At 37.4% G+C, this 140,422-nt stretch overlaps 9 protein-coding genes across 14 annotated transcripts; 5 read left to right on the forward strand and 4 right to left on the reverse strand.

Moving 5' to 3' along the window:
* Nucleotides 1-2,773: 2,773 nt before the first annotated feature.
* Nucleotides 2,774-7,033, reverse strand: LOC115423221 (PHD and RING finger domain-containing protein 1-like). The gene is made up of 8 exons (XM_030139996.1): nt 6,526-7,033; nt 5,739-5,822; nt 5,520-5,644; nt 5,328-5,419; nt 4,734-4,933; nt 4,355-4,449; nt 4,196-4,266; nt 2,774-3,222 (listed from the first exon to the last, which is right to left on the reverse strand). The coding sequence occupies exons 1-7, from the start codon at nt 6,682-6,684 to the stop codon at nt 4,245-4,247; spliced, it is 777 nt and encodes a 258-aa protein (XP_029995856.1). The 5' UTR covers nt 6,685-7,033; the 3' UTR covers nt 2,774-3,222; nt 4,196-4,244.
* Nucleotides 7,034-8,557: 1,524 nt separating this feature from the next.
* LOC115423033 (lysophosphatidic acid receptor 6) lies at nt 8,558-10,300 on the forward strand. 2 transcript variants are annotated; one of them, XM_030139728.1, is made up of 2 exons: nt 8,558-8,693; nt 9,196-10,300. In XM_030139728.1, the coding sequence occupies exon 2, from the start codon at nt 9,218-9,220 to the stop codon at nt 10,208-10,210; it is 993 nt and encodes a 330-aa protein (XP_029995588.1). In that variant the 5' UTR covers nt 8,558-8,693; nt 9,196-9,217; the 3' UTR covers nt 10,211-10,300. The 2 variants fall into 2 exon arrangements, with proteins under 2 accessions (XP_029995588.1, XP_029995587.1); XM_030139727.1 differs by having other exon boundaries at nt 8,568-8,693; nt 9,113-10,300.
* Nucleotides 10,301-10,369: 69 nt separating this feature from the next.
* On the reverse strand, nt 10,370-18,799 carry ints11 (integrator complex subunit 11). Of its 2 annotated transcripts, none has more exons than XM_030139726.1 (18): nt 18,614-18,799; nt 18,257-18,354; nt 18,063-18,136; nt 17,748-17,976; nt 17,539-17,637; nt 17,419-17,453; nt 17,203-17,341; nt 16,901-16,965; nt 16,562-16,751; nt 16,385-16,468; nt 16,219-16,308; nt 15,411-15,573; nt 15,196-15,306; nt 13,991-14,052; nt 13,684-13,826; nt 12,117-12,246; nt 10,533-10,594; nt 10,370-10,487 (listed from the first exon to the last, which is right to left on the reverse strand). In XM_030139726.1, exons 1-18 carry the CDS (start codon nt 18,639-18,641, stop codon nt 10,484-10,486), a joined length of 1,806 nt encoding a protein of 601 aa, XP_029995586.1. In that variant the 5' UTR covers nt 18,642-18,799; the 3' UTR covers nt 10,370-10,483. The 2 variants fall into 2 exon arrangements, with proteins under 2 accessions (XP_029995586.1, XP_029995585.1); XM_030139725.1 differs by having other exon boundaries at nt 10,370-10,492; nt 10,528-10,594.
* A 420-nt stretch (nt 18,800-19,219) lies between these two features.
* Nucleotides 19,220-20,397, forward strand: cptp (ceramide-1-phosphate transfer protein). The gene is made up of 3 exons (XM_030139674.1): nt 19,220-19,298; nt 19,431-19,581; nt 19,689-20,397. Exons 2-3 carry the CDS (start codon nt 19,448-19,450, stop codon nt 20,209-20,211), a joined length of 657 nt encoding a protein of 218 aa, XP_029995534.1. The 5' UTR covers nt 19,220-19,298; nt 19,431-19,447; the 3' UTR covers nt 20,212-20,397.
* A 4,138-nt stretch (nt 20,398-24,535) lies between these two features.
* Nucleotides 24,536-25,581, forward strand: ubxn10 (UBX domain protein 10). Its single transcript, XM_030139415.1, has one exon. It carries the CDS (start codon nt 24,873-24,875, stop codon nt 25,551-25,553), a length of 681 nt encoding a protein of 226 aa, XP_029995275.1. The 5' UTR covers nt 24,536-24,872; the 3' UTR covers nt 25,554-25,581.
* Nucleotides 25,582-26,871: 1,290 nt separating this feature from the next.
* Nucleotides 26,872-32,463, reverse strand: ddx19a (DEAD-box helicase 19a). Its single transcript, XM_030137907.1, has 11 exons — nt 32,320-32,463; nt 32,054-32,117; nt 31,470-31,713; nt 31,284-31,376; nt 30,208-30,310; nt 30,006-30,120; nt 29,700-29,877; nt 28,507-28,744; nt 28,218-28,380; nt 27,768-27,959; nt 26,872-27,670 (listed from the first exon to the last, which is right to left on the reverse strand). The coding sequence occupies exons 1-11, from the start codon at nt 32,380-32,382 to the stop codon at nt 27,609-27,611; spliced, it is 1,515 nt and encodes a 504-aa protein (XP_029993767.1). The 5' UTR covers nt 32,383-32,463; the 3' UTR covers nt 26,872-27,608.
* Nucleotides 32,464-34,073: 1,610 nt separating this feature from the next.
* On the forward strand, nt 34,074-69,607 carry vwa5b1 (von Willebrand factor A domain containing 5B1). Its single transcript, XM_030137896.1, has 22 exons — nt 34,074-34,328; nt 35,918-36,073; nt 36,176-36,337; nt 37,688-37,907; nt 38,065-38,219; nt 39,442-39,573; nt 41,194-41,318; nt 42,042-42,218; nt 43,169-43,279; nt 43,388-43,590; nt 45,462-45,576; nt 45,805-45,990; nt 46,281-46,482; nt 47,270-47,469; nt 49,853-50,090; nt 52,970-53,263; nt 55,742-55,879; nt 56,750-56,884; nt 61,395-61,463; nt 61,922-61,991; nt 63,764-63,887; nt 67,511-69,607. The coding sequence occupies exons 2-22, from the start codon at nt 35,935-35,937 to the stop codon at nt 68,153-68,155; spliced, it is 3,840 nt and encodes a 1,279-aa protein (XP_029993756.1). The 5' UTR covers nt 34,074-34,328; nt 35,918-35,934; the 3' UTR covers nt 68,156-69,607.
* Nucleotides 69,608-76,611: 7,004 nt separating this feature from the next.
* mul1 (mitochondrial E3 ubiquitin protein ligase 1) lies at nt 76,612-95,479 on the reverse strand. 4 transcript variants are annotated; one of them, XM_030139084.1, is made up of 5 exons: nt 95,474-95,479; nt 78,648-78,778; nt 78,483-78,570; nt 78,258-78,378; nt 76,612-78,133 (listed from the first exon to the last, which is right to left on the reverse strand). In XM_030139084.1, the coding sequence occupies exons 2-5, from the start codon at nt 78,765-78,767 to the stop codon at nt 77,404-77,406; spliced, it is 1,059 nt and encodes a 352-aa protein (XP_029994944.1). In that variant the 5' UTR covers nt 78,768-78,778; nt 95,474-95,479; the 3' UTR covers nt 76,612-77,403. The 4 variants fall into 4 exon arrangements, with proteins under 4 accessions (XP_029994944.1, XP_029994941.1, XP_029994943.1 ...); XM_030139081.1 differs by lacking the exon at nt 95,474-95,479 and adding an exon at nt 79,407-79,477 and having other exon boundaries at nt 78,648-78,780; XM_030139083.1 differs by lacking the exon at nt 95,474-95,479 and adding an exon at nt 79,352-79,371 and having other exon boundaries at nt 78,648-78,780.
* Nucleotides 95,313-97,688, forward strand: fam43b (family with sequence similarity 43 member B). Its single transcript, XM_030139085.1, has one exon. It carries the CDS (start codon nt 95,526-95,528, stop codon nt 96,552-96,554), a length of 1,029 nt encoding a protein of 342 aa, XP_029994945.1. The 5' UTR covers nt 95,313-95,525; the 3' UTR covers nt 96,555-97,688.
* The last annotated feature ends 42,734 nt before the right edge of the window (nt 97,689-140,422 follow it).

The following is a 140,422-nucleotide window of genomic DNA, read 5'->3' on the forward strand; positions in this document are numbered from 1 at the left end:
CAACAGGTATTAAACTGTTTGGATCAGTAGATGCTTTTGGTTGCAAGTGGATGTTTGGGTCTTTATGAGTTATGTCATAGGATAAAGTGACGTAGAGCTCGGAAATGGGACAACGTGACCTCTCAGAGTGTCGCTAATACCTACCTGCAAATGCATGCTTTTGAAAGATCCACTTCATCATTGTCAGTACCCAGGGCTGAACGCGAAAAGGGGGGTTGTTTTTAAAATCCACATCCCGACCCTGAGGGGCAACATCCTGGTCCCCCAGCACAGATATTTGTTGTGTATTCCTGCATGCTGTACCGCATTTGTCCAGCAGTCACCACCAAAGCGTTCACTTGATTCTGGGCATTGCAACGTGATTGTAAGGCTATTGTATTCCAAAATTACTGATATCTCCCAAAATGTTGGTCCTATCAACTTGCTGTTTTTTCTAGTCTCTTCCTTGACAAAAAATACAGAACTTCGCAAAATTGCAGCAGTCAGCTCTTTCTAGATTTTGTGTGATGCTTGAGACACACACACAAACAAACAGAATCACTTCCCTTTTATAATATAGATATCTGTCTGTTGATATGGGTTTGTGGTAACACACAACATAGACTAGTTGAGGATATAGTCTAAGTGGTTTCAGACAATACTATACATCTACTGCATTAAAATGGACTCTTTAAACCAGTAACTTTCAACCTTGGGTCGGGACCCCTCGTGGGGTCGCCTGGAATTCAAATGGGGTCACCTGAAATTTCTAGTAATAGATAAAAACAAACAAAAAAACCTTACTAATAAAAAATCTATGGTGAGTTGAGAGAGACAATCCCAATCCATAAAAGACATGACAAACTGTGAAGCTGAAACTGAAACACTGTGGTTCTGTTTCTCTTTCAAATGTTCATTGTGGTCGGTTTCAGATGCTGCAGCTGTTTCATAATTCAAACTTTGAGTTATTGTTTGTTCAGTATTAATTGTCAGCCTTGTAAATACCAGCTGGACTGACTGTACATATCCTGACCAAGAAAAATAAAATTCTCACTTTGTGCAGTAATCTACACCTGGCTTTTCTACCTCTGTCCATAATAATATACATTATATAGCCTAAATGTTGTCTAAAATTGACGTTTATTTGCAACATAGCATAGCAAACTATTACATGATCAAAAACAAATTAATTTTAGAAAAAAAAAAGTCTCTGTTTTGAATGTCTGGGGTCGCCACAAATTTGTGATGTTAAAATGGGGTCACAAGCCAAAAAAGTTGGGAACCACTGCTTTAAACGCTTCACCACGTGTTATTATTAGTACATCAATCCTTAAGTAGATACTGTAGAAACAAATAGACTCTCTCTGGAGACACATTAGAAGTTGTGACCTTGCCTCCATTGTGTGTTAATCGCGTTAGGTTAAGCCTAATAGCTTAAGGAGTCATCAACTTTACAATGAAATCCCATCACCTCTGGAGGCCTTTTCTAATGACTTCAATGTGCTGTTGGTGTCAGCGATGACTCAAAAGACAATAGCGATAGGATCCTGTCAGTTGTGGATAGGGTGAGCACTGGGTCAGAAATGGAAGAGTTGGAACTGAAACAAAGGAATGTTCTTTGCAGGAAATCAGTTTCACTGTGTCAGCTGGACTTGAATCAAGCACTAAGATGTCAAAAACAGTTCAGACTGTTAACACCAGGTGTAAGGATGACAATTTCAGTGACTGATAACAGGGTCATGCAGAGTAACAAAGGGAAAAAAATGCAAATATCACCAGCAACTTGGCAAACGTTAGATACAATTTAGATTTTTATTGCACTTGATGCTTCATATGTAAAATAAAAGCGAGAGAATGAAGTAGGAATAATGAAAAGATCTGATTTCCTTCAACCCTTAGGTGAAGCAGTAAACCAATATACAAGTAACAGTGAGTGCTTTTCAGTGTATACTTTACCTTACACGCCTTACATTGTCTGGATATTTTGTTTCTTCAACCATTCTGCTTAGCACACACGAGTGGCCAATGAAGGTGAACATTTGTTTTTCTGTGCACATTGTTTTGGAGAAAGTAGGGCAAGATGAGCTGCAGGCTTGAAAGTCCCCGCCCACTGAATCACAACAGAGCACACTGATAACCACACACACACACTTATAAGAATGGAGTATGGATAGAGCTGAAATACAATAACTGTAACATCAGTATAAATCTCAGGGGTCACAGTGGGGACTTCAGTAATGACTGTGCTCTGTGAATTTCATCTTGAGCATCTTTGGATCACATCATTTCTTTTATTTGCGGATCTCTTGAGCTGCTCTTGATCTGAATTCACTTTGAGAATCAATCACAGCGTACGGTCTCTATTTGACATCAAAGCGCGGGTCTATCACTAATTCCTAAGTCACCAGGTCTGTCTGAGGCGGCTTCTCAGGCGCAGCTGGATGAGATACTGAGGAATCATGGAGGCTGCGGTTGCTAGGCGATAGCTCAGTGCTGCTGACAAGAGGTAGGATGCAGAAATCCAGCAGTGAGGCCAGAGGAACCAGAGTGTGATCCTTTAATTACCTCACAGGGTTCCCTCTATGGAAGTCAGAAACATCATGTCTCCTGTGTCATGGACTAGTAATAAAACTGTAATTTAGATTTTGTAGATATTAATGTGATATTCCTGTGCTAAATGTGTCTATTTTGAAAACTCCCATTGCTGGTGATTTGTAGTAAGGTCGATTTACTTTGCCTGCAACATTTCTGATGGCAAATATAAGGCTGTGTAAAGACACAGGGACACAGAAATAGGTTTAACAGCAAGAGGCCACTTTATTTTATACTAAATCTACCAAGTAGAAAAAGTAAAAACACAATAATAAAATCACTGAGTAAATATAGCACATCCCCCTGGGACCCAGCAATAAAAAAAAACAAAACAAAACAAAAAAAAACAACTGCTATCAAGGACATTCCATAAAAAAATACTATATATATATATATTTTTTTTTTTTTAAATCTGAAACACCTCCTGCATCATGCTGTTTCTAATCACAGCAATTATTTAAAGTTAAAAAGCAAAAACCTTTACTTTCCTGGGTCTCAGGAGGATTTCACATTCTTACAGGTCTCAGGTCACACATGATGCTGAACTGTAACTTCAGTAACATCTGTACAGGAAATCTAGTGACACAATGCTGCCACCTCATGGTCATTTCTATCAGGAGCACCTCGGATAAAGTTGAAGATTTCAAGTCCCTACGTCAGGGGTCAGCAACCCTGATCCTTGACAGCCACTATCCTGCATGTTTTAGATGTTTCCCTTTTCTGGCACACCTGACGGCCGTTATCAGGCTTTTGCAGAGCTTAATGATAGGCTTATCATTTGAATCAGGTGTGTTGGAAGAGGGATACTTCTAAAACATGCAGGATAGTAGTTCTAGAGGACCAGAGTTGCTGACCCCTACCCTACAGTGGTGTGCAAAAATATTAGAACACTTGTCAAACCTTAAGAAACTGGTGATTTATTTTTTTTTCCCCAGAGCCTGAATTTCACTTTTTTGCCATTGCAAAAGGTCAAGGCAAAGGTACTGAGAATATTTCACCGACAAATTCATCAGTCCAGTCCTTTTTTTTTTTTTTTTTACATTTTACTCTAATATTTAGTGTGGCTCCCCTTGGCAACAATCTAAGGAAACTCTAAGGAAACTCTCTGGAATGAGCTTCTGAGAGCGCGGAATGACTTTTGGGGTTGAAACTCTCAGAAAATACATCGACACAATGCCAGAAAGATGCGCTGCTGTGACTGATGCCAAGGGGGGTTCACACTAAATATTAAAGTAAAATGTAAAAAAAAGGACTGGACCGATAAATTTGTAGGTGAAATATTCTCAGTACCTTTGCCTTTACCTTTTGTAATGGTAAAAAAAGGGAAATTCAGGCTCTGGGAAAAAAAATAAATCACCAGTTTCTTAAGATTTGACAAGTGTTCTAATATTTTTGCACACCACTGTACGTCAAGGGTATTCAAATCCGGTCCTCGAGGCCGGTATCCTGCATGTTTTAGATGTTTCCCTCTTCCACCACACCTGGAAGCCATTACATCGTTCTCAGGTTTCTGCAGAGCTTGATGATGAACTGATCATTAATTGAACCACGTGTGCTGGAAGAGGGAAATATCTAAAACATGGAGGATACCGGCCCTCGAGGACCAGATTTGAATACCCCTAACCTACGTACTTGGGGCCTGCTTGTTGCTGAAATCCCAGAGCATATTTTTCTTAGTTTTTCTTCTCTTCAACCCTGTAAGACACAAATGATTATCCTGAATAACAATCAACATTCAGACTTTTGAAGCTCCAGTGGGGTGAGATAAGAGGTGCTGACTTACTCCTGGACTGAACCATCCTTGGTATCACTATGAGGAAGAAGGTCATCTGTTATGATCACATGACTTGGTGCGCGCAACAAGTATTTAGGCACATGCTGTGGAATAAGAGAAAATAAAAAGAAGACAATTGTGACTCCCTAAATGCCAACAACATTAAGCCCAAACAAAGAAAACAGCAAGGTGATCTGAATATTATTGAAATTAAAATGAAAATGTGCAAATAACAAGCACACAATGTTTTTTGGGTTTTTTTTTTGCAGTAAAACACTGTATGTTATATTAAGCTTAACAAACCTTTTTGCTCACTTAGCCTATTTTATCTCAAATGTCCAGAGAAGATGAACGGTCTGCTCTTACACATGAGTAATACTGAACTGACCCAGGAGATTTGAGGATGGGGTGTTGGATTCTCCGTGGCCCTGCTCTGGATCCTCTCACTGTGTCGCTGTCTAACTGAGCCTCTGGGCTGATTTATGGTGGACGGACGAAGACGACTGCTGGTGGATGCAGTTTCATCTACTTCAGCGAGTAGGTCTGTTAGTTCTCCATCACTGATTTCATCTTCACCAGGTAAGTCGTCTGTGAAAGGACAAAAATAATGTGAGAAGGGCCGGAAAGATCCTACTAATAATCTAGAAAGCTGACAACAAGTACATGAGTTACATTAAACTAGAAGACTAAAGAATATTTTAGAGATTTAAGCACAAGTGGATTAAAACGTTGCAAAAAGATCTTAAGTAGACTGTCTTTTTTGTAATTACTGTATATACATGATGATTTGATATTTTCACTATTATGGAAAATTTTGTGCTATTAATTTATTTGCGGGACTTATTTGTGGGACTATATCAAGTAAATTTACAATAAAATGCAAAAAAAAACAAAACAAAACAATAATGTCCTTCAGAAAATAGCAAATGGTAAACACAAAATAGTAAATGGAAAACAAAATACAACATTATTTGTAAGTTACCTGTATTATTAGGGCCGAGCTCACACTCAGGACAAATCCATTCACCTTCAGGGAAGACGTTTAATGGCGGCGTCAAGCAGAACATGTGAAACCTGGAAACATACATTTAACTTATGCAACTACAGGTGACAAAAAAACTGAATAAAACAACAATTTGAGATGTGCAGGTTTGTTTGCTTTGTAATGCCATACCCTGAATCACATCGTCCACACTCCAGCATCCGGTTCCTACGATCATTTCGTCCACATTTCTCACAGTTAACAATATTCCTCTCCTCCTCCTCATCAAAACCCCTTTTCGGGGCTCTCACTTTAATCTGCAACACAAAGGGTTCAACAGTCAACACTGATCACATGATCGTTGGATAAAATTTTTCTTAAGCAACAAGAGCACACACTGTGTCCAGTTACCTTCTTCTGTATGGCCCCTCCTGCACATAGTCTCTGGTGAATTAAAGTAAAACTGGTCCGATCCACAGGGCAAGTGTTGGCGGTCTGAGATTCAAGACAGACACTGAATTGTATTGGTCAGTTTTAACTGATCGGGTAAAAGCATCTATGCTGAGAGGTAACAGTGTTAAAATAGTTGTTATATTTAGGGATACAGCAATATATTAGACAGATATCAGTAGAGGCCGATACTGTCTTTTCACCAGTGGCAGTGACCTTTATATGTGGGGTTATATCAGTGGTATTCCCATTTTGAATGCTTCAATCTGTGCTCATTCAAAGATAACGACTTTAAACTAGGAACTACTTTTATATTTACACTTGAAAATTTCTTTGGTAAGGGGGATACAGAGAAACTAAACCAAAATGAAGGGAAAGAAAGAAACATATGTATCCTCGTCAGCTATTGCACAAAAATGTAATTTTAAATACTGGTAGAAATTTGTGATTAGTGCATTTCAAATATTTATTAAAAAGGAAAAAAGTGATGCACTGCTGCACTATTGTGATGCATGAGGAAGTCAAACATCTTAAATACATATTTAAGTTAACATTTCACTTCAACTTTGCAGCCTTATTACCATAAATAATCATATTTAACTAACTTTATCTGTGGCATTACCAAAAGTAGAATGACTTCCCTAAATTGCTAGAGAAATAACATGATAGGTAACATTAACGCCTAAGTGTTTAGTGTTTTCTTCAGGTTGGGCAAAAACAAACAATGATGGGTGATGTGCATTTTTACCTTGGACCACTGGAGAATGCATTCAATACAAAAGGTGTGCTGGCACTTTTCCACAGAACCCACAGTTTGGTTTCCAAAAGGACTCAGACAGATGTAGCATGTATCAGTGGCAGCGTTCTCCTTTCCATTAGCTGTGTCTGATTTAGATGACTTATTCATACTCGTTTATACGATTTTGTTCAGATTTTATAGCGTTTTTCAGGTTCTTCTAGAATATGAATTTCTACAGGCTAAGAATATAAATATTGTTGAGCCTTGTAGTGTGTGGGTCTATGGAAACACCGGTATGCTAACAGCTACTTAGCAAAATAATGTTGAAACCTGTTCAAAATAAAACATCCGTGGGTTATTGAGTAAAGGCAATAACGACATAAAACAGTCTCTGCATACGGGTAACTGCTGTCGGAAAAATCCCTATTTTAGTCTTTAACGCTACTTCTAGAGTAACACAAAACAGTCAAATTATTCGTTAGCTTCTTACTGTTTCCGCTACCAGTAAGCTATCACTTCCGCTTTGTTCTTTCAAAGTAAAAGCATATTGTTTTTGTTTTTGTTTTTTCACAGGGGAAAACATTTTCAATGCGCCTGTAAGGTAGAGTATAGGTACAATGGTGGTTACATCCAGATTTTTAGGCAAAACAAAACAAAATTTACATTTTTCAATAAAACTGTCATCTTTTTTGGACCAGAAGTTAAATTGATGCCTTAATTTTCTTCATGTTCAAGATTCAGCTGAACCTGTTTATGATTCTGTTTAGTTTTAATGTCTACATTTAAGTCCATTTCACTTGTGTGACATTTCATATTGTCTCATATTCAATGATCCATCTTTGCACTGGGGATAAATCATTTTATGATGCCTTTTTGTTTTTGATTGTTGTCCAGTAAAACCATTAAAAATATAGAACTCAAGAAAAATTAATAGACTCTTGTTTCCAGACAAATCCACAGGGAGCCACTGGATAGGGGCAAAAGAGCCACAAGCGGCCCTAGAGCCACATATCTATCTGCTTATCTAGTTATGTATATCTCGCCATCTGCAAAAAGCCGTATGTCTAACTCTCTGTACATTTAGCTATCTATACATTCATTGATCAATTTGCATATCTTTTTTTTCCTGATCAGTACTCTATTTTACAAATGTGTATTTGTGTTTGTCTGTGCAATAACTGTTTTCATATGTTTTAAGCTGTGTTTATGTTTTGTTTGTTCTTTATTCATATTTTTTTCTAACTCTGTGACTCAGGGAAACGTGCAAGAATTCCATTGTACCTATACTGTTATGTATCTGTGCAAATGGCAAATAAAGTCTATTCTAAATTCATACATAGCTGTATGCATATATAGGCCTTCTTTGCAGTTCTAACTTTTAATAGTTGCTGATAAAGTCAAATTGAATGAGGGAATTTTGTGTAAGGTCCAAAGGTCATGTTGATTTAATCAGTTCATGTATTTAATATTTGAGTGCTGTCATTAATTTATAAGGTACCAGCTTTCTGAGCAATACATTGATTTGTGTTGATACAGCCAATGTTTATGTATTCAATAATTTTGGATTTCCTTCCTGGATTCTGATTGGTTGAGTACTTATTCCTGATCGGCTGTAAAATCACCTTGGTGTAAGAATTGAACTGAACTGAAGCCTGTGAAATAGGACGTCCCACTTACTTTAATTAAGAGCAACTCATTATTACCTAACGAACCTGCAAATCACAATAATATAAAGTTTATGCTTTAAAAACTGTGGCTTTTGTGAAGTCATTTAGAGCTTAAATCTCACAAACCACCACACTGCTCTGTCTATGTCTAAACAAGACAATGTATAACAGCCAATATAAAAAAACGTGACCAAAGTTAACACCAATGTGTTTAAATATAGTAACCCTAAGGTCACATTAGAGTTAGTCATATGTGTGGGTGACAAAGGAAAGTTATGTATATGCTTAATATCAAAGCCAACGCTGGTTTCCTGTCTCTTAAATTTACACCTGCAGCACATCCAAACAGGAAGTTAAGAGAACTGAGCAAAGAGCAGTATGGTTTACAGCGCGCAGAGGGGAGCGGTTCAAACACAGTACAGCAGCAAAACCTTTATGTCCTTTGTCGTAAGTAAATGGTTATTTTAAGTTCCTGTATATGGAGATCAAGAGGAGCATCTGTGTGACATAGTAAGTACATTAAATTACATTACAGTAAATACATGTACAATTTCAGAAAAAGTAAAATGATGTTCTTTGACATCCCCAACTTAATTAACCCACAGCTTTTCTTTAACTTAGTCTTTACTATTGTAGGGTAGGGGGAAATATGTACCATTTTTGTTTTATTTATGAGCATTCGGATTTTGCTTAGCTTTACTTTATTATTTGTACTGGATAATGCCTAAAACAAATACTGTACGTGTTGTAACGAACAGTTGAAAAATGGCAGAAAAGTAGAAGAATGTACAAAACATTTTCTACATTTCCATCAACCTTTTCATGTCATTAAGAAACTGTAAACAGAAAGTATATTGTGTTAAAATACTTTAAAGTTGTGTGAAAGAACAAGTAGGAAAAAATTCACAGCACGTTTCTGTGGGTTGTAGGTGCCATTTCTGAAGACATCTTGCAATGCAGCGGGGTTTATGAGAACTGTCCTGACACTGACTTTCATTCTCATAACACCCAGGTGTTTGCACTACTCTGCAGCGATGGATGTGACGGGTACCAACTGCAGTGCCCCTTCAGAAGAGTACCAGTTCTACCTGTTCCCTACTGTTTCTATTATAGCTTTAGTTATAGGTTTGCCTGGGAATCTCGCTGCCTTCTTCTTCTTCAGCTTCAAAGTAACTCCTCGTACAGCTTTCAGCGTGTACATCAGTAACCTAGCTCTGGCCGACGTCCTCATCCTCTGCACTCTACCTTTTCGAATCCACTACCACATGAACAGAAACAGCTGGGTATTCGGGGACGTCGCCTGTCGCGTCACCGGGATCGTCTTCTACGCCAACGTCTACATGAGCATCTGCTTCATGACCTGCATCTGCGTGGATCGCTACATGGCCACTGTGCATCCCCATGTCTACCTGAGGATCCGGATGTCCTGGTACTCTCTGGTTGTGAGTGTGATCCTCTGGGGTGTCGTTGGAATAGCCATGCTGGTTTTTATCCTCATGGGACCGCTGGAGGCTCAGGAATCCGGTAGCTGTAAGTGCTTTGAGAACTTCTCTAAGAAAGAGTGGGAAACGCGTTTGGGCGCCTTCAGCGTTCTCAGCCTGATATTTGGATCACTTCTACCGTCCGTGATCATCCTGGTGTGTTATCCTTTAGCTGCAAGGCGGATTTCCAGGATAAAGACTAAAACGGCTCAAAAAGCTTTAAAGGTGATCTACGCCATCCTGGTCATAACACTGCTTTGCTTCCTACCTAATCATGTGGTGTATCTGGTGCACTTCATTCAACGACGCAGGGGCTTCATTAAGAGTTGCACCACCATTAACGCCATCTACCACGCCAGGCGGGTCACAATGGCCCTGGTCATCTTAAACACATGCCTGGACCCTGTGCTTTACTACATCACCACCAGCCACTGGAAATGGAGGAGCTTGAAGCTGACGTGGCTGAAGAGATGGACAGGGAGGAGAAGGGGGGTTTATATCGTCACAATGAGCTGTACTTCTTCTCATGAAAATGCCCCAGCTTGAGCAGTTTATGCTTCATTCTCGTGTGATTATAAGAAACTGTATATTAGCTTAAGTAAAAATGTAAAATGTAAAAAAAATGTACCTTTTCTATAAAAATGTTTATTAAAGTTCGCTTTGTACAACAAAATAAAGCAACAAATGTGAATTTCTTTCATTTTCCTCCTGATTTGACAGTTTACAAACAGTCTAGGAAGGCTACAAAACAGTACATAAAATACAAAATACAACTAAGAAGGAGGTTTAACTTCCATAAATCTAGGCTGTAAATTCTTCTTAGTGTAATTTATTTTCCAATAGTTTTCAAACTAAATTAAAATTTCAGCACAGTCCAGATGGAAGTCCTTTTTTCAGCAGGTTTGAAAGGAAGCTGCCGAGGTCCTCGTCCTAAAAGAGAAACCGTGGTGGTCAAAAAATACTGTTTCACAGAAGAAAATATCCTACTTTTACTTTCACAGATGTAATATGTTAATGCTGACATGTGGAATGAGTTGTGTGCATACAAAGGAATCACAAATCTGTATATTTATGTTTTTATACTAATGCTGTCAAAATGAATGTGTTAACGTGGATTAATCCATCATCATGACTTAATATGATCAAAAATTTTAACGCAATTAACCCATCTGCACGATAGAATGACTCTGAATGTCTCTGGCAATGCATTTTGGGCAGTTTGTCCAAGTAGAGTTACCATCGCACATAAACAAATGGGCAGTGGATACGGTAGTGACAGGCAGCAGAACCAACCCATAAAGATGGAAGACACTAAACAGCACGTTGGCCCTCTGGATGGAAATATGAGTACAAAAAACCCCAAGTCGGAACAGTTGTGTCAAGTTGTTTAGTTGAAACTGTTGAGGGTGTTTAATAAACATGTTAAGTGCATATATATTCCCTTATTTCTTGAGTCTGTTTGCTCATGCAAAATGAAACCCAATTAATATAGATTAAAAATGAATTATATTTAATCATGATTAATTGAAATTAATCCACAGCAACCCTGTAATCAATCTGATTAAAAATTTTAATCGTTTGACAGCACTAATATATATACTGTATATAATATGCAAACAATAAAACAATTTCAATATTACAAAAATCTTTGGAAAATGTTTTTTTTTTATCAGTGACAGTATTGAGATAGAAATTAGAAAAACCTACGCAGTTAACCTGCACAAAGAGACTGTATTTATTGGGCTTTTCTCATTTCATTAACTATGACATTTAATAATATAACAGCATTAGAAAAAGGTACTAATGAAATAGGGCCAATATTAATGTTATTAATAATAAGCATAAGATTTTAGTATGCTTTACGCAAAAAAAAAAACCAAAAAAAAAATCCTGCATTATAAGTAGCATTCAACTCGCAGACATTAAATCTCATCATTACGTTCCCAGACTCAAACACAACTTAAAATCAAAGTGCTTTCATATTGAAATTCATAAATGAAAAAGCCACAGAACATGTGACATGTCAGGTTTGAGTTCAATGGTAAATAGTGAATACGACACTCTGAATATTAGAGAAGAAACTGTACAAAATAAAGCAGAGAGTACACTCAGCTGTGATGTTTTACACCTTCTTTGCCCTTTGGTTCTGCATGGAATACATGAAACCACAGACAGTACTTTCCTTCCATTGCGCAGAGACTCAGATAAGCGATCGCTCTCTCCATGTAATGCTTTCAAAGCCCCTACTTTCACATTGTACACCCACACAAGCTTTTTGTGCTTCTCTTGAGGGCTTCGTGGGCATGCTGTTTAACTGTATGTACAGGAATAGAGAACTTAACATTGTGGTCAGGCTGTAATTTACTTGTGTGCTATATTGAATGAATCTAGGACAGCCTGGGCATGGTGGTAAATGCAAAGAGTTGCTAGTTTAGCATCTTAAAAATGTTACCTGGTAACTCCAGGACAGCAGCAGAACTTTGGTGTTGGGGTCTTCAGCAGAGGAGGACACTTTGATGACAATAGACTCCACCATGACTGTGCCATCAGGGAGGTGTTGGATGGTGTAACCTTTTAACACACTAGAACATAAAAAAATTAAAAATCAATACACGTGCTGGTATGATAGTAGAATCCTAAACTGGCAGAAATGTAGCCTCAGATCAGATACTGGACTGACATTATTGATCCACTGATGATTTTATGAATTATAAATATGTACGGTAATTGCATATTAGCAATACATACTGTAGTCTATATGCAAAATGTTCTCAGAAGCGGATGACGCCCATGTGGTCTGATCAGAGTGTCATGGTGCAAAATATTCTGGACATTGTCCCACATTTATTACAAAGACAGTTCCACTCTATTTCAATTTAACTTGCCTGGTACACAAAAAATTACCAAAAAAGCAGAAATAAGATTTTATACACATTTCTCTTGCACTTTTACTGTAAATATTCCATTTAAAAACCTGCAAATTTAGCATTCTACTCTTAGAAATTGTCTTTGGACCTCCACCAAACAGGCGATCTGATTACACACAGTCAGGTCTGTAAGTATTTTGACAGTGACACAACTTGCAATTTTGCCTCTGTACACTGACAACATGGATGTGATATGAAGACATGACTCATATCCACTGCACTGTAAAATTTGTGTCATGGTCCAAAAACTTATGTTAAAATATTAAACTGTCAGCAAGTCATAAAAACTTGGTGGAAGGGTAGGGTATGAGCTCCTGACAAACTGATTCATATCTGGGGAACATCCGTAGAAATGGGCAGAGAGAGCCTGGAATAGGTTTTTACATTTTCCTGATCCCCAGGCAGACATGACACGGACAAAAACTGTTTTATTATCGAATGACAGGGCAGACTTCTGGTCTTAGTGAAGGTCTACACTCTCTGAATACACTTGTAATTGCTTTTGAACTCACGCAGAGAAATCCGCTTAACAATAGTTCATTATACATTGCTGCCCACTTAATTTGTTCATATTTGCTTTAATGTTAAAAGAGTTGCCATAGAAATGTGCACTCCTACACATGTGGAGACTTCTTAAGTTATTGTTCCAAATAAACTGCCTTGGAAGACATATAAATATGCCACAGTTCCCAATACTCTTACTTGTTTAAAAAGTAAACCTGTGTGACTCATTGCATTTTCATGTTTCACTGCATTTCAATTTACCTACAGGAACTGGACTGAAAGAAGAGGATTAAAGTCACTCTAAAGTGTGATATCTCTTAGATATGATAAACTTTAAAATCATTATTTACATAGAAATTGTGATTAAATATTAGGAATATTCAAAGATATCATTAATCAAAGATATAGTTTTAGTTAAAATCGTGAGAGAAACTTCTTTTTTAGAAGGCAAAACAACAGGCTATGTGGTTTATAAGAGGAAGCAAAAAGAAAAAAAAACGAACCACTTCGCTGAATTTCAATGTCATGCAGATGAGTAATGAGATAGTGGAGGCCCTGTGACATCTCTAGTGGTAACGCTTATGTCACCTCTTGAGATGTGTGTAGATCCTGTGAAGTGTGTCAGGGTCACTGTGGGGGTCCTGGAGCTGCACACGGCAGGTGAAGCGTAGCTGATGTTCGTTGAGGCCCAGCTCCTTCAGGGCTTGTTCTGAAGACACCAGCTTCAGACTCTGTCAAGGAAAGACAAGAATTAGCTTTTGTCAATAAATTCCATTAAACTGCAAGTTCTTTATGAAAAGATAACAGAACTATAGAACATTTAAAAGATTAAAAATAAGGGCACTATAACTCATCTTTGAAGATTTATACGATCAAGTAATAACAGGGAACTTACGTTTTCTTTCATGATGAGAGTTCCGTGCATTGTCCGAGGTTTTTTGGGATCAGGTAAAGGTCCTTCAACAAAATAACAAAAATACATCAATGAATACATAAAATGCCCAATGCTGATGGAATATCTGAGGCAATAAATCTGAAGTATCAATAAAATTTGCATTCAAACATTGTATTCACTGCAGTGTCCTTTCATCAGTCATATCATCCCATAAAAAAAGGAAACTTCTAAATATCAATCTCTAATCTATTCTCTAATCTTTTTTTTTTCACCAAATGACACTTTCAGGCAAAATATTGGAGGATTTTATCATGGTTTAAGTGATCTACCCAACCACTGAAAAGTTCCACAAATGTGTGAAAACATTCAGGTTTTTAGTTCCCTCTGCAAAATATAACAAAAACTTAGTTATAATTAATGTGGAAGTATTATACACACAAAATATAGTTATTTTCTCTACTATATAGATAGAGCATTTCATTTTTCAATTTATCAAATAAATCAATTACATTGTTTTGATAACATGATGATGATGATATGTGAGGCTGCATTATAGCATTGTCAGAGATCAGAAATTTTTAGGACAAGTACAGCAGAGTTAGTTCAGATTGAATTATCCCTGTAGGGGGGAACCAAAACACCCAGGGGAAACCCACAAAAGCACGAGGGGACGTACAAACTCCACACAGAAAGACCGTACTCTAACCAAGGCAGCGCTACCCACTGAGCCACCGAGCTGCCCACAAAGACTAACAATGACTCGTCGCTGCAGGAGGCTGTTTCACTGAACCAGCATGTACTCTAAGGCCTCAAAATCATACACTTCTATTGGACGCTATCATTTTTGTGAGAAAGAACTATTATACGAGACATCACACCTTAGACACTCTGTATTTCAGGAAATACTGTAAAATTCCAGCTACATTTTCAAGCTTGAATCATACTGGGAAGACACTAAATGTGAAAACATGACTTGACACATAATTCTTCCAGCGTTAAAGGTGTTATAATATGTAGGTGGTACAGGCAGAAGGGTAAATACTGTGGAATACACCAACAATTGAAGATAAATGTCACACCCAACATAAATACATAATTCTGAAAGTGAAACTGTGTGGGCACACTGAATGGACCCACTGGCTTAATGCTGTATGTTTTACTCCTCAGCAACACCAGCGCAAAGCCATCACCATAACATACTGTACCTCCAAGAGCCATTTCCCTCTTGAGCAGATTGAGTGAGATATCCACAGGCACGCTGGGGTTTGTTGTCACAGTGGTTGTTTCTCCGTTCGCTGGCATGTAACAGTTGATGCCTGCCATTTAAAGACAGAAACACCGATCGGATTGTTGAATCTGTGTCCAGGCGTAAAGTAGCATCCATTAAGTAACTAGTGTGTGGGTGCACATAATAACTTACTGAACTCCTGCTCAATCTTGCCCTTCAGAAACTCCATTTTCACTGCCTCCCCATGTACGAGCAGCATGTTACGGGGCTCAGCCATACGAATGAGCTGCATTATGCCCTTTGCATCTGCATGAGCACTAAAGGACATATACTCCACCTGTAGCTTGACATCCAACTACAAGAACCACACAAAAATGAACACTGTCAGTTACTATCCCAATTTTAACATTCTTTACATTATTCTAGTACATTTTTAATTTGATAAAATCTGGCATTTGTGTGGCAAAGTTATGACGAAGTAAGGGATGTTGCAGTGTCCAGTCTTCTCTTTTTAAACATTGCATAACCTATGGCCACCTGCTGTGTAACATGTCAAACACGTTAAGCTTGCTTAAACTAACATGTCAGGGCTTTTCCATCTACCCTCTCTACTGTCCGAGTGTCCCTTTTACTGTTTAAGGTAAAAATGTGTACATGGGTGGTGTTGAGGAGTAATCATTTCCAATCTGACTGAATGTATATAAGCCGTGTAATTTCTCTTTTAAGTCAGACAGCAGGGGGCAAGGCTTTGGACGAGTGTGGTCTGTTGTCTCAAACATTCTTACATATGTAACAATACATTTGCTTTTAACCCCAATTCAGTGACTTTTGTGTTTTGTTTCAAATTTGTGTCCAGAGTGCTGATTATTTTCCATGACTGTTAACAACCCTTTGAGTTTAGTATGTTGAATATCATGCCTTAGTCACACTTTTTTCAGAAACCAAGGTCACGCAAATGCAGGAAGAATGTTAATGTGAATGTGAAGGAAAGTTTTCTCACTGTGGCTCTCCCCTCCATCTCCAGTTTCCTCTGTCCATTGAGGATTTTGTGGCCAATTGTTCCTTGTACACAGTAGCCAGGCATGATTACCTAAAAAAAGGAGAACCAGTTATTTATCAAGGATTGTTACTTTTAAAAAAAACATTTATATTGGTATAAGACATACCATATTTTTCTCATTTCCAGCCCATTTCTTGAAGATTTGTAAGGACTGACCAGCATGCAGCATACCAGGTGTGGCAAACACTACCTGAAAGTGTATGTATTGTTGTAAATCACTGCCATTTTCTTTCTTGCTGAGACACTGAATTGTGAAACAATTTGATAAACAATAAAGACATACCATTGGTCCAGGATTATCGGCATAGGACCGATCAAAAGCTTTGATATGCTTAAATTCAAACATGTTTCTCTGTACAAAGGTTTTTCTAATCTTCTGGTTGGTCCATGTTATGAAAAGCTTGTAGTAGTGATTAGCTTTCTCTGTCAGCCCAGTGGAGAAGTAGATTGGGGCCTTCAGGTTCATTCTCTCCCTGTGGAGAAGAGGTGATAATTAGTGGGTGCCCACTGAGCTGCCACTTAATTAAAAATAATTATATGCTACAATTATTCTATCTGACTTAATGAAAAGAAAAAGCTATGTTAGGGATCTGCTGTGGTTTGTGGGAACTTTGAAGCCTACCAAAATGTTTCCAACAAAATGCAGAGTTCCTGTGCTCTTCCAAGGGCAAAAACGGGAATGAGAACCTGAAAGCACATGATTTCATGGTATGACACATAATCCCAAATGTTTGATGGTGGCTTTTTTTGCTATGTTTTATTTCAAGCCCTTCTATGGTCTTTCTCTGAGAGCCGTGCACAATGAATTCCTCTTGTGTACACTGAACTCTCTATACTTGAACAAACTCATAACCTATATGGTTATAGGTAATAAAACTAAACCCTCAATTCCAATATGCAATACAGAGTTAAACTGCCTCTTACCTTTCCTCCTCTTTCTATGGATTCATGCACTTTTTTCAAGAAGTCCCTCTCCCTGCATCTCTTTGAATCACGGATGGTGGTTGCATATGTGGATTCTGAGATCAGGATGTCTGGACGACACTTATCGATCCATGCAGCTCTAAAAAGGTGCAGAGCATATAAGCATTCACACAAATAATATACAAATAATCAATTAGCAAAATAAATGTCACTTACCCTAAATGCCTGTCTGGTGTCATGTTATAATCCCCCTAGAAATGAAATACAGTGTAATTTAGGTGGTGATCACTGTCAAATTCACACACTCTAATGCAGTCCAGAGTTGTGAACACTCACAGTATAGACCACAGACTCTGATCCAACTTTGATGTGCACCATAGCTGCTCCCAGAACATGGCCAGCATAGTAAGCCTTGATCTCCAGTTCATCATCCACCTGCCATCAACACAAACAGTGTTATTTACCATCAAAAGAGATGCACAGCTGGTGCTGTGATGATAAACAGATGGATATCTGGGCACATCAAAATGATATCAGCTCCGCACCTGAACAGTTTGGTGGAGGTTCAAAGGTATCACTTTCTTCATGCAGTCCTTGATCATCTGTGAGGTGAAGAAGTTTGTTTCGCCCTTTTTATCAACTGTGATTTTACGAAAATCTTCCAGCAAAATGGGGCAAATAGCCTTGGTGGGATGGGTCATGTAAATGGGTCCATCATAACCCACCATCTCGCTCATATAGGGCAGAGCACCACAATGGTCCAAGTGGAAATGACTGAGAACGGAAAGAGTAGAGGTGTGTGAAAACAGACAGCAGATTTGTTGACAGCAATTGCACTCTAAGTAAATTAGACAACAAACCTGATGATCACACAGTCCAAGAATTCTGTCAGACGTCCATTTTGGGTTATGTATGAGAAATCTGGGAAACGTCTCTGGAATGACAACAGACAAAAAGACTTGTTATAAACTGGGATTATGGTGTACACCGTTTTATGGATTCTTCAGGGTCTCACATGCGAATATTCTTTAGATACATTCGCTACAAATCTTACATCATCATTATATCCCATGTGCATCCCACAGTCAAGCATTATGTTTTTGCCTCCGATGGACACAAGGATGCAGCTGCGTCCAACATCCTGTCCAGCACCTTGGAGAGGGAAGAGGTAGGTGTTGAAAATGAAAGAACACTCATTAGATTCACACAACTGACTATTGTACTACAGGTTACAGCTGTTTAACAAAAACGAGGAGGAAATTAAACGCCATTTTGTAACACATTAAGATAAAGTACAATACATTACAGTGTAATTAGAACCAGAAATGTGGATAAAACGGGTAAAATGGACAAAGTTTAACACACTGAATGTTGACGGAACTAGCAGATGCTAGCTAGCTGCTACACTCACCCAGTGGTGTTACTTTTATTTCAGGCATTTTTAGGACAGCCTGCTCAAAGGAGACGGATGGGTGACTCTAAAGAAACCCGGGCTACTCGATATTTTCTGATGAATTCCCACTTATTCACAAAGAAATGTTTATTGTATAACTTGTACACATGTGGACCATGAACCCAGACTCGGTAGCAGAGTCAATGTACCCATAATAAAAGAAAGCATCCGGGAGGAATTTTCAAAATAAAAGTAAATCTTTTAACGCGAGTATTTTTTTTTAGTACTAAAAGCAAGTTTCAGTGTCACGTTTAGACACTCGACGTATCGGAAAATTTACAGAATTTGGAAAAGATGTAGAAATACATATGGGAAACCAAAAACATTTGATATTTTGGTCATGTTCTGCTTACATTATTTATGTGCCTTTTTGTTGATACACACAAACCATGCGAGTTGTTTCTGGACAGTATGAGTGTGCATTTTGTTACCTTCTTTTCTCTTAAATAGCTTATGTATTTAGAAGACTGAACATGCTTATGAGAAAAAAAAACAAACAAACATTATTTTGAAGGCAACACAATTTAATTCCGGTTTTTTTTTCGGGTTGCGCCTGCGCAGTAGAAACGAATCAGCGCAAAGACGGACCTGTCGTTTCCTGGAGCCTAGTTGAAATGCTTTTACTTTAAAGTTTTTTCTGAAGGTAACGCGTTATTATTCATGTGAACCGTCTTGTTTACTTGGGTACATACATCTGTCACGGTCTCTGTTGTGTTGGAATCTGTAGGACACATTCGTTCATTCATTTGCTGTTGTTTTTCCTTCCTGTCAGCAGCAGTGACATAGGAAACCATGGCTGATTCAGTGGGGGTGGATAATCAGAAATTCTGCTTACAAGAGGTGCTCGACACTTTCAAGTTATGTCTGTCTGAAAATAAAGAAGTCTATCTTGAACACTACGTTGCTGGCTGGCGTGGTCTTGTAAAGTAAGTATGAGTGCTGTCAAACAGGGACAACTGCATTTTTGTTTCCTTGTGTAAACTAACTGTAACAAACCTGTCTGTCATGGTGTCTCTGATCATCTCCTTGTTAGGTTTCTGAACAGCTTGGGGAGTGTTTTTGGTTTTATTTCTAAAGATGCCGTCAACAAAATCCAGATCCTGGTCACTTTCCTCAATGGTGAGAATGGGTCTCAATACGTCACAGTTCAGTCAATGGTAAAATATGAATTGGACAATCAACTAGTGGACTTGACCAAGAGAGGCAGCTACCCAGAGTCAGGCTGCCGTACTCTGCTGAGGCTCCACCGGGCACTGAGATGGTTGGAGCTCTTCCTTGAGCGCCTTCGCACCAGCACTGAGGACAGCAAGACGTCAGCCATGTGTTCAGAATCCTACAATGAGTCCCTTGCCCAGCACCATCCTTGGGCGATCCGTAAGGCTTCGGGCTTGGCGTTCTGCATGCTCCCTGGAAGGCCAGCTTTCTTTGAGGTGATGAATGTAGGCCCACCAGAGCAGGTTGTAGCTATGTTAGGGGAAGCCCTGCCTCTAATCTCAGAGGTATACCAGATTACAGAGGACCTTTATGCTCAACATAACCTGCTTGATTTACCTTAAACAGCAAGGAGTGCTATTGTTTGACACTTTGTACTGTACATTAGAAGAAATGGTGAAGTATTCAAACTTTGTACCTGGTTATGGGTTGTCAAGATAGCTGCTACTCTTGCTTTGTGTTAAAAAGTTATTTAACCAATCATACTTCTGACACATTTAATGACACTGAATCATTTATACTTGAATCATTACAGGGTGGGGAAGCAAAATTTACAAGTAACATTTAGTTGTTTTTTCTCAGCAGGCACTACGTCAATTGTTTTGAAACCAAACATATATTGATGTCATAATCATACCTAACACTATTATCCGTACCTTTTCAGAAACTTTTGCCCATATGAGTAATCAGGAAAGCAAACGTCAAAGAGTGTGTGATTTGCTGAATGCACTCGTCACACCAAAGGAGATTTCAAAAATAGTTGGAGTGTCCATAAAGACTGTTTATAATGGAAAGAAGAGAATGACTATGAGCAAAACTATTACGAGAAAGTCTGGAAGATACTATTAAAGAAGAATGGGAGAAGTTGTCACCCGAATATTTGAGGAACACTTGCACAAGTTTCAGGAAGCATGTGAAGGCAGTTATTGAGAAAGAAGGAGGACACATAGAATAAAAACCTTTTCTATTATGTCAGTTTTCTTGTGGTAAATAAATTCTCATGACTTTCAATAAACTAATTGGTCATACACTGTCTTTCAGTCCCTGCCTCAAAATATTGTAAATTTTGCTTCCCCACCCTGGTACATACTTCATTCCTAGTTTTTAATGCAAAATTAATGTTGATTGTAATGCGGCATGCTTATTACTATTTGAACAATGCTTCCCCAAATGATTATTTTCTCCTGAGCTTTTGCCTTCAAGTGTATTTTTTTTTAATTAACTGGAAGATGGGACCTACAGTAAAACCCAGTGGTCCTTGTTCACTGTTAACAGCTGATTGATTTGTTGCTGTTTACAAAAATATTACATTGCCATGGAACTAATTACACTACTTAATTTGGAGCAAATGTACAAATAAGACAAATTGTTTGCAGTATGATCAGACACATGATAAAAAGATAATAATACAATATCTTGCATGTAATATTATAGGTGTGTGATGGAGGATAGCAGTTTTGAAGCATCACTGCAATGACAAACATGCAAATGTGCCAAGCAAACCAAATTGTCACAGAAAATTAATACATAACATGGAATATCTGGAACAGTATGTACCACAGAAATGCTGCTTGGGAATGCAACAGTCATACCAAAGCTGAGAAAGTTTTACTCTTACCAAATGCTTCTTTTTTCTTTCCATCCAACTGTACTAACTGAATATGTAATCTTGCTGGACATGTTAAAATCACTAAGCAAAAGTTTTTGCATTGGGTTTAGATAACCCCCTGTATATAGTCACTTCATTAAATCTACAAATGATTAAGCATTATATGTTTATAGACCAAGTAAGACAACTTAAATGTTTTACTATCACTATATTTAAAAATGAACATGATTGTACATCATTTGAAGGTAACTGTGTTTTATTTTGCAAGAACTAGCTGTATATTATTAAGTGTGAGTTAAACTATGGGGTTATATGAGACTGTAACTTAATACTTCATTTATGTGACAATAAATTGAGGTATCGTAAACTTGTATCATGTTTTTTAATGCCATCCAGAAAACGGTTTGATTGAATTTTGCAACACGGATAAAAAAAACAAGAGTTTCTTGAAGCTCACTCGCAGCCCCTCTAAGCCTCATCATGGACCCCCACCCCCCATGATGTTCATTTAGTCAGAAACCTAGTACTTCTCCCAATATATCCATGCTATGTATCATTAGTAAGAATCTATCCTTTTTTTTTTGCCTTTTGGGTATTTTTACAGCAATAATGAGCACTAAAGAATGATTCATCATAAAGTCAAGACATGCCGAGGATTATTCTTGATCCTTTAGCTCAGGGATAGTCATTTATGATTTGAGGAGGTCTGGAATAGAAAAAATGTCCTTGTCTACAGGTCTGCAACATCATCATGTTTAACCCATTCAGACCCAAACAACCACTGTTGACCAAAACCATCTACTGATCTAAAATGTTTAATGCCTGTTGATCCATTAATCCTATCTAGACATGTAAATAATTGATGTAAAATGCAGTTTGTCATCTTTTCATGGTCATCAGATATAACCCATGTGGACGTTCAGAGGCTCCGTAGTGAACGTGTAAACACAGTCATCTTCTACAACATTGATTCACCAGTAAAACTCAGAGTTTGACAAGTGACAGTAGATAGAGATGCATGTTTTTACATTCAGTTATTGCTGAAAAAGGAACTTTTTCTTCAGTTTTCTGTGTTTCTGATTTAATAACCTTTGAATTTATGCTGAGCTTTTATGAACATCATGGTCAGTGAATTAAATATCTGAAAATATATGATTTTCTGTAAAAAAAAAAAAAAAAAAAAAAAAAAAGCTAAAATACAGAGGATGATATTATAATAAATGGTAATAAATCACTTAAAGCTTAAATCTACTGAAATTTTTTTTTAGAAACAGTCACAAAAGGAGCACTGGGTCTTTATGAGTTAAGTTGCAATGTAATTTTTTTATACGTTAATTTAGATATTTTTGAAGTAGCATTGTCATTGTAATAACATCTCCACAGTGTGAAGGCTGAGAATAAAACCAAACGAAGATAACATTCAATGTTATTTCAGGAATATTTAATTCTAGCACAGGGGTGTCAAACTCATTTTACTTCAGGGGCCACATTAAGCCAAATTTGATCTGAAGTGGGCCAGACATTTCAAAATGTTCATATTTGTTGAGGTTGTTTGTGTTTTTGTGAAAAGTTAGTTTGTTTTAGTGTAAATACAGTAAAATGACATGAAAATATTTACATTTACAAAGGGGAAAATTTCGAGCTGTTAATATTTATAGGTTATTATGATTGTATTTTACTGATCCGACCCACTGGAAATTTAAGTGGTCTGTTTGTGGTCCCTGAACTAAAATGATTAATATCTTCAGTGTAATTTTTGCATTTCACAAATTCATCCCAGGGGCCAGGCTGGACCCTTTGGCAGGCCAGATTTGGTCCCCGGGCCGCATGTTTGACACCTACAGGGTGGGGAAGCAAAATTTACAATGAACATTTAGTTGTTTTTTCTCAGCAGGCACTACGTCAATTGTTTTGAAACCAAACATATATTGATGTCATAATCATACCTAACACTTATTATCCATACCTTTTCACAAACTTTTGCCCATATGAGTAATCAGGAAAGCAAACGTCAAAGAGTGTGTGATTTGCTGAATGCACTCGTCACACCAAAGGAGATTTCAAAAATAGTTGGAGTGTCCATAAAGACTGTTTATAATGTAAAGAAGAGAATGACTATGAGCAAAACTATTACGAGAAAGTCTGGAAGATATTATTAAAGAAGAATGGGAGAAGTTGTCACCTGAATATTTGAGGAACACTTGCACAAGTTTCAGGAAGCGTGTGAAAGCAGTTATTGAGAAAGAAGGAGGACACATAGAATAAAAACATTTTCTATTATGTCAATTTTCTTGTGGTAAATAAATTCTCATGACTTTCAATAAACTAACTGGTCATACACTGTCTTTCGATCCCTGCCTCAAAATATTGTAAATTTTGCTTCCCCACCCTGTATGTTCTAGTACAACTCTTATAATCCACTTTAGGCGTCTATTTATTACACTGGTCAACAACAAATTTATTGTTTAAGTTTTTTGAGCTGATTTAGGATAATTTTGGTGTGCTGAATCCAAAAATCACATTAATTTTGCTCAATCAGGTCAGCTTTCTGAACTATGCTACATATTGGCTTTTTAACATTTTTGCTTACATTTATGGGCATTTTCATATCATATGATACAAAATTCTTTCATATTTCTTGCAATAAACGAGTTCTGAAGATTTTACTTTTGCCAATTTATGATTAATGTTTTTTTTTTTTTTTTTTTTTAATATTACAGGTGAATGAAATGGCTTCGACTAGAAGATCTTGCAAAAAAAATAAGCCTGACGTATTCTGCTACATCTGCGGTGAATACACCATTGTACCTAACAGGAATCAAGTCACAAGTTTCATAAAGTGTGCTTACCAATCTTATTTTGGTATTAATTATTATATTTTGTGAGAAGATCGAATTTTTCAAAATCAAATTAGCAAAAAAAAAAAAAAAAAAACCTGACCCGATTGAGAAAAACAGATGTCATTTTTGGATTTAGCGGTGCAAAATGGTCCTAATTCAGTTGAAAAAACCTAGACAACTTGCACAACACATTTTTTTGTAACCCAGTGTTATCTTTGCAGTTACTTACTTCCAACAACAGGGGGTTCCATGTCTCCACCCACTAATTGTTGTCAAGGTAACCAGGTTGTCATGGTTACTTCGCTGACGCTAAAGAGGACTTCCTGCTCAAGCTGGATGAAAAGCGACTAAAAGGAATTGGCATAAACGGTATTTTAGGTGTTTATCCTGTACTTTATGTCCATGTATTACAGCAGATTCGTGTTGTTTCCTTCCGGTTTCTCCAGGTCAGGTTGTAGTGTTTGTTTGGTAGTTTTCTGTACTTTTTTGGCTAAGGACTGACGCTAATAAACAAGCCACTTCTTCTTGGTTCAGTAAGGAAGCCATCATCTTATTAATGCATTTAACCAGGCCAAAGTCCTCTAAAGGGCGAAGCAGACCCACGGTAGAAGACACAGACACCATCCCCAGGCCACCTTCCACTCCTAAATCTCCCGTGTACGGTGGCGTGGACAGAAACCTCCGCTCCCACTCTCAGCCCGTGCTGTGCCAGACCGGTCTGAGCCAGGATGAAGTCCTACAGATGCTGCAACACGTCCCTGCTGCTCCACCACAGTCCTTCAACAAGTATAAAGTCCTCCCTTCCATCCAGAGGAGTCAGTCAGAGCTGGGTGCTGGGATAAACCTGGACAACAGGATGTCCCACCTGAACCTGTCAGAGCCGGATCTACCTAAAGGAAGAACTGTGAGGAACATCAACATGGTCTCTGTAGGGCCCCCAGATCCAGGACCAGCAACGATCAAGGACCCCAGAGGGACTGGTGCTTTGCTCCTGGCCATCCGAGAACCATGGGGTCAGAGGTTTGAGCAGCACTTTGACCCATCAGACACTCTGCTCCAGGTGAAAGCCAGTGCAGAGGCCAAGTATGGAGCAGAGTATGGAGAAGCCTCCATTGAGACCATGGATGTCCCACGCAGGACCTTCACCGACATGAACATGACTTTAGCCCAGTGTGGCATACTCAACAAATCAGTGCTGTGTATCTTTCAAAATGAGAATATAGTAGATAAGGAGTAAGCTCAGACGGAAGCCATGATGATATTTTAATAGCCTATACCAGGGGTGTCAAACTCATTTTAGGTCAGGGGCCACATTTGACCTCAAGTGGGTCGGACCAGTAAAATAATAACGGTGAAAAAATGTAAAATTATATTATGATCAGATTTACATCTACAAAGTTTCCTTAAAATCTGAATAACAATGAACAACTTGAATTGTCTTAAGAAAAACAAGTGCAATTTTAACAATTTTCTGCCTCGGTTTATCAGTTTATCATTTATGTGCATTCCAATCACACAAAACATTTAGTAACAGGCAGAACATTGGGAAAATTGCATCTACTTTTCTTAAGACATTTCAGTTTTTTCATATTTGTTCAGGTTATTCACATTTTTATAAAAGTATAGTTTGGTAATATAAACATTTTCGTGTAATTTTACTTTTTTTTTTTTTACACCAAAAAAACAGAAAATTTGGGGTTGTCATTATTTATAGGTTAATATTTTACTGGTCTGACCCACTTGAAATCTAATTGGACTGTATGTGTCTGTATGTGGAACCTGAATTAAAATGGTTGTGACACCATTGATTAATATCTTCTGTGTAATTTTTGCATTTCACAAATTCATCCCGCGGGCTGGATTTGGTCCCCAGACCGCATGTTTGACACCTGTGGCCTATACAAATTCTCTATATTGTGTTGATAGCAGACTCAGGGTAATTACATTAGTTAATCTGGGTTTGCTTAATTTTTGCATATAAACCTTAACGTAATCTTGATATAGTCTATAATACACAGATAAACTATGAAGTTGTGTTCTGTTGATTCTTTGGTTTTGATCTCAAGGATTTGGACATGCACACACGTGTAATTATTCAGGTTTGCAGTAGTACTGGTGTTAAAGACATTACTACATATGTACACATCTACAGGCCTGCTGACACACTGCAAAGGATTAACCGATGCCATTTTTAAGAAACTTCCCTCGTCTGTGCTGTATGCCAAATTAAGTTTAGAAATAAGCTGCAGAGGTTATTCAGTTCATCACTATACAAAAGTCACATTATGTAAACTTTGCCCCGCTTTTAAAAGTCAACGTCAGTAGTCATGACTCAATAATTCATCCTAGTCATCACCTTAAAACCGCTAATTTATTAAATTAACACAGACACAACATGCTCTCTTTCAGCTGCAGGTGTTTGAGGTGATCACCATTATGAGAGAACTCTGTTTAGATTGAATGCATTCAATTTTCTGCATCAATAACATCAATTTCACTGTGATGTGCTGCTATACCTGGACAGGGCTTATGAAAGATTTAAAAGGCACAACAGATTACTCTGAAATATTTATTTTAACACCATACAATCACACTATAAAGTGCAGAGAATACAAGGATTGCAGGATGACAGTTACAGGTATTGAAAATGTATTTTTAACAATCAAGTTGAATAAAGCTGAGACAACTGTTTCAACAACTCCATTGTTGCTTCATCTTACTTGATCAAACGCAAAACCAAAGAAGAAGCTGTCGTACAGCATTTCCAATACAACAAACTTTTTTTTTTATGCCAATGTCCTTTTTTCCTAAACAAAACTTTTAACTGGTATGGTCTGATATTTGAACACCAAACTGAGTAACAGGGAGCCCAACAGTCCACTACCAATAAGCTGAAATACAGAAGGGACTTTAACCTGTAATAGATTCAAGTCAATTAAGGGTTTGGAAAATCTGAACTCATACCATGCAAACATCTATGGATGAGACATCAGATATCCCACCCATTCTAGGATAGTGTTCACTCCACTTCAAGAAATCAAGCACTGCAAACTATCAACAGGAGTGCTATTACCACCACTCTTAATGCCGTTTTAACAGCTAGTTAGTTTAGTCTCAAGGAGACCCATTATAAAGACTTACAGTCCCATAAAATTAAATCCAAGTCTTAAACATGCAATTAGTGCGATAAGGAAAATGTCTAGAAACAATAAACCCTTTAAAAGAACTTAAGTCAAATTTGAGGTACAAAGTCCATCTGTCTCAGTAATAGGTAGTGCATATTAAAAAGCATTCAGCTCAACAATTTCTCCATTTCCTCCAAGTTTTCAGTGTCTAGTTTTGTAATCTTCCTCTCTGTGGGAGAAACAGAGAAAGGGGGAGAAATCCTGTTAGTTCAGTTTACCTGCTGTTTTGTACATTAAATGACAAACTAGAGGGCACAGGAACATACTAAAATGCATCTCAATTTGGGTAAGGAGATCCATGCTGTGTTGGCCATCCACCAAGTTCACCGCAAATCCCCTTTTTCCAAAGCGTCCTGTGCGGCCAATCCGATGCAGGTATGTTTCACTGTCAGCATTCCCGCCCATGTCCATTGGAAGGTCAAAGTTGATCACGATAGATACTTGTTCAACATCGATGCCTGTTTTAATTATAAGCACAAATAGGTTCGAGGTATTGATCCTCCACACACAAAATATACATTTCAATATCAGATACAACTTAGGCCGTGATGTTACAACTAACTACATGCACAACAGGCAAACTATTACTTCTGCAATTTGCGGCAATTACTCTGAAATTTAGCTAAAACTGTAAAGTGTGTGGGGATTTTACTTATTTAACAGTACCATTTTTAATGAAATCATATTTGTGTGGATGTTGCTTTAATCTTTCTTACCTCTGGAGCACACATTTGTTGTCACAAGGACCTTTTCTTTGCCGCTCCTAAACCTTTCAATGACAGCAGCTCTCTGTTCCACAGTCATCTCCCCACTTAGCAGAGCCACCTGGTGGCCCTCTTTGGCCAGCTCTGCACTCAACCAAGCAGCCATCTTGCGAGTCTAAAGAAAACTTGTTAAGTAAGCTGAAAGGCTCATACTATATTTAGAATATATGAAATATACATGTAATCACATGAAGGATAGATATTAACTTCTTACAAAACAAAGTTAATGCATCAGACTTACATGGCAGAAAACCATTGCCTGTGCAATGGTAAGACATCCATAGAGATTACAGAGTGCAGTGAATTTGTCCTCCCTCTCTCTACAGACCACAAAGAATTGCTTGATGGTGTCTAGCGTCTCCTCTTCACGCTTCAGTCTGATGATATTGGGGTCAGGGACCACACGCTCTGCAAACTTCCACACAGACTCCTCAAAGGTTGCAGAGAACAGGAGCATCTGACAGTCCTTTGACAGCATTCTTCATCCACAGAAGGAAGTGGAGGAAAAGAGTTCAAAATCATTGCTTGCATTTGTATCTTCAATACTATTGGTACGAAGTGCAACAGATACAAGTACAGATAAAATTAAAAAGGAATCACTTTTTTACATCTGCAAAATCTGATTGATGTGTACGTATTTATTTATTTTACCATTTTAGTTTAGACCCTATGTCTTTTATTTAGAAGTGTGACCAAAAACTTTTAGATTTGCCAGTAGATTTCATCCTCCCTTTGTAAGTATACTCTCAAAAATGTCTCTCATCTCCGTTGTCAAAGGCTGATTCCAGATGAGTCTTGCACAAGTATAAACATAACATAAGGTTGTTACGGTGATCAAGTTATTAAAGTGTAAATGGAGATGGAAAAAGACAGAAAGGCTAATATAAGACAAGACACAGGTCAGGTTTAATTTGATCTTTTGTCAGAAAGTGATTTTTTGACTCATAAAAGAGGCCTTTTAATGAAAGGGCTAACAGTTTTGTTATAAGTCAAGAAAATAAATTAAAGGCTTTTTTTTTTACTGTGAATTACTAAAATTGAAGAAAAGGATATTGTTCTAGATGTTGGACATACAGCAATGAGTAATAAAAGCATGTACATGTCCTAAGACCAATAAAAACCATGTGTATAAATAAATGAAATGCCCAGTCTCAGTAAGAGATGCTGATTTATACTACGCAATACAAATAAGTGGGGTAAAATTTAAGTAGCACTTTTGTACTTCATTTATGATTTACTTTATGCTTAAGAACAAAAGTATCACACTGGTTACAAAGCATATTAGTTTTTGCATCAGGTTGAATTGCATTGTGTTGAATCAAAATGAGTGGAATTAACAATAATACATGAATCACATTGGTAGTTTCCTCATAGGCATCTAAAATAGTACACTGGATCACTAATATCACTATGTGTATCATTAAAATAGCCCACCTATGGATACGGATGCTTTGGTCGTGATGACCCTGTGTTGCAATCATCACGTCAGCCTCATCCAGCACAAACACAGAAATCTTCTTGGGGTCGATTATCTTGAACTTTGTACACCAGTCCAGGACTGTGCCTGGTGTTCCAATGACAATCTGCTCCTGCAACTTTTTCCCTCGCTCCACTGAACAGATGAAGACAGTCAGAGAACTGTACAACACCACTGGTTACGTCACACTTTGCTGAAAAGTCACCTTACAGCAAATTACACCAAAGGTTATTATTTAATTAACATGATCACACCGTTCTTACATTTGTTTCCCCGAATGGCATATGCCAGTTTCACCTCAGGATAGAATTTCCCCATCTGCTCTATTACTTGACCAATTTGCAGAGCGAGCTCATATGTTGGAGAGATGCAAAGGCACTGAAAGAAACGGCTTGTTAAAACATCTCAGAATGTACAGCTGATGGGGGACAAGGATTTACTCTGCAGATTACATGATGCACACACCTGAGTCCACTTATTGGCAGGGTTTACATGGCTGAGCATGGCCAGAGAGAAAGCTGCAGTTTTACCCGTGCCAGACTGTGACTGGGCAATCAGATTCTGAGGACTGAAACCAGAGAAAACAAGAAAAGCACTCAGAGAGCGCAGACCTCCGCCAAGATAGATCTGTCCCCCCCCGATCACCACAAAAATTTAATCATTTGTTCCTTGTGCCAGTATCAACATTTCCTGAAAATTTCCTGAAAATCTGTCCATAACTTTTTGAGTTATCCTAACAAACAAACAAACAAACACACAAAGCAAAGTGATCACAATACTTCCTGGCGGAGGTAATAAGACACAGAACTACAGTAAAATCAACAACCTTCAAGATCACCTGATAGAACACATTAAAACAGGCTTTCAAATTTGAGCTAAAACATGATGTGTTATTTGCAAAAATTAAATCTATATTTGTAAACAACCTCTGAGCAATAAATAAATCGAGTCAATAAGTTGGTCAATTTACTGACCAATTTGTCCACATGACCGTGCTACCAGCCCAAGCGTGCCCCTTGTATTAAAATCTAATTGAAATAGCTAAGCATCAGCATGTTTCACTTCACTTTCAATTATTCATAGGATATTCTTGCAAACTTTAAGCCCCTGACAGAAAAAGTATAAATACCTTTGTTTAGGTTTTTATATGAGTTTTAGCATTATTTTACAATGTAGAAATCAAACAAGGATAATGTAAGAATCTAGAAACATTAAAAACAGCAGTGAAATCTGATAAACCACTGGCCTGGTTTTCCAAATGTGCATTTGTGTGTATTTTTATTTCCTGTTAAATTGGTACTTGAGCTCAGAGGCATAGGCGTAATGAGACACAAACCTCTTCCCAGATAATTTCATAAACATATTTACGAATGTCAAACTTAACGCTTAATCAAGTCCCTGAAATCCACAGCCCCATTAAATAACAAAGTGCCTGAAGCCACTTTCTACACCAAAGATATGCGCAATAAGTGCTATTAATAAGCAAATATATCAGGATGAATAGTTCAACTTCAGAAAATAACTTGGAAAAAGAAACTCACGGCTGAGCCAACATCATGGGCAAAGCATTCTCCTGGATCCTGGATGGTCTGTTGAAACCCATGTTGTACACTCCCCTCAGGAGTTCAGGTTTCCTACAGAAAAACAAGTCAAAATAACACTTGTAATGTGACTTTTAAGGCTAATCAAGTGTCAAAATGTGTTTGAGGTGACAACCAAAAACTCACAATCTCAGCTCCTCAAATGTCTTTACAGAATACAGAGGAGAGGTGGGGTCCTTTTGTAGAACCTCCACCTGGTTTCTGTTCTTCACCAGAGTGTGTCGAATCAGTTTATTCAATAGAGATTGTTCAGCCAGGTCAATCTTGGCATTATCTCCTTCTGCTCTGCAGTCTGCATGGCCCAGTTTGTCCCCCTCTTCTCCTCCACATGTCCTGTTTACATTTTCAGACCTCCTTGGTACGATGTTTCCTAAAGAAGTGAGGGGGAGAAATGATTAAAGACCATCAAATCCCCTTACATGTTAAAATATCCTCCTGAGACCCAGTAAAGTGAAAGTTTTAGCTCTTTTATATTAAACAATTGTCTTGATTGGAAACTGTATAATGCAACATTTTTTTACAGATACATTTTTAAAATTATTTTATTTATTTTTTTAATGGGATGTCCTTTGTTATGGACAGCATTTTTTTGTTAAGTAAAACTGTCAAATTTTTGTACTTTACAGAGGACAAAAATGCATTGCTGGGTCCCAGGAGAATATAATTGACGTTAGCTGTTAATTCTATTAATATTTAGCGAAGTTCTTTACCATTTATATCTGCTCTCATGTTTCGTGGACCACCCAGTCGGCCCTTTTTCTTTAGGAAGTCCAACTGGTCGGAGAAGATAAAGTTTGACTTAATATTAAAAGTTGTAAGATGCAAAAAAAAAAAAGAAAAAAAAGTACGTGATTAACTTAGCGTGCCATTTTGTATTGACAGCAGAGATGCTATGTAACAGGTTAAGCTAGCCTGCTAATGGACGACAGGCAAGTTGGATTTATTTTTTATTTTTTTGGTTACCTATTAGTCTTACCTGTGAGGGCACAGTTGTGGCTTCTTGGACTTCGACAGCAACCGCCCACGAGTCTTCTGACATCTTCGGGCCTTTATTTCGAACCTTTTTTCCAAGCGAGCGACGGATATAGCAAAAAACTTTGAGTGATGTGCGTGAAAGTAAAGTGACGAAGCGCGCTGACCTGACCTGAACCAACCGCAACCCGCTGGACCACACCACCGACGGTGCGTTCATAGCGTAGGACATATGGTGATTTCAGTGCCTGAGCCGCAATGACAACGACAAAAACGAATATTCATACGACTAAAAATACACATATTTTTACAGTAACAGCCCTATGAATATAATAAAGCTATTTATTGACTTAATTTGAGGTGAAAATTGCAAGAATACAAATAAAAGTACGGTCAAAAGTTGCTTTGAAATTTTCACCTCTCTGTTCACATTATGTGACTTTTTAAATCTTAGAATTAAAGTCTTACTGTTACTAAATCTAAGTAACACAAATAAACACAATTTCTGTTTTACATTAACGGGAAAATGTTTTGATTTTGAATACAATTGAATTTTTTTACGAGGCTCAGTGAAGGCATCGCATTTGCCCAGCCCGTATTCAGAGGGAGCCATGTGACACACCCATCACAGAGGACCTGCAGAAACTACTAGCACCTATGATCAGGTATTTGACACAAGAAATGCAATAAATAGGTTATATTCATATATATTATATACTTTATGTACTTTAGATTTCCTAAATTATTATTATTAATTTTAATATGTCTGTTTGCTAATTTATCCAAGGAGTGACAGAGTGATTTATTTTCTTCTTCTATTATGAAATTATCAAAATAATTTGTTTGTTGTCAGTTGTAGCGTTAGTGTAAAGTAACTTTTAAATTGTTAGTGGATTTTCTTTTTGTCATGCTCTCTTGCTGTGAAACTGAATGTGTGTGCTTGTATTAATGTGTGCGTGATGGTGTGTTAACGTGTTTGAGAGGCATGAGCAACAGATAGGCAGTGAGAGGGAAGGGGTGTGTGTGTGTGTGTGTGTGTGTGTGTGTGTGTGTGTGTGTGTGTGTGTGCACAGACAGAGTTTTATTGGCTGCAGGTTAATTCAATTTGGAGGCGGATGCTGAATTTCAGCCAACCCACCCACACCCATACACAAACACACACGTCTACATTCTCTGGACTACCAAATGATTTTATAAACACATATTAATTGTCATGGTAACCTCGCAAGAAAACAGATGGATCAAACCAAGTGATCACAACACACAGACAGCCAAACACCCACACTGGATTTGCAACATTAAGGGCTTTCCAGAGGAAGATGAAGAAATAGATAAAAACAAGACCGACAGGAAGAGAGAGATTATGTGTGATAAGAGGGAGACATGCACTGGTCCCTCACCTCCTACCCATCTGTTCCTCCCAGCTTTTATTTGTCTCACCTCCAGCCATTTACCCAGATCTCTACCTATTAAAAAGGATACCTGAATGGTTCTTCTTGCCATTGGTTTCAGTGAGGGCTGATGTGAGTGGGTGGTGCCGATGCTTTGGGTACGTAGGGGATGGGAAAGGGGATGTTTATTGGTAGAAGTGGACCCTGTGTCTCAGCCCTTCTTTATCTCTCTCTCTTTCTCTCTCTCTCAAACCCTCTAAATCCAGTAGCCTCAGGGAAGAGGAGGAGGAGGTGGAGAAGGAGAAGGAAGAGGAGGAGGAGGAGGAGGGGAGAATAAATGAAACAGTATTTGTAACCACATGTTGCTGTGCTTGATTGAACTGATGCAGCGGCTGCTACCTACCATCCCTGTCTTTGCATTGTACATCTAACGATGTGGCTGCAGCATCTGTAGTTTCTGCCACCTGTGGCAGCACTCCTATTCCCTCTACGCCACAGAGAGAGAGAGAGAGAGAACAAAAAAGGGGAGCTGAGAGAGGTCGGTGAGGAGGAGAATATCTTTCATGATAAGTGGACTTCTGACAGAGATCCTCGCTGTATACCCAGTTGACACAAATGAAAGGTAAGATAATGAGACAGATACTGTGATGAGCTCAGATGCATTTTAATGCCGCAGTCTGCCTCTCTCTACTTCTTCTCACTGATTATGCATATGTTATCCATCACTGTCATTTGTTTAAATAAAGAAGAGGTCAGCCAGATGGTGATTAAAACTGCCAGTGATGCTCGTCGATCTGCAGATTCTCAGGCTCTGTGTTTCAACAGGTGGTTCCTACAACACTGCTCACAGTTTTGACAGTAATGAGTGCAGGGGAGTATGGCAATGCTGATAAAAAATGTTCAGAGTTGATGGTTTGGTGGTCTTTTAGCTACCCCAGAGAGGGGAAGGATGATTCATGTGACAGAACCATTGAGGAAAGAGGCACCTGGGGACTGACACTTTAAACACTAATTACTATAAGATGAAAGAGCGTTAAGATGTGCTGGAAAAAACAGACACCTGCCAGCAGCAGCGCCCAGAGAATTAGTTTTATGAAGCATGATGCTTACTTTAAAATTCTAATTTTATTAACTTCTGTATGGAATAGTATTCTATGCCTTATTTGAAATGATATATTGATGTTAGAGTTATCTCATAATGTGTAAATTGTTCCTGTAAATGTATCAACGGCTGTATTCCTCTGTCTGCATCTCCAGCTGTGTTTGTCTGGACACATGATGGCACTGTTGAGACATAACAAAAACCTCTAATTGTATCTGTGTGACCTTTTCCTCACCATAAATAACCATTTAGTGCCTAAAACCCTTTATGACTATTAGAAAGACTGATCGAATTTGCAAGTGCATTAGTGATTCAGAGGTACTTATGGAACTTAATGGGAGTAAAGTTATCTCATCTTGTTTATAGAGCTGGCTGAGCCTCTTAGAAATTTGTTTTAAATTAACATCATTTTGTAGAGAGAAGTGACCTCCCGATGTTTTAATCTTAATCTCAATCTCACACTATTACAAGTGATGGCACACTTTGGAGACTGGTCAGTCTGCAGGCAAGCAAGCAGAGCTGTCTCTATGGAAATTGCTTTCGTCATAACACTTCCTATCAAGCCCGTGCTGTGGATCTGGTTGAGCAGCAGACACAGACCCTTGACAGCAATATAAGCAAGACTGCTGTTAGAGGAGGCTGCATTCACTCTTCAACACAGCTTGAAGCATCACATTTTTTTATGGTATTTCTAACTTGATTAGCAAAACTGCACTCTACCCTGAGCAATTATATTTTATCCTTTTTACACTCAAATGGCACCAAACATTGGTAGTTCATGATTATATTTTTCTCTCTTGGTGTATTGCAATGATATTCCCAACCTTATTTGGTTTATTGCTGTGACGTTTTCCTCTAAATTATAACAAAATGCTCAATGAAACCATGCACCCGGTCATATCTTTGAGATTACTGAGGTTTGGATACTTACAGAACTCACTGGGCTGAACAGACATCAATCTCATCTATCTTTATTGTCTACAATGAGACATTATTAAGTGTTTCATGTTTGAAAGCAGAAAAAAACGGAGTGGTGTTTTTCTGCAGATGACTTTATGTGCTAACATACTGTTACTGTTTAATGATTTTTTTCTGGATCAATACACAAGAATCTTAAAGCAGCAGCATGCCTGGACTCATTAATAAGGAGACAAGGAGCGCTCTGCCCCTCAGTGTCTCGGACATCTCCTCCTGTGTCAGGGGCTATACCCTGGCCATGACCACTTCTATGACCTATGAGAACATTGAGGATCATGCAATTGAGGGTGAGTATGCTCCAGAATGCATGTGTTGGTTGATCTGATCTCAACTAGGTTAAGTAACACCCTATTGATTACAACCATTATGTTCCTTGTCTTGTCTTTTAGGAATCTTTATCTATCCTCTGGAGGAAAATTCCATTGTTGTAGGATTTGAGGCAATGATATCCACTCAGATAATAACACTGCAAATTAAAGACAAGACAAAGATCGAAGACTGTCATCTGGATTGCTGCAACACATCTAATGGAACTCTCCAGAATTGTAGCGGTAATCAAATATCATTTTTAACATCTAGAAAAGTTAAGTCATGCTGGGTTTTTCCTAATATTATATGGTTTAGGAGCAGCACAAAGCCATTTCAGGCACCACCTAAGCTAATTTATTGCAAAATCAATGAGGAGAGGATCTAATAGCTCAGTGTTTCTCAACCTTTTTTGAACAAATGCTCACTAATGGCATCAGGAGTCTCCTGCCACTGCCCCCCCCCCATCTCCAGAAAAAAAATTGTGACAGTGATGGACCTGTTTGTGGGTTATATAACTCTGTAGGTAAAGCCCCCCTTAACATCATCATTGGCCACCTGGCACCCCCCGAAAACAAATTTAGGATGGGGGGGGGGGGGGGGGGGGGTTATGCTTTTCTATAAATAAGCCTGTTTGTGGAGGACATGGTGGGTTATATAGCTCAATAGGTAAAGCCCCCCTCACCTCATCATTGGCCACCTGCCCCCCGAAAACAAATTTAGGATAGGGGGGGTTTGACATTATTCTATAAATAAGCCTGTTTGCGGAGGACGAGGTGGGTTATATAGCTCAGTAGGTAAAGCCCCCCTCACCTCATCATTGGCCACCTGGCGCCCCCCCCCCCCCCCCCCCCCCCCGAAAACAAATTTAGGATGGTGGGGGGATTTGGCGTTATTCTATAAATAGGCCTGTTTGTGGAGGATGTGGTGGGTTATATAGTTCAGTAGGTAAAGCCCCCCTCACCTCATCATTGGCCACCAAAAAAAATTTGTGACAGGGGGGCGTAAGACCAGGGGGGAGTACATGAGCAAATATGTGCCTCTGTTATACGTTGGACATGGGCTTACACTTGGGGGGGGGGGTGATGTATAATGTTGTAATGTACAACAGTGACTAACGCCCCCCATTTGTGCATGAGCGCCCCCCTTTCAGCTTTCTCATTCCAAACACCCCCCCCCCCGAAGATTTCCCAACACCCCCTGGGGGGTGGTACTGCACCCATTGAGAAACACTGTAATAGCTGAAGCTGGTCCCTAATTGACTTTATCAGCAAATGTTGTTGTTTTAAGCCTTTTTGGATGGTCTTTATTATATGGCATATCTAGTGTTTCCACAAAGTCGTGCATGGGTGATGTATAATAATAATAATAATAATAATAATAATAATAATAATAATAACAATAACAACAACAACAACAATAATAATAATAACAGTTCCCACCCCTGCATCTTAGCCTTACACAAACTATAGGAGCATGTTGAAACCCTGGAAACGCCTAAGCCCTGTGAAAACACATGGAAAAACCTGGCACAGGATTTATCTAGTCATAAATATTTCATAAATCCTTTAATATAATGCAGTCTTTTGTTACAGGACATATAGTGATGGATGAGGATTTGGAGAGGACGGTGCTAGTGGTTAACCTCGGGATCATCCCTCCTATGGAGACGGTCCATATTCTCGTTAGTACCTCTTCTGAGCTCTTCACCCTGCCCAACGGGGGCATCAGAGTCTCGTCCCCACCTGTGTGTACACCTCGGGTTCAGAGGTCCATCAACGAGGAGCAGGGACTGTCCCCAAACTTCTCCAGGGCGTAAGTCAGGAAAACAATGACGTTAATACCAATGTGATGAATGTGGTGTCGTTTAATAACTGACATGTTGGTGACTAATGGGCGATGTCTGTACCATTATTATCTATATTCAGTCAATATGGCTCCAATATGACTGAAGTTATGTGTGCACGTTTAGGCGGGACCGACATACCAGTGCTTCAAGTCCTCATGATCAAACTCCCAACTCCCCTCAGCCCATTTTAGCTTCACTGCTGGAGGAGGAGACCATCAACTCCATGGACTACGAGTTCAACTTCCAGATGGAAATAAGGGCTCCATACCTCCTCGCAGGTCAGAGAATTAATCAATACTGGTTGTATAGAGTAAAGGAAATTGCTGGCATTGTTATAAGCCTTGGTAAGTTTATTTACAGTATATAGTACTGTTAAAAACACAACACATCTGTGCCCAAAGTGCTGAAAAAGTTTCAGTCAGCTAGGACGCAATCCAAGTAACATAATTCAAACACATTAAACCCAAATGATATTAGTATTTGTAAGACATGAGCTCTAGAACAAAATTCTATTCTATTCTATTCTATTCTATTTAATTTTATAAGTGCATAAATATTCATAATTTGATGAACTGACTACATTTAGTTTTTCATTTATTACTTGGAATGACTCCATTTGTGGAAGCCAAAAAAATAGGGATAAAGATGTATGACGTTAAATATGATTTAAAAAACGTTGTTTATTAAAGGTCCCATATTGTGTAAAGCCAGTTTCATCTTGTTCACTTTTTGCTGTTGACAGGTGGGGTAGATTAAGTTGTTTTTTACCTGTAATTCGATTTGGTTTTGGTTTACATTGTAATGTTCATTTTAGTTTCATTTTACTATTGTTTTCATTTCAATTAACAAAACTATATGTCATTGCTAGTTTTATTTTTTGTTGACTACAGTATTATAGTAAGTAAAATTTACAAAAAAAGTGACATAAGAACAATGTAGACATAACGCCATAAAATCTTTCTCTAAAAAAAGCTCCCCTAAGTAAGAAATTTCATTCAACACAACTTAAACAGAGGGGAATGACTGCCTGGATGGATCGATCCCCCTGAGTTTGCAAGTACTGGAAAAGGTACCAGTTGGAGAGCTGGCTCATGCAAAGCTGTCAAAAGTTATCACTGAGACTTTAAATTAGATTCTAAAACCAATGAAGGGACAATAAAAGTGGATTTGTTCAGTTTAAGAGTCTTACTGTAGCCATCTGTACAGACTGAAGATCATCAAGACCATATAAAACTGAATTACAATGATCTAAAGGGAAGAATTAAAACTATAGGATAATAACTCCTATGATGATATGTTTTAAGTCTTGTTAAATGAAAAAAAAACAAAAAACTACTTGAACTAACTGGAGATGATCATCCTGGGACACTGACGCATCAAACATACACAAACAGGTCCTGAGGCTCGACTAAAATGAGGATCTTAAAGAATAATAACTCTGTGCGGTACCTGTTGTTATTATTTCCGGAGATGGAGCCACTTGTTTTTTGATCTGTGTAGGTGTGGAGAGCCCGTCTCATGCCATCCGAGCTGATGCAGACCCTCTGGCCCGCTCCGCCACCAGCATTGTCGTCACCCTGGCTGACAAGTACACTTATGACTGTCCTGTCACCATCCTCATCTACCCCAGTGGTAGGTCCACAGCCTCCACACTCACCGTCTGCATGCCTCTCCAATTAGTCTTTCCTCTCTCTCATTCTCAAGTTCAATATTTTGAAACTGTTTGCATCAGCTGTGCCACATTTTTCACACTATGTTTTTTGTGTTAAGTGTTTAATCGGATCAGCGACAAGGTGATTCACTGCCTGGCTTTGTGCGCCTGAATGCCTCCTCGATAAAAGTCCTCTTATTAATATTTGACATTCCCATGGAGTCTGACTGTGTGGGTGTGCAGTGTCAGGTCTTTTCTTTCCTGTGCTCGACTCTCTATGCCTTAACGCTGTCTTGACCTACAGTATGTGTGGGACTGTTGTCTCCCAGAGGCAGGAATGAGCCCCAGCCTCTATGATCCAATAGGCCTCTTATGAAGGCTTTGTTCACAAACAGACCTGCGGCCAGAGCTGCACAATTTAGTCAAGGTCAGGCTGCTGCAGTTTCAATCACAACATGGATGCTCAGCTCCAGCAAAGTAAACAGGCAGACTGAGCCACTTGAACTGATTTAGATGCCTTATAGACATACAGTACAATGAGAAGCAGCAAAGGAAATAAAGTAGGGCTGTTTGTATTTGCTGACAATCTACCATCTACTATGTAGTGAAATATAAATCATCAAAATCAAATGAAATTTATTTGTACAGTGTCACATCATAACAAAAGTTTTCTCATGAGACTTTACATTTAGAGCTGGTCTAGAGAGAGACTGATAAAGGGGGGATAGGGGGAGACACATGGATGCAGAGCAAACTGCACTACAACTGTCAAAGACTAAAACAACTAGTGCTCATATAATTGCCAATAGCTAGAACAAATGTCCATAATTTTTAGTGCCTCTACTCCAAATACAAGTATTAACAGTGGATATACACTACTACTACAGCTGTTAGTACACATAATACAAACCACTACAACTTATGTAACTATATGACAAGTGGTGCCAGGCAAAACAAACCCTGCCCCTCGCACATATTGTAGTTTATTTTGGCATCAGTCCAGCTGATGTCATCGTGTCTACGTGTGTGCTGATGTCAGCATATCAATTGTCTCTATATATGTGCCAAGTCTGAAGTAAATTGAAACAAAACTGATGTTTTTATATAGACATGTGAAATTTCGCCCATTATAAGTAAATGGGAGAAAAAAAAAGATTTTAAAAATTCATAACAAATGTGAACACTGACCTACTGTTCCCAAAAGGTAATGACATCTGTTCTGGGTCACTGACTATCTATAAACCCAGTTTGGTATGAATTCAACCAATAGTTTTGCTGCTAGAGTGTTAACAACAAAGAAACAAACAATACCCCTTGCCTACCCTTGGGGGGTTTGAGGTAATAAACACTATCACAGCTATATGGATTTGAAATCCTCAGGTGATGTTCAGTCCTCTGAGCTCATTTGTTTTCTTGAAACCCAGATGTGATAAGATTAATTTTCATATCAGTATGAGGATTATTCCTCCCTACACATTACACATTCCTCCTGATTGCTGTTTCCCAGTATATGTGCTCGGTATTATCTGTCTTCTTTATGAGATAGATATGATATGTCATATTTGTAATAATGACTGTCCCAACTGATGGTGTCATTTCAGAGCCTCATCTGCCACATGTGCTCATTGAGAACGGAGACATGACACAGGAGGAGTACGATGAGTACCTTCACGGCCGCAGTGATTTCATCAAGGCCACCAAGAAGGACTCCAGCAATGAGAGGAAAGTGAGTGTGACATTGACACCAGCATCACACTGACAACAATATTGTACCAGTGAGGCCCTAAAGACAACAATGCACAAGAGAGTGAATACTGCCATGTAACAAACACCAACAGTGTGAAGCTGCAGCTTGTGTTTCATTATCCTGTCATGTCTTACAAGACATGTGTGAATGAGATGATGCATTACTATCCAGTAGAACACATTACAAAATGAACATAGGTTTCATGTAGCTCCTGTTGGGTGTAGTTTAAATAAAATTGCTCAGTGTTATAGTTCTTGCTCTTGTACTCTGCTACAACACATAACCATTATCTTTCTTTGTTATTAAATGTGCTTATATCGGAGAAGCATTGTTACTTTTCAACCTACACAATTCCAGCCTCTGTTTATTTATGAGAAACATATGTGACCATTCAGTTCTCAGCTATGATTAGGTTGTTAAGTGACCAGTGGACCTAAACAGGGGAAAGAGAGCACTTAGCCATAAAAATGGGTTTCTATGGAAACACTCCAAAGGCTCACCTCATTCTGCCTGGAATTTCCTGCACATCTGAGATAATTGATGTTCTCTGTCTATCGACCTGACCTATCGTGTCTTTTTTTGTCTCTGTTCTTTAGGTGTTTAATTAAACCTTGAACAAATTTACAACAAGCCCAGTTGTCTCATGGCATCTAAACCCATTTAAAGTCACTACTGTGTATTTTGATTGGTCTGCCCTCATAGGTAGATGTCATTCACAAGCGACTCCATAAGGATATCCTCCACAATCCCGTGGTCATGTTGAATTTCTGTCCTGATCTCAAGCCTATCAGTTCAGATCTGAGGAAGGTGCACGGCGAGTTCATCTTCCTCATTGACCGCAGTGGCAGCATGAGCGGGGTCAATATTAACCGTGTGAAGGTATTTAATCTCTGTTTTTTATTTTTGATTTTCCTAAAAGATGCAGATTTATTCAGAAATTAGTGCACACACTGATGAACTATAAAATGTAAAGTCTTACACCCTATCACAGGTTGAAATTGGGTATCGCTTCACTGATTTTTGCTAAGAAAATGCATCAAAAGAAACACAATGAAGCTAGTCTTTCACACCTGGAAAATTGCTTTTTCGATGCTCGTACCACTAATGAAAGCATCTTTGGAAATAATTAACATGCTTAGTCAACTGTGTGAACTGCATGTATTCATATCAGTCATTATTTACCAAAGATCTCCTTGTGTCCTAAAGACAATATTTTTTTAAAAATAACATTGTACATTAATCAGTTGTCTTTATCTGTCTGGCTGCGTGTTCACTTGCTCCTCTGCTTACTGATGTTCATTTGTGACTCAGACTTAGTCTTTTGTTAAATGTGTCTGACGCAACAGTCTGGGCTTAAAGCCAACGTGAGTCTGACGTTGATGGGATGACATTTTAGCACTAATCTTTCAAAGAAACCCCACAGAATTCCCCAAAAACATCAATGGCACATTACATATCTCAGTGTATGGCAATATAGACTGGATGTCGGTGTGTTATTCGACTCAAAAAGGTAAAGATAGGTATTCCAGGAATTGCCTCTTAACTGGTGAAGATGGAGCATTGGATGAAATCATATGATACAGTACAGATTTCTGCTACTTGAGAAAATCTGCTTTATGCTGATAACAGCTATGTAAATGGCTATACTACCCTTCAACCAGGCATCAGTGGACGCAGCAGTGTTGCAGTGCAGAGGAAAAAGCAAAATAGCTTAATAAGACATTAAACGCCTAATGAGCAGGAGAATTTTTTTTGACATGTAACATTTTTCATTTCATTTCTTTTGCTCTGTCGCCATGAAATTAATCTGCTAATTGTCTTTTTCTCAGGACGCTATGGTGGTTATTCTAAAGAGCCTTGTTCCAGGCTGCCTGTTCAACATCATAGGCTTTGGCTCTACATTCAAGTCACTCTTCACAACAAGCCAGAACTACGAGGAGGTAGAGCTGCTGCATACAGATACCAAAAAACTCTTTTTATTCTGGTAATTGGTCACACTTTTTGTGCATATAAAAAAAACAAAACAAAACCTTATGCCCACAATCTAGGATGCTCTGGCCTTAGCTTGCGAATACGTCCGAAAGATCAGAGCCGACATGGGGGGAACCAACATTCTAGCACCGCTCAACTGGATCCTGAGGCAGCCCATGTTCAGCAGTCACCCACGCCTGCTTTTCTTGCTCACTGATGGGGCCGTCAGCAACACAGGCAAGGTTATCGAGCTGGTCCGCAGCCACGCACGCTATATCAGGCAAGTATTGCTTTGAATGGACTCAAGCTGATAACTGAGTCTCAGTCTGAACCTGCATCGTAGGATAAAGCAAAAAAAAAGAGATCAATATTAAGCAACATTGTTATTGGCATTGTCATTGACTTTTTGCGAGCTGTTATAGCCTCAAAACACATTAACAAAGTGACCTGCTTGAGAGGGAATTTTATTATCTGCAAGCATTGTTATTCATACTGCACACTGACATCGATATTTATCTGAGTTAGCTGTTATGTTTGAGTGCAAGCCTATTATTAGACTCCACTGTAGATAGAGCCAAATGTTTATCATGTCAAACTTGTGATAATATATACATTTGGGTGCTTCTATGAAACTGGTCCCTAAAAACAGGGCATGGGGGCTAAAAATTCAAACCAGATGTAGACTAATGTTATGAAGCATGTTTGGAAGCACTTTGGGTCTATTTTAAAAATAAATATTTACTGAGATAAAAGAGAAACTATTTTTCAGATAAAACACATTTGGATATTTTTTGATATTTTTTATACAAAAATCTGCGTGTAACACGGTAAAAAGGACTACTATTGATTTGAATATCTTTTTATTCTCTCACAGGTACATTTTGGGAATTGAACTAATTATGCAAGGCAGAGTGTTTCACAAAAATGACGGCTTTTGTCAAATCCCTCATGATTTATTTGTATTTAAATGTGCAGGTTCTGTAATGTAATGCGAGTGGACGTGATGGGTTACACGCGAAACCTGGAATGAGACTGAGATTCATGGTAAAACCTGCATGTCTGGATTAGAAAAATCACTAGGATCATTAAATTGAACACAGTGTCTTTATTTATAGCGGAATATATGACCATTTCAAGCCATGTGGTCCAGATCAAATGCACTGACACCTATAGGTAGCTTTTCATGTCCCAATTTTGGTCCTATTTTTGGCCCCAATATTTATTAAAAATTCATAAATTTTTGGATGGCTCAGAGGGAAAGTATAATTTTTTTTCCCATTTATCTGAGGTCATCATTAGGTACATCCTTTGGGGAAATATGACTACATTTCTGTTTTATTATTGGGACTAAAAAGCAGACAAAGTGTCAGGTACCAAAAATGAACCCAGTTTCATAGAAGCACCCATTTGTAATAAAATCATAACCAAAACTGATATGCACCATGTCTTAATACATCACTACAAATTCTATGCATGCTTGATTAAGAGAAAATTGGAAGAAACCACTGTTGTAAAACCACATTAAAGGCAGAAGTATGATCCCTGTAGGACGTGTATGCCAGCTGTCAACTGAGAGCGAGCGCCAGTGGCACAACAGATCTGCAGTAAACAGGCAAATCATTCCATTTTGCATGTTACATCCGAGTCTCACGCTGGTTACTTTGGAAATAATTGACTCTTGTCTTCCCCCCTTTAACGGATGACTGCCTTCAGATGATTACATTTAGGTACACAGTGCTTGGCTAATTCTTCAACACATGCTCGGTCATTATCACACTATACTTAGACATGAGCCAGACGATCAAGCAAAGACAAGTACCTGTGCGGAAAATCAGTGTTAGGTTTTTAACTACATGAAAGGTGGCGGCGGTGTTTATATTGTGCAGCCCTGTTGTGGTAGATGAGGTGAAGTTAGTCATCTTATCCCTCAGCTGGAAGTCAAATTCAGTCGCTGAACTTCTTACTGGAGAAAATGAAACGGCAAGAATATCTCAGTTCTCTATAATGAAAGACAAATTGATCGTTTATATTAGTTGCACTTTTTCATTTGTATAGTAACTCCAGGGCTTCGCTTTGGATCTGGACCCTTAGGAGACCCCTGTTACCATTCACATATATCTTGAACCTGCAGTGTTTAATGTGTTTGTGCAGATGTTTCACATTTGGCATAGGACAGAATGCTTGCAGGAGGCTGGTGCAGGGACTGGCGACAGTTTCCAGAGGAACAGCAGAGTTCTTGGCTGATGGAGAGCGACTGCAACCTAAGGTACTCATTTTCAGCATTGTGTATCACTCTTAAATGCAGCCAGCTATTCTGAGGGTCACTGGAGAGCCATTATGCAGTGGTTTCAAAGCACTGAGTGTCTGCCACCAATTCCAATTAGGAAATCATATCTCAGAGACGCCAGTTACTTTATGTACCGGTCAGGGAAAAGCTGTATATTTTATCTGAAAGGCTATATTCACTTGGTTATTTTTTTTTTTCACTCCACAGATGATTAAGTCCCTGAAGAAAACCACATCTCCTGTACTCAGTGACATTTCAATTGAATGGCTCTTTCCTGAGACCAAGGAAGTGCTGCTTTCCCCTGTAGGCAGCACCTTCCTGTTTCCAGGAGACAGTCTCATTGGCTACTGTGTGGTTTGTGACACCACGCGCTACCATGCTAACCCAAAATCTGTAAGTGTTCTCGCATCCTTCTCAAAAGTTACATAATGTGCAAGAACTTTGAATATTATTTTCTGAAAAGCCTCCTGAAGATTGAAAAAACACCGGCCTTTGAGTAAACCACACATAGTCGTTGATGCTCATTTGATTTTTTTTTCTGAAGTCTGTATTTTGAATGCTTCGAAAGGTGCACAATTAATTCGAAGCAGATAAATAGTGGTGAAGGTAACAGTAAAAATAGTATCTTAAGTGTTGAAGGCTTCGCAACAAAGCACTGTCTCATCAACTTAAAATCCAAACAGGATAAGAGGAGGCGATACAGCATGATGCGCTCCACTGAGTCAGCCAGTTCAGTGTTTTACCACTCTCAAGAAGAAGACCCACTGAAGACGGGTGTTGACAGTCAAGGGTCCTACAGGGAAGCACCCTCAGGGGCTCTTTATGACTCCTACCAGGACTCAGTAACAGAGAACAGCCCTGTCTCCTCTGAACGTGACCCCACAGGTAGGAAAAATTCATAACATATCAAAAGTTGCATTATTTTCCACAATTTGAGATCTGTTTTTTTTGTTTTTTGCTTCTTTTTATTGGGGTTTTTCAGATACAAGTACATTTCAAGCAAGGTAAAATGAGATGCATATATAATATACTGTAAGTTCCTGAAAAGGGGAATGGAAGATGAGTGAATAAATAAATACGCACATAACATACGCACCAAACCAAACAAAACACAGTAACAGCAGCTCTTTGGGTTTTTTTGGGTTTTTTTGGGGGGGTTTCTTTACTTATTTATGATGAGTTATTTTTAATATAATAGTCAATGAATGGTTGCCATGTTGAATAAAATATGGTTACTTTGTCTTTTAGGGAGTATCGTATTTTTCTAGCTGCAAGTGCCCCATAACATCATTGAGTAAAGCTTGATGAGCTGGAGGGTTTTTATGTTTCCAGTTGAGCAAAATTAACCTCCTTGCCAACAGTATCACAAAACATATCAAGTTCTTCAAGTTCTAATGGTTCCTTGACAGCTGCAGATCCAACCCCAAATATGGCAAGGATTGGGTCTGGTGTTAGGGGTTTCTTGATAATCTCAGATAATATTTGGAATATCGTAGCCCAGTATGTAGTGATGTTTGGGTCAGGACCAAAGAAGCTGGAGCCTGACCACAACAGTCATAGGATGGGCTCATAGCAGGAAACATTTTGGAGAGTTTCAGTTTTGATAGAGAAAGCCGGTGTAAAACTTTGAACTGAGATATGTTTTTTGTTATATAAAAACCTACATCTTCAGGGCTGGACAGTAAGATGTCACCAAGAAGGCGCGCATACAGCACCAACCAGATTGTAGACTACAACCCAGCAAAGAAGATCTACACTCCCAGTGACCCGAGCTCTGTGGCGGCAAAAAATCCTCTAAGAAGAGCAAAAGTGCAGGAGCTAATAGGCCAGATGAGCCCAGAGCATGAGACACAGTGGAAGAACGACTACCAGGTACGAACTCACACTGGGAAGTAGAGCCCGACAATTAATCGGGCCGATTATAGCGTATCACTGATTAATCAACATCAGCCAATATGTAACTGATTTATTAACTTTTTTGCTGCGGAGATTCTGTCACTCACAACTCCTGTGTATGTGTGTGTGTGTGTGCGTGTGTGTGTGTGTGTGCTGCCCGGAGAGTTAGAGGAATGGTAAAGCGTCTCAGTTTTACTAATCGCTTTTCCATTGGACATCTGTGCAAAACTTTATCGATATTTACTAAATGTTGGAAAAACAGAAGTGAATAATGTCAGTTTTTCCAGTAAATCACAAATGCGATGATTTGTATATTTATTATCGCGAGATGACACGAGAAGTCATTCCATAAACATGGCAACGAATATAAATATGGGGTTGATTTACTGATATATTCATTATTATTATTATTATTATTATTATTATTATTATTATTATTATTATTATTATTATTATTATTATTATTATTTTGAATCTCGTACTAAATTTAAAAAATGATTGGGTTTCCTGGTGTGTCCACACATACCACGGCATGTTTCTTCTTCGCTTGTTGTAACGTACGTCAGCATCTGTTTTTTTAATTCACCTGACTCTAGTTGCGAAAAAAGGTCTTTCCATTGCAATTTTGCATGATATACCATTTGTGCTACGCCCAAAAAACCACCTCTTGCCAGCGCAAAAACTTTTAATCGAAAAATTTGTCTTTTGGCGAAATTGTCGTTTTTCCATCAGGTAAATTTTTATGCGCAAGTTATATTTGCGCAATTTGAGGGTCAATGGAAAAGGGACTACTGTCACTTCCACTCGGACAGTCACACTATCACCCCCAAACACAAAGTTTGTAAATTATCTTTGTGAGATAAACAAAGATTTATGCAACTGTTAATCCACCTGTCCACAGTTATCTAATATAAGACTATTATATCCTGTGTAGATCAATGTTCCTTTTTCATATATCGGCCAATATCGGTTATCGGCCGATATCCAATATTGGCATAATATAATCGGCATCGGCCCCAAAAATCCCATATCGCTCAGGCTCTACTGTGAAGAATACCAGCCACTTGTTAGCTTGTCTGAGTGTGTGTGCTGATCTAGTTTTTAAAGTGGGTCACCAATCATTTGTAGCTCAGTGTCATTTTGTTGTATCATACATTGTCCCCAAACTGATATGTCCTCAATAATACACGGTCTGAAAAAGACCGTGTATTATTGGATTGAGGATTGTTTTTCTGCCTAGTTTACTCAGTTCTGGTTCTAGTTATTGTTACCGTTACAATTATTACCATGGTTGTTATTGTTCCTATTGTTGATATGTTCTCGTGAGGGTCTTCGCCACCTTCTTCTACCTTTTCTCTCCTCTTCTCTCTTCCCCTTTTCTTCTCCTTCCCCCTGTTCCTTTATGTCAGGTCCGACATCAAAATGTGGTTCAACAAAACTCAAAATATAGACAGTAGAATATCAAGGGCAGCCTCATATACTTTACTTTACTTTAAATTTCTCTTTCTCTTGGCAAAGCAAATTTGTTCAGCACAAAAAGGCAGTCAGACCACCATTCTGCTGTTATGATGCTGGACAAAATGAGTAAAAAAAAAAAAAAACATTAATAATACACAGTCTATTTAACAAAACACCTGCAGATTAAACTAAATCTGTGATGGTGATGAAAGCAGGAGCATCATTATATTGATCATAGTTTATTGTAATTTTTAAATAGTGATTACATGGAAAAAAAAAACTGTGTTGACAAATTAATAGTCGTCTGACCCTTGTCTGAACTGGAATATAATCAAAGAACAGAAAAGACTAATGTGCTCTCCTCGGTAATGAGGGTCCAAATTTATGAATGGTAATTAGGTTTGAATATTGCTCAGGGAACATCTGAGTATGGCTAAACAGAATTTGTGAAGCTGTAAAGAAATCATATCTCTCTTAATAAATTCATCAGGGAATCCAATTAACCTCTGTAATTAATCTAGTGTAACTCTAATTAGAATGAATCACTAGTACTTCTAGCTTTATTTAGAATGTAACACACAACAAATGTACAAGTAAAACTATGCACGACAGAAGGGAAGTTGAAAAAAGCTGAAAGTAATGCGTATTTTACAAATTTAAATCTTATATAAATGAACTGAAATTTTTTTTAAGAGTTCTCAACCAGAATTTATTTTGTCCATCAGTTTTCTAATGCAAAATGTCATTTTAATACATATTTAATGAGTTTTTCAATGAATGAGCACATCAAAAATGGCCAGATGTTTACTAGATGAGATTTGATACTTTATTAAAAACTGTGAAAGTAATATGAATAAATAAAATGGAAAAAGGCAATCTTGTACCCTCTTTTTGTTTGCAGCCACAGCTGGCGAGCCTGTGTGCCACATCTTCCAGAGGGCGTTCTGCCAGCTGTCACCGGCCAGTCCCTCATCAGGAGATGCTTTTGCAGCAGGAGGCCGATGCAGAATTTCATTCCCATCCTCAGCCCCAAGACGCTCCTGTGCCCAGTCAGCAGCCGGCAGCTCCCAACGCTGCAGGGGAAGACGGATCCAGATCCTCCACCGACAGCCCATCTGTCAGCAGCATCGGAGACACAGGTTCGACCACAAGTGCAGGCATTTTTGGTTTTGTGAAAAATGCAGAAAGGGAATGTGCTTTTTCAGCCTTTGAGTCTTATTTAACATAACCTCAAATTTCAATATATCGTCACCTTCTTAACCCATAAAGACCCAAACATCCAATGGCAACCAAAATCATCTACTGATTTAGACTGTTTAATACCTGTTGATCCACTAATCCTATCAATACATGTAAAATGCAGTTTGTCATCTTTTCATGGTCATCAGTTATGACCCATTTGGGCGTTCAGAGGTTCCGTAGTTACCATGGAAACACCATCATCTTCTGCAACATTGATTCACCAGTAAAACCCATGGAGTTGGATCAATGACAGTGGATGGAGGCACCTGGTTTATGTTCAGTTAATGATAGATTTTACTGAAAAAGTAGCTCTTTTTCCTCCATTTTTGTTTTTTTGATATAACAACATTAAACTTTAATTTGAGCTTTTATGGACATCAATTATAATCTGTTAATGAAATATAGGAAAATACATGATTTTCACTTAAGAATTCAAAATATTGACCATAATATTGAAATAAATGATGATAAATCACTTAAGAAAAGTTGAAAATTTAAAAAAAAAAAATCATTTGGAAACTCACACAAAAGTAGCATTGGGTCTTTACTGGGTTAAAATGACTTTATGCCTAAATCATCAAATACTCAATTTCTGGTTAAGTTTTTTGTGTTTCCTGAAAAATTTGAAAAAAAAAAAAGAATGAGAGGTGATTATTTTAGGAGGGTGACGATATGTAAATCTGCTTTGACACTAACAATTAGAATTCAATCAATAAATAAACAGCCTTTGATTTCAAGCTTCAGTGCAATGGATTAATTCAGTCTGAGGATTCAGTCCCTTAACTCATAAAGACACAAACATCCACCGGCAACCAAAACCATCTACTGATGTAAACTGTTTAATATCTGTTGATCCACTAATTCAATCAATATATGTAATAATTGGTGTAAAACACAGTTTGTCATCTTTTCAAGGTCACCAGATATGACCCATTTGGATGTTCAGAGGCTCTGTAGTGAACTTGGAAACACCATCATCTTCTACAACATTGTTTCACCAGAAAAACCCGTGGAGTTGGATCAATGACAGTGGATGGAGACACTTTATTTATGTTTATGTTTATGCATTTGGAGATGCTTTTTTCCAAAGCGACTTACAGGGGAAAACCAATCAAATCACTCAATCAATAAAATTTTATTTATATAGCTCCAGATCACAACAAAAAAGTTATCTCATGACACTTTATATATAGAGTTGGTCAAAACCAGACTCTAAGCCAATTTACAGAAACCCAACAGAATCCTCCAGGAGCAAACACTTGTGACTGGTGACAGTGGCGAGGAAAAACTTCCCTTTAACAGCAGAAACCTCGACCAGACCCAGACTCCTGGAGGATGGCCATCTGACTTGACCAGTTGGGGTTAAAGAGAGAGAGTAAAGAAAGAGAAAAAGAGAGAGCGATAGAGATAGAGACTGGGGGAGAGGGGGAGTAGGGGGAGACACATGGAGGCAGTTGTGGTTAAGTGAATGATGATGATGAAGGCAGGAGAGAGGCAGGACCACCGCAGCAGGTTCAGAGATAATCCTGGGAAAATCTGTGATAATCCTGGGAAAAACCTTATTAAAATATTTAAAATGGAATGTCTGACAGTGCTAGGACAGGAGGTGCTCTCGGAAGAGCTGGGTCTTCAGGAGCTTCTTGAAGATAGGCAGGGACGCCTCTGTTCTCATAGTGCTCGGTAGAACGTTCCACCAACGTGGAACGACCCATGAAAACCCACGACCCATGAATTTATGTGCAGTTATTTATATATTTGCTGAAAAAGTCACTTTTCCTTCAGTTTTGTATGTGTCTGATATGCTAACCCTCAACTTTAATCTATACTTTAATGGACAGCTACATGATTGGTGAATTAAATATAGGAACATACATGATTTTTGAAAGACAAATTCAAAATACAGAGGATAATAGTATAATAAGTGGTGATAAATCACTTGAGAAAGGCTCAGTACAGAGAAGAATTCATTTGAGAACTGCCACCGAAGTAGCACTAGGTCTTCATGGGTTAAACGCATACCTGAAATTACTGGCATCCTAAGGGAGGAAGGTTTGCCAATTCTAAACTGAAAGACAAGACAAAAAAATGTGGTTGAGAAACCTGAGCAGCAGTATTGACAAGAGCAGCTAAATGTCCATTCAAGCAGGTCAAACACACAGAGCGTTGCTGCAGTAGGTGAGAACATTTGAATATCAAAAATTCAGTTGTAATATATTCAGGAGATAGAAATATGGGCTTTTTTAGTTGCATTGTTATTGAATTCTGTTTTTTTCTTATATTAATAACAGAGCTAAAAACAAATTTGACTTGTTTTCTGCTTCGTGAATTAAAGCAGCAGCAGTAGCAGTAACAGTAATTATCTTATTCATCAGTGAAGTTCACAGGGGTTTTCTCATCTTTTAAGTACCAGTTCAAAGTTTAAATAGAATGTACTTGACTGAAGATGAAGTGAAATTCCCTTTGAGATGCTACTTTTAAGCTCCTGTTTTTTAAACACTCACAGACATGGAAGGCTGTTACATTTTTGACACTTACCTGTAATAATTTGTTGAGGCAGTTTTATTATATCTGGTAGATATTCTGATATTACCTGCATGAAAGGCTGACCTTGTGACAAATATTGTTGGTGATGATTAATTTATGTACCCGTTTGTCTTTCTCTGCCATCTATAAAAGAAGCAAGTGTGTGTACGATTTATGTCTGTATCACTCTGTGCTTCACACATGCACGGTCATGAAAAAAAAAAAAAAAACGTCTTCTTCTTCTGTGATTCAGATGGATACGGGCACCAGTTATGTCAGGCGGAAACACCACAGGAGTGCCAAACGTCAGAGCTGGGTGCCATCAACCAGCACAAAGGTGACTGCAAGGCTGTGGTGTCTGGACTGTTGTGTGGGAAATCAGTGAAGTGGGAGGTGGTGTTTGATATCGAGCCCTACCTGAACGGACGGGAACGTGAGGAGAAGGTTCACGAGGAGCTGTGGAACGAGACCTTCCATCACCTGGCCGGACGGTCTATTATAAACGACTTTGAGCACATGGGGGATAAGGAGTGTGAGATTGAGCATGGTGAGCACTGATGAGTTTCCATTGAATAAATTACTATTGAAAGCATGTATGTATATTATTACACAACCAGTCAAAAATTTGGACTCACCTGGTTTATCTTTATTTTCATGACTATTTACATTGTACAGGGTGGGGAAGCAAAATTTACAATGAACATTTCGTTGTTTTTTCTCAGCAGGCACTACGTCAATTGTTTTGAAACCAAACATATATTGATGTCATAATCATACCTAACACTATTATCCATACCTTTTCAGAAACTTTTGCCCATATGAGTAATCAGGAAAGCAAACGTCAAAGAGTGTGTGATTTGCTGAATGCACTCGTCACACCAAAGGAGATTTTGCGATAAATCTGTCATTTCTGCGGTTCACAACAGCATCGACTGTGAAGATCTTTTCATCTGAAAAGATCGTTACAATGGAGGACTTTTTCTTGAACCATGTAATAATTTTCTTGCACCTTTCCAATCTCTTTTCCTTCATAGCTGTTGTCAACAAGTGTTTTGGTGTTCGTGTGTAGGATTTTAACTTCAAATCATATTTTACTGCATTTCTAACGGTCTTGTTGTCTACCTCAAGCTCAATTGCCATTTTTCTCATGGATTTGGTTGGATCCTTTAGGATTTTGGATTTGAGAGCTTTAATAAAAGCTTTGGTACATTTTTTGTTGCTTCCTCCACTTCCAGACTTTCTCGTAATAGTTTTGCTCATAGTCATTCTCTTCTTTCCATTATAAACAGTCTTTATGGACACTCCAGCTATTTTTGAAATCTCCTTTGGTGTGACGAGTGCATTCAGCAAATCACACACTCTTTGACGTTTGCTTTCCTGATTACTCATATGGGCAAAAGTTTCTGAAAAGGTATGGATAATAGTGTTAGGTATGATTATGACATCAATATATGTTTGGTTTCAAAACAATTGATGTAGGGCCTGCTGAGAAAAAACGACATGTTCATTGTAAATTTTGCTTCCCCACCCTGTAGATTCTCACTGAGGGCATCAAAACTATGGAATTAGAAAAGCATTCGGAGAGCACAGACCTCCTCCAAGGCAGATCAGTCTCTCACGCCCCCCCCCCCCCCCCCCCCAATTACCATCAAAATCATTTGTTCCTTGTGTCAGTATCAACATTTCCTAAAAATTCCAGCAAAATCCTTACATAACTTTTTGAGTTATCTTGCTAACAGACATACAAACAAACAACCCCCCCCCCCCGATCACCACCAAAATGTAATCATTTGTTCCTTGTGCCAGTATCAACAATTCCTGAAAATTTTATCCAAATCCATCCATAACTTTTTGAGTTATCTTGCTAACAGACAGACAAACAGACAACAGGTACTAAAATAAAATAATGAGAAAAGCACTCGGAGAGTGCAGAGATCCGCCAAGGCAGATCAGTGCCCCCCCTCCCCATCATCACCAAAATTTAATCATTTGTTCATTATGCCAGTATCAACATTTCCTGAAATTTTCGTCCAAATCCGCCCGTTTGAGTTATCTTGCACATGGACAAGACAGACAAATCAACACCAGCAAAAACATAACCACCTTGGCGGAGATAATAAATAAATTGTCCAAACAAATGTACCTTTAGTTACACCAGACTTTAAAATAAACAAAAAATTGAGGAAAACAAGGGTGGTCTAATAATTTTTTCCGTAACTGTATGTTTGACAGCCCTGGTCTAGAGCCTGACACCAAATAAAACAATAACAAAACTAGAAAAACACTTGGAGTGCGCAGACCTCCGCCAAGGCTGATCAACCCCCCCCCCCCCCCCCCCCCCCCCTCACCGCAATCATCACCAAAATATAATAATTTGTTTGTTGTGCCAGTATCAACATTTCCTGAAATTTTCCTCAACCCCCCCCCGGGTTTTTCTTTATTTTCATATTTATTTACATTGTAGATTCTCACTGAAGGCATCAAAACTATGAATGAACACATATGGAACTAGAAAAGCACTTAGAGAGCGCAGACCTCCGCCAAGGCAGATCAGCAGCCCCCCCCCCCCATCATTTGTTCCTTGTGCCATTATCAACATTTCCTGAAAATTTCATCCAAATCCATTCATAACTTTTTGAGTTATCTTGCAAACAGACAAACCCTGATGAAAACATAACCTCCGCTGTTACACTTGGCAGAGGTAATTATGTAGTTAAAAAAAGTGTGACATAATTCAAAGCATGTTTTCTATTTTAGATTCTTCAAAATAGCCCATTTTTGCTTTTATTACTGCTTTGCACATTCTTGACATTCTCTCGATGAGCTTCATGACTTAGTCACCTGACATGGTTTCCAACAGTCTTAAAGGAGTTCCTAGTGATGCTAAGCACTTGTTAGCCATCTGTGGTCCATCTCATGCTATTTAAATGAGAAGGTGAGTCCAAACTTTTGACTGGGAGTGTATGTATGTCTGTGATGTAATATTTTGTCATTCTAAGTTGGGTAATAAATCGATAATTCACAGGTTCTGGGAGGAGGTACCAGATATATGCTGTTCACACTAGTAAAGCCTGCAATATACTCAGCAAATACACAGCGTTTGTTCCCATCGACCTGGACACTAATGAGTATTTGCACACATGTATTGAATACATCAACACTGGTAAGTCATACAGATTTAATGTGAAGAAGTCCTATTATCTGACAAGAGCAAAGCAGTTGTACTCTAAAGAATATGCAGTGAGACTACAGGTCAGATTGAAAACGTTGCTGTGATGTACTTACAGTGTTTTTTATTTATTTATTTATTTATTTATTTATTTGCACATCATGAACAGCAAGAATAAAATAAAAAAACAACAACATTCAAACATGTAACATCATTGTGCAGGAGAGGTTAAAAGCCAAAAAAAGCTTATGTGAATACTTAAACAAATAAATAGAAATAAACAATACACAGGAAAAAAAAAGAGAAAAAAGAATTAAAAATACAATATAACTGAAATAATGAACTAAAGTAAAAACAATAAAAATGCTAATCAAATTACAAATCCTCAAATACAAGTCCTCTACAAATCAAATGATGTACAGCCTTATATTTTTTCATGAATTAGAGTCCTTTTCAGATGCTTTTTAAATAATGATAAAAAAGATGTTGATTGAAGTTCAGGTCATAGATTATTCCAAAGATGTGGTCCACGATATTTTACAGAATATTGACTGACAGAAGTTTGACAGTACGGAAGGTAAAATTTGCTTAAATATCGTATAGGATAATTGTGAATAACAGAAGACAGCATAAAGAAGTTGTGGAAAACTTTGGGAAGAACATGAGCTAAGTGAACATATTTGTACATGAAGACACAGGTCTGGTAAATGTTCACATCAAAAACTGAGAGAAGATTGAATTTTTTGAAAAGAGGAGCAGATGAGTGGAGTTTCTTAGAAAAGCTGATCATTGTTAAAAATTTCTCTTGAATTAGGAGAGTCTAATTGATATTGATTGAATCTTATTGTTATAAAATGTTTCTAGGTGAAGGACTGAAGAGAGGCTCCCACTCCAGCTCTCGGTCAGGGAGCAGGAAGAACCGAGGCTACTCCATCGGACTGGGTCGCTCTCAGTCCGGTGGTATGTCTGAGGACGCTGAAGACGGGCTACCACCCAACAGTAAGCTGAATTTTACACATTTATTTCACTTTGCTTGGATCCAAAATATCCCCACAGCCAAAGGAAGTTCAAACTAATAAGTGTGAAATGGAGTAGAAAGAGTAAATAAATAAAACAGGTATAAATGTAGAGATGGATTTTAAAGATGCGGGAGACTTTTGTGACCAATTTTTCATCAGATCTGTCAAACCTCAGTCATATCCTCAGTATCACGAATCTGTAAGTCTTTCTGTGATTCCTCACCTGAATCTCTTGCATAACGGTGAACAATTTCGAAGTGTCATCCACCATAAACAAACCATTTATTTACAAACTGAGCCAGGAGATAACTCAGGCATCTTCGGAATTTTGTCGTGCATTGTGGGAAAGGGAGGTTCGCGCAGCCACCTGATAGCGGCAGCGCGAGCATATGATATTGTATGAATGAAACAAACAACGCGGAAACGGCTGAAACGTGGAAACGGCTGGAGGAATAGGCATAGAGCAGGGGTGTCAAACTCATTTTCTTCCGGGGGCCACATTCAGCCCAATTTAATCTGAAGTGGGCCGGATCAGTAAAATAATAACATGGTAGTCTATAAATAATGACAACTCCAACTTGTTGTAGTGCAAAAAATAACATTCAATTATGCCAATATGTACATTTACAAACTATCCAAACAAAAAGGATGTGAATAACCTGAAAAAAAAAAGAAATTTGTTAAGAAATATAAGTACAATTTCATCAATATTATGCCTCGACTTATCATTTATACTTGTACATTACAGATCAGATCTACAAAGGCACAAAACATTTAGTAACAGGCAGAAAATTGTTGAAATTCCACTTAATTTTCTTTAAACATTTCAGGTTGTTCATATTTGTTCAGGTTATTCACATTTTATTGTTAAAGGATAGTTTGTTCATGTAAACATTTTCATAATTTAATGTTTTTTGCACTAAATCAGATGGAAAAAAAATTGGTGTTGTTATTATTTATAGGTTATTATGATAATATTATTGAGTTTGATGCCCTTACTTGCACTATGCGAATTCATCCCGCGGGCCAGATTGGAACCTTTGGCGGGCCGGTTTTGGCCCCTGGGCCGCATGTTTGACACCTGTGGCATAGAGGGAAGGGCCTGCCGTTTCTGCGTCGTGTCTTTTCCAGCTGCTGTTGTCAGGTGGCTGCGCGAGCCTTCGCTTCCCACAATGCACGTCGCGACAAAATTCCGAAGATGCCCGAGTTACCTCCCAGCACGGTTTGTAAACAAATGGTTTGTTTATGGTGGATGGCACTTCGAAACTGTTCAGCGTAATGCAAGAGATTCAGGTGAGTAATCACAGGAAGACTCACAGATTCAAGATACTTAGGCTATGACTGAGGTTTTACAGATTTGTTTTTGTTCAAAGTGTTTTTATTACATATCTAGTCACAGAAAAGCATAATACAGTCATTGTTTTTTTGTTTTTTAACCCAAACCCATGAACACCCCCACCTTGTTGCACCCCAAAAAAAAAAAAAAAAATTAATAATTGACAATAGTAAATAGATAACTAAATAAATAAGGAACACAGATATTAGTCAGACTTGTATTAATAAGACTACTCTGGAATAAGTGAGGGATCTACCTCTTTTATGTGATTCAGAACAGGTTGCCAGGTACTGAAAAACTTATCGGCGCATCCTTTTATAGAATATCTGATTTTTTCCAATGTTAAGTGATGTAAAAGATCCAGAAACCAAGATTTAAATGTTGGAGATTGTTTATGTTTCCATTTTAGTAGTATTAGTCTACGAGCTAAAAGAGTGGTGAAGGCAATAAGATTTTTAGATTTTGGGTTAAAAGAATGTAAATGTAATGCCAAATATTGCAATTGTTGCCTCAGGTTTAATATGAGACCCTGTTTCATCAGAAAGAAATTTAAATGAGATTTTACAGATTTTATGAAAAATTGGTCACGAAAGTCTTCCGCACCTTTAATTGAAAATACCAGTACAATGGAGAAACTCACTTTTGCATTGAGACTTGAACATGACAAATTTGAGGAATGCTGGAAACCATGGATGGACTTTAGGAACACTCAAAAGTGTCACGTCTCGTCAGGTGTGTTAGTCATGTTAACGTTTAGTATTTCTTGTTTCGTGTCTCGTCTTAGGTTTTCAGTGTTTTGTCCTTGTCTTGCACATCCTGCTTTATTTTCTGCACATCTCTTCCCTCTCGTTTCAGACCCTGACTTCCTCCCTTTGTATGTTTTTCCCACCAGTGTGATTGTTAGCCCCACCCCTGACTGGTGTCACCTGTGTTCTTCTACCTCATGTATAAATAGACCCTGTCTCCCTTGGTCTTGTGCCAGTTTGTCTTGTTCTGTCAGCGTGTTCATGTCAAGTGTCCAAACCAGGTTTTTTCATGTTTGTCAGTTTTGCTTCAGTTTTTCTGTAAGGGTTTTGTTTATCATAGATTCTTTTGAGTAGTATTATATATCCTTCTTGGCAGCGCTTTGTGTTTAATAACTTTTTTAATATTAAAATACTTTTGTTAAAATCTTCAGTTTTTTTGGTGAGTCGTGCATTTGAGTCCACCATTTTGAGTGTCAGGGACGTTACAAAAAGGAATGAATTGTGACACCCACTGTTGTTTAGCCACTATATTACTGTCGTTTGTATTTTTTTTTTTTTTTATTAATGTTTTGGTGTTTAAAAAAACTAAAGGGGGGGATGAAGAAGTGATAACACTGGAGATACACACAGAAAAACAAGTGTACAGATAGATTGTTTTGTTCTTGTTGAAAAGAAAAGAAATATAGAAAAACAGTATTGTAAAATGTTATATGTGCATGTGAATGTAAAACATGTAAATTCTTCATTACAAAATCAAATAAAAACTTGAATTAACCCTGCGTTAGTCTGCTGGGGATTCCAAACATGAGTAGTCCCCTGGGGTATTTACACACCCCAATACAAAAATGTTTGTAGTGTTATTTTTATGTAAAATATAGTCATACTGCTAGTTCAGGATATAGCAAAATCCCTGTTGAATTATTTGAATTGCTTATAGCTGGTTGGTATTGATAAGACATAATACAATAAATAATAATAATAATAATAATAATAATAATAATAATAATAATAATAACAATAATTAGGGATGTCCGATAATATTGGCCCACCGATATTATCGGCCCGATATTGACATAAAAATGTAGTATCGGTGAATATCAGTATTGTTTTTTTTTGCCTATCATTAAAACCGATAAAATAATGCTTTGATTTCACCGGCATTTACCGACACGTAAATGAAGCTTTGTTTGTAGCTGAAAGAAATGTACAGTTTTCAAAACTGTACAGTAGAGTTGCCACACTGTAATAGACTCATGGAGGGAGGGAGAGAAAATACATAAATATGGCATTTTTTCCACAACTTAAGTTGAAGTATGTATTCTTTGCACAGACAGTGTTTACATTTTGAAAGCCTTGTTGCATTTGAGAATGGATCCAATGGGGCATCACAATAAAATTAGGCATGATGTGTTAATTCCATGACAGGAGATATGTGATGTTACCTAAAATTAGTTTAATATCCCACATATATCGGCAGCGATGTCGGTAGATATCGGAATCAGAAATTAAGCGTTGGACAATATCGGCATATCGGTTTTTGGCAAAAAAGCCAATATCGGACATCCCTAATAATAATAATAGTGTGCTTCAACATACTAACTTCAAGTAGCATTTTATACCATATTTATATTACAGAGTAGAGTAGAGCTACCGATACATAATATGTAATTATATCTACATATGAATTGTATGTAATTATATTTAAATCATAAGAAAATACCTGTGTTAGTCTGGTGGGGTGACTGAACACCCCAGAAGGCCAAAGCAACATTTACCTCCAAGGACAACTGAGCCACACTACATGTGAAACACTCTTGTTGAGTTAGAAGAGTACTAGGAGGGAGAAAAAGAAATAAGCTGCCAACTACAAATTACGAGCACTTAAGCAAAATTGGGGTGACAAAACACCCCAAGGTTACAAAAAAAAGAAAAGAAAAGAAAATACCAGTACAATGTAGAAGGAATATTGTGCAGGGTTGAAGATAGGCAAGGTTTCATAAGGATGACATTTCTGCTTTTAAAAGGGACTGATGTATATATTTACATGCATTTACATGTTTTCTTGAAATGAAAACGTCACCAGCAGCGTCAGTGATACAGCGAATATTTAGAAAGCTGCCTGTTTTATATTAAAGATATTCCCACTTCCACAAAAGGGCACAATATTTTAATTTGCTTTCCAGCAGTGGCATAGCAACAGCAGGAGCTAAGACTAGCAACACGCATCTGCTTTGCGCTGTGGGTTTAGAAAAAGAAACGTGGGCAAAGATTTATTGACGTTCTCAACTCTATCTGTTTTTAATTAGAGGAATATAATGGTAGGTTTTGATGCTAGATGTAAGCGTTTGTTATGTGAAGAGGGCGATTTACATTTTCAGTCTTGTAAGTCTTTCCATGTTTTGTCTTAGCTGGAGAGGATGGAGCGTCTCCGTGCAGCACCCCCTCCTCCAGCTGGGAACGATGTAGCTTCACAGAGGGTAAATGCAACACAGGCAGTCAGTGGATTTACGCCAGCTCATGTTTTTACCCCCAGAGACACCTTCAACATAAATTGTGTTGCGGTTTGTTGTCATTTTCTGGGCAACATCCTCTTATTGTTTCAAATGTGAAACGTGAGAGTACTGACATTTTAGTCTCTCTTGTTGAAATGCAGAATTTTATGGCGTCTACTGACAAATCCTATCCATTAAAAATGCACAAACTGAAATCAAATCAAATAAACAGTAACAAATATTTCACCTGAAGAAGAGAGATGACCACGGCGATGCATGTTCTCTCCTCTTAACGCTGCATTTCAGCAAGTCTTTTTTTTTTTTTACTTCCTTATTATGTTAGACTTATGTGAAGAACCAAACAGCAAATTGTCTGAAAATGTCACTGCCTGGCTCCGTACCTCCCTCCCTCATCTAACTTTCTATGTTTGCCTGTGTCTTAGTCTCCCAAAGGAGTCCATCTGTGACCTCTGACCAATCGCAGAAATCAGTGGAGAGCCTTTTCTCTGCCAGGTGGGTGATTGAAAACTGGCTGGCAACAAAAATCTGCTGCTGTAGCCGAGACAAAGCAAACATACGCACTTCTGCATATCTTATTTCTGCCTTACTCTACGTTATTATTATCTCAAGCACAAGTTAATTCGAGTAGCATTTCTGCCTATAAAAACCGTCAGTGTATCTTTTGGTAACTGGATTTTCTTCTCAGAAACAAAAGAAAAAGTAATTGATTGGTTAATTGATTTTCGTTCTAAAATAGAGGAATTAAAATATAATTTCAAGGTAATAATAATAATAATTTCAAATTTCAAATTTTCGTTTTTAGTGTCAAAACAGATAAACCAAATTTTAAAAAATGGATTGATTTTCATTTACTCTTTCTATTTACAAAAAAGAAATGGAAAAACGGACCAAAAATGGCTGTTTTTTTTCATTTTCTGAGACCGGATGTTGTCGTTTTCAAGGAAAGAACGCTAATGCCGAGGTCACAAAGATTATTACAAATGATGGGTTTGTACTAAAATCTGGAGTTCTCAGACATGCTCCCTCCATAAATGTTTACGAACTCCAGATTTTGTACAAACTATAAGATTTATGTTGCATCCTGGGTTAATGATCCTCATTTCAGCTTTTATTACCTCCGCCAAGGAGGTTATGTTTTTGCCAGGGTTTGTTTGTTTGTTTGTCTGTCCGTTAGTGTGCAACATAACTCAAAAAGTTATGGACAGATTTGGATGAAATTTTCAGGGTTTGTTGGAAATGGGATAAGGAAGAAATGATTAAATTTTGGTGGTGATCGGGGGTGGGGGGGCCCACGGGGGGCGCCACTGATCAGCCTTGGCGGAGGCCTCCGCTCTCCGAGTGCTTCTAGTTTTTAATTTTAACAGAAAGAAAAGGGAATTTTTATTAGAAATTTAAAAAATGTAGAATAAAAATGTGTTGCAACAAAAAAAGCTGGTGTTTTTGATATGGTTTTCACTAAATTTTGAGCAGAGCTGAAGTAGTTTAAGAGATTTATACAGAAAAAAGCTGAAAAAATACTGATGATTTTATATATTTTTATGAAAAAACTTTTTGTAAAAAAAAAAAAAAAAAAAAAAGACATAAGATCCAACAGAACAGAAGCATTGTAACAAAACAAAAAAAAGCTTCTGAACAGAGTTTTAGACATGTCAAAGATTATCAGTAATTTATTTATTTCATTGCATTAGTATTTTTTTAATGTGAGATTAAAAATGTGATTTCTACAGAAATCAATTAGGGCCACTGGGGGAAAAAAAATTGAGGTCCAATATACATCTTTTTATTATTCTGAGAAAAAAAGTCAGAATTCTGACTTTTTTGTAAGAATAAAAAATATATATATTGGACCTTCCTTTTTTTTTTTTTTTTTTTACTGATATGCATTAGCGCTCTTTCCTTGAAAATGACAACATGTCTCAGATAATGAAAAAAATAACTGTTTTCGGTCCGTTTTTCCATTTCTGTCAGGTAGTAACTTTCTTTTTTGTTATTAGAAAGAGAAAACAAAAATCAATTGGTTTTTTTAAAATTTGGTTTATCTGTTTTGACCCTGAAAAAGAAAAACACCTTGAAATTCAACTTTTATTCCTCTATTTTAAAGCAAAAATCAATTAACCACTAGTTTTTCTTTTGTCTCTGAAAAGAAAATCCAATTACCAAAAGTTAAACCGACCAAAAATCTTAGTGTGCAGGATTTCTATAGATGGTCCTTGACAGAGACTAATACTGTTATTTACATCCGCCACCTTCCATCTCCTGCTTAGACTGGCCCTCAGCAGGACTCGTCTCCTGACTCGAGCTGCCAAAGGCTTCATGTGTCGATCACACAGCAAGTCTGGCGATTCAATCGGAGAAAGTGACAACGAGAACAAAGACTACATTCCTCTGGTGGGTAGCAGATCTATACCAGTGCACCTGAAGTGGTGTGAATAGTCAAAGTCACACTGAATGCGCTCTGCTGTCAACCTGCTTCTTATTAATGGACCCAAATTTGAAGTGACTGTGGAAACCTGGAGAGACGAATTTGTCACAGTCTATTGAGTCTGTAAAAGTGGAGGTGAACAATAAGCGGCAGCAGTTCTCAGCTGTTGTTAATAGTTGTAAATAGACCATAGAGCTCAGGTGTAGGTCATGTTTACATGTTTTAGCCAGCCCTTGAATCAATACTATTAACTTTCTGTGCATTATTACATCTCTTCCCAATACAATAAAATAACAATACAATAAAAAATGTACGATAGGTCAAATGAAGAGGTAATATATCAGTTACAGATATATAAGGATATTCACTGTGACTGACTTACGGTCAGAGTGAGTAGAATGTCATTTACGCTCTGAATATATGAATAATATGAATTTTATTTGCCTTTAAAACAAAAAACCATATTAACAATTTGCCCTTTCATTTTAAAAGAGCAAATGCTCTTCAGCCTCAACTGATGAGCAGTCAGTGTCGAACAGTTGTGTCCTCAAACTTTCAGGCATAAAGGTCATTTTTGTCTTGCAGAACAGGAATTTTTTTAGCTATACAGTTGTAATTAAAACTATAATATGTAAAATCTCAGCATTAAAATATCAAACTATCCCCAGGTCTATATTTTATCAGAGGTGTCAAGTAACAAAGTATTTGCACTTTCTATTCTGGTTATCTGTACTTTATTGTAGTAATTATTTTTCAGCTGACTTTTTACTTCTACTTCTTACATTTTCACACAATTATCTGTACTTTTTACTCCTTACATTTTGAAAAATAGCCTTGTTCCTCCTATTTCACTTCAGCTTGTTTTTATTCCGGCTTGTCATCGTTCATAAAAAAAAAAACTATCCATATAAATCGTTTCATTGATTGAGTGAATTTGATTGTGATTGGATGAGAAGTATAAACATATACCATTCAACACCCTATTGGTTTGTACGCCATCTATCACACCTGACTTTTTGCTCCATTCCAATACTTCTGTTCAACTAGTCCTCATATCTTCTGCTCCATCAAACAGCTGTTAATGCTCAGTAGTGCACATATATGGTTCTTTCATACATTTGCATTGGACTAAAATGCGCTCATTTTCAATGGGCATATATGAAACAGGTAGACTAGTGCATCCAAATGTTTCAACATTAACATTTTAATGTAACATTATAGTCCTTATGGCCTTTAGAAAAGTGTTTTTGGGGAGGTGGGGTAACTGCACTATAGGCCCCTGTGGTACCACCTAAGCTTTTGTCGTAATGGCATTTTTTCCCCTTACATTTACTTTTATACTTTAAGTAGTTTTGAAACCAGTACTTTTACACTTTTACTTGAATAAAAAGCTTGACCTGATACTTCAACTTCTAGAGAAGTCTGTTTAAACTCTAGTATCTATACTTTTACCTGAGGAATGAATGAGAATACTTTTTTTTATCATTCATTGACTCATAGACTTACATTATATCAAATGCTTCAAGTTTTCAAAGTCAACTTGTAATAACCATCATGTGGTCAGATATCAAATATAATATTTCCATTTTCATGAAAATAACATTTAATTTTGCATACAGTCATTTTATTAGAGAGAAGTGACTGAAACAGTTATATTTCACTGAAGGTAAAGTAAATATAATACACGGCATTATATGTTAATATAACCTCAGACGTGTCAGATTTTCATTGGCACTGAGAGGGAAATAACTCCCATGATGCCATGCTACTTCATCATCCACTTCTTTTACTACTATTTTTATTGAGACGCCCCTAATGGTGAACATTACATCCTTTGGATTTAACCCTTTCATGCATGAATTATGAGAACCTTAGTCAATATTTTTTTCTTGAGTATTTTTATTCCTCTTTAGGCATGAAAAACCAATGCAAATGATTTTTTTTTTTTTATGAACCTATTTTTCGTGGAGTCACAAAAATGTCCACTCAGCTAGACACCATGCATTTAGTTTTTGAAGCAAAGAAACATGTATTTAAAACTCATCATCAGAAAGTGATATACTGTATGAAAACTATGAAATAAAAACCTTTTTAATGCTGCTAATTGCTAAATCGCTAATGTTTTCTCACATTTTATCATACTCTAATATTAGTTATTACTCATTTCATGGAGATAATGTCCTCCTGAGACCCAGGAATTTGACAGTTTTAGCTTTTTTACATTAAAAAATTGTCTTGATTGGAAACTGCATCATGCAACAGTTTTTTCAGATACATTTTTAAAATAATTTTTATTTATTGATTTTATTTTATTGATTTTATTTTTTATGTGATTTTTTTTAATGGAATGTCCTTTGTAACGGATAGCAGTTTTTAAGTAAAACTGTCAAACTTTTGTCCCTTACAGAGGACAAAATGCATTGCTGGGTCTCAGGAGGATATGCAAAAAAAAAACAAAAAAAAAAACTTTTTGTTTCAGAAAACTGTTAATTGCAGTCTGTTAAATCCTCAGCTATACTATGGTTCAGCTCTCCGTTTAAATAGGGTCCTGATCTTACGTGGCTAAGCTGATGTCTTACCCTCACGCAGTAACCTGTAAAGATTCTACTTAGCTGAACAAATTTTGAAACACTCGCCTGTCTTCTAACTACCTTTAATTCCAACCTCTGCCCCGCTAAGTCTGGTACCAGAACTGCCAGGAGAAACCCACTCTGTGGTCGGTAATAATACCAGCCCGGTTGTTTATGGCAGCTGTTTCACATGGATTTAGTGCACTTGTTACAAGTAATAATTTAAAGGCCAGGAATGGAAGGCCCTAGGGACACATTATAAATGGTAGGTGGACAATGGCTAAGATATCTTTAGGACCTTAGATGTTATACACACAATAACCTAACGTTTTACATTCACCAACATAGGGTACCACATTGGGAATAATTCAAGGAGAATTTAGAATTTACTTTTTTATAAATTTATTGTAGCCACTTTTAGCAAAGCAAAGCATATACATAAATCATCAATCAATCAATCAATAATAAATTCATTAAACTGAACTTTTAAAACTATAAATCAATATCCTGATTATTAAACCTAACTGTCCTCCATTTTCCTTACTTCAACACAATCCCTGTTGTAATCCCTCAACCCACAGTTCAGTCTTTTGAGTCCTTTTGAAAATGTCCCAATGGTTGCCTTGCTTGATGTCCTCAATGGAAGTAGAAAGGAAAAATTTATGTTTCCGAATTCATGAAAAAATTTCAAAAGTTCAAATTCAGAAAAAATAACAATTAATATAATTTAGAAGAAGAATAACAATTAGCAACTGATTTACACTAAAACATGTTAGTGCAGATCAGGTTTATCATGAGCAGCAAAGTTCCAATAATTGTATGAACTGCAGCGTTTGGGAGGATGCATAAGCGTCCACTGTGTTGGCTGATATGCAAGTAAAACAACAAAACCCATGAATATATACGAGAACAGCTGTAGAATATCTGTCCACTGTAGTGACCACTATGTATGAAAGGGTTAAATACTGTGAACTATTTGGATAATGATATCTGGATTTGTTGTGAAACTCTTTCCACAGGTGTTGTTGCAGTTGGCTAGTGGTGCATTTCCCCTGGACACGGCTCTGTGTGACGCCATCAATGTGCCCATGGACAAGTTAAAGTGGACGTCCCCTTTCTTCAGCCACCGCACCAGTCTGGGTCACCTGTCTCACTCGAGCAGTCGCCGTGCCGACAGCGCCGATGACGAACGCAGATCGCCGTGTGAGGCAGATTTGTACCACCAGTCAGCAGAGCACAGCAGTAGCAGCCCCTCTCATCTGTCCAAGGGCACCTGGACGGACGTCGGTCCTTCCTCCCAGGCCAGCCCCTCTACCGCTGCCGAGCTCTCTCTGTCCCCTCTCTCTCAGGGGGACAGTGGGCACGGCTCTACCTTGGAAACAGCGTCATCCAATAGCGCGCAAAAGAGGATGCTAGATCCAGAGAGCATGGTGTGGGCTACAGCCGTGGCTCTGGCCTGGCTGGAGCACAGCTCTGCCAGTTATTTCATAGAGTGGGAAATGGTTGCCGCCAAGGCCAGTATGTGGTTGGGCGCCCAGGACATCCCAGAAGGCAAGGACTTGGCCTCTGTCAAAGCTGCTGCCAACCAGCTCTTCATCATCCTCAGACACTGGGATGAAAACCTGCAACTTAACATGCTCTGTTACAACCCCAACAGTGTCTGAGACTTCACACACCACTACAAGTACTTAATCCCATATGATACTATGCTAACTAAGGCTGTACTCTTCTCTGTTCAGCTGTTTGTCCTCTGGAGTCTGACTTTGCTGTTGCAGTGAAAAGTGTATACTCTCTTCTTTTTATGTGTTACTCCTCCAAACATATCACAGGCTGTTCAGAGGCACTATGTGCAAGCTGTTACCTCACTGGTGCCATATACTGTAGCTGGATCCCTGTTAGCAAGGGGTCTAATCAGAATGTATGAAGGGGTGAAAACATCAAATTAGTAGCATGCTGGACCATTGACCATGACCATCTGAAAAAAAGCTCTTATTGTCATCATATTGATGTTATGGGGAGACTGCTGCTGCAAAACATTTTGTTTCAATGACACATACACACACCCTGTTTTTTTAGAAATGCTGTCTTTTCAGCATATCTAATTGACTGCATTGTGGAAAAAAAAAAAAACATCACCTGGCTCTTTTTTATGCTTGTTATCATAACAGCGTTATTATTAATATTAGCCATTTTTGCAGTTTGAAATCATAGCAGATAACAGAAAAATATGCAAAATGCTAAAATGTGTGTTATGATCTGGTACAAAAAAAAAAAAAAAAAACATCAAAAAAAAAAAAAGAAGGCTTAAGTGGGAATCTATGAATGCGTATCCCACTGGCATGGAATTTACCGTTTATTATTTAATGGTACATGCAGTTTTTTTCAATTTTTTTCACTCAGCACATGTATTTGTCTTTGAGTCTGCAGGTTTCAGTCATGCATTAGGATTTCAGAGAGACTAACAGACCCGAGGGCAGCGATCAACAGTTCCTGCTCTGTATATCAGATCAAAGACCTCCGCTAGTTCTGTCATGATCACAGCTCATTTACCGCAAGTGCCTAACTAAGGTTTCAAGTCGGCAGAAAATGTAGCTGTGTTTCAGATGTACTCAACGTGGGTAATACCAGGTTTTTGTTTGTTTTTTTTTCCTCTTCTCTCGCTTTAAACGTCTCTTCATTTCTTTGTGGCAGATTAAAGCATCTTTCACTATCGATTTTTTTTTTTTTTCCACTTTATTGTCCCATTTCAGTGTTGCTTTACTCAGGTATTTATTCCTTTTTTCACTCAGGCTGAGTTCCATAAATCCTCCTGCATGAACATTAAGTCGTTGTGGTGTTAACTGACCGGATTGCCACAGTGGAGCCAGTGGTGCAGTATTTTACTCTGAATTTAGACACAGTAGGTGTTATATAGTACTATTTTTGTGGTGTATTTGCTGTAGTGAGTGCAGCTGTTATTGTAATGACTTGTATTTTTTATGTCATTTGTATAGTGCAGTATCTTTCAACTTGCGGTGTGCCTTTATAAATGATTGTTGACTGTTTGAGGCTGTCGAAAGCTTCTGTAGTGTCTTTATAACTGTCATTGTTATGACCAGCTCTGCAGGTGCATGTAATAAAAGAATTCACCACCCAAAAGGTTAAGTTTCCTTTACTGAACAGGTTATTTTAGTCACTTTAGATGTTGAACCACACATCTACAGGATATAGTGAATCCGCTCATTTATTCCACAGTCTTTTCAAGTGGGCCCAGACATTCTGTATGACTCAATCTGGCACAGTAGGTGATGTGATGTCAAGGTGACATTAACACAGCCCAGGGTGTATTTTTTTTTTTGCCTGAATCACACAGCAGATATCTCATTAATAACAAAAAAGACAGTGTAGTATTTACAGCTACTTCAGATCTGAGAGGTACCACTAATACGGATGACGAATATGATTTATAAAACCCACCCTATTACGGTGATGTGAAAACGGTGACTGAGGGATGAACGGACGCTAAGTGACAGAAAACAGATTGCGGGAAAAATGATACCTCATTAACGTGGCGCTAATAACCATGTTCGCCGACGCTTCAGAGATCAAAGAAGACTCAGTTCCTGATGTTATACAATGCGTTGAATAGCACACACACATAAAAATAGAAAAGAAAAAAAAAACAATACAATGCTGTGCAACTGATGTTTCTATATATTTGCATCCGTGTTGTAACGCTTATTTATTCCACATGCAATCATCACCATTCATACTTTTAATGTATATTCAGTTCTCATGACTTCTATGGAACATAATCGCTTCCATTATATCAAAAATCGTTTAATGTGCATATAAATAGTAGACAGAATACAAGTACAGTAAATAACTGTGCTGTCTGGTCTGAAAATTGGTCGAGGGTTTGGTTATGACATAAATGAAAATAATCATGTCTAAACTGTGAGGTACAAGAGTTACGTTCTCATGGAAACTACTGATATTTTTCCATTATCACCTATTTTCTACAAAGGGAATTAACTCTTTGTGTGTCTCATTTACTTGGGTGCTTCTATGAAACTGGTCCCTAAAAACAGGACATGGGGGATAAAAATTTAAACTAGTTGTAGACTAATATTATGAAGCAAGTCTGGAAACACTTTGCATCTATTTTAAAAATAAATATCTACTGAGATAAAAGAGAAACTATTTTTCAGATAAAACGCATTTTTATACTTTTTTACATTTTTTTTTTAATACAAAAATCCGCGTGTAACACAGTAAAAAGGACACGAAAATTATGCGCTACTATATATATACATATATATATATATATATATATATATACACAGGGTGGGGAAGCAAAATTTACAATGAACATTTAGTTGTTTTTTCTCAGCAGGCACTACGTCAATTGTTTTGAAACCAAACATATATTGATGTCATAATCATACCTAACACTATTATCCATACCTTTTCAGAAACTTTTGCCCATATGAGTAATCAGGAAAGCAAACGTCAAAGAGTGTGTGATTTGCTGAATGCACTCGTCACACCAAAGGAGATTTCAAAAATAGTTGGAGTGTCCATAAAGACTGTTTATAATGTAAAGAAGAGAATGACTATGAGCAAAACTATTACGAGAAAGTCTGGAAGATACTATTAAAGAAGAATGGGAGAAGTTGTCACCCGAATATTTGAGGAACACTTGCGCAAGTGTCAGGAAGCGTGTGAAGGCAGTTATTGAGAAAGAAGGAGGACACATAGAATAAAAACATTTTCTATTATGTCAATTTTCTTGTGGCAAATAAATTCTCATGACTTTCAATAAACTAATTGGTCATACACTGTCCTTCAATCCCTGCCTCAAAATATTGTAAATTTTGCTTCCCCACCCTGTAGATCTTTTTATTCTCTCACAGGTACATTTTGGGAATCAAAGTAAATAAGCAAGGCAGAGTGTTTCACAAAAATGACAAGTGTTGCAAAATCACTCATAATTTATTTGTGTTTAACCTGCCTCTTGTGTTTCTAGCTTTCTGTTACCATCGCTTATGTTAACGGGTCGGTTATGACCCATGTTGTAAATCAGTTGTAAAATACAGTAAAAACAATTATCTATCAACTGATTTGTTTCTCGTCTCTTGGTTACCTTGTTAGGCCTCCTAATTCATAAAAATATTGATTTTAATATTTTTGATGTGAGCCTCTGGGCCTCTTTTTTTGTCAGTATACCCTCCATGTGCCCTCTGCAAGTCAACTCTAAACTGAACTGACCTCACATGTGTGGACATGCCGTCTTTGCTTGTTTTGTTTTTGTGCAGGTAAACTGGATAATAAGGCAAAATGAGAACCCAAAAGCTCATGTGATTGTGAGAGGAACTGGCTGGCAGTGTGTTGGCTGGCAGTGCACTTATGATTTCAGTTTGGGCTCTAATTATTGTTTTATAATCTTATTTTTATAACTGGGTCAAAACCAACCCTAAAAACACAAAGGTCCTAATGTCAACCAGAGCATTTTATAATTTAGTGAATTATTTTGTTTTGTAGTATTTATGTTGAAATAGAGGTTCCTGTCAAAGTCAAAAATCCTTTATGCAATACAGAAATATTATGTGGTTTATCTATACATTTAAAACCTAAAATGGGTCCCTAACACAAGAGGAAGGTTTAATGGGCAGGTTCCGCATGTAACGTGAGTGGACACGATAGGTTACATGTGAAACCTGGAATGAGACTGCGGATTCATGAAAAACCTGCATGTCTGGATTAGAAATACCACTAAGATCATCAAAGTGAACACAGTTTTCACATTTATAGCGATATATATGAGACCCTTTCAAAATAAAGAGTGTTCAAAAGTTTTCAAAATAAAATGCAGTGACACCTAGGTAGCTTTTTCTGTCCCAATTCTAGTCATATTTTTGGCCCCAATATTTTATTAAAAATTCATTAGAAGAGTATATTTTTTTGCATTTATCTGAGGTCATCATTAGGTACATCTAAATTTCTCTTCATTATTGGGTCTAAAAAGCTGGTACCAAAATGAACCCAGCTTCGTAGAAGCACCCACTTATTCATTATCAGTGCAATGCCAGATTTACCTTATAGAAAGAAAAAAAGAAAAAAAAAGTCTATGTCTGTGATAATTGTAGGTGTTGCAGATCCTCCAGTCACCATGGCTCAACTTTTCTGCAATCGTTCTATTAGATGAAATCTATTTTGGAAACATGATCTACATGGAGCATTTATAGTGGCTGACGCAAGCACAAAATTCAGGCCTCTGTCTTAATTTAAACAAAAGGTAATCTCAGCAGTCACGTTCTACCAGGTTACCTAAAATTGGAAACATCATACATACTTCTTGAGTCTTTGCACCGTCACATGCTTCCGACTGAACCTTACTGATTTTTACTTATGTGAGTTTTCACACTCTGAAATGAATAAAATAACACATGCACTTTTCTTGACGTTGCTATGGAAAGTTTTAAAAGGTGAGGCGAGGATAAAGTTCTCATAAAAGTAAGAGGAGGCTGTTTGACTCACTTAAAATGAACTATGTTTCTAATGAGAAATGTGCAGTTTTTTCCCAGAAGGAACAGACACAATGTTCTAAGTTTAGTTTGTATCATAAATCTGATATATTCACTTGTTTATCTGAAACAGGCAGTCCACAGGCTTTAATTGCTGCTCCTCCAGAGGAATGAAAATGGAAAGCAAGCCTGGGATATGTGTATTGGTAGACTATGATTTTTTCGATTGTTTGTATAAAGTATGAAATGCCAGAGATTATTTTAAAACATACAAAACAAATCATACTTAGTCTGCATGCTTCCAAATTTACACTCTGTAATTAATACGTCTTTACATTTTGTTGCTTAGGAGCTGGAGTGAACTTCAGAAGTTAAACCTGCTTCACTCTCTGTAGATGTGGATGGGAGAACAAACTGACTATAGCATATATTGGGCATATATTGGTTTGTCGTATTTCATAGGGAGTTGTCATCAAAAGACTGTCCAAATCCCCCGTCTTTGCACAGGTTACAACAAAAGGAGGCAGCGGAAAGGGGAGTGTATGCACAGTGTGGTCAAAGTAAACATGGGCTGAAGGTTTCAGGAGACCGAACAGTGTGAGGAGACTATGGAAAGGAAATGAATCTCCTATTTTCAAAACATGCTCTGAAAAGAAAGTACCTGTGTGAGCCATTCTTAGTGAGAACAAATAATTACTGTGCATTACCAGTTAATGTAGTAGCACCTTTCCAAATGAAGTTATTTAAGATATCCTGCTGTTTAAAAAAAATTTGTGCTGTACTAATCTTTTATTGTTTTTCTCTTCAGATACAGAAATATTTGGATTATGAGCACAGCCTTAAAAGACACACACACACACACACACACAAAACTGAACTGAATGGGTTCTAAAAGTATTAGTATTCAGTATAAAGTCAGTATTTAGTGTGACCTCTGACTTCATGACAAGAAGCAAAATGAAGAGTTAGAAACATCTGACATGTGCTGAATTAAATTAAATTAAATTAAATTAAACTGAATTAAATTAAATTAAATTACATTACATTATTAAATTAGATTAAATTAAATTAGATTAAATTAAATTAAATTACATTAAATTGAATTAAATTACATTAGATAAAATTAGATTATATTAGATTAGATTAGATTAGATTAGATTAGATTAGATTAGATTAGATTAGATAAGATTCGATTCGATAAGATTCCATTCCATTCCATTTGATTCCATTTGATTAGATGAGACTCTATTGATCCCACAATGGGGAAATTCAATGGTCAAGGCAGCAACAGGATAAAGTGCAAGAAAAAAGTGCATAAATATAGTGCAAAAAATAATATAGCACAAAGAAAGAAACAATATAAAATAAAATAAAAATAATAGTAATAAAACATATACCAACTACAGGTTAAGTGCAAAGAGATGTCACACTAAATTCTACTTCTTTGGTTTATTAATGCTGTTTTTTTAAGCTTTTGTTTTTTCTGCTGTACACACTTCACATATATCCAGATTGTATCTTAATACAGAGACTGAGAAATGCACATGTGTGGTCATTAGAACGTTATTAAACCAACAAACTTAATATTGGCTTTAGGGCTTTTGCACAGTACTGTATGTTTTGAGCTGTGAGTGCAATGAGAAGCTTAATGTAAGTGAATACATCAGGACTGAATATGTAAGTAGCCTCAGGTGCTTTGCTCATTAATTAATTGTGTAACAATGTCAGAGCTGCGCTACATCTAAATGAGTGTTTTCCAACCAAGGTGACTGTGGATTGTTCACATTTGTTAAAGAATTAGCAGCCAGTCTCCATGGTTTGTCAGAGCAGATTACACAATGCTTTTCAGATCGGCGTTTTGTCTGAGGCTTTGTTTGCATAGTTAATCTTACTGTCTGATTGTCTGGAATCATCTTTGGTTGAGATAAAACATATCTGACAAGTTGTTTTGAGGGTCAGGCTGGAGCACGGTGTGAATTCTTGATTTCAATATTAGGGCCAATCGGTGGTGGATTGGTGGGTCATGCACAGGAAAGTGCGATCTGATGTCTTTTAAATTGCAAATGACTTTCCTTCTCAAATGAATGCAACATCTCAACTCCATCATTAAGTGCACAGTTTTTGTACAGTCCTCATATGGTATTGAAATTCAGAACTCTTAAGTGGGAAATAATAGAGGGAATGTCTTTGATGGTTCACTCACTGTCAGCGCTGTGACACCTCCTGCTGTTAAATGCTCTGTAGGACTACATGAAGATACATGGGTTTCCATGGTGTTGTATCAGAACTGCTGCTTTCATGTCTGAGTGGTTTGTTAATGTCTGACTAGTGATGTGTTCTTAAGTCCTATACTTTAGTAGCAGTACTTGAGCTCCTGGTGTTCTCGTAAAAAAAAAGTCTATTTAGAGTATACGTCAATTCCATTAAGTCAGCATCAACAATTTCAGTGTGACACAAAAACAAAGAGGATTTTGAAAGTCATTTTTGTAGAAATAATGAATGTTTTACCTGAAAAGTGAGGATATTTTCTAAGAATCTTATCATCAGTTATGGACCTGATGTTAAAGTGGCACTTGAAAGGCTTTTAGTGCCCTCACTACAACTGCTGCCAAGTAAGTGTATAATGGACTTACGGTCTGATTACACTGTATATGTTTATGTTTATGCATTTGGCAGATGCTTTTTTCCAAAGCGACTTACAGGGGAAAACCAATCAAATCACTCAATCAATCAAATTTTATTTACATAGCGCCAGATCACAACAAAAAAGTTCTCTTATGACACTTTATATATAGAGTTGGTCAAAACCAGACTCTAAGCCATTTTACAGAAACCCAACAGAATCTATATCTGATATTTGGTTCAGGTTCCTTCATAAACCAACCAGTGTCTGCACACTCCTGAAAAAAAAAAGTATCTGTGGGTTTGCTGCTGCATACTAATGTAATGGTAATGCCAAGGTCTCAATGCAGTGTTAAATAATACATCAGAGATTTCTTGGCATAATGTCAGAAGGTAAAAAAAAATGGTATTTTTGTGAATAATACAGAATGATTGGAAAGTACAAAGCACATTGTTATGTTCAGACTCTCATAAGACAGCCTCCTCTGGAGACGTTGACTCAGCCACATTGGCCTGAAATTGAATCGTGCTGGGGCATTTTCCCCCAGCCTCGTGTGTCTCCATTTTGGTTTTTCAATTATGTAACTAAAATGCCTTAAATGCTTCTCTAAACGGGGTCTCATACTTTCACATTATTTCACATGCATTAAATGAAAAATGTAAGCCTGACATTGTGGATAAGTATTAACAACAAAGCCTGCACTTACATGCTCAGTAATAAACTGAATTAATAATTGACTCCACACGATGCAAAGAAATCATTCCCAATTAAAACTGACCAATGTTAATGTTCACACTGACCATATTTTCTGAATATATCAGTGTATAGCCAGGTCAAATTAAAGCACCCAGGAGGATACGGCATCAGATTTCCACGGCCATTCATGCTTTAGAATATTGAATGAGTGAGATTTCCTTCAAAGGTAGACAACCCCCTCTCCTGGTCAAAGTCTCCATCTTCCAATAACTGAAAACATAAAATCATCACAGGCTTTCTACTTATGATTTTATTTGCCATGACATTAACACCACTTCAAATTTTCTCAAGTCAATGGTCAACAATCAATAGCCGTTATATATTGTACATGTCGCTGCTGAATGTGGTGTTTTTTAATGAGTTTTACATGTTCAGTCAGCCTGTGGCAGCACATCTGTAGAGCCTTAACACCTGCTCCACATTTCTACATTAGCAGACACCCAGAACAAAGTCAAAAATAACAGGACAGGGTCAGCGCGCTCCCTCTCCAAAACAAGGAGGCGACCTGTCAGAGAAGTGATACAATTACAGAGAAAAGTTGCCACCTTTCTTTGGGCCTTGTCTATGCCGCACAAAACACAGCTTTAAATAAACCATATGTTCTGCCAATGTTAAATACCAAAGAATGATATTTAAAAAGGACAAAGCAGACAGCAGACAAGAACAATCTGCACATTTCCAAATCGAATGTAAAGAGTTATGAAAAGATATGATTATCAATATGCGTAAGTGTCTGAGGACAGATCTCATTTTGTCTCAAGATGAAAGAAGAGATTTCATTTTCTCTATAAAAATGAGTTACAGGTTCCAAATCTGATTTAAACATTCTGCGGGAAATGGAATTAAGTGATTCAGCAGAGATCCCTTATTATTTATCACTCTGCAGAAATGAAAAAATATAGAGATAGTGCAAAATGAAAAGATATTACCCCTTTGAAGCCTAAACAGACAGCTTTTGCATACCATAATAGTACAATACTGACTGTTTATTGTAGTTCTTTTTTCTTTTTAAAATACAACACCCATACTAACTATTGTAAAGGGGAACCACCCTGTCTATCACTGCCCTGCAGATGGGACATTTCTTTGGCCCTGGTAAAGCCTCATAGCACTGAGTACAGGCACAAACATGACCACATTCTAGAAACACACAGGACCGTTCCCGGCTCAGACAGACTGTACAGCTGGTCGGGGACACGGCAGTTTCTTCTATATTGAGTTCACGCATACGTTTCCTCTGCTGCTCTTTGAACTCCTCAAGCATGCTCCTCTCCTTCTTGCTCTGCCTGTGGTGCACGTATCGCTTCCACAGGATGAAGAGAAGTGTGGAACAGGCAGCAAAACCGAAGACAATAGTCAAAATCCTCCACAGTCTCACACTACTCTCCTGCTTCCCCAGAAGGGATTCGTAGTCCAGTCGGCTGAGAAAAAAACAAAAGCCCTGCTTGGGAGGTTGGAGTTTGATCAGGTTGTTATCTAGAACCAGCTCTCCAACTCCTGTGATGTTCTCTCCCAAACGCAGCATTTCCTCCGTTTCGTGAATGCCCTTGGGGCGCTCTCCGCTGATGAAGTGGCCAATAACATTGGACAGTGATTGGACTGTGGGATGAAAGTTCTCGTATGTGGTTTCTAAGTCCAACTCTGCAGCATCTAGTGGGCGTATAACACGCACAGTGGCAGTAATGTCTTCATCATGGGACCCAAGGGCAAAGGGAACAGTGTTGGTGCGTTGGTGGATGACTTTCTCCGTGTCATTCCTATTAAATATAAATTCCATTTGTTAAACTGTGCCACTTCAATGTAATAGGTCCAAAACTTCATCCTGCTGTAAAAGATATTCCAACTTTATAATGTTTTCAGTATGAATTTTGCTGATCTTACCAGAGATGAGTGGTGCGATTCCACACCATCTTTTTCTCTTTCAGGGTCAGCCTTTCAATTACTCCTTTGCAGTTGTCAACAAACTGGCTGTTCAGCGTTTCCTTCACAGATCTCACAACACCTGCAGAGTGCAATGAATAAGCAACAGCACACATACTGGTTTATTTACTTTACAAACACAGTAACTTTTATTCTTGTATATTCTTTCAAGGTGGTCTAACATACCTTCTATGACAGCATATGGTACACATCTTCCTGGGGTTTCAGAGAGGATGCTCTTCAGATCCTGGTCAATGGATATTTTCTTGGCGTCCTGTGAAAACAACTTCAATGAAACAGGTTTGTTCCACCTACAACAGATTCACATGATAAAGAAAGCTGCTGTCTGACCTTTAATCTGGCAACAGTTGTGGCTCTGCTCTTGTAAATTGAATAAAATATTGCTGTTAGAGCTGAGCTGGTGGCTAACACCACGATCTGTGCAGTGGAGGGTTTTCCACTGGAGTCCATCCTGTGATCAGCTCTGAAAAACAAAAAGCGACATATGCAAAAAGCGAAAACAAAAGTGACAAGTTACACTTAAGTGGGAGTAATCCGTCAGTTACTGCTGATGTTTACTGTTATTTCAAAAAATATATACATGACAACACTAGCTGCAGACAAACTCTGAACTGGGGTGGCTGTGAAGAAATGTGACAGCTTTGAAAAAAAGACATGAATTAAACTTTAATAATATAAAAACAAAAGATAGCTACACATTGCTAAATTAACAGGACCTTCATTCTTATGGACAGCCATCGGGTACAGATGTATTTCACATGATATGACCTTATTAGTCAACAGCTACTATTATAAAGGTGTGGTCATCATTTAGCTTCAAAATAGAGCCTCAAATATAACTAAATAAGAGTTAAATTTCCGAGCAAACTAACTAGCTCCGTGTACCTCATCACTTCCTGACTAGCTCGGTTAGCTTAATTAGCTAGCTAGCTGCTTGCTAGCTGTCCTTTAGCTAGTAAGTTTTAACCACAAAACATACTGAAGCTAAACCAATGTGTCACAAAACTCTGTAACCTGTATCCTTTTGTACTGACCACTCTGACAAGGTTCGTCAAACCGGTATAAACAGTCGTTCGTCTGTCAACTAACCTTTGACAACAGCTGCGGATACTCAGCTCAAACCATAAACACCAGGAAAACACAGAGCTGCAATTTCCCTCTCTGCCATCAGGTGTCAGTATTGAACAATTTATAGGAACAATACATGACTGTGAAGACAACATGTACAGTGAAAATATGCATATAACAATGTAAATGGAACTATCTACTCTCTATATTGGAATAATTACAATAAAACAACAATAACAGCAGAATTATGAAGCCATACTGTATATATTTAGGCTTCTGACTACAACACATGGACTAAAGACAGAGCATTATATTGGTTCATCCATTTATCCATAAGTTGATTCTGACCATTTGAAAATACTTTAACCACACATGTAGCTACAACCTGTTGTCCTCATTATTCAGCAAATGTCTCATAATAGTCCTTTGACAGTAAATCCCCTATAAAGCCTCATACACAGTTTAGTACTGAACTGGGACAGCGTCACAATAAGCAGTAGTTACAGTGTTTTCACAGAGGACGGTGAACTTTACAAAGCACAGGCTGTGTTTTGTGTGCACGCTCAGCTGCACTCCACCTCTTATTATTCACATGTCTGAATGTCCTCTATATAAAAGGCTGCTTTTACACAGAGGACGTTTTCTCAATATGCATAATGGCAATAGCTCAAAAGGTTTCATTTGTTGTCTCCTACCACTTATAAAATTAGCACACAAAGTGAAAAACATTTTGATCACAGTTTCTAAAACGCAATGTTACTATTGTGCAGTATGTATTAACTCATACTGAAAAATGTCAGAGAATACATAAAATACATATTTGTTTGAAAATCTAAAAAGTACATTTCAAAACCCAATTCCTGAAAAGTAAAATTTTCTGAAATTCTATCAAAAGTGAAATCTCTTATTTGTTATTTCATTTGTAGCTTTTATTTGACTGACAAAAGAACAAAGAAAAGATTTTCAGTGTTTTCATCGACAAGCTGAAGTGTATTTTGTAGATATAACCCAGTTTAGATTTTGATGCCCTCAACACACTCAGAAAAAGTGGTGACAAATACTACGTTTGTAGAATATTCAGGTGACAGTATTCTAGAAGATGCTATAAGGAGCAGGTAATAGGTGAAGCACTGAAGACAAACATCATGACAGAAGTCAGTCATCTCAGTATGAATATTTGTCATTGCAAATTGCAACAAATTTAGGTCTTTTACCATCAATACTACGTATTATTGTGAGAAGATTGAGGTGGTCCAGGTTCATTTCAGTGAGTGATCAAACAGTTTTGATGTCTATACAGTCGCATGTGCTCTGGAGTATTTTGGAAAACAGTATCCTCAATCTGTGTTACTCATATAAGGAGGAAGTCCTATATAAAATGTGTATAAATGCTGCTGAGCGTTGCTCCTTCTCGAGGGGCCTTGGGGTTGGTTTGGGCATGGGGGAAAAATTATATAAAAGGTAATGTATAATGTATGCACTGTAATTCCACTTCTTTGTATCTTTGTATGTACTGTTACATTGCTCAAAAAAGCTAAATAAAAAACAACAACAAACAAAAAAAACAAAACATCATAACATTTAAGAAGATGTAAAAAAAACAACAACTATTTTCTAGAAATACAGAAACAATGAACAGGAGCATAACAGTATGGTTATTGATCATACGTAATCCTTTGTTCTCTTTTTCTGTAATTTAATGACTGACCTATTCTTTACATGGACTGTATACATTAGCTGATAAACCAAGTCATGTAAAATTAGGGTAGGACAATATAAGCTTGACTTCTTCCTACTTCTTTTTGGATGTAAAGTATTGTTAAAGAGTCACTGTAAAAAATTAAAAAAAAAATAAAAATAAATGCTGCTGAGCTCTGGATCTGTGAACCAAAAGTGTTGTGCTCTGGCAAGTCCATATTTCTCAGGAAAAACAGATGCCACCATCTATGAGCCACAGATCAAAAAGACCATCCAGACCATTATCAGTGAAAGCTGCAACATTTGTGATGGTCTGGAGCTGCACCAGTGCCCACACAGCTGACCTGCATATGTATGAGGGTAACATCAATGAGGAATACAAAAATGTATAGGAACATATGCTGCCATCAGACTGACATATTTCCCCAGGAAGTCCATATTTATTTCAGGGAAAACATATGAACATCATGAAGAGGAGAACCAGACCATAGCCTGTTGAGCAGCTTAACTGTTGCAAACAGCAAGAATGGACAGAGAGTTGTACAACAATTAGCATCCTCAGCTCGAAAATTACTTCAGCATTACTTTATAACACTGAAAACACTGAGCAGCCATAATATTCTGACCACTGACAGGAGAAATGTTAATAATAATGATTATTTCTTTACAGTGGTTTGTTTCACTGGGTTGGAGATATTAGGCAGAAAGTAAATATTTAGTCATCGAAGCTGATGTGTTGGAAGCAGAAAAATGAGCAACAAAAGGAGCTGAGTGACTTTGACCAGGTCCATATTGTAACAGGGATGACTGGGTCAGAGCAGATCCACATCTGCAGGTCTTATTGGGTGTTAGTACTGACCAATGGACTAAGGAAGGACATCCCAATATCAGCACTGTTGATCATCTGTGGGATGTGTTGGACGAATAAATCTGATCCATGGAGGTCCACCTCTACTTCCAGGACTTCAGGGATCTGCTGGAACGTCTCAGTCCAGATACCACAGCAGAGCTTCAGAGGTCTGATGGAGTCTAGTCCTCGGGTCAGAGTGGGGTCAGTGTTTTTGTGGAAAAAGTAGAACCTACACAATATTAGATGATAATGTTCTGATCCCATAGATGCCCAGTTGGTTGAGATGCAGTTGTTCTTGAGATACTTTTTGCAGGTACAAACCACTTTACACTGGAAATGAACAACATGATCTGGAGATGCTGATCATCACAATTTCTCTCTTGTTGAAGTTGGTCAGATCCCTACTCTTGTCCATTTTCTGCTGTTTTCAACACATCAGCTTTGAGGGGTAAATGTTCACTTGCTGCCTAATATATCCAATCTACTGACAGGTCCCATTGTAATGAGATAAACCAAATTATGACCTCTTCACCTGTCACTGGCTGTAATATTATGGCTGATGGGTGTATATAACTGTATGATGAACTAGTGACACATCAAGGTTGTACTCCACCTTTCCCTATCTATGGCTGAGATACGCTCCAGCCTCTCTGTGACCCTCCAGAGGATGAAACACGTGGAGAAATAAATGACTGAATCACCATTCATTCATTTTCTGAACCCACTTTATCCTCACTAGGGTCATGGGGCTCGCTGGAACCTATTCCAGCTACTTATAGGCAAAGGCGGGGTACACCTTGAGATGTCGCCACTTCATCGCAGGGCTGACGTATAGAGACAAACACTCTCACAGTCACACCTATGGGCAATTTAGATTAACCAATTAATCTAACAGTGCATGTGTTTGGATGGTGGGAGGAAGCCAGAGTACCTGGAGAGAACCCACACAGACATGGGGAGAACATGCAAACTCCACACAGAAAGCCCCCCCCCCCCCCATTGACTGGTGTTGGAATCAAACCCAGGACCTTCTTGCTGTGAGGCACAAGTGCTATCCACTGCACCACTGTGTTGACCCATCATTATTTTTAACACCAAAATCCAAAAAAATAAAAAAAAATTTAAAAAATGGTCAGTGAAAACCTTAAAAATATTTTCTTTGACTTCTATCGACTTCCCTCAGTAAATTAAAACTTAAAACAAATTCATCACAGACTGACAATTCTATCATTCTTTTGTTTGTTTGGTTTTTTTTTTTAATTCCTCTATTTTTCTGGGAAAAAGTGTCCAAAGCGTTTGCTTTCTGAGACACCAAAAACAAACTCTAAGAAATATATCATGCTAATGATGCAATTATGGTAAATATGCACTGGAACAGGTCCATTAAAATCAGGTTTAAAATGATTCATCACCTGGATTCATTTTAATACATTCAGTGACTCATACTCTTTTTTGATGTATGACACCAACCAGTGTCTTAATTTGACTTAATCCAAATGTAAGCACAAGATCTCAAATTATCAAATCATTGTCTAGTCAAAGTGTCATGATTTAACCCGTAAATATCCAAACAACCACAGGAGACCAAATTATCTACTGATCTACACTGTTTAACCACTGTTCGTCCACTAATCCTATCAATCCATGTAAATAATTGGTGTAAAATACAGTTTGTCATCTTTTCATGGTCATCAGATATGACCCATTTGGACGTTCAGAGGCTCCGTAGTTACCGTGGAAACACTGTGATCTTCTAAAACACTGATTCACTGTTAAAACCCATGGAGTTTGATAAATGACAGTGGATGGAGACACTGGGTTTATTTCAGTTAATGATAGATTTTGCAAAAAAAAAAAAAAAAAAAATCACTTTTTATTCAGTTTTTTTCTGCTTTTGATTTAATATCCTTCAACTTTAATCTGAGCTTTGACGAACATCTACATAATCAGTGAAGTAAATATAGGAAAACAGATGATTTTCACTGAAAAAAATGCAAAATGCAGAGGATAATGTTATAATAAAATGATGATAAATCATTTAGGAAAGGTTTAATAGAGAGAAAAATTAATTTGGGAACTGACACAAAAGTCATACTGGGTCTTTATGGGTTAATAAACCTCTTTAATCACTTGTTTGGGTTTAGATTAATTCATCTGTCGTACCAAACTCATATAAACTCATAATTTTACATTTACAGCAATATAATGGGAATTGTATGTGCATAGTCATATTGTAAATACAGTCATTGTGAAAGTTACAGTCTGCCACAAAATACTGGTGAAGAAACTGTGATTTGTATGCAGAGTTGGTTAAACCATGAGCTGGGAAGGTCATCTCAGGGCAAGACAGTCTCAATTGCCTCCAGGTGGGCCATGGGCGCTCCCTCATATTTCTGTGGGTTATAGCCTTTGCATTTATTTTATTCTGTCTTTGTGCGGTATATGTTTACTGACGCGAGAAAGAAACATAGAAGTTATAAGTAGTAAACAAACAGGCACATAAATACGTGAGATGAAAATAAGCAGGGAACATGTTTCACACTGAGTCTTTTTAAAATCACCTCTAAGAAATGGTAAATAAATCACATACCGGTAATATGGTTCCTCTGTCACCCTGTTGTTGATGATATATAGTATAAAGGCTTTATAATGGAAATAATAATGTGAGCCCATCCAGATGCTCAAAACAACGCTTTGACTGCTTTCATTCCCTTTTAGATGCTTTAAAAATTCAGTAGTACATAATTTTTAAAGTACCAATGAGCTATAAAACAAATAACCAGTCCATTAGCCAGGTTCAGTTGATGTTTTTAGTGTAAATAGAACTGCTCTACGCTGACTATTATTGTTTTTATGGTATTTTTGGAGCACTACACAACACATTAAATGCCTTTTGTTGGCCACTTAATGCCTGTTTTGATTCCAGACTTCATCCTTATACTGACTTCAGAGTCTTTTTTTTTTTTTTTGAGAACAGTCAGTCTGAAGCTTGCATGCATCCACTTTTGGCTTACAGTGATTTGTGTCATTTCAGTTGTGTTTTTGCCGTTTCAGCAAACTTCAGGAACTTGCTTTGGTGAGTTGTGCAAGAAGGTATTAACCTGATGTTTTTCAATTCAAATGGGGTCACTTGAATTTTCTAGTAATTGATAAAACAAAAAAAAAACAAACTTACTAATAAAACATATATGGTGAGTTGAGACAGACAATCACAATACATAAAACACATGACAAACTGTGAAGCTGAAACTGAAGTACTGTGGTACTGTTTATCTTTCAAATGTTCAGTGTGGTCGGTTTCTGATGCTGCAGCTCTTTCATAATTCATAGTTTGCGTTATTGTTTGTTCAGTATTAATTGTCAGTCTTGTAAATACGAGCTGGACTGACTGTACATATCCTGACCAAGGAAAATCAAATTCTCACTTTGTGCAGTAATCTACACCTGGCTTTTTTGCCTCCGTCCATAATAATATATATATATAGCCTAAATGCCACCTAAAGTTAACGTTTATTTGCAACATTGTATAGCAAACTATTATATGATCACAAACAAATTAATTTTAGCCAAAAAAATAAATAAAAAAATCTGTTTTGAATGTCTGGGGTCACCAGAAATTTGTGATGTGTGGAGTCACAGGCCAAAAAAGTATGGGAACCACTGTATTAACCCATAAAGACCCAAACAGCCACTAGCAACCAAAAGCATCTACCGATCAAACATGTTCAATACCTGTTGATCCACTAACCCTATCACTACATGTAAATAATTCTTTTAAAATGCAGTTTTTCAGCTTTTCAACAGCATCTTATGTGTCTTTTTTGGACGTTCAGAGCCTCCGTAATGAACGTGGAAACGCTGTCATCTTCTACAACGTTGATTCACCAGTAAAACCCATGGAATTTGATTGGTTTATGTTTAGTTAATGGCATATTTTACGGAAAAAAGTCATTTTTCTTCACTTTTCTCTGTTTCTGATATAATAACCCTTAAGTTTAATCTGAGCTTTTATGAACATCTACATGATTAGTTCATTAAATATGTGAAAATACATGATTCTCACTGAAAAAATGCAAAATACAGAGGATAATATTACAATAAATTATAATAAAAGGTTAACTCTACAGACAAATTCATTTAGGACCAGTCACAAAAGTAGCACTGGGTCTTTATGGGTTAAATTATGTGCATAAACCCCCCCAAAAATCTGTACCTCCAATTATTTTTATTCACTAGTTGCAGAATATTTCATGCTACTGAGTTCTGTTTACAAAGAATCCAACTGAATTACAACTTTTGCATCAAAAACTTATAATGTACCAAGAATAGCTGCCACAGAAAACTCCTGCGGCTAAATCGCTCTGACATATTCAACCTGACACGTGAATGATTAGCCTACAAGAATCTGACGCTGGCTACTGAGAGAAAAAGGTGCAACCTTGTTTTCTACCCCAACGAAATAACAGAATTGTCCTCGGGGCTACAATTCAACATTAGTCACCTTGTTTTCTCTCCCTCATGGAACCACTGCCCCCCTCCCCGCCCACATCGACTACCCATTTCCTTTCTGCTTTACTTTTGTCAGACACATAATGACTTCAGTTCGACCGCCACACGTTCACGTGGTTCACAGACAGACAGAAATAGGGACAGCAGATGGAGACAGCAGCTTTACGGGAGGAGCACGAGAGGTGAGGAGAACATCATATGTGTCCTCTTGATGCTGAACTGTCAGAAGAATGACAGCTGGGGTGTTTTTTTTAATAACTGGGCACATTAGGTACACATTGTATAGTGTCTGCGTATGTCCATGTCGTCAATCTGATTATATGTAAGGGACTCAAACACAGAAAATTTGATCACATTCTGACCATAAATAATGTCTCTAAACCACCAGGGTTCTTAAACTCAGGCTCATAGTTTCCTATGATTCCTAGTGATTTGACATTATTTACGATAATTAACACCAATATGAATGTTTTTACCATAAAAAACTTCAAATTAATAAGAATGGGAAGTCCTGTAAACTGTAGGTGTGATGTGCACCAGTATTTTTTGTCCATATTGTGTAGTCATCTTGGACAATGTACAGATTACCATAAATATCGACCTCAAATATCGGCTGTAGATATCAGACCAAATTTAAAAAAAAACAGCATCAGCCTTAGAAAAACCCATATCGGTCAACCTCTGTTTTCTATCTATCTATCTATCTATCTATCTATCTATCTATCTATCTATCTATCTATCTATCTATCTATCTATCTATCCATATATATATATATATATATATATATATATATATATATATCAGTATTTTCCTACCAGGCCCCATGGTCGTGGAATAATCTTCAAAAAACTGTAAGACTGCATACATTCATTTCTATTAATGATTTTAAAAGTATCATGGAGAACGCAGTGAAGGAAGAATGTCACTGTTTTTCTTGATGCCATTATGGTTGAATAGTTGTTATTGTGTTTTATTGTTCACTGTGTATATTTATATGCATATGTGTATATTGTTCATATATGTGTTTTATGTTGTTTGGACTTTGTATGGCTGCTACCTTGGCCAAGTCTCTCTTGCAAAAGAGATTCCTAATCTCAATGGGACTTCCTGGTTAAATAAAGGTAAAATAAATAAACTAGAAAAGCACTCAGAGACCTCAGACCTCCGCTAAGGCAGATCAGTCCCCCCCCCCCCGATCATCACCAAAATTTAATCATTTGTTCCTTGTGCCAGTATCAACATTTCCTGAAATTTTCATCCAAATCCGTCCATAACTTTTTGAGTTATCTTGCACACGGACAAACAGACAGACAAACCGACACCAGCAAAAACAGAACCTCCGTGGCGGAGGTAAAAATGCAGCTGCAGAAAAAATTATTAGACAACCCTTGTTTTCTTCAATTTCTTGTTCATTTTAATGCCTGGTGCAACTAAAGGTAATTTGTTTGGACAAATATAATGATAACAACAAAAATAGCTCATAAGAGTTTCATTTCAGAGCTGATATCTAACCATTTTCTTGATAATAACCATCAATAGCTTTGGCATTGTACTGACAAAAACAATGCTTTTAGGCATTCCATGTTTTCTTTCCTGTCTGTTTTAGTCACATGATACACACAGGAGTTACTATTTGATTGCATAACCGTTCTTTTTGATGACTTTTGATGGTCTAATCATTTTTTTCGCGACTGTCTATCTATACCAACAGTAACACCTGCTAAAATAAGTCAAAATATGCGCAACTAACCAAGGTCATCAGCCAAATGATCTAATTCACCTTCATTTTGCAAACTTTAGGGGAAAAGCCACAATATAATTTTTTGCCTGTCAACTATCGTCTGAAAAAAGGATCAGTTTTTACATAATTATGGTTTTCATACCTCATTATACTCAGTCACGGCTGCGCTTCAAAACAGCACTTACCACATCATACATAATACCTTAAGCTGTATATGATGCACTAATTGGCTCTTATTTATCTTTGACCTCACACGGAAACGGATATATCACCTACTGCTATGCAGCACTTTCCCCATGGTATAATACAGGAGTAAATGAGAGGGAGTTAGCCTGGAGGTCTCTTGTGACTGTATTTTCTCCTGATTAAAGGATGAAATGAGACTCCTGCATCTAATATCCTGCACTCTCCCTGTTCATTAACCTATGACTCACTTGAACAGCATTATGTATCCAGTCAAGCCTATACTGATAGTATGAGAATGAGATAATATTGATTTACATCCCTTGAGGCACGTGCATTGCCTTTTTGTAAACAAAGAAAAGAAAAGTGTTTGATGCTACTGTTTTCTGCTCCACTTCACGTTTTTGTTTTTTTGTTTTTTTTTTCCTCTTCTCTATATAAAGGTTGTTGGCATGTTAATTACGGTTGCAATCTGATATATGAGAAACACAGATTCCCTTTCTATCATTATCACTTTTCACTTGTTCTTTCCCATGTTCAGGGCTGCCTCGCTGCTGCCGTCACGTACAGCCATAAATCAGCCGGCTAAGAGCTGGGACCGTCTCTGCCATGCCCCTCTCATTGATTACACTGCACTGGATAAGTGTAGTGTGATGAAGAGAGAGCCCAATTCAATTTGGCTGCCCTGCAAGACAGAAATATGTACCTTATACTGACCTGGATGAAAGGATGTCTTCAGGAACAAGGTACAGGAACTTGGGATAAGGACAAAAAAATTTAAGGTGTGGAGGAAGGGGTGTCACTTTGGTAAAGGGAATTGCTTTTTGCTGATAACATCCTGCACTCTGGGTTGAACTGATAACAGATCTGCATGTGAAATACTTCAAGAGAGGGAGGAGAGGAGAGTTAGTTTTACAGGAAATGAGGACAAATAAGGAGTCAACACTGGAGGTGGAAAAGCGTTTGTGCCTTTAAAATCGGGAGAACTATTTTTCATACTTTCACATGTTTCTAGAGGAGACTTAATGATGATGCAGTTGTATATTTTCTGCATGTTTTTCATCCACATTAGTTCCAAAGAACAGCCAGTAATTACAATATCCGCCTTCAGTGAACTCCTCCTGTAGTTCTTTAACCCTTTCATGCATAGTGGTCACTCCAGTGGACAGTTATTCTACAGCTGTTCGCTTGTATATTCATTAGCTTTGTTGTTTTAGTTCCATATCAGCCAACACAGCACCATCCCATATGCTGCAATTCATATCATTACTGTAACTTTACTGTTCTTGATAAACCTGATCTGCACTAACATGTTTGGGTGTAAATCAGTTGCTTGTAATTATTATTAGACTGTAATTAACACTTTTTTTTTTTTTTAACAAAAATGTCGTATTGGTTTTTTTTTTTCGAGTGAGTAATGACTAATATTAGTGTATGTTAAAATGCGAAAAAACATCAGATTAGCTGCATTAAAAATGTTTTTTTTAATAGTTTTCACACAGTATATCAGTAAATACATTTCTTTGCCTCAAATATTAAACTGATCCCCCCTTATCATTATCATACATAACAGTGTAGATCAGTTCTACAGAGTGTGGCGCCCATTTCTGGACTATATTGGACCGGACCTCTCTTCTACTCTATTTAAAGCACTGTTGCGCACTTAAATGATATTTATAAATGTAACTACCATACATTGTAAGTCTGACCTACCACCGTCTGTATTAAGCTATGTGTTTGTATTTTTATTTCCAAAGTAAGAGCTGTCGTGTATGTTTTGTTTTGTGTCTAGTCTTTAGAAGACACTGTTTTGTTGAATGGAAAACAAAAAATTGCAATAAAAACAATGAAAAAAAAAATTAAACAAATGGTGTCCAGGTGAGTGGACATTTTTGTGACTCCATAAAAATAGGTTCATAAAAAAAAAAAAAAAAAAAAGAAATCAATTGCTTTGTTTTTTTAATGCCTAGAGCAGGGGTGTCAAACTCATTTTAGTTCAGGGGCCATATTCAGCTAAATTTGATCTGCAATGTGCCGAACCAGAAAAATAATAACATAATAACCTGTAAATAATGGCAACTCCAAATTTTTGTCTTTGTTTTAGTGTAAAAAAAAAAACCCCATTAAATTATGAAAATACTTACTTTTATAAACTATCCAAAACAAAAAAAACTGAAACTGAAAAAACTGAAATTTAAATTTAAAAACATAAGGAAAATTTAGTGCAATTTTAACAACATTATTCCTCAACTTATCATTTCTCCAATTGCATTATGGATCAGATCTACAAAGACACTAAACACTGAGGAACAGGCAGAAAAAAATATTAAAATTGTGCAAAATTTTCTTTAGACATTTCAGGTTGTTCATATTTGTTCAGGTTTTTCACATTTTAGTGTTACAGGATGGTTTGTAAATGTAAATACTTTCATAATTTAATGTTATTTTTTTGTACTAAAACAAAGAAAAAAAATTAAGTTGTTAATTCTGGATGTTTTTTGGCTTAATTCAAGATTTTTTTTTAATTAATTGAAGTTTTTTTTGGCTTAATTCAAGATTTTTTTTTTTACTTAATTGAAGATTTTTTTTTTTTGACTTAATTCAAGATTTTTTGCTAAATTTGAGATTTTTTTTTGGCTTAATTGAAGATTTTTTTACTTAACTGAAGATGTTTTTTTTGCTTTATTGAAGATTTTTTTTTACTTAATTGATTTGTTTTTTTGGGGGGGGCTTAATTCAATATTTTTTTTGGCTTAATTCAAGATTTTTTTTTACTTAATTGAAGATTTTTTTTTTTGGCTTAATTCAAGATTTTTTTCCTTAATTCAAGCTACTTTTTTTTTTTTTTGCTTAATTCAATTCAAGACTGTGGAATTTTTTGCACTTGGCAAAAACCTCCCAGGGGCCAAACTGGACCCTTTGGCGGGCCGCATTTGGCCCCCGGGCCGCATGTTTGACACCCCTAGCCTAGAGGAATAAAAACATTCAGAAAAAAAAAATCTTGACTAAGGCTCTCATCATTCATGCACGAAAGGGTTAAACAAATGAAACATGAGTTGTCGGGGAAAAAAAGCACAGTATGTCTAAAAATAAAACACCTAAAACTCCAACTGTCTGCAAACAATATCTATCTTCATGAAAAAAATTCCACACTAGCTTCATTAATCTTCTTATGAAGTCTGTGCTGACAGTTGGGTGACTGTCAAAGTTCACTAAAGTTGAGCTCCAGTTTGAAGAACTTGTGCACATTTCTTTACCTTTACCAATAAAATCCATTGGATGCAGCCATTTCTCTGGAGCAAGCTGGTTTAACTGCATCCACAATTTATAGTTGACAAGACTTTACAGCAGAGACAGGCAACGACTACTCTGCCAGGAGGAGATAAAAAAGACCGGACATGTAACAGTGCACAGAGTGGAGACGTTTTGTAATTCCACTGAACAGACCCCTTATGCAGGCTGATAACTCGGATGGCAGATAAGTCAATACTGAATACACACATCCATTTCTGTAAAGGCCAAACCATGATGGATTTTTTCAATTTGGGATATCAGGGCCTGCGTTAATCTTCTATGGTTAGAGATGAGCTATCGTACGTAGCAAAGGTGATTTATGAAACGACAGATGTTTGCATAAAGCCCCTCCATCACGCTGTCTTTGAGAACTCCAGAAGACATCAGCTCATCCTAGATCAGGATGATCATCATTATTAGCCCACTTCTTATTCATCACACATCCAACTTTAACCCATAAAGACGCAAACATTCACCATCCACCATCCACCAAAACCATCTACTGATGTAAATTGTTCAAAACCTGTTGATCCACTAAATGCATCAATCTGTGTAAATAATTGGTGTAAAATCCAGTTTGTCATCTTTTCATGGTCATCAGATATGACCCATTTGGACATTCAGAGGTTCTGTAGTGAACGTGGAAATATGGTAATCGTCTACATCAGGGATGTCAAACTCATTTTAGTTCAGGGGCCACATCCAGCCTAATATGATATAAAGTGGGCCGGAGCAGTAAAGTAATATAAACAATAGGATAAGAACTTTAGAGTGAAAAAAGTAAATTCCGTAAAACAAAAAATACACATAAATATGCTTAGATATCCTACAATACATGCAAAAATACACTTAATTGTGCTCAAAAATCCTACAATACACGCAAAAATACACTTAATTATGCTCAAAAATCCTACAATACACGCAAAAATATATTTAAATATGCTCAAAAATCCTACACAGCATGCAAAAATACACTTAATTATGCTCAAAAATCCTACAATACATGCAAAAATACACTTAAATATGCTTAAATATCCTACAATACATGCAAAAATACACTTAATTATGCTCAAAAATCCTACAATACACGGAAAAATATATTTAAATATGCTCAAAAATCCTACACAACACGCAAAAATACACTTAATTATGCTCAAAAATCCTACAATACATGCAAAAATACACTTAAATATGCTTAAATATCCTACAATACATGCAAAAATACACTTCATTATGCTCAAAAATCCTACAATACATGCAAAAATATACTTAATTATGCTCAAAAATCCTACACAACACACAAAAATACACTTTAATATGCTCAAAAATCCTACACTACACGCAAAAATACACTTAAAATTCCATAATTAAAAGGCTTACATCTACGAATTGTACTTGAACATAACATGAACAAATATGAACCTGAAAATTCTTACGAAAATTAAGTACAATTTTAACAATATTATGCCTTAGTTTATCATTTATACATATGAATCACAACTTACAGATCACACTGGATCTACAAATACACCAAACATTAAATAACAGGGAGAATATTATTAAAATTCTACATACTTCTCTTAAGAGATTTCAGATATTCACTTTTTTTTTTTTTTTTGTAAAAGACTAGTCTGTAAATGTGAACATTTTTGTGTAATTTTACATTTTTTACATTAAAACAAAGAGACAAATTTGCAGTTTTCATTATTTATAGTTTATTGTGATAGTATTTTACTGGTCTGATCCACTTTAGAATTAATTGACTTACAATTATTTTAACATCCTTGATTGTTAATATCTTCAGTGTAGTTTTTGTATTTCACAAATTCATCCCACGGGCTGGATTGAACCCTTTGGCGGGCTGGATTTGGCCCCCGGGCCACATGTTTGACACCTCTGGTCTACATCATTGATCCACCAGTAAAACCCATGGAATCTGATCAATGACAGTGGATGGAGACACTGGGTTCATGTTCAGTTAATGATCGATTATATTGAGAAAAGTCACTGTTTTTTATATAACAACCCTCAACTTTAATCTGAGCTTTTATGAACATCTACATGATCAGTGAATTAAATATAGGAAAATACATAATTTTCACTGAAAAAACACAAAATACAGAGGATAATATTATAATAAATGGTGATAAATAATTGAAGAAAGGTTAAATAGAGAGAGTAATTCATTTAGGGTCTTTATGGGTTAAGAGGAGCAAAAGACTCAATCATTTCTACAAACTTGTGTCTTATACATTTTGCAAACCTTAAATTTGGTAACATATCCTCTGACATAATCTGAGCTTTATGAGGAAGCTTGTTTCAGTCCTACGCCAAATGTGATTTTAAAGAGAGGAAGCAGATAAGATGAGCGAATGCATAAAAGTTCCGAACTCATACTCATTCTTTCTCATTAATAATTGAAATAAATCCCATCTTCACATGAGATACTGCCTCCAAAGCAGTTCCATTTATTTTTCTTGTCACCATTTTCTTTCATTCACAGCACACACCAGGGTCGAGAGAACGACATTTATTTTCCAATGTTGCCACAGTAACTAACTTCCTTTTCACCCGAGTCATTTTCCTCGGAGGAGAAGTTAATCTACACATGACAATTCAGTCTGTGCTTCTTGGCTGTCTCGGTGACAGACACGAATGATACAAATTTGATTCAGTGCATCAGAATTGCCCCTTTTAGAGCAAGCTGGATACTCACACAATTCATATACAAAGCATTTACAATACAGGACAAATGTTTACAAGGTTCTTTCATTTATAAAGACATTTTGCACAGTCATGTCTGAATTATTGTATTGTGTCGAACATATCCTTGACTCTGCTGGTATCTCTGATGAAAACCTGTTAAAAAAGTGGTCCATTTTACTGTGCTGTTCCACATGCAGTTCATATTAAAAGAGTGTCTTAGTGTGTGTTGTGCTAATCACACTTGTAAACCTGTCTCTAAACAGACTACTACAGATTTATGGTTGCTTTTCCTTGTTAGAGCATGTAATAAAACACCTGTAAATACATCAGTCAAAGTACATCAATATTCTGAGCTTGTTCGACACTCTCACCTCTCTGACTTTCTAAATTAGGGGATCCATTTCTGGCAATTTGTGTAATTTTTCCAAAATTGGTTTCCAGCATACAGCTGTTTGGCTGTCGCATTACGTTGTGGGTTTGTGCTTTCATTTTAAGTGGCTGTGACTCATCCCACACAGCCTGAAAACATTGTGTTCAGTCTGTAAAAGAATCACTTTAAGGCGTCAGGGACTCTAAGACAACCTGACCATCTTTTATCCTCACATATAATATAGCAACAAGATCCTCCTATTGATGTACACATTCAGTTAGCATTCCAAACAAGTGGGATTAATTACATCGCATGGAATGTGGTGACTTTTGTTCCAACATTAACAAGAGGTCATATAAGTCCCCTGAGAGGGAATGACTAGGCAAAGTAGCTTCTTCCTCTGGTTTTACAAGGTTTACAAGAGGCGTAAATATAGTGATACCTCAGTGCAAGGCTGGACGGATAAATAATGCTTTGGTCGGGAGCCATTTGGAAGCAAAACAACGAGGCGGGGAGGGGGTTGAGGGTGCCTGAGCGCTGGGCTAAGGCTCCTGCACTGATCAGCGCTGCATGATGCAGACAACAGAAAAGAAAGAGGAGGTGGAGAGGAAGGAGGAGCGAGCAGTGGAACAGACTGGCTGAGGCTCGCAGCTCTCAGTCTCTCTCTGTGCTTCGTAGAGCAGCCTCTTTTTCTCTCTTGCACGCACCGGCTTTCCTACTCTTTTCCAAAACTGACAAGAGCAAACGTAGCGGCAGAGGGGCTGACTCGCTCCAACTCCTCCTGCACAATGCTGCCCTGGAGACGGAATAAGTTTGTTCTGGTGGAAGATGAGGCCAAGAGTAAACCCAAGAGCTTGGGAACTGGACTGACTTACCACTCCATCCTCTCCTCTCTACTGCGCTCCTGTCCTGACTTGCTGCCTGACTGCCCCTTCGACTGGGTGGGCAGTATCTTCCACACCAAACGCCAAAAGGTGGAACTGAACAAAGAGGATCCTGTTTACAATGTGCGCTACCTGGGAAGTGTTGTTACCATTACAGCTAAGGGAGATGGTTGCACGCAGGAGGCGGTGGCCAAAATATGGGCGAGGAGCAACTATGGGGAGCAGAGTGTCAAGATGAGGTTAACGGTGGGGCCACAAGGCATTCGGATGAGCGCTGACAAATCTGGGAAAAAGAAACCCATCCATCTTTACTCTCTGAACAGAATCACTTACTGTGCTGCTGACCCGTGTCGGCCCAAGATCCTGGCCTGGATCTACAGGCACCAGGTCAAGAACATGGCAGTGGTCCTTCGGTGTCACGCTGTTCTGGTCAGTAAGTCGGAGAAGGCCCAGGCCATCGCCCACAGCCTGTACCAGAACGCCACGTCCGCCTTCAGTGAGTTCAAACGGCTGAAGCGTCAGAGTGATTTCCGGCACTGCCAGCAGCAGCTTCTGGGTGAGGAGGCAGTGCCCCTGATGCCACTGAGGAGGCTGTTGAACGGGCAGTGCCACTATAGACCGCCTGCCGACAACCCAGGGAGTACCACCCGCCTCTGCTCCATCACAGAGGAAGAGGAGGAGGAGGAGGAGGTGGAGGAGGAGGGCAACAGTAGCAATGGAAACACAGACGTAAAAGGATCACAGAAGCAAGAGGATGTAGAGAAACACCAAGAGCAGCAGGAGAAACAGAAGGTTTTAACAACAAACACAGACCCGACTCAGTTATTGTCAGAGCTGGACCTTGGGGATATTGCCAGACTGGAGCAGTGCCAAATCAACTTTGTCAGCGACAGCAACAACAACACGTTTACTTTTATCACCTCTCTGGTGTGACTATCGTGCAGTTTCAGTGACTCTGCAACGCTACAGTAACACATTCCTCCATTTGCCCTTGACTGGTACCCCACTCAGGCCCCCCTGTCAATGTAATGTGAAGTGTTTACCAGAAACTTCTCCTACAAGCAGGAGGCAGAGAAACGGCAGATGAGCTTTCTGTGGGAGTAATTTCTCTTCTGACCAGATGGCTCAGACACCGGTTTGCCAGATTGGACTCTAGCAGTTTGGTTAACTGCGTGTTTACAAAGAGGGCTGGTGATGCACAGACTAACGATAGCACAATGACGAACAATGATGTTTTCGAAAAAAAAACCACAAGAGCGCTGACGGTGACATCATGTAGGTCATATATTGATCACAACATGATCCAGGACGTGTTTATTAACCCTCTAGCTCTTATTTTTGTGAGTATTATAAAAGCTGTGTTTGCTAGCAGGGACATTTTTTGGATTGAACTGTAAAATTCTTCAGGGAGGTTCTTTGTAAATTTGTGTAATTTTTTTTCTGATGAGACAATCCTCATTGAAATTGTTCCCAGCTGACCTTTCTGATGCTTACAATCACACGAAGGAGTTTACCGAAGTTTATTACTGTTTTACTAATGATCACAGCCGACTAATGAAAAAGGCTATATTTTAGGAAGCAAGCCATTGAGTCGACGTGTTTATTGCCGCCATTCGTTACGGTCCTTATCATTTATGCATGACATGTCAGCAGTAACCTTTCGCGCTGGGCTTTTGTCTTTTTTCATGGACATCTCTGATCCTTCTGCTTTTAAAATGAACACTGTGATAAATGTGTTAGCAGACAGACGCACACACTCTTCACGCAGCAACGCCTCATTTATGTAATACATTTTTTTCCTACACCTATTGCAGTCTAAACACAAAACAGATCAATCTGTCATTGCCGTGGTCCTTTTTAGCCAAGTTTTGCTATTGCAGTTTTTCCACATGAGCCCTTGCAAAAATGCAGATGAAGTCTAGTAATTTAACACAAAATGTTTTGGATATGACTTCCTGTTGATAATATCTGTGCTCCTGTCTAAAGATGCATTGTGATTATTATGAGATGAATCTATTTAAATATTTATTTTCAAGATATGACTAATAAAAATTACCCTCACTTTCCTTTCTATTTCCTTCTTCAATCTCAAAGGGAGGATATTTCTGTATTCAGTCAGATTATTCAAATGAATCTAACTCTGCATTCCACTGGTGGTGATTTGCATGTTTCAGATATGAAAATTTGTCTAACCTACGCTTCAAAGAGCAAAGAAACAACATATTTACAGTCTGCTTCCTGAGCCATAAATCTTCAATAGGCGCTTTTCTTTTACTTCCTCACATGAAAAGACAGTGTCAACTTCAAATTGGCAGGCGGTCTCATTAATGTGATTTGATACATTTCTGTCGGCCTTGTACTGGCTTCTCAGCCCTTTACTCAGAGTGGGGCGATTAATCAACGGATTGAGTTGTTCAGGAAATGAACATAAAGCACCTTCCTCTGCAGGTCTGCTGTCGGCCTTTGACAAAATCGGCTGATCCAAACACGAGAAACCGGGACTTTGACGCCGCCATCGAGTATTTTACTGTTAACATCAGCCATTTTAGTGATGACAGAGGCTTTAAACTGTGTCACACAACACCAACGCATGATGTTCCAATCAAGCATTTATGTACATATGCTGTATTGGAGATGTGGTTTCCTGCAGTTGGCTGGTCCCCAATCACCATCATTTTTTTTTTTTTTTTTTTTCATTGAATGATTAATTTTTTATGGTTTATATATACCATCACAGTATTGCATTGCATTGCAATAAATGAAAAAATGCTCTTTGAAAATATTAATGTTTGTACTGTTCATAAATTCACTTTGTCTTATATAACATCAAAAGCCAACTGATCAGGAATTCAGCTTTTGAAGAACAGAAGAACAGAAGGTGTTGTGTTTATGTGTCAGAACATAAAATCATTTTGAGTTATTTGCTTTAAATTAAGGAGATTAATTGTTCTGAACAGGTACTTTCAGCCGGAACATGGGATCGATATATTTTTCTCCCTGAAATACATCAGAAGATAGAAAATAAAGGACTCACTGTGTCCTTGCTGCAAATCTAGTGAGGATACCTGCAGAATTTTAAAACATTCCTTGCTTTTATTGTTAGTCTATTACAGGGGTGTCAAACTCATTTTAGTTCAGGGGCCATATGCAGCTAAATTTGATCTGCAGTGGGCCGAACCAGAAAAATAATAACATAATAACCTATAAATAATGACAACTCCAAATTTTTGTCTGTTTTACTGTAAAAAAAAAAACCATTAAATTATGAAAATACTTACTTTTATAAACTATCAAAAAAAAAACAAACAAACAAACTGAAATTTAAATTAAAAAACATAGGAAAATTTAGTTCAATTTTAACAATGTTATTCCTCAACTTATCATTTCTACATGTGCATTATGGATCAGATCTACAAAGACACTAAACACTGAGGAACAGGCAGAAAAATTGTTAAAATAGTGCTTAATTTTCTTTAGACATTTCAGGTTGTTCATAGTTGTTCAGGTTATTCACATTTTAGTGTGACAGGATAGTTTGTAAATGTAAATATTTTCATAATTTAATGTTATTTTTTGCACTAAAACAAAGAAAAAAAAATTAAGTTGTTAATTCTAGACTTTTGGGGGGGCTTAATTCAAGATTTTTTTTTACTTAATTGAAGATTTTTTTTGGCTTAATTCAAGACTTTTTTTTTTTTTACTTAATTGAAGATTTTTTTTTTTTTTTGGCTTAATTCGAGATTTTTTTTTACTAAATTGAAGATTTTTTTTTTTTTTTTTTGGCTTAATTTAAGATTTTTATTTTTTTTTTACTTAATTGAAGATTTTTTTTTGGTAATTTAAGATTTTTTTTCACTTAAGTGAAGATTTTTTTGGCTTAATTCAAGATTTTTTGCAAAATTTGAGATTTTTTTTGGCTAAATTGAAGATTTTTTTACTTAATTGAAGATATATTTTTTTTTGCTTTATTGAAGATTTTTTTTTACTTAATTGATTTTTTTGGGGGCTTAACTCAAGATTTTTTTTGGCTTAGTTCAAGTTTTTTTTTACTTAATTGAAGACTTTTTTTTGGTTTAATTTAAGATTGGTTTTTTTACTTAATTGAAGATTTTTTTTTTGCTTAATTCAAGATTTTTTGCTAAATTTGACATTTTTTTGGCTTAAGTGAAGATTTTTTTTTACTTAATTGAAGATTTTTTTGCTTTATTGAACATTTTTTTTTACTTAATTGATTTTTTTTTTGGAGGGGGGGGCTTAACTCAAGATTTTTTTTGGCTTAAATAAAGATTTTTTTTAATTAATTGAAGATTTTTTTTTTTTTTTTTTTTGGCTTAATTCAAGATTATCTTTTTTACTTAATTGAAGATTTTTTTTTTTTGCTTAATTGAAGATTTTTTTGCTAAATTTGAGATTTTTTTTTTTTGCTTTATTGAAGATTTTTTTTACTTAATTGTTGTTGTTTTTTTTTAAAAGGGGGTTTGATTCAAGATTTTTTTTGGCTAAATTTAAGATTTTTTCCTTAATTCAAGCTAATTATTTTTTTTTTGCTTAATTCAATTCAAGACTGTGGAATTTTTGCACTTGGCAAAAACATCCCAGGGGCCGAACTGGACCCTTTGGCGGGCCGCATTTGGCCCCCCGACTGCATGTTTGACACCCCTGGTCTATTATATGCTCTGCGTTCTATTCTGCGGCCCACTATGTGTTAGCAACAATGACTGTGTATGACACGCTGCTGTATTAACATGGAGTGGTTAGCAGAGGAGCCAGGTTGTTTTATGTAAACATAACTCTTTTCAGGCAGGCAGCAGAGAGGGAGCAGATGGCAGTAGCAAGGTGCATGCTGGGTGTTATCACAGTCATCTTCCAAAATAACAAGGGCTCAAACACAGATCCAAAGTTTGTTTTGTTTGTGATACACTGTTATCCCCCCGGGGGTGCTCTTAAAAATATGAAATCTAATCAAACATAGCTGACATTGGTCTATCACGTATCACATATAACCCTGCTGTGTCGTTTTTACAGCGGGCTGTCTTCAGAGACCCTAAAAAGCTGCTACTGCCTGCGCCGCAGCTGTTGAAAAGCCTTCTCATCTCCATGCAGCATCTGTGTATCCAAACACAGACAGAAAAGAAGAAAGGGAGAGATGAGTGACGACACCACAGGCCTTCTCTTTTCCATCACGATGAAGAGGAACAAAATGTTGTGTCCTAGAGCAGCTGGCAGCAGGTGGTGGTCCATTTTGTTCCAGTGACAATTGTACAGAAAAAAGTGTCAATTTGCTTCTGCACGAGAACTGCAGACCAAGAAAAAAACCAAGAACAGCCCATGCAGTAGAAGGATCAATGGGTTTCTACTCAGTACAGAGTAGAGATAAACAGTAATTAGACCATGCCTTATGTGTGTTTGTCCATGTAAGATAATTAATGCATCCTGCTGACGGAACAAAAAATATTTTACACACATTAGTTATATTTTTTATTTGAAGCAGCTATTTTTTTTTCTACAGGGAAAACCACGAACATAAATTCAAATAACCAGACTATTAAAGCTAACAAGGATCATTTTCCCCTTCATGCATATCTTATTGCATCTTCTGGAAAAAAAAAAAAAAAAAAAAAAGAGAGAGAGTTGCACACCTGGCAGTTTGCAAATGAGATGCCCTGTGTTTTGCTGCTCAGCAACCCTGTCAAAATCACATAGAGGCAAAGGATGCTCATACTTTCAGTTGGTGTTAGCAGTGAGGAGCAAATAACAAATCTGCGGTAACCATAGTGCATACAGCGGTGTTTTTCAAACTTGGGGTCAGGACCCCATGTGGGCTCGCCTGGAATTCAAATGGGGTCACTTGAATTTTCTAGTAATTGATAAAACAAAAAAAAAACAACTTACTAATAAAACATATATGGTGAGTTGACAAAGACAATCCCAATACATAACAGACATGACAAACTGTGAAGCTGAAACTGAAGCACTGTGGTACTGTTTATCTGTCAAATGTTCATTGTGGTCAGTTTCAGATGCTGCAGCTCTTTCATAATTCATAGTTTGAGTTCTTGTTTGTTCAGTATTAATTGTCAGCCTTGTAAATCCAAGCAGGACTGACTGTACATATCCTGACCAAGGAAAATCAAAGTCTCACTTTGTGCAGTAATCTACACCTGGCTTTTCTGCCTCCGTCCATAATAATATACATTATATAGAACAGTGTTTCCCAACTACTGTGCCGTGGCACATTAGTGTGCCATGAGACATCATCAGGTGTACCATTGAAAATTATCCAGTTTCACCTGGTTGGTACTGTAAGCGAGCAGTGTGATACAGATACATACGACTGTATGATCCACTCTACAACAACAGTCTCCTGTTTCCCTTTGCAAAATAAAAGTGAAAGTGAATCAGCCCCGATGCGGTGTGTTCTGTTGATAAAACCCCCCTCACTAGTGATGTGCAGATCAGCGAATTACCCACAAACCCCAGGTATCGGGTTGGGGCAGGGGGATGCACCTCCCATACATTATACACCGGACCTCAATCCGAGGGTCTTTCCGAGGGGCCGCTGACGCACCCTCTCAGGTTTCTTGTTCCAAACGCCCCATGACAAAGCCGCCTGTGCACCACCAATGAGCCGAGCCCCCCCCCCCCCCCGCAAAAAGAGAGAGACCCAGAGCTGTTGAAGAAGATTCATGTGTGTCTTTCTTCAATTCCTGCAAGAATATCAGCTTTGTGTTTAACTAAACAGGCCCAGGTTTCACACTAAGTAAACTGAGACTAGATTTACATTATATTTCAATAAATATACATTTTGTGACATTTTTGTTTGGTGGTGCGCCTTGTGATTTTTCTAACTTAAAATATGTGCCGTGGCTCAAAAAGGCTGGGAAACACTGATATAGACTAAATGTGTCTAAAATTAATGTTTATTTGCAACATAGTATAGCAAACTATTACATGATCAAAAAAATAATAATTTTAGCAAAAAAATGTCCCTGTTTTAAATGTCTGGGTCTGCCAGAAATTTGTTCTGTTAAAATGGGATCATGAGCCAAAAAAGGTTGGGAACCACTGGTGTACAGTCATGAAATTCATGATTTTTTGAGTGAAATACTCAGTGATTAAAATATTACACAGCTTTCTTTACATGGCAGGGGGGACCTCATTTTACTTAGTTATCAGCTAATCTCCTAGGGCAACAACTGCACCCTGGAGTGTAAGCTGCACCCCAGACTCTTGGCAAAAAAAACCCCAAAAAAACAGGAGCGCAAGTGAGCATAACTATAGAGCTAACTAATTCATGAGAATGAGGGATTAGTTACTGCTTTGAAACATTTATGGTTTTATCCCATAAAAACATAATGCCTGAATTGTGCGAGATTAAAAGAAACTCATGCCTTAAGGAAAAGCGTGCAAGTGTTTTACTTAATAATGCTGAACAGAAAAGTGAATAATATCTGAGCCGTCTGTTTTCTCTCTGGAACGGTGCATGTGCTCTGGCAGACAAGGCAGATAGACGGGAGTGAAGGGAAATTTATGGTGATGAAATGACTGAATCCTGCAGTCTTTAATGCTGTTTCACTCAGCTTCACTGCCCATGCTGAAAACCCTTTTATATCAGGGAGTTTATTGAAAATGAGGCACAGAAGATGCTCCCTGACCTTTTCATCGCTATTACACCAACCTGAATGACTCCCGGGCAAAAACAGGAGAATGCACTTTAACGATTTTTGTTAACAATATTACGCAAAACCTACATGATGGAATGTAACAGCCTTGACATCCACTATATGATATCCTTCTACCTCAGGCTACTAGACGGTAGGATTGCTGCAATGTTCCATGTATTAACTTCCTCCTGACGTCAACAGAAAGCTATCGCACGGACATAATTATATCAATAACCTGGGCATACGGGTTTCTGTTGCTCAAGTGTTCTTTTATGGCTCTCAATTGAAGCCGGTGCCGTCCTTGTGGGAGCTCCTTAAATTGTTTTGCGCTTGTGTTTGTGCGTCAGTGTGTATAATGCTGAGATCTAGTTACACGCCGCATCAACCCTGTCTGACACCTGTGATAAACGCTGACTGTTGTAATTACATTCTGACATTCTGACATCAGCAGTGTGCACCGATTTGGATTTAAAGACGCACAAAAAGACAGTGATATTGCTGTGATAAATGAATGGTTTAAGGGAACAAAATACACATGTGCTAAGATAAGATTCGGTTAGGTTTCTCACTAGTTTTCATTTCCTGTTGAAATATATCAGATTTAACCCTTTCATGCATGAATTATGAGAGCCTTAATCCAGATTTTTTTTTTTCCCCAACTGTTTTTATTGATTGAAATTTTTTTCATGAACCTATTTTTCATGGAGTTGCAAAAATGTCCACTTGGCTGGACACCATGCGTTTCATTTTTGAAGCCAAGAAACATGTATTTACTGATATACAGTGTAAAATCCATGAAATAAAAAAGATTTTAAAGCTGCTAATCTGATGTTTTCTCACATTTTAACATACTCTAATACACAGGTGTCAAACATGCGGCCCTGGGGACAAATCCGGCCCGCCAAAGGGTGCAGTCCGGCCCTTGGGATGAATTTGTGAAATGCAAAAATTACACTAAGATATTAACAATCCTTTTAATTCAGGTTCCACAGTCAGACCAATTCAATCTCAAGTGGGCAGGATTCAGTCAAATACTATCATAATAATCCATAAATACTCACAACTCCAAATTTTTTCTCTTTGTAAATATAAATATTTTCATGTATTTACACTAAAACAAAGTATCATTTCAACAAAAAAAGTGAATCACCCGAACAAATATGAACAACTTGAAATGTTTTAAGAGAAGTATAATATTAACAATATTCTGCCTGATATTAAATGTTTTGTGTGTTTGTAGATCCACTGTGATCTGTAAGTTATAATGTTCACATGTAAATGATAAACTGAAGCATAATATTGTTAAAATTACACTTATTGTTTCAGTTTGTTCATGTTATTCACATTGTTTGAAAGGACAGTTTGTAGATGTAAACATTTTCATTGTTCAATTTTACTTTTTTCCTCTCTAAAACATAGAGAATATTCTGGAGTTGACATTATTTATATATTACTATGTTATTATTTTACTGGTTCGGACCACTTCAGATTAAATTTACCTGAATGTGGCCCCTGAACTAAAATGAGTTTGACACCCCTGCTCTAATAATAGTCATTATTTACCTCATGGAGATAATATGAAAAAAAAAACAAAAAAACAAAACTTTTTGGTTTAAAAAAAAAACAAATAAACTGTTAATTACAGTCTAATAACAATAACAAGGTCAAGGTTTATTTATATAGCACACTTAAAAACAGACACCACTGTCCCAAAGTACTGCATATAATAATGAAACAGAATAAGAGTACAAGAGAATAAATAGAATGAAACATTACTGGCACATAGTTCATGCATTAAAAACAAGCGATTCATTTACATTCAAACATGTTCGTGCAGATCAGGTTCATCAAAAACAGTAAAGTAACATTAATTATATTAACGTCAGTGTGTTGGGATGATACATGAGCGTCCACTGTGTCGGCTGATATGAAACTAAAACAACAAAAACCATGAATATACAAGAGAACAGCTGTAGAAGAACTGTCCACTGCAGTGACCACAATGCATGTCGGGTTAAACATCTACGGTGTTGCATTATAGACAGTACGTCCTGTCTGATGCAGTCTTTGTCTCTGCTTTATACAAACATCTCTCTATGTAACTGAGACGAATAACATTGCAGTCATGTCATTTGCCTCCTTTAGCTTTTACAAAACACCAGGGGGGCAACAGGAAGGTAATTGGCTGCAATTATCATCACATTTGCTTCTATTTGCAGTAACAGCGGAGGTGTATTTGTCATTATACCTGTAGGTCTCCGTGTTCAGTCTGATGCGGCATTTTTTTTTTTTTTTTTTTTTTTAGCTCTTTCATGTCTTACTGAAAGGCCTGGCTAATATCACAACCAAACGAGCAGCACTTTGGAAGAAGTTTTGTGAAGTAGAAGAAAAGAAGACTCCATCAAAAGAGAAAAAAAAAAGAGCTATTTACCCCTGAGGTGTTTTGTTGGATGGCAAACAGGGAGTCAGCACAGCATCAGTTTGTTTCCAAATTTCCTATTACCTGGGGAATAGTGAAACAAGGTACTAGGGAGCAATCACTTAGAAAGACGCACAAACAAACAGCGGTAAAGGAAAACTGGGCCGAGATGCACGAGCATGAACACACACCAGACTGGAGGCTTTTCATTTAGGTAGACAGTGATTCAGGATAAGATGAGACTGTTTTTTTTTTTCTCTCTTTGATGAGCTACTGCGAGTGGCAGGTGGATAAAGGGGGCAGTAGAGTGGGTGGACTTGGCTGCCATGTGAGTGGGTTGGCACATGCCACGGAGGAGGCAGAGGATGGATCCGAGCCATGACCACAGTACCTGAATAAACAAGGATGCACAAAACAAACAGGCTGGACCTCTGCAGGCTATTAGAGGGGACACACCAAGGTACATTTTGAGCTACAATAGTTTTACTTTCTCTTCATGCACTGCTGACCGCATTACAGTGCAACCCAACGTCCCCTAAATTTAATTAAACCTTTACAAAATATTCCAGAATATAATAACAACAACCCAACAATATGGGAATTTTCTCTTTTTCTTTGGTTATTTCATCAGTCTAATGTGTCCCTTACCAGAGGTATTGCGTTCCACTTGGATTACCTCATTTGCAAATTTACATGCATGACAAATCCCTCTTGCTCTCTCGGAGTTCCCGCATTCATTTGGGATCAGCGGGAAGTCATTATAAAACCTGCCAATCTTCCCAGAGTTCAACCTTGAAGCGGAGGTTACGGGGGGCATCTTCTCAGACGCCTATTTTAATAAAGGATAAGATTGATTAAAAATGCAAAGCAACACATCACATGAAGTTTTTTTTTTTTTTCTTTCTCAGTAAAAGCAGTGCAATATTATCTGTATTTTTAACAGCAGTGTGTGACATAAAGGTGGGTGAGCATCCATGTGTTATGTGAATTTAGTATGTTTGAATTTATACGCTCACAGCTGGTTATTCCACATCTTTCAGCTGAGGTGAATGCGCTTGTATCTGTTTTGTCAATTATCTCAGCATCACTACATGATATGGCAGCTCTGAAAATGTTGGTGAAAGCTGGAGGTGAATACTGATGTGGTGCACGAAAGCACCAGTTACATGAGCTATAACGCTAATGAAGTAACCCTTTTATGACTGCCATTATTACAGGCTGCTAAGGTGTCCTCATGTTTTCTTCCCAATAAAAGTGTCAGAAAATGTCTTTTTTTGCCAATTCTTTTGCACCTTTGTTTTCAGGAAGAACTTAACTTTCAATATCTCCCCATCAATTATTATTATCCTACTATATAATGCACGTTCTGTGTCCATCCGTCTGATCGATGTCCGATCGATGTTGCAGCACAGGAGGACGTTTGTACGGATTTTCCTCAGACCCTCACAGGCCTGATCGCTGCCAAACTCGCCAAATGAATACAAACATTACCTGACTATCTACTAGGCACAATTTTATGTCCGTATTCAAATGTTGTGAGGTATGCTGGGCGATTTTAACCCTTTCATGCATAGTGGTCACTACAGTGGACAGTTACTCTACAGCTTTAATCTTGTATATTCATGGGTTTTGTTGTTTTAGTTCCATATCAACCAACCCAGTGGACACTTATGCATCATCTCACAAACTGCAATTCATACCATTATTGTAACTTTGCTGTTCTTGCTTGGTTCTTGAGTGGAAATCAATTGTTAATATTTATTTTTTTGCATATTATCTCCATGAAGTGAGTAATCACTAGTATTAGAATATGTTAAAATGTGAGAAAACATCAGATTAGCTGCATTAAACATGGTTTCATTTCACTGTTTTCATATCACTTTATGATACTGGATTTTAAATACATGTTTCTTTGCTTCAAGAATAAAATTCCTGGTGTAGCTGAGTGGACATTTTTGTAACTCCATGAAAAACAGGTTGATTTAAAAAAAAAAAATTAAATCACATAGTTTTTTTTTTTTTTCATGCCTAAAGAGGAATAAAAACACTCAGGAAAAAAAAAATCTTGACTAAGATTCTAATAATTCATGCATGAAAGGGTTAACAGGGTCCCAGCCCACCTCGGACCGGGTCCCAACTCACCTCAGACCAGGTCCGAGCTCACCACAGACAGGGTCCCAGCTCACCTCAGACCAGGTCCCAGCTCACCACAGACAGGGTCCCAACTCACCTCAGACCAGGTCCGAGCTCACCACAGACAGGGTCCCAGCTCACCTCAGACCAGGTCCCAGCTCACCACAGACAGGGTCCCAGCTCACCTCAGACCAGGTCCCAGCTCACCACAGACAGGGTCCCAGCTCACCTCAGACCAGGTCCCAGCTCACCACAGACAGGGTCCCAACTCACCTCAGACCAGGTCCGAGCTCACCACAGACAGGGTCCCAGCTCACCTCAGACCAGTTCCCAGTTCATCTCGGACCGGGTCCCAGCTCACCTCAGACCTTCACAGGCCCAATTGCCGCCAAACTCGCCAAATGAATAGAAACATTACCTGACTATCTACTAGACACAATTTTATGTCTGTATTCAAATGTTGTGAGGTATGCTGGGTGATTTTAGCCTCTCATGCTATCGCACAATGGCACCACGGGTACAATGCCGCTAGTTATAAATAATAAATGCTTAAAATAGTGTGTTTTAGGATCCGATCAAGCGGTAACACGTGGACACATTTCATGTTCAACAGTAACTTATATGCATGTGTTATATATATTTGAGTAGGTATTTATAAGCACTTTAACATTATGTATAACAAAATGTGGGGAGATAAAATTTTTAGGTAAATATGTCAAATTACTGCTCGGTAACACATAGACTTGAAACGGATATCAATTTTTTAAGCTTTACGCAAACACTCAAAACATGCGATTTGACAGAAATTGATATCAAGGACAAAACCTTTTAGATATTATGTTCAACTATGCTGAAAATAAATTTTGAAGTAAAATATTGAAAAGTCTCTGTTTTATTGACATGAGAATGTGGTAACACGTGGCCAGGCTGCCATAGTAACATGTGGATGACTCTTTACCATTGTATGCATCACCCAAAATGTTGACTTATTTTTTAAACAACAAGCCAGATTTAATCACAATGCTTTATCTAATGTATTTAATACTAACACAGTGTTATTTACAACTTGCGGTGGTCCATACTGATATAGGTAAATTACTAATATAGAGTAATTTCTTGGTGACAGTTCACATATAGTCTTTTTAAATGTGACCAGTTTATGAATTCACAAACTTCATCATTCAGAATTTTAATTTCTCAAAGTAATAGACAGTTTTTTGCATGTCTTTTTGTTAAGTTAATGCAGCCTATAGCAGAAGGTTCAGAACTTCTCCTGTACTGTGTAAGTGGTATTTTAAAAAGGATAAGAGTTCCATAAAATAGAGATCTTAAGCTAAAAAATGAGCCCACTTGATAAATGATATGTGCGAATTTACTTTCTCATGTTGATGTTCACTTTCGCTTGATCAGACCCTTTTGTAAAAAAAAAAACTAAAAGAAAAAAAAGAAAAATAACGGATTTGAAGTTTTTAGCATATTTCTTATTAGAAACAACTGTAAATGTCCCTAATGAAACTTTTCGAGATTGCAAAAATAAACTATAAACTTTCGACTGTTTTAGGCTACATGTGCGCAAACATCCTTTTTGGTCTTGAACATTCAGTATCCGTATTGTGGCTTCATATTTTTTGTTATTTCTAGGCATTTTTGGCCCTTTGTGGAAGTCTCTGAAACAGTTCTGTTCTTTTTCTTGTAATAGAGTCTCACATTGCTGCTGTAAAGTGCTATATAGTGTTAGAAAGCTCAGAATCTAAGCTTTCCAATACCATTAGAATTTTGTGGATAGCGCCAATGGTTCACAAAAAAACATAAACTCCCCATATTCTGTTTCTGCATTGGGTAAACAGACAGGCATCATTACAGATCACTCAAAAAAATAATAATAAAAACCCCTTCCCTGAACATACAGCTCCCTGCTCATGCTGTGTTTGATTTCTTTCATTAAGACTCTTCATTACCAATCACAGGTAGACGCTGAAGATGTGGCGTTGGCTCCAGCTGTTGGTCTGATGAAAGGCTCTATGTAACTTAACTTCCACTGTCAAACTTTAAAAGACTGTTAGACAGCATTAGTATGGCAGGAACGCACTCAAACACAAACAAAAATACAATCTCTGCAAAGACAGCGCCCCAGAGCTGGATATACATACAAATGGAACTGAGAAGACCCCCCTAAGTGGAGGCCCAAAACCTCAGTGACCTCGAGAAATTTCATCTCTTTCTCAGGTAGCATGCATCAAAATCAGGCCAAAAAAAAAAAAAAAAAAAACACGTGCTGTATTTTGTCAGAAAAATGAAAAATGACGGGAATAATTGTATCTTCTTGGCGATTCAGACCTGCTCCGGGAAAAATTAATATCTCGGTAACTTCATCCTCATGAATAGAGACTAGACTTGTCATTTTTATCAGTTTTGGACACTCAAGACAAATGAGCTGGACGGGATTTGAAGTATTCACTTGGGTACATATTGGGGAACCGTGAGTGTTTAATATTCTGCTTCACAAGATGGAGAACGATCAGTGGCAGTTTGATTATGTAGTGTTTCAGTCAAAGGGAAAAGTGAGAGTGAGGGTGATTGAACGAAAGAGATGATACAGCTACTCTATTTAAGCATTCACAATCTTATCTCATCGTAATCACATTTTTTGCTCTCGTTCAAAGCCCGCACACTTCTCCCGAGATGCAGATTCTGTCCTCGGGCGATGCTTTCCTCCTGCCAGACTGGTTCTGGCTTTTGATATTCCAGTATTAAGCTACTGTATAAGCACACAGTCATGTAGCTCCACTCTGCTGTATCGCCCCTGTTCCAGTAAACAGAGCGATGAAGGGGATTTTAGCGTAATTTATCACGGCTAATCAAATCCAAAGAAATACGGCCTTGCTTATATAACATCCATCAGCGTGCTTCTGGATTGAATTGCATTTGTGTCTCAATTTTGATACTGTGGGACAGTTTGATTGAAAACTGCCAATAAATCATATATTTCCATCCCACTCAATTTCACACACCCTAACTATAGCCGCTCGGATCGTCTCTTTTTTTTTTAGTCTCTCGCTCTGTGTTGTCTTGCACATTTCTTCAGCCTGACAGACCGTGATAGAAAACCACAATCGTTGCCAATTAGAAAATTGGAAGAGGCAATTTCTGGCTGTTTTGTCAATAGTACTTACTGCCTGCAATCTTTTTTTTTTTTCCAGTAGCATTTCCCTAATTTTATTGTGATCATTAATAGTAGAATGGAAATTAACCCTTTCATGCATGAATTATGAGAACCTTAATCAAGATTTTTTTCCTGAGTGTTTTTATTTCTCTTTAGGCGTGAAAAAAATAATGCGATGGAAATTTTTTTTATGAATCTATTTTTCATGGAGTTACAAAAATGACCGCTCAGCTGGACACCATGTGTTTAATTTTGGAAGCAAAGACACATATATTTAAAACCCCTCATCATAAAGTGATTTTTTTTTTTTTAATACAGCTAATCTCATGTTTTCACACATTTTATCATATTCTAATACTAGTTAAGGAGATAATACGCCAAAAAAAAAAAAAAAAAAAAACGTTGAGTTTAGTTGATTTACACTCAGACATGTTAGTGCATATCAGCTTTATCAAGAACAGCAAAGTTACAGCAGGGGTGTCAAACTCATTTTAGTTCAGGGGCCACATTCAGCTAAATTTGATCTGAAATGGGCCAAACCAGTAAAATAATAACATAATAATATATAAATTATGTCAACTCCAAACTTTTCTCTATGTTTAAGAGTGAAAAAAGTTAATTTATATTATGAAAAGGTTTACATCTACAAACTATCCTTTCAAAAGATGTGAATAACATGAACAAACTGAAAAAAAAGTGCAATTTTAACAATATTATGGCTCAGTTTATCATTTCCACATGTTCATTATAACTTACAGATCACAGTGGATCTACGAATACACAAAACATTGAATAACAGGCAGAATATTGTTAAAATTGTACTTAGTTCTCTTAACACATTTCAGGTTATTCACATTTTTTGCAAAATTGTACTTTGTTTTAGTGTAAATACATGAAAATATTTCCATTTACAAAGAGAAATATTTGGAGTTGACATTATTTCTATGTTATCATGATAGTATTTTACTGCTCCTGCCCACTTTAGATTGAATTGGTCTGAATGTGGAACCTGAACTAAAAGGATTGTTAATATCTGAGTGTAATTTTTGCATTTCACAAATTCATCCCAAGGGCTGGACTGGACATTTTGGCGGGCCGGATTTGGCCCCCGGGCCGCATGTTTGACACCTGTGGTTACAGTAATGGTTTGAATGTCAGTGTAGATGATGCAAGAGCGTCCACTGTGTTGGTTGATATCCTCCTTATAGACCCAGGAAAGTCAACATTTTTAGCTTTTTTACATGAAACAGTCATCTTGATGGGAGACTGCATAATGCAACATTTTTTTCAGATACTTTTTAAAAAAAATTTCATTTATTTATTTTTTAATGGAATGTCCTTTGCAATGAACAGCATTTTTTTATGAAACTGTCAAATTTTTGTCCCCTAAAGGCGGCCTTACACTGTGCGAGTTTAGAGACGATTTCTCACTCGTGCGACTATTTCTGGGATCGGGCCAGATGTGCCTCTAATCGTGTGTCGTGCTTCGTGCAGTGTACATGGGGTAAAGAGAAGTGATTAGCACCTCACGACCACCTCACGACCAGCAATCGTGTGTTCGCAAGGAAAACGGAGCTGTTTGAAATCTTGCTCGCTCCTTGTGAGTGTATCGTACTGTCAAAGCAGTGCCACGAGCCGATGTGCCTCAAATTCTCACACTGTGCATGCGCGAACACAGACGCATATAGTAGCGTACAAGCTGGCTATCGGCCTAGTGCAGTTTAGCTTTTGCAGCTTACCTCTAGTTCCTGCTGTAGAATTGACAGCCCATACTGTCCACGTCTGGACAACCAATGCCTGCACCAAACACGTTGTTGTCTTTTCTTCTTTTTTGATTCCTCACAGATAATGGCACATATTACCAAAGCAGCTCGTTAGTTTTTGTTTAGTACTACCATTTCGTGGCTCACGCCAGTACACAATCATCTATGCACTTTTACGGATTCCTTGGTATTTTAACGTTGTATTTCCGGATACAACACTTGAATGTGTGGTGCGTCCTGTGGTGTATGGTCCTACAGTGTGAGCAGTCAGGTCGCATACGAGCGTCGGTCCGTGCAGTGTGAGAACATGAATCGTGAGCCTGAATGTACGACTGATTCGCACAGTTTGAGATGGAGCTGCGTGCAACGATTGAAATAATCGCACAGTGTATGGCCGCCTTAAAAAGGACAAAAATGCATTGCTGGGTCTCAGGAGGACATAGAACTAAAACAACTAAACCCATGAATATACAAGAGAACAGCTGGAGAATAGGTGTCCACTGCAGTGACCACTATGCATGAAAGGGTTAAAGTAACAGCTAATGAAGAAAAGAGTATTACCTACCATAATCAAACTGAACCAACAAAAAGCATCAGTGTTGGTTTGTTTCTATAGGTCTACAATCTTCTGCTTGTATGGCTTCATTCTGGCTTTGTCGTTTTTGCGCTGCTTCCCAGAGGGTATAGTTAAAATGCCATCTGTAGATATGAGGCAGGAAGGAAACCCTGCAGGCCAGGCAGGCTTGAGAAGAGGCTTAGCACGGCCAGGGAATCATCTCCATTTAGCCATGAACCAGGCTCTGCTCTGCAGCGTCCTTTTAGCTTCGCTGGGACTCTCGAGGCGGAGGCAGCTGCTGCTCGGCACTCGGCAGCCACAGAGCTGTGACCCTGAGCACTCCAGCAGAGCACACCACCTCACAGCCTGTACCAGACAGAAATATCATTATCTGACAGCACAGCACAGCGGCTTCTTTAAAAGGATGTTTTTGCCCCACTTTTAGGGAGTAACACTATGTTTCTTTGAATGTCTGTGTGTTACCTGTTGTGATTTATATATGACTTTTAGTTACTGTAATAGTACATTTTCTTTTTCAGAAACAGAAGGAAGAAACAAGAAACGGGGAGAAAAGAAAGACATTCAGCCGGGACCAAGCTTGACTGAAGCTCTGGCCTCTACTGGAAGGACTCACACAGCAAAACAGCAAGTTCAAGAAAGAAAAAAGTTTGTTTCAGCAAAATCCGTCTTCCCTCTCTCAAAATATAAAGATCATTTTTTGTTTTCTCTCAAAATGCAATCTCATTTCAGTTTTTTTGTCGTAATTCATTCTGTCTACCAATTATTGTCACATTTGATCCACTATGTAATGTCTAATTTAAAAAAAAAGTCAGCACAGGACTTTTTTTTTTTTTTTTTTTTAATTATTATTATTTCTATTTATTTATTTATTTATTTATTTATTTTTCTTCTATTTCCATTAGCTCAGTTAATATTCTTGCACATTACAGATTTGATACTGCTTGTACTTATTTGATTTTCTACTGCTCAGAGACTGTTAGAATGTTCTTATTTCTTCTGTTGCCCCTTCTTAGAGGGCCTTGGGGTTGGTTTGGGCATGGGGGGAAAATTATATAAAAGTCAATGTATAATGAATGCACTGTAATTCTGTTTCTTTGTATGTACTATTACATTGCTCAAAAAAGATAAATTAAAAAAAAAAAAAAAAAATCTCATTTCTAGCTAGAAAAGCACTCGGAGAGCGCAGACCTCCACCAAGGCAGATCAGTCCCCCCCCCCCCCGCCCGATCACCACCAAAATTTAATCATTTGTTCCTTGTGCCAGTATCAACATTTCCTGAAAATTTCTTTCAAATCCATTCATAAATTTTTGAGTTATCTTGCAAACAGACAAACAAAAAAACAGACAGAAAGACAAACCCTGATGAAAACATAACCTCCACCATTACACTTGACGGAGGTAAAAATCCATCTGGTTTTGTCTGATATCTCAAAGGTCAAGCAAATTCCAAGAAAAGGAATATGATTGTTTTCCTCATTCAAGAGTGACTCCACAAACACTGTGTCTTACATTAAGAATACTAAGTCTGTTTTACTGTTTTCTGCAAGATTTGCATACCTTCTTGCAGAACAGCCTTAACCCTAAGACATAAACACCAGCTGATGGCCAAAAGCATCTGCTGATCTAAAATGTTAATAACTTCTGAATCACTAATCCTATCACTGTATTTAAATAATTTAGGTTAAATGCAGTTTCCCAGCTTTTCAGTGGCATCATATGTGATCCATTTGGACGTTCAGAGGCTCCTAGTGAACATGGAAACACCATCATCTGCTGACAACACTGATTCACCAGTAAAACCAAGTAATTTGATAAGGGTCAAAACACAGTAATGTCCCATCAGAGAGCAAACTTTAATTGATCGCCATTCAAACATTTATTTCAACATAAAATAGCTCCCTGTTTTAGATAATCCCTTATGGTCCAACTAAAGCAAAAATGAATTTAACCCTTTCATGCATGAATTGTGAGAACCTAAATCTAGATTTTTTTTTTTTTTTCTGAGTGTTTTTATTCCTCTTTAGGCATTAAAAAAAGACGCTGATTGAAAAATTTTTTATGAACTTATTTTTATGGAATTACAAAAATGTCCACTCAGCTGGACACCATGCATTTAGTTTTTGAAGCAAAGAAACATGTATTTAAAACCCGTCATCAGAAAGTGATCTGCTGCATGAAAACTATGAAATAAAAACATTTTTCTTGCAGCTAATCTGATGTTTTCTCACAGTTTAACATATTCTAATCCTAGTTATTACTCACTTCATGGAGATAATATGCAAAAAAAAAAAAAAACAACAACAACTTTTTGATGAAAAAAACTTTTAATTACAGTCTAATAACAGTTAGCTATAGATTTACACTAAAACATGTTACTGCAGATCAGGTTGATCAAGAAAAGCAAAGTTACAGTAATGGTATGAATGTCAGTGTATGGAATGGTGCATAAGCGTCCACTGTGTTGGATGATATGAAACAAACAAAAAAACACATGAATTTAAAAGAGAACAGCTGTAGAATAACTGTCCACTGTAGTAACCAGTATGCATGAATGGGTTAAAAGTAAAAATGTGGGTCATTTAACAACACTAATCTATCAAATTGTCTCTAAAATGTCCCGTTAGTGAGATTTTGAATACCGTGTTGTGACTCATAAATGACAGTAGTTGTAGACACTTGATTTTTATGTTCAGTTAATATTATATTTTGCTGGAAAAGTAAATGTTCTCTGTTTTGAGAGTAACCGTTGAATTTACTCTTCCCTGATTTCCACCGAAAAATGCTAAATGCAGAGGATAATGTTATAATAAATGGTGATAAATAACTTCAAAAAAGGTTAAATGTTGAGAATTTTCTTTTTTTTTTTTTTTTGGGGGGGGGGGGGGGTTTCCAACAAAAATGTTTTAGGTCTTTGCGGGGTTAAGTTGACAAAAACAAGGTACCTTTTTTTCCCCACCCATGGAGATGTATTAATTTTTTTCCAGGAGCTGCTTCATCCAATGATATAGAGTTTAGCATCATTTTTCTTGTCCGACTCTGGGTAACTTCATAATAGAAAAGCAGGGCAAATGCCTGCAGAAGTAGATATAAAAAGTTTTTTGGAAAAGGTTGAAGAAACTTGTAATGAGTGGAACACCCCAGTGACCTCAATCTACAATTGCAAACTTGCAAAAAATGAGACGTGGTAACATCTATTCATGCTATCCAACTCTGCCCGGAGTCAAATCTAAATTGATTCCTAAGTTTCACTACATCCTCTTCCAATGATAATGAGGATGCGGTCACAGCATAAAGAAAACCCTCCCATTAAAATTTCATCATGAAGTAGTATACATACAAAAAGAAAAAAAAACATCTTTAACAACCCCCCAAATTGTAAAGAACAACAAATCTGACAGAGAGAGATAGGCTGAGATGTTATGGTCCCCACTGTCATGCTGCTGCTGTGTTTTTCTGGCAGTTTATTGCTTTCTGGGAGTATTTCAATGATGCATACCGAAAACAATTACCTCGAATCATGCTAGGGAGGGGGAGAGAAGCAGGATGTGCCACTAACAAGGCATTTAACAACAGAAAATGAATGCTGCAGTGAACATGGCAAGCCACCTCAAGTCTTCATTACACATTCATGAATGCTATTTGCCAAAAAGGGACGGAAAAATGTGGTGCACCTTCAGTAATAAAAGGAGAGGAGCAGCTTATTTAACAACAAATAAGTCCACCAGTGTAAGTTATGACAGTGTAATAAATTCACAATACTTTTCAAAAACATATATGAATCTGAAAGTGCTAAAAACAGCAAGTGAAGTGAAATCACGTAGAGACGAGACTTGGAGCCGTTCCACTAATAACTAGAGAAACATTCACTTGAGTACATACCTTCGCTAATGTCCTACAGGCTTGTCATTTTAATCAAATATCCCATTTCATGATGAAATATTAATTCAAATATTTCCATCCAGGCCCATTCCTCACCATTCCATTAAGTGTCATGCAAATCAGGACAGTGGTTTTTGCATAATCTTGCAAAAAGACAGACAGGCAGACAGGCAGACAGACAGACAGATGATGGTGAAAAAATAACCCCATTGGTGGAGATATGTGTCTGTTTGAGAAGAATAACTCATCAACATATATATTACATAATATAATCTTTGTGAAACTTGGTACAGACTGTAATGACTTAGTACATGCTGTATCTGGAACTGATTAGTTTTTCCTATATTTAGCTTAAAAGTTAATGAAATTATGTCTGAAAATCCACCATTTCTTCTGTACTATAACAGTTTCAGATGAAATGCCCTCTTGTGTTTAACTGCACAGAGTGTCTCTTCTTATCAAGACTTTTATTGTGAAACATATTACACTCAAGGCCACAAGTTTTGGAAATGATACAAATTGATTCTTTGGTTAAATGTGATTTATTTGAATCCTATATAATCAGAATCAGAAATACTTTATTAATCCCTGGGGGGAAATTTGTGCATTACAGTTGCTCCAACACAGTTAAAGTACAGAAAGAAAGCAACTCAAGAGGAAAGAAAAATAAAAATAAATAAGTAAATAATAAACACTGCTATGCAGTTATGTATTAGAAATGTACAAGAGATTTAAGGGAGTTATATTCCTGTTAGAATGTGCCATTCAACTGAAAATACCAAATTACACTTGTTATAGATCTTTATAGATCTGAAAAATATGGTCCAAAGTGAAAATATAATCCTGCATGGAAAAACATAATCCTGAATGGATTATACAGTCGCAGAAAAACTTATTAGACCACCCTTGTTTCCTTCAATTTCTTGTTTGTTTTAATGCCTGGTACAACTAAAGGTACATTTGTTTGGACAAATATAATGAGAAAAACAAAAATAGTTCATAACAGTTTAATTTAAGAGCTGATATCTATCCATTTTCCATGTTTTCTAGATAATAACCAAAATTACTTCAGTTCTTACATCAATACCTATCACATTGTACTGCCAAAAACAGTGCTTTTAGGCATTCCATGTTTTCATTTCTGTCTATTTTAGTCACATGATACACACAGGAGTTAGTACTTGATTGCATAACCATTGTTTTTGATGACTTTTGATGGTCTAATAATTTTTTCCACGACTGTATGTCAAATAGGGTGTCTGACACTCAGAGGGTGGAGTTAGAGGTTATCATGCATCTAATTGTTCTTCAATGTAACTCAGAAACATGTGGAAATTTAAAAAATAAAATAAAAAAAAAAGTGTGTTTAGGAACATGTACAAAATTCACTGAATGCTGTTGTAGTCCCAACGATGGCAAACTCTATTTAGAATAATCAATATTGTTGTATTGCTTCGATTAGATTTCCTTGTGGAACATCTGAGATAAACGGCAATCGTATTAATTTAAAAGTTAAAGGTGAACTTACCTAATTATCTCTGTAGGGAAATTCAGCCTCTGCATTTTATCCATCCTAATACACACACAGTATTTGGCGTTAGCATTAGCACACGAGCAGTGAGCTGCCATTGAAGATGCCTCTAAATCAATTCCAGATCTTCATCAACACCACAATCATGGACACTGACAGGTGAATTTACCGATATGCACCTGTTTTCTCCTACTGTGGTTTGTATAATCCAGACATATCACACCTGTTTTACATGCGATCAGTGAAAAGAGTAAATCAATGACCTGTGTGTCCTCGGTCCAGACTCCTTGATCCTTACTTCTGCATGTCCACCATTGAGACATCCTTAAACATGACTCACTGAGATCGATTTCTAGGTCGTGATCGAGCATTGAGGAGTCAGAGAGCAGAAGAGGTGAAAATAGAAAACTGTGAAGAGCCTCCTGTGTATTGCCTGAATTGAATATCTAGAAGGAACCACATTTTGGGGCATCTATCTTGAGAATAAACACATTTGCTAAAAGTGGTTTCCAGTTGTTGGATGATATGGGTCTTTTTTTTTGCTTGGGTTTGCATCCCCTCTTGCATTTATTTATTCTGCTGTATGCTACAAGCTTTAGAAATCAAAAATAAATGTATCTCCATAAGGGTTTCATTCACCTTCAGTGAAGCAGCTTTAAAAATCTGTCTTTTCTTGCATCACAGAGACAAGCTTGACTCCCCCGTTTTTCACATGGCAAAACCTTTCATGTTCAAAAACCTCAAATCCATCCCTTGGGGAAAAGTCCAAAATCCTCCACAAGCACAACTGAACTGAACCAGCACTGGGATTGTTAAAATGTTCTATTCCTCACTGTTACAGCAGTTTCAAGTTCTAACTTTAAATTTGCATATTTAATTGGAATATATTGAAGATTTCATGTTGAATGTGGATCTGTCGTTGATTCATTTTCATTCTGTCACCATTATGCAGGCAGGCGACATGGCTCCGAGCCCAAACACCATATGCTGTGCTGCCAGAACATATGCTGTGAAAATTTAGGGATCCTCTTGCTAAAGTAGCTTTGGACAGGTTTGTTGTGAGATTAGTTTCCAATCGGACTTGGAGGTTTGGAGTTTCCTACAGGGAAACAGCAATCTTGAAGTTGACTTGCTGTAAAATATCTGTAATGAAAAGGAAAAGAGAGCCACATTTATCAAATGTAGGAACACAACAGACATTTGAAGAAACAGAAAAAGAAATTCTAAGATGTTAGGCTGGAATAGCAAACTTAAAAACAGATTATTTTAAATTATAAAGACCCAGTGATAATTTTGTGGCACCTCCCAAATGAATTTTGGTCTCGATTTAACCTTTAATAATATTATCCTCTGTATTTTGCATTTTTTCAGTGTAAATCATATATTATATTTAATACACTGATCATGTAGATGTTCATTAAAGCTCAGAGTAAAGGTTATTATATCAGAAAGAGACAAAAAGGAAGAAAAAGTGACTTTTTCAGCAAAATCTATCATTAACTGAACATAAACTAAATGTCTCCATCCACTGTCATTGATCCAACTCTATGGGTTTTCCTGGTGAATCAATGTTGTAGAAGATGACGGTGTTTCCACGTTCACTGCAGAGCCTCTGAACGTCCAAATGGGTCATATATGATGACCATAAAACATGATAAACTGCATTTTACACTCATTATTTGTATTGATAGCATTAGTGGATTAACAGGTATTAAACATTTTACAAAAGTAGATGCTTTTGATCGATGGTGGATGTTTCAGTCTTTATGGGTTAAAAGGAGTAAATAATTTAGAGAAGAAAAACACGCTTACAAATAATTACTGTAATTTAATGTATTTTTGGGAGTAACTATTCAAACTAAAACCAGTTAGTTACAACAGAACTTGTAATAAAGTTATAAAGATGTGATCCTAGACCATGAAATTCATCCAGATAATGAACGTGTCACCATATGAATGATAATTAATATTATTAGCCATACTTGTCTGTTGTCAGCCATTGTTATTGGTGGATTAGCTGTGTGTGACTCTGAGGTTGGAAGTCCAGGAAGGCTATTAGTTGGTGTGGAGGTTCCGTGTCAGAACACTCCAGAATAAATTGGATCCAAAGGATTTACAGCATACCTGATTGCAGTGACTCAGAGGTAATGAGAACCTTTTAGAATGAGATTGCCTTGGGGTGGGGGCATCGCCGCAGGGCATTCACCTCTGTCCCCCACCCCCAACACACAGCTCTAACAGCAGCGCAGACATTTTAGTCGGTGTGAACAGCATCACCGCTGCCTCCTGTTCCCACTGCTCAGCTGGAATAAACACACCTGCCTGTCACTGCCAGAAGCTGCCCCCGGAGACCCGAGCCCAGACCCGACTTCCATTCAACGGGCCTGCAGTAAATGCGGTAGCACTCATATCAGTGCCTGGCAGCGGCTATGGCTCAGCTAATCTCCTGAAGCTTTAAACAATGTGGTTGTCGGAGCTGGGCCTGCCAAGCCCCTCAGCTAAGCTGGCTCTCACAGTAGCAAATGATCCCTCACAACACTCAGATGTGGAGTGCAGAGATGTTCTGAAATGCCCGAAACATTCCAGTCATGCAAAAATAAATCTGAATTTATCAGACCACACAGTTATTCATGGTAGTTTTCTTGAAATATGCAACACATACATATACATAAGTATAGGTGCCATATGCTAATTTCAGTTCTGTTATTAATTACTGATTAAGAATTTTATAATTTAATTTCATTTAAAAAGGTGTAGAATGATTTTATTTTAACATTTGCATTATTATTATTTGTACAGACATGGTGTTTTGGTTGTTGTGTGTGTCAATGGGCGGAGCTTGGGGTGTGTGACAGGTTAGGAGGGTATACGGCATTAGGGCCGAGTGGAGCTGATGGTTTTTCTGACCGTGTTGGGACCGTGTTCTGATGTTTGTGGAAGGTTGTATGTATTTTCGCCGTGTTTTGGACAGTACAATGTATACAGTGGAACTTTGTATATATGTGCTTTTTGTTTTTTCGTATTTTTGTTCAATAAATGTAAGAAGACAAACTTTTGTGGAGGACACACTTTTTTAACACAAGTCAGCCATAAGCTCCAAGTGGAAGGTTTTATTGGAAAACCTACACATAAGTGTTTCTGTTTTTAATGTGTCAACAGTATTGTAACTTACCTTAAAAGTAAGAAATTTTTCCTAACCCTGGTCTGTAAAATTCCTTTTGCTTTCTGCTTCAGTGAGCCCGTTTACATGCACACTAAAACCCAGCTCATTATCCGATTTCTGGAATTATCAGATTAGTCATGTGACAATATAAATGGCTTAATGTGCGAGGCTTTATCAGAAAACAGCAGTTATCTGATTATGAGAAATTGGATTAACATGCCTAGATTTCTCCCCAATGCTCAGATGTCCCATTAATCTGATTTATTTCATTCTTTTACATCTGCACATTTGTAAAAATAAAAAAATAAAAAAATAAAATTGAAAACAGATGTGAGATGGTAAAACATGAGCGTGAGTCTACCATCACTACGTACATATGTACTCCAAAATGAATCCAACACTGGACTGAAACATGTAAACCAGGGTTTTTAGATTATTGCATTTTTGATGTGCATGTAAATACATCACATCCAATTATTACATACGATTAGTTCCAGTTATTGGATTTATATGGTCATGTAAACGGGCTCAGTGTCTCTTTTCTGCTCCTCCTTATTGGTAACGGTGGGTAACACTACCATGGCTTAGATAAAGAATCAACCAACATCATTCAGCTCAAACAAACTTTGCATAAACACATTAGTGTCCACAAATGTTAGATCACCTTTAAAGGTTCAGTGTGTATCATGTCATAACACCAACGAAATAGGCCCTGCGTCATAAATGATAGGCCTTTTTGGTTAAGGGCACTGGTGTAGTCCAGGGTATATACCAGTATACCTACTTATTTTTCAGTCAGCATTGCGTATATCCACTTCTAAATCCCCCCCGATGCACATAATTCAGTAGTACCTGCAGCCAAATTGTCCAATTTTTTTCCCAAGTGTGGTGAAGCCATGACCCGCCCCACTCTGCCTCTAATTGGCTAGAACTTGCTGCCTTCACTGATTAGATTTGTTAACTTTAGGCATAAGGACTAATGAGCCAGTCAGAGGCAGAGTAGGGCGGGTCATGCTGAGGGAAATATTGCTAACTAGCGCTGACCACCTCTGGAACCTGATATGACACCTCAGTTCCAGTGCCACCTCCAGTGATTGACAGGTCACTGCATGTCTCATTGAAAGATGCACAGCTGTTGGAAATGCGAACAAGAAAGGGAGAATAAATGTCTTTCAAGTGAGTGGCACATATCGAGATAAAATACTTTCATGGAATACATAATTCTGAGGTAAGTTTGAAGGTGGTTTCTGAATGAGTCATTTGACATTCATGCAGCTGCTTGTGTGACCAGTAATAAACTGCTCCTGATCAAGTCATGATAGTTTTATAATAGTGAGCAAATACTAGAGAATACTAGAGTAGTAGTTAGAGCATTAACTGAAAAGTCGGTTTGTTGATGCGTCGACGTCTGTGCCACAAGTCGATGTTACTTTAGAGGAGTTGACTAGTCATGTGTTATTCTCTCTCTCCCTTCCGTCAGCCGACTGTGCGAGCCTTCATTCAGCACATGTCGATACGCTCATCTTTCTACATTAAGACATGGAGCGTAGTGCGCAGCGAATGGTAGTGATACGCGAATCAGCGGACCCGGCTCAGGTTGGTGCGGATCAAAAAATTCCACAATTTGAGTTTAAAAAAAAAAAAAAATTACCCGCTTATCACTAGCGCAAGGCCAAGACTGAAGGAAGAAAACGACTCAGAGTAGGATTACTAAACTGACTGTGATCTAGAAAAACTAAGGTCTGAGTAATGTTCTGTGAACCATGTAAGTGTAACGGAGTTAATGTATATAGTCTAGGAGTCCACTTGCCATCGCACACTGTTTTGTTGTGTTAATTACAATTTTATTTTATAGACACTGAACACCACACCCCTGCAAACTGGGGTCGTGCACCCCAGGGAGACGGCGGCAGTTTTCTTATGCTTTATTCCTGGTGAGTACACGCATGTTGGTCCCGTCATTATTTAACTGTTTTTTTTTTCTGTCATGTTTGAATGATTGTTATGTACCGTTGTGTTTGTGTAATGATTGGCTCCCTGTTGGGTGAGTATGTTTTTTTGAACGGCAATGTTCTCTATGTATGTTCATGGTCTGATTGTGGTGTTAGCTAACTGTGATTTTTTTTTTTTAATTTTTTTATTTTTAGCTTGACAGTATGAGAACAGACCGCATGTTTTTCATGGGACTTATATTATTTTTTCTGCCAGGTATGTATTTTGTTTACTTTATATTTACTTTGAGAAAAAGCGGCAGTTTTGCTATGCTTTTTTCCTGCTTGAGAGTATGAGAAGAGACTGCATATTTTTCATGAGACTTACATTATTTTTCTGCCAGAATAAACAGCCAAGAAAGAGAGAGGATCGTGTTTTGGCAAATAATTCTCAACGCACACGTACAGCCACTACATAAGCACCACCATTATTGAATAATAATAATTTGAGCAGCCAGTATTTTTGGATTATTTTGTTCATTTATTTCATGAAGACAGTGTGCTCTTTTCATGCAGTGCGTCTTTTCTGCCACTGTCTCAATTTTCCCACTCTATGTTCACTTAAATTTAAAAGAAAATTTAAGGCGTTAACCTATGTTTTGTTTGGTTAAATGTCTGAGAAGGACTGTTGGTGCTTGTGTCTTAGTTTTTTATTCTGCTCTTTACTGTACATTGTTAATGTTCCAGTGAACGTTAGTACAACTTGCTCATTTTTGAACAGCTGTGTGTCTGTGTTGTTCCTCCTGTTGTCAATGTGATGACGTCATCATACGACAAGTCAACTCGACTTCGACTTTATTGACAAATACGTCAACCTGAAGAAATCTGAAGTCACTAATGCCCTAGTACAGGGGTGTCAAACATGCGGCCCGGGGGTCAAAACTGGCCCACCAAAAGGTCCAATCTGGTCCGCGGGATGAATTAATGAAATGCAAAAATTACACCGAAGACATTAACAATCAGGGATGTTAAAATAAAGGTCAGTTCGATCTAAAGTGGGTCAGACCAGTAAAATACTATCATAATACAATATACATCACGAAAACCATACATTTTTCTTTGTTTTTGTGTAGAAAAACGCAAAATTACACAAAAATGTTTACATTTACAGACAAGTCTTTTACAAAAAATGTGAATAACCTGAAATGTCTTAAGAGAATTAAGTGTAATTGTACTAATATTCTTCCTGTTATTAAATGTTTTGTGTATTTGTAGATCCACTGTAAGTTGTAATGAACATGTGAAAGTGAGAAGCTGAGGCCAAATAATGGCAAAAATTGTTAAAATTGCACTTTTTTTCTTCATTAAATTTCATTTTATTCATGGTTGTTCATGTTTTTAATATTTTTCAAAGGTTAGTTTGTAAATGTAAACATTTTGATAGTATAATTTCACTCTAAAACACAGAAGGTAGACATGCAAATTTTGGAATTGATATTATATATTATTATGTTATTATTTTAAAGGTCCGGCCCACTTCAGGTCATGTTGGACTGTATGTGGCCCCTGAATTAACATGAGTTTGACACACCTGCCCTAGTAGTAGTAGAGAATAGAGTAGTCTTACATGTCACTGTTTCTAAAACAGGGTGTTTTTCTGGACTACTTGAAAAAAAAAAAAAAAGGCCAAAAATTGAGAGTTTACCCACTTCTCCGTGGACCACTACACCACTGGTTAAGGGTAAATTAACTTTGATCCACAGTCAAACAGGTGATGGTAACGCCCATTCATACACAGTTCATACACAGTGTCATTCATGATGCCTGCCATAAAAATAGAAAAATGGAGTCTGTGCAGGTGAGTCAATACTGCTCTAAATCTAAGTGACTCATTGGTAACAAACTACAACAGTGCTTATTTTCAAGCAGTTACACGCTAATGAGAACATAAATTATATTCCATTTCTGTAATTAGACCCTCTGAAATCCCCCTAAATCTTATACACTGAGCCTTTAAATATCAAGCATATGTTTTTATTTATCTATTTTTTTTTTTTAGTTCTTTTCAGTATTAATTTTCCACAGTGAAGGGCACCAGGAAGGTGGACTTGAGATGAGATACCAAAGCCATTTGATAAATCAAAAGGGCAGAATCAGTGGAGATGAAGGGTATGGTGTAAATTTCCCAGTGTGTGAAAGCATTGCCTCCCACACTTGACACGGTTAATCATGAAGCTCTCACTGACATCCATAAATAGTCCAGCATTAGTCAGTTCACACCGCCGCCTCAGCGTTCTTTGTGAGTTGGAGCGTGGATGACACTGCTATGGCTCTGACAGAAATGAACACTTTCTACTATGTCCATACACACAACCTGACACCATTAAGCTGGTGCTATTTGTGAATGCTGGAACAGACTACCTTTACATCAGAAGCCAGCGTAGCGGAAATGAAAACTGGCTTTAGGGGTGAAAGCTCAGATTAGGCTGAATAGTCCCTAGTGAGTAGCTGTTTGGGAATAAACAAGTATTCGGGAGCTTATTAAAATGGTGACAGTGTTTTGACTCATACATATTCCACAGTTGTGATTATGTATGTTGTGTGTTCATTAAAAACCTGGTTGCGTACGCGTTTGCAGGGAAAAGTCGGACACTGAAATTTGAATCATCAGCAGCAGCAGCATCATTTCCATTTTATTCTAGTAATTTTAGAAAACAGAGTGCACCGGTGATAATGATTTCAGTATTAAATAATCTGTCATAACAGTATCAGTCACTTTCCTCCGGGCATTTGTGTGATTCATTTTTCTGAGGTACAGTAATTGCCTTAGTGAAGAGAACCGTGGCTGTGCAAATGTCAATTGGATATCGTCTGTCTGAGCCAGGAGTGAATATTCTCCTCCTCACAAAAGGGTCCTGGTGGGGCAGTCTGGACGAGGAAAAATGATAAGCAAGCAAAGCTCTAATTGTTTCAGTCGGGTTTTATGAACCCTTCTTACCTCAGTATGTTGCTGTTCATTAAAATCTGCAGTTACAAAATGCATCCTAAACTAGATCAGACGTATAGCTTCAGTCCAGGCAAGCAGGCAGACTCTGTTTCACACCCACTAAGAGCATCTGTTCTTTAAGGCTTTGAATAATGTATGCTGGAATGCTTCTTGACTTCATATATTATAATAAAGCTTTGTACACTGAGCCACTTTTACTTCAGGATTATATAGGCTCTGCAGCAATGACATTAACCCATACAGACCCAAACAGCCACTGGTGACCAAACCATCTACCAATCTAAAATGTCTGACAACTTCTCATCCACTAATTCTATTAATACATGGAAATAATTGATGTAAAATGCAGTTTATTATCTTTTCATGGCCATCAGATATGACCCATTTGGACGTTCAGAGGGTCCGTAATGAACATGGAAACACCGTCATCTTCTACAGCACAGGTGTCAAACTCCGGTCCTCGAGGGCCGGTATCTTGCATGTTTTAGATGTTTCCCTCTTCCAGCACACCTGACGGTCGTTATCAGACTTCTGCAGAGTTGGATGATAGGCTTATCATTTGAATCAGGTGTGTTAGAAGAGGGAAACATCTGAAACATGCAGGATACCGGCCCTTGAGGATCTGAGTTTGACACCCCTGTTCTACAACATCGATTCACTAGTAAGACCCATGGATTTGGATCAATGACAGTGGATGGAGACACTTGTTTTGACATTCAGTTAACCCTGTAAAGCCTGAACCATTAAATCATTGACAGAAAATTCCAGTTCTTTGAAACCAGAGCCTTTATTGGTCCTTCTGAACAACCGAAAACTTTTTTTTTTTTTTTCAAATATCAATTTTACATGTATGAGTTTTAATTTTATATCATATTTGATACATCAGGTCTCAATGCTCAAATATTATTATTTTTGAATGAACAAAAACAATATAACACAAACATGTCTAATAAATCGGTAATTCCTTTTCAAAATTGGCAAAGTTCTGCCTCCTTCCTGATGAATAACTTTTCATGTAGTGTCCCTTGAAAGGCCTCTGGTGAACAATTTCCTCCCCCCTGGTGGATTATCCATGTATTGCATGTATTTAATTGTATACATCAGGTTTTTCAAGAAAAAAATATCACAGTGATCATGTGGAGGACTTCAAAAGTCATGTATCAAATATGATAAGTTTGGCGTCATAGGGTTAATGATACATTTCACTGGAAAAAGTCACTTTTTCTTCAATTTTCTCTGTTTCTGATATAATCACCCTCAACTTAAATCTGAGCTTTAATAAACATCTACATGATCAGTGAATTAAATATAGGAAAATACCTGATTTTCACATAAAAAACATAAAATGCTGAGGATAATATTATCCTAAATGGTGATAAATCACTTAAGAAAGGCTAAATAGTATTGCCACAAAAGTAGCACTGGGTCTTTATGGGTATAAGGCCAGTTTCCTTCTTTATATCCAGTTTGTTTATCTACCTCTACAATTAAGATACTCCTCAAATTCACTTGTGAAACATATAAAGTGGTTTTACTGCCCGTTATTACATTTTCCACATTTGGGCATTTCAAATCCTCTTGACTCCTCAGTATGACTCAACTCTTTTATTATTCTTTTTATTTCAATGGGAAGCGTTTTATCTCTGGCATGTAGTAACAGTCACAGCAGGTTTTGCGCATGATGGCAGCCTCTCTGAAAACGACAGAATGAACTGAATTCACTCAGTACAGTTCCCTGCAGAGAGCTCAGCTGACTTGACTTCTTTATTAAAATTTCAACCACCAAATATTTACCGAGATGCATGAATCATGCCTCTTTGCGGAGAGGCTCCCCAATGGAAGCGCCAATAATGAAAGAGGAGGAAAGCATGTGGGGATAAACTCGTTTCCTTCCCTCTATTTTGACTGAATTGGGTCTAAATCTCAGTGATGGTATGAAGGAAACAATAATAGCACTCATCTGCGGAATAATAGCAATGGGGGGAAAAGGACAGATGAAATAAGATCAGATTTGGAAAAAGCGCTTAAACAGATAGTGCTGCATAAAATGGAAATAGGTCAGGAAAAATGGATTCAGAAGAGGGAATATTTCCTCCTCCTCAGAAATACCAAAAAGAAGATTCCCTCAGCATATAGTAATTATGAATTAATGAAGATTATGGATGTTTTGACAAAACAGAACAGAGGCTGCTCAACTGATTTGAATATACTGCAGCATGTGAGCATGGAATCGCACATCCTGGAGCTCAGACCAACCCAAAGCAGGCCTTTAATTGCATTAAATATTCAGATATAGTTGCATCACTTGCCCTCAACTACAATAGGTAATACATTGCACTATCTGCTTTGGTTTTGACACTGGTGCTGAATGCTAATGAGCGCTGTGCAGCCCTGTGTTTGTTTTTCAGTGAAGCACAGCCTTACAAGTGATGAATACAGGCATCTTGTTTTACTGTTATGATTTACAGAACGCTTTGTATTCTACTCCCATGCGAATAAGCTCCGAATGTGACACATACCCTTGAAGTTTTTGTTGAGAAAAGTGTGCCTCTTTGTCTCACACTGGCCCTGCAAACTGTTGAAATGCTCTGCCTCAGTAGAAGAAGAAAGGACAAATTTACATTTCAATTTAACAGCCGGTAATTAAGCTGTACAGCAAAGCTCCTCCGCAAAGTCTGACTCAAGTTAATTGTAGATTAAAAATAAAACCGCTCACATTAGTAGATCCCAAAACCCTCATCATTTGAGTCCTTACATGCCAAAAAGAGGGAAAATTATTTCAGCATTCATTTAGTATTTAGGAAGCAGCATCATCTCTGTGGTGCCTTTGTTTTGTTAGTTTAATATGCTGCATCATCGGAGTCAAGAAGCGATTATCAGCTGCGTGATAACATAATGACGGAAGTTTGAGCAACTGAATACCAGCAGTTTGTGTCTGTAATAAATCTGACGCATTGATCCAATCATTTCTTTTGATGAACACTGCTGTTTCATGCTGCTTGATGATAATTTCTTTCTATATGTAGCTCACAAAGCAAAAGTGATAGCTTGTTAAAGTGTTTTTCATAATCATAATTATTCCTAACGCAGTGTGATGCGCCTTTGGACTTAAACTTGCTCATCTACTCACAAACTGAAAATTTATGCCTTTGACTTCATGTCACTGAATATTTTGGCCAAATTTATGCTTCTGCAAAGATGTAATTGTGCTGCAGAAATGGCTAGTGTTATAAATTACCATAGATTAGACCCTGTCCTTTTGCTGAAAGCAAACTCATGGGTCATTTGTCCAAACTATTCAAATAGTTCTGACATATCATTACAATTACAGTTGTAGTTTGGTGACAGCAGTTGTACCCTACAACGTGTAACTGTTTAGCTTAACCCAGTGGTTCCCAACCTTTTTTTTTTTAGGCTCGTGACCCCATTTTAACATCACAATTTACTGGCGACCCCAGATATTCAAGACAGAGACATTTTTTTTGCTAAAATTAATTTGTTTGCTATATGATGTTGCAAATAAATGTTATTTTTAGATGACATTTAGGCTATATAATGTATATTATTATGGATGGAGGTGGAGGATATGTACAGTCAGTCCAGCTGTTTTTTACAGTTAATGCTGAACAAACAGTAACTCAAACTATGAATTATGAAAGAGCTGCAGCATCTTAAACCGACCACAATGAACATTTGACAGAGAAACAGTACCACAGTACTTCAGTTTCAGCTTCACAGTTTGTCATGTCTTTTATGGATTGGGATTGTCTTTCTCAACTCACCATATAGTTTTTATTAGTAAGTTTTTTGTTTATGTTAATCAATTACTAGAAATTTCAGGCGACCCTTTTTGAATTCCAGGCGATCCCACGTGGGGTCCCGACCCCAAGGTTGAAAAACACTGTTTTAATCCTTTATCGGTCACTCATAGAAATACACTGAAATTCAAAAGTTCAACATGAGTGTGTTATTGGAGGACATAACAAGACTTTATTACTTTTGTGACATTTTTTCATTTTTTTTATTGTCATGTAGAAAATGGAAGTCAATGAAGTTATCATATTTGGTTCCTTGCCTGTATGTGGTAAAATAAAAAAAAATAAAAAATACAAGTAGTATATATAAAAATACAAGAAAACATGTAAGGTAGAAGGAATACATATTTTAGAATATTAAAACACCACTTTTAGGACATTAGAACAACATACGTGCTGATACACATGTCAACATGGAGGACATAACAAGACTTTATTACTTTTATGAATTTTTTTCCAAATTTTTTTATTGTTATGTAGAAAATCAAGTTCAATGAAGTTAACAAATCAGGTCCTTACATGTAAGTGGCAAAAAAATATATCCATGAAGTAAATAAGAATAACATATGTATAGTGAAAGGAACATTTATTTTAGAACATTACGTTTAGAACATTAGACCAACATAAGTGCTGATCCAGACCCCTGTCCACATTACATTAGTACCATTACTTCATGGTACCTAACAAAGCAGGTCCACTCACTGTTCATGCAGAGGTGGACATTACAGACCCTATAAACCACATTGAACCTGAGATTGTTGACTCACTGTCCTCACTGGAACTATTGCTGTTACTGTCTTGTAATGTGTGTGTGGAAATGTCCAAAAATAGTCACTTGCCTGATAAAGGGTTAAGTCCATGGGTAAGACTGTGAGAGAAGTGGCAGATCAAGAAAACTTTTAACAACAACAAAAAAAAATTCTATTTGATTTTTTTTTTTTTATTTGGCAGGGTCATTGCACATTAATAAGCACAGCATATTCCAGAATTTATATAGCTGCTAAATTGCATCCATAGTCTTTTGGGAGGTTACAAGCAATAACCCAACAATATATATCTCAACAAAAATACAGTCTAAGATAAGAAAAGGGCGCTTCAGTCATAAGAAATATGGAATATAATAAATAAAAAATACACTCAAATCTGACTGACAGGTGCTTATTGTAGCGATATACAAACAAACTCACTTCTGCATTACAGAATTCATTACTGGCTCCTCTAAGCTATAATTTGTGAACTACTGCTACTGTTGTTTGGTCAGTTGAAGTATTTTTAATATTTCTGAGGCAAGCGTGTGGTTATTTAAACCTCAAATCTGCAATCGGGGCAATTTGAGTGTTCTGGACAAGTCAACAGTTACATAAAATATAAACTTCATCCATACGTCCACACTTAAAATGTTTATAAAACTGAATAAAACTCACCTTACTAAAACATGTATATAAAACACCACCACTCATTAGATATGACTATTTTAATCCTTCAGTGTTAGGCTTATAAAAACCCTATATATGTCTATAGAGGTTGTACAGGATGTATATGGAGATCTGATGTGTTCCCCAAGACACTGGTATAGTAGACATTATCAGGAGACAAATCATTTTTAAATCCAGTATACATTACAAATATGATGATATGTTTGTCGGTTAAGGATAGTTTTGCAGTTCATACTTTATTAAAAAGAAGATGTAATAAAGACTTTATACTCGGATGTTGCTGCAGTTCTTTGTGGGCATCTCGAATACATGACAGGACGACTATACCTTCAAGTTCAACCTTAAAGTTAACCCATAAAGACCCAAAACGTCCATCAATGACCAAAAGCACCTACTGATCTAAACTGTTTAATACCTGTTGTTCCACTAATCCTATCAATACATGTAAATAATTGGTGTAAAAGAAGTTTGTCATCTTTTCATGGTCATCAGATATGACCCATTTGGACGTTCAGAGGCTCTGTAGTGAATGTGGAAACACCGTCATCTTCTAAACCACTGATTCACCTTTAAAAGTCATGGAGTTTGATGAATTACAATGAATGGAAATGCTTGGTTTATTTTCAGTTAATGATATATTTGACTGAAAAAGTCACGTTTTCTCTGCTTTTGATATAATAACCCTCAACTTTAATCTGAGCTTTTATGAACATCTTCATGGTCAGTACATTACATACAGGAAAATAACTGATTCATGCTGATAAAATACAGAATACAGAGGATAATGTTATGAATAAATGGTGATAAATCACTTTAAAAAGGTTTGATATAGAGAAAAATTTGGGGGGGGAACTGACATAAAAGTAGTGCTGGGTCTTTTTGGATTAATAATCTACTTTTTTTTTTTTTTTTTTTTTTTTTAATTTATGCATCAATTCTACATTTAATCCAGAACACTTTGTAATGTCAGTTTTCAGTTCCATAGTGTCTGCATCTAAAGGATTTATGGTGAGGGGTAAAAAAAAAAAAAAAAGAAAGAAAAAGGAGCAAAAATGGCTTTGTAACATACTACTGACAACATTTGCATGCACAAAATATTCAGTTTTTTTTGCCTTTATCCCAAAAAGACTAAATTCCTAATGAGCCATTTACATTGCAAACCAAAATGAATATTCATCCAATTTTCTTGCTTACATGCAACCATGCATACCCTATTAGAAACAGTACTTTTCAGTGTTTTCCACTGGTAGTGGATGTTCTACTGTGTTAATTCAGTCTACCCCATCTGTTCCCTCAAACACTGTCTGAAAAATTTCAAGTTTTAAGAATTTGCTCATATCCAAAATCTGTTAGGATCCTCTCTCATAATGTCTAACAGTAGGTGTGTTTCTCTTTATGACCAGAAACTTATATTTTTCTTTGGATCATAGAGAACAGAGGCGGTATGTTGCAACTTGTAAAAACTGGTAAAACATGTAAATTAATTCATTTTCCAAATGCACTGTGTATATGTCCAAAGAATCCTCTCAAAACATAAATAATATCTGCATATCTCACACTACATTAAGTGGAAAATGCTGCATTTGGAAGAAGGTCTAATTCACAGTATACAGTTGCAGAAAAAAATATTAGATCACCCTTGTTTCCTTCAATTTCTTGTTCATTTTAATGCCTGGTACAACTAAAGGTACATTTGTTTGGACAGATATAATGATTACAACAAAAATAGTTCATAATAGTTTAATTTCAGAGCTGATATCTAGCCATTTTCCATGTTTTCTTAATAATAACCAAAATCACTTCAGTTCTTACATAAGTAACTATGGCATTGTACTGACAAAAACAGTGTTTTTAGGCATTCTGTGTTTTCTTTTCTGTCTGTTTTAGTCACATGATACATGCACTTAGAACTTGATTGCATAACCATTGTTTCTGATGACTTTTGATGGTCTAATAATTTTTTCCGCGACTGTAGAACTGAATGTGTTGTTTACATGACACTTGTCAAATTCAGCATACTGTCATATTTGCAGTATTAGTAGAATAACAATTATACATGTAAACGTAGTTCAGACTAAGTTATGTACACATTGCACCTGCTATTACCTTTTAAAGCTGATATTATTTACTTTTAGTTCGCAGTATATACACTTGTCAGATACTGTGTTTGCACTGAGGGCATGGAGCAATGTTAATATTCACCCAAAGTCACATTTTCAACCTGTTACATTCAAAACAACCTTTTTTTTTTCTCCTCCCGTCAAGCTCTACTTCAGTTTCTGCCAACTTCTGAGGAAAATAATCTCTCTCCTACTTTTCCACTTTTTCACTGGCTTCTTGCTATGTTTGTCATTTGTCATGTGGCGGTGGGCAGGAAGCAAACTGTGGGTTTTTAGAGGCTTTAAATCGAACACAGCAGTCTACCCTGGCAGAAAAGTGAGAGCGAGCCAAAACGAGGCTGCAGACGATAAAACCAAAAGCAATGACCAGAAATACAAAGAGTCGGGTGATAAGTCCGTGAAGAATTATCTGTGCTAAAGTGCTAAAATTGATTAGTGGACCTTTGATAATGTTAAAAATGTCTTCCTGACATATATTATAATCCTTTTTGAGGTATTTAGCATAATATTTGATCTTTATTTCACAGTTTAATGGCATTATGTGATGAGGTCATGGCTTCCAACACACAAGGAATATTAAAGAAGCCACTAAATTTATGTCACATTCTTTCACTTTCATGATGTACAAGCCCAAATAGAGCGTTGATCCTGTTGTTAAATGATCCTCCATGGGTTTCACCAATTGTCCAGTTTCACAGCGCAGACTTCCTATTAAAAGGCAGCAGCTGGAAAATGAGCAATCTGAGTGAGGGAGCCCAAGTGAGACATTAGTGTAGAAAGGCGGGGAAGAGAAATGGGTTGCAATTTTCCTCTCCCATCTAAGACACACTCACATGCACATGCACATGCACGTTAAAGCTCTCTGTACACAAGCTCATAACTTGTGTTTTCAATCTACAATACTCCAACCGCTGAGACATCGCATAAATACACCAGCAAGTATTAAAACCATATTAACTATACAGAGGGAGCTCAAAGTGATACTTCACCCAACTTTCTGACATATTTAGTTTGTTATGTTGACAGCAGAGTTTTAAAAATGCATCTAGTTCTTCTTGCGTATGTGGATATTTCACATTCCGTTTTATTTTTGTACCTGTCAAAAGGCATTCTGTGAGGCCTATTGTTTGGTAAAGATTTCATCGTATGGTCTCTGCCACAAACAAGATCAAACTTACAACAGTAGAGAAGCACTTGGAAAGAGCAGACCTCTGCCAAGGTAGATCAGTCATGCCCCCCCACCCCCACCCCCCAATCACCACCAAAATGTAATCATTTGTTCCTTGTGCCAGTATCAACATTTCCTGAAAATTTCATTCAAATCTGTGAATACTTCTTGCATTATCTTGCTAACAGACAAACAAAAAGACAAACTAGAAAAGCACTCGGAGAGCACAGACCTCCACCAAGGCAGATCAGCCACCCCCCCACCCCCCCGATCACCACCAAAATTTTATCATTTGTTCCTTGTGGCAGTATCAATATTTCCTGAAAATTTCATCCAAATCCTTCCATAAATTTTTGAGTTATCTTGCTAACAGACAGAGACGCAAAGAAAAAAAATCCCCCCCCCCCCCCCCCCCCATCACCACCAAAATTTTATCATTTGTTCCTTGTGCCAGTATCAACATTTCCTGAAGATTTCATCCAAATCTGTCAATACTTCTTGCATTATCTTGCCAACAGACAGACAAACTAGAAGAGCACTCGGAGAGCACAGACCTCCACCAAGGCAGATCAGCCCCCCCCCCCCCCCCCCCCCCTCCCGATCACCACCAACATTTAATCATTTGTTCTTCAAAATTTCATCCAAATCCGTCCATAACTTTTTGAGTTATCTTGCTAACAAAGAAACAAAGAAACAGATAGACAGCCAAACCCCGATGAAAACAACCTTCACCGTTACACTTGGCGGAGGTAAAAAGTCCGATTTTTCACTCAGACAAAAGTGTGAGTTGTTTTTTTTGCTGTTATGTCATCCAACAAGAAGTTGCAAGAAGCCTCAGTTACTGTAAAAGTAAGTAATCATCACCGTGCAGTAAGTATGAAGGAAAAGCAGCTTATAAGATGCGATTTGTACTTGGCTTTAGGTTACGGTGATGATACATAGTCTCTTTCACCCAGATGATAAAGGGTAATTATAATGGACAATGGGAACATGGCCAGAATAGACTCCCTGCTTAAACTTGGTGGGTAATATTTCTATGGATTTGTCTGAAATCTGAGAAAGGTCAAACAGACAAGAAGTAACTTTGAAAAGAACAAAGTCAGAAGAGAAAAAGGAAGGTTATTTGGAGAAAACCAACCGTCTTCATTCAGCGTCGAAGACATGCACTGTTGTTACTGCCAGAAAACACGCATTTGATGAAATTAAACATCGATTTCAGACTTTTTGGACAGCGGGCTTGAGCCTGGGTTTTTCATGAATAAAAAGCAGCCTGAATGTCTATGCAGCTTGGAGAAAACAGCGAAAGAAAACAAGTTTCTGGTAGAGATCAGCTGCCAAAAGGAATCATCGTCCATCTCACTACAGCAGATATTCTCTGAAACAGTAAGCATTTTATTTAATTTACACCTGATCTATGCTATTTGCCCTGTTTCAGCGCATTTATGCTACATTAAGAGAAAATCAAAGCTTTGCAACGTGCTCACATGGGATTTAGCTGCAACTGCAATATCCTACCAACCTCATATATCAGCACAGTGTGGGATATTTAAAAAGACCATCTCTGGCCCATCAGACAGCTTTTCACATTAAAAAAAATCATAATACTTGTCAGGAAAACTAGTGTATATACATTAGATACATTAGTAAAATTATGAAAAAGAGCTGTTAGAATAATTAATAAAGTAGGATACTTTGAAGCAACCAATTTATTTATTCAATTTAATACCTTAAAACTGCCGGATATTGTATATATTTACACATTAGAGATGATTTATAAAGTAAAAAATAATATTGTTCCAAATACCATTCGAGTTCTTTAAATTGAGAGAGACTAGCTATAATTAAGAGGTCTTTATATTTTTTGAATGTATGAAAGTGAGGACAAATGTGAAATCCAGATGTATTTCAGTTGTCTGTATGAAATTATGGAATGGACTTGATGACGAATTTAAGTTCACTTCTCTGATAAAGTTTAAAAAATGCCTTAAGTATAAAATCACTCAGGAATATTACGTGGAGATGGTAGATATGTTTTTGTTTTGTTTTTGATTCTTTTGTTATAATGACAATGCTCATTGATGTACACATTTAGATTAATGCAAATGGTGTGTCAAGTGAAAAGGATAGGCAAAAAATAAGCCTCTGCTTTTGGCCTATTCCTTTTTTTTGTTTATTGTGGTTGTTGTACTGTGTGCGGTGAATGCTGTGTAAACCAAAAATAAACCATTCATTCATTCAATGGTCACTGATTCATAGGTTTACAGACCATTTACTTGTAGAAACAGATGCTACCTCTCCTCTCCTTCAGGGCTCTCATGAAACACATGACATGAGAAGAAAGACCTTAGAGTAAACAGAGCACCTTCTCTGCTACCACGGAGTAAGTTGAAAGGAGATGATGGATTCACGGATGCTCCCAGAGGGGGCCGCAGTTTTCTACTTAATGATGATAGCACAGCAGCTGGCGGTAAAAGCCTCGGCATGAATTTCACTATCCTTAGATAAAAAACAGCCCACGTCTGACCAGAGGGGGAGAGCAAACAAGTCTGTCCAGAGGATAGCTGTTTTTAAGTTAAGCAAGATCATCTACTGCACGGCTACTTCAAACGCTCCTTAAAAAGCACGATTTAATTCGACTAATACGTGAAGATGATAATTTAATCAAGTCTTAGATAAACTGAATCTACAGCACGTCCACTTCCACAGAATAAAGCAAAGTGAGCATACCAGAAGAAGACACAGACATAGGTTTAAGTGCAGGGATGTTGGCTTGTTGTGGTGAAGGATTGTTAATCCTAATTAGTGCCCTGTGCTAATGAAGCCATTAGCCTTATTGTGTAGCCAGAGGCGTGCTGGGACATGCTCCTCCTGCTGAGATAGATACACTTGTTTTCATCTTGTTCGGTTTTACCCTCATAAGTGGCCACTAAATGACTCTCAGCAGAATGCACTTCAATTTTGTGCATGTTAATAAGAAAAATTTGCAGATTATACGCACATTGATTTCAGTTGTCTCAAAGGTTAAGCTTCATTACAATGCACCTCCACTGACTTGAAACTCTTATGCAACCAGTAGAGTCTGTGCTTCTTTTTTTAATTGCTTTTCAAAGCCAGACATAGATTATTGAATTAGGCAATAGTTCTGAATAGTCGCTTTTGTAGCTGTGGTTTACAAGGGGCTTTATTTGTTTCCACGTGTGAAGAAGCCTGACAGTATTCCCAAAGGCGGAATGATTATTAATCTACAGGGAACTGGAATGCTAATGAATAAAAGTCTATCTTGGCAGTGGATCTAGTACTTTATGTCACTGAATAAATTATTTGGTAATTACGCATCATCATGAAATGACCAGGAGTGCTGCTATATCAAACCAATGCCAGTGCAGAATGCAAAGATGAGTAATTCATCTGGATTTAATTGCGTTTTATGATGTGTATGTAAGCTCATCATTGATGTCTCGGCTGCTCGTCAGTGAAAAGAATTGTAGTAGGAGTAGTAAAACATGAAAATATATAAGCAGTGCTGCAAATATGGCAACCAAAATCAAGACACAGAGATTCACATACGTTTTCAGAGTCGATCTCACCAAATTAATGCAAATCTTAACTGTGCATTTGGATAATGTCTCTCAGTTTCTGCTACAATCATTTTTATTGGATTCGGAAATAAAAAGCAAACAAACCAAACCATTTCCGTGTGTTTTTCTTTCAGTAAATAGGGCTCAGATTGAAGAAATAAAGTTAAACAATTGCAAATTCTGTATCCATGGTGTCTAACAGTCTCATGATAACACCATCTGTGATCACAAACCTCATGTCTGTACACAAACCTGGCTCAGAAAATAATGGGGAAAAAAAGCCTGTCTGGCGGCCTTCACTGTCATTTTCTGAAAAGATGCTTTGTTTTGAAAGCTTCACGTATTTTGTTTAGCCCCAGAGATTCTGTCAATTACATCCAAGGCGAGACAGTAACAGAGTAACTAGGAGCAGGGAAAATGGCAGCTGTAAAATAACACATAGTCGATCTAAATGTGTGAGAGAATCAGCAAAAATCAAATGAAATCAAATGTACTACAGAAGATATTTAGCCATAAACATTAATGGCTAACACACTCTTGCCATTTACAGGTGCCATATGCATAGTTTGTGCAATTGATAGCAATTTCAGTTCTGTTATTAATTAGTGATTAGTTATTTATAATTTAATTTGGCTAAAATTTGCGTAGAGGTCTTATTTATGTCTTTGTGCATAAGAAATCAATATAAGTGAATCCCCAAAGGAACTTTGTGTTGGTAAATGCAAGTTATGCAAATTTACAGGATTTCAGTTCTGTTGCAACATGTTGATGGTCATATTAACTATGTTTTCAGCTCAAAAATGTCCAAATTCATTGCAATTAATGCTATATTTTCATGTCACAGATGGCCAAGTTATATTTTAACTGAATTTACCTGAAAAACAAATGTTCTATTCTTTTAGATTCCCCAGTTTTTCTTACAAGATTATATACGACATATCACATGTTTTATTTTTACAGGTTGCAATATGGAGTATGGTGCTGATCCATCCTGCTTATGTTACGCAAATACATACATTAAGAATGTTGCACGTCACTTTTTAAATCAACAGTTTTCTAATAATAAGCATTTTTATAAAGAAATAACAATTCTATATTGTTATTTACTCTTTAGTATGATATTAAACTATATAATAAATAATGATGATCCTAGTTTTTGCACAAGGATCATTAGTGTAAACGGTGACATGGCTGCCGAGCATCAGTATGATGGGATCTGTAACAACCATGTCACATCCGTCCACTGCCACATTTTGTGTTTTTGTGTCAGCTGTTATTGTTTTAGATCCACAATACTAACATTTATGAATAAGAGGAGAATTAGCAATAGTAAGTATATAAGTTTATTACTAATAAAGTACTGGTACTGACCAGAGCATCATGGGTAATGTCACGTCCATCCTCCAGCAAAAGTTTTCACATACACGTGCTATTCAAAATCCAATATTTCTGA

Source organism: Sphaeramia orbicularis, chromosome 7, assembly GCF_902148855.1.
Source record: "Sphaeramia orbicularis chromosome 7, fSphaOr1.1, whole genome shotgun sequence".
NCBI lineage: Eukaryota > Metazoa > Chordata > Actinopteri > Kurtiformes > Apogonidae > Sphaeramia > Sphaeramia orbicularis.

Bases quoted from the DNA above. Each gene is read 5' to 3' on its own strand.
- vwa5b1 (XM_030137896.1), top strand. From the start codon at position 35,935: ATGCCTGGACTCATTAATAAGGAGACAAGGAGCGCTCTGCCCCTCAGT. The intron at 37,908-38,064 runs GTAAGTCAGGAA...GTGCACGTTTAG, and splicing joins TCCCCAAACTTCTCCAGGGC to GCGGGACCGACATACCAGTG. The intron at 43,280-43,387 runs GTAGAGCTGCTG...CCCACAATCTAG, and splicing joins CAAGCCAGAACTACGAGGAG to GATGCTCTGGCCTTAGCTTG.
- cptp (XM_030139674.1), top strand. From the start codon at position 19,448: ATGGCTGATTCAGTGGGGGTGGATAATCAGAAATTCTGCTTACAAGAG. The intron at 19,582-19,688 runs GTAAGTATGAGT...TCTCCTTGTTAG, and splicing joins GGCTGGCGTGGTCTTGTAAA to GTTTCTGAACAGCTTGGGGA.
- ints11 (XM_030139726.1), bottom strand. From the start codon at position 18,641: ATGCCTGAAATAAAAGTAACACCACTGG. The intron at 18,355-18,613 runs GTGAGTGTAGCA...TCCCTCTCCAAG, and splicing joins AATAAAAGTAACACCACTGG to GTGCTGGACAGGATGTTGGA. The intron at 13,827-13,990 runs GTAAGTTCCCTG...TTTCCTTGACAG, and splicing joins CTCTCATCATGAAAGAAAAC to AGTCTGAAGCTGGTGTCTTC.
- ddx19a (XM_030137907.1), bottom strand. From the start codon at position 32,382: ATGTCAGAAGACTCGTGGGCGGTTGCTGTCGAAGTCCAAGAAGCCACA. The intron at 30,121-30,207 runs GTGTGTGCATCA...CGTTTCTTTCAG, and splicing joins CTGCCAATAAGTGGACTCAG to TGCCTTTGCATCTCTCCAAC. The intron at 27,671-27,767 runs GTATGTTCCTGT...TTTCTCCCACAG, and splicing joins CCAAATTGAGATGCATTTTA to AGAGGAAGATTACAAAACTA.
- ubxn10 (XM_030139415.1), top strand. From the start codon at position 24,873: ATGCATTTAACCAGGCCAAAGTCCTCTAAAGGGCGAAGCAGACCCACG.
- fam43b (XM_030139085.1), top strand. From the start codon at position 95,526: ATGCTGCCCTGGAGACGGAATAAGTTTGTTCTGGTGGAAGATGAGGCC.
- mul1 (XM_030139084.1), bottom strand. From the start codon at position 78,767: ATGGACTCCAGTGGAAAACCCTCCACTGCACAGATCGTGGTGTTAGCC. The intron at 78,571-78,647 runs GTCAGACAGCAG...TTGTTTTCACAG, and splicing joins CAACTGTTGCCAGATTAAAG to GACGCCAAGAAAATATCCAT. The intron at 78,379-78,482 runs GTATGTTAGACC...TGCACTCTGCAG, and splicing joins ACCATATGCTGTCATAGAAG to GTGTTGTGAGATCTGTGAAG.
- LOC115423033 (XM_030139727.1), top strand. From the start codon at position 9,152: ATGAGAACTGTCCTGACACTGACTTTCATTCTCATAACACCCAGGTGT.
- LOC115423221 (XM_030139996.1), bottom strand. From the start codon at position 6,684: ATGAATAAGTCATCTAAATCAGACACAGCTAATGGAAAGGAGAACGCT. The intron at 5,420-5,519 runs GTATGGCATTAC...GTATGTTTCCAG, and splicing joins TGTGGACGATGTGATTCAGG to GTTTCACATGTTCTGCTTGA. The intron at 4,267-4,354 runs GTAAGTCAGCAC...TGTGTCTTACAG, and splicing joins AAGGATGGTTCAGTCCAGGA to GGTTGAAGAGAAGAAAAACT.